Source organism: Cervus elaphus, chromosome 22 (genome assembly GCF_910594005.1).
Source record: "Cervus elaphus chromosome 22, mCerEla1.1, whole genome shotgun sequence".
Lineage (NCBI taxonomy): Eukaryota > Metazoa > Chordata > Mammalia > Artiodactyla > Cervidae > Cervus > Cervus elaphus.
The window spans coordinates 57277921-57422099 of NC_057836.1; positions in this window are offsets into that span (position 1 = coordinate 57277921).

Consider the following 144179-nt stretch of genomic DNA (forward strand, 5'->3'; position numbering starts at 1 on the left):
AGCACACACACACACAATTTACAAAGTCAATTTTATTAACAAAACTAATTGAAATTAGTGTATGGCTTCAATATGAAACAATAAAATAATTTTTAATAGAAAAAAATAAAATGTAAAACTGCATGTAGAGAAAGGGCACTAGAACAAAAGAACACTGTGCCTTGGTTTTGTTATTTTGGATACATTCTTAATACCAAAAGATGCTCTACCTACATCTCTCACCTATTTAATGAGATAACATATTAAAGTGTTTCATAAACAATAAATAGTATTTATAAAAAAAATTAAAAAGCAAACAAACATGTGAGCAGGCATGCAAGAGCCACTTAGGAGTTTACCCATGGTTTTGAGAGAGTGAGGGGGCTTACCGTACAAACACTCAAGATCCAGTATTCAGCTCCCAGTTCTCAAAGTGCGTGTCATTTCTACTGCTCAGAGCCTAGCTCCTCACCAGCTGTCTCAGCCTTCCTTTGCTCCCATTTCTCCTTCTTATCTGTTCCCTTTCACACACTTCATTCTGAATGATTTATTATGAATTTAGATTAGTTATCTTTGGTTTTTACACTACTGTCAACCTAGACCCTCAGGTTCTCACCCTCTGCCCTGTGGTATTTGTTGAGCTATGTTCCTTATCCAGCTGGAAAATGTGAGCAATCACCAAGCTATCCTGAATCTACTGTTCGTCTCTGTCCCTTCTGTATTGCTCCTTTTTCCCATGAGGTTCTTAAATGTCTGTGCTGAGCCATTGTGTTCCATCCACAAGGCAAACTAGAATAAGGTCATTACTTTGTATGATACTATTTACACAGTGGGTTTTTTTTTTTTTTCACTCAAGCAGCAAGAACTTTGGTTAATGATATTTTATTCGAAATGTAAGAAAGATTTTCACATTCAGTTTTTGCTAAGGACATGATAGCTATCCTAGAACAAAATATATGTGTGGTTATCTAAGGAAAAAATGACTTTTATTTGACAAAAAAATATAAATAAATCTTAAGAAAAACTATTAGCAAATAGAACCATTCAGTTAAGAGTTGCAATAAGCAATTTCAGTTTTGGGTGCTAAAGATAATGAAACCACTTCTTTTTTGCTTATTGCTGGAATTGGCCAAATCATTATGAATCTCGGTAGTAACTAATGGTCTAAGACAACAGGGTTGGCAAATGAGTATTTTATAGCTCAGTAACTCTTTGAATGCAAGCTAGACCATTCAGGTATTTAAGTGTTATCCATGGCCTCTTGAACTGAACAAATCGGTCTGTAATAATTAAAATACTGTAAACAACGGTGACACAGTTCCTGAGTTTTCAAAGAGATTCTCTTTATTCCTAAGGGAAGGAAATGAGGTGTTGCCTTGTTAGAAATGCACTGTTTACATCTAGAAGCATCTTGACAAGCTGGTGGAAGAGGCTCATTTGTGAGCCCAAAGCCCCTCGGCTGCCCTGTCTCTGCAGTTCTCTGGAAGTTTCCATGAAGCTCACTCTAGTGCTTCTTTCTCAGGCTTTCCATCTCAGTGAGCAGCCCTTTTACCTCCTGAGTCGAGACTTCACCATCATGTCACACTCCACAGATCTCCATGCATCAGGGAAATAGAAAGTAGTTTCTATTTTTAAAATGATTGGAGACAGTCTACATACAGGAACATGATCCTGTCCTCACCTCTGGGTGGATATCTATCTCATCTTCATAACAGAAAATGTTATTACGGACTCTTCTGGAGAAAGGAAGTTCAAATGAAACTATCTTGATGACGTAACTATTTTAACTCTGGGAAGCAAATACAGATCAGGAGGGATTTCTATTGCTTTAAAAACATTTAAAGAACAAGAGATATTATTAATCATAGCTTTGAAATATTTCGTTGACCTTCAGCTAACAGAACGCCAAACCAAAGTATAACAAAATGGCACTGAAAGGAGGTCAGGCAGCGAGGTCAGGGGCTACCTTGTTGAAGTTTAATTAGTTGAGCCTCTGAGGTCTGAGAGAAACTACCTGAGTAACCACAATAAATTGGCTTGCAGGAAATAGGAAAAAAAAAAATCTTTACAGGGACACTTTCAAGAAGACATGACCTAAAAAAGGATGCAGTTGATTTTTGATTGACTGTTTGGGGAATGTCATCTCCTAAAGCACAGGATTCGTGTCTTTTTTTCATTAATTCCAGAGGGAACCTAGCCCAGGGCACTGGCCAGATGAAAGTTCAAGCCATTCATAGGATCATGGACCGAAAGAAGTTCAAGGGACCACAGCCAAGAGTTCCCTGACTATAGGAAATACCCAATTCAAACAATTTAATTTTTTAAAAGACAAATTTTTATCTTTTTATTTTCTCAGAAAAAAATCCAGAATAAGACATTCCAAATATTTTCTTAAAGGCAAGGAGTTCTCCCCGACATTACAGGATGAATTCCTTTAAACCTGTCAAATGTAACAGCAGAGAATAACTGCTTAAATTCACTCAAATACTGTGGCTGCTTCCTCCCCATGAAGTTGGTGATTAAGATCTTTCTTTCCCCAGGGTTCTCAGTCGAGGGAGAAAAACCTAATTCTTTAACATTTCTTCATCAGACTCTTTCACCAAACCATTAATAACATTTAAAAAATGATCCCTCAGAGGTCTCCTCCAAGTTCTCAACACCCTTCCATTATAAGATTTATGCTTCTGAAAGCAATGGCTTTTAACAGCCTTCCTGTCTTATTCTAAGGGAACCCCTTCTTCTCAAGAACTATTCTTCTTGTCTAATATACTATAAGGTCATTAACTGACCTGGTTTGCTGGGTTCTCAGGGGATTCCTGGGATATGGGGCTCACAGTGATAAAACCAAGAACATCCCAAGCAACCTGGCATGAGTCAGGCATCCTACAGACAAAAGTTGAGCCTGCTCTGTCTGGTGTGGGAGTGGGTAGGAGTCCCAGGGTACTTCACTGTCCCCCGAACCACTCTGACAGAGCTCTGTGGCTCCAAGTTCACCACAGAGTGAACACCACACTCTAAAGACTTTTTAGAAGAGTGCTAAGTACAGATCCAAGTTTCTCAGCAGCAGCACTATGGACATTTTGGGCAGGATAATTCTTTGTTGTGGGGAACTTTCCTGTGCATTGTGGGATATTCTGCAACACCCTTGGCCTCTATCCACTAGCCTATAGTACCCTCTCAACTAAGGCAATCTAAAGCATCTCTGGATATGGTCAAATATCACCCAACCCAAACCCTGATGAGAACCAGTGGTCTAGTGATAATTTTTGTTTAAACTTTCCAGGTCGCACTCCTTCAGATGGGTCATAAAATCAATGGAGTAAGTCACCTCCACATTAAAATTTAAAAAAAGAATGCAGAAGTATAGAATAGGGCAGGATAGGATAGAAGAGAATAACCTGGAATGGGATCGGATGGATAGAAGAGAAAACAGAGTTTTAAATACAATAAAGGTGTCATAATAAGCATTTGTTTCAGATATATGTAAGTGCATATAGTAGGTCACAAGGTGAAGTTCTTTTTTTTTATTATGAGTCATAATCAAAGAAGCTTGAAAACTTTTATGTTAGGCTCTGTTCATCCTATTCGCACACATCAATCCACATTAGGACACTGTTCCTCTCTAGCTCGACCTGCCCACCACACCTAGCCTCTACTACCTAGTTGCCATTCTTTTGCAAAATCAGTTCCATAAATGGCTTATATTTACAAAGCTTGAGCTATCCTACATGAATGATCTGTTAAACATCTCCCTGTTGCATGTATCCACTTCTACAATTTGTCAAGGTCAGCTCGAACTTGATTGTTCATATAAGCATATAACACTGACAGATTTAATATGAATACATTTTACTCTACTATTTGAGTCACTCTGTAATTCTGTAGGCTCTAAGGAAAATAGTTGCAGGGTGCAGGTTGCTCCTGGCTGGTAGCACGATATGTCTGTGTCCCCTTGGATTTTGTGAACACTGAAGGCGTTAAAATTTCAGGCATTTCTCACTACAGAGATTCACATGTTGAGATTCTAACTCCCACTACCTCAAGTTCAAATTTCAGACATTTCTCACCCTATGTCCCCCTCCTCATTTGTAGTCTTCTACTATCTTGGATGTTATGGGCTGAACAGTGTCTCCCCCAAGTTCACATGTTGAGATTCTAACCCCCAGTACCTCAGATGCAACCTCTTTTGCAGACAGGGTCTAAACAGAAGAAATCATTAAAGTGATGACACAAGGCTGGGCCCTAATTCAGTAGGACTGGTGTCTTTATGAAAAGGGGAAATTTGGAGGTAGACATTCAAAGAGAGAAAATGTCATGAGAGACTGCAACTACGCTGCCAGAGCGAGGAGAAGAGGCAGAGAGAGAAGCCCCCTTCCTCGGAACCCTCAGAAGCAACCAGCCCTGCTGACCTCATCCCTTTCTCTGAGCCCACTACTATTTGAGGAAGTTGGTCCATCCATGGCATTTTGCTTTAAATCAAGATTATCCAACGTGTAGCTGACTTTCTCAAGTTATGCACAGACCACACCTCACGAATACAGCAATAATAAAACCAGGACCCAAGGGACCCTGGCAGAGTGCCCAGTAAAGACAATCATGGACATTTTTGTCTTCCTGAAGCTAGGAGGGCTGAGGTCTGGGTAGATCTGTAGCCCCTTGATCAGGGATCAGTTAAGCCACTAGAAAGAAATGATGATGGGTTTGCTTTTTAGTGGAAATAAACCTTGCCAGTACCCCATCAGAGATCATTTATCTTGATCCTCTATTCACTTATGGTTAAGAAGTAAAAAAGTCAGCCCAGTGGAAGGATGTGTGTTTTTTGCCTGATGCTTAGCATAACCAGCCTGGGCTGGTATGCCCACAAGGCCAGGGAACAGGCCTTCCCAGGAGCTATTTCCCCACGATAGTTCTGATCCAATCCCAGGCAGATGTGGGGAGGACAGGGAGGGTGATGTCCCCCTCCTCATTTGTAGTCTGCTACTATTTTGGATGTTACTGGTTGAACTGTGTCTCCCCTAAATTCACATGTTGAGATCCTAACCCCCAGTACCTCAGATACAACCTCTTTTGCAGACAGGGTCTTTATAGATGTAATCATTAAAGTGATGACATAAGGCTGGGTCCTAATTCAGTAGGACTGGTGTCTTTATGAAAAGGGGAAATTTGGAGACAGACATTCAGAGAGAAAGAATGTCATGAGAGGCTGTAGCTATGCTGCCAGAGCGAGGAGAAGAGGCAGAGAGAGAAGCCCCCTTCCTCCAACCAGCTCTGCCGATCGAGCCCTGACTCACACTTCTGGTCCCCATAACTGTGAGACCTACACTTCTGCTGTCTAGGCACCAGTGTGGGGGACTCGACTACAGCGGCCCTATCACGCTAGTACCATAGGGCATGGGTCATTGCTTCCCCAACACCATGCACAAAAATACACACATCACATCCACGCACACACATATATGCCATACACAGCACACACATACACAAACACACACATACATGCACACAGCACACACATACATGCACACACATGTACATATCATACATACCATACACACCACAAACACGTACATATCATACACACCACACACACACACACATACATACCCCCACACACAAATCACACATACCATATACATACCACGAACATACACGCATACATGTACACACATACATAACACACATAAACATACATACCACGCGCATACACACCACACATACACATGCGCACACATGTACACAGCACACACACATGCATACCATATACATCAAAACACATATACATACACATACATACCATACAAACCGCACATACATATACACACATACTATACACACCACGCATACACACACTGAATATATCACACACCCTGAGATTTTCATTTGTCTTTTCTTTCTAATGTAACTTTGTTGCTAAAAAAAAACCTCTTTAAAAGTAATTAGATTCTTGTAAAATAAGATATTTAAGCTATCTCTGTTTCTCTCCATTTCTCTCTCTTTACTATGAGGAAATAAATGAGTGGGAAAGTAAAGCACATTTCCTAGATCACTAGCAATTTCGAGGGCACAATCTAGCTTTATGCTTCAGAGTCGGAGTTCTTCACAGAAGAACTTCTTAAACTTTCACATGCTCATGCATGGAGAGCTGGTTAAAATGCTGATTCTGACGGATGCTGGAGGTCTGGGGTGAGGCTCAAGATTCTGCATTTCCAACAAGCCCCCAGGTGAGGATGAGGCTGAGGCTGCTGGTCTGCAGACACATTCTGAGTAGCAGGCTCTAAAAGAAAGTGTGTGTGAGAGAGAGTGTGTGTGTGTGTGTGTGTGTGTGTGTGTGTGTGAGTGTGTGTGTGTGTTAGTCACTCAGTCGAGTCCAACTCTTTGCGACCCCAAGGACTGTAGCCCTCCAGGGTTCTCTGTCCTTGGGATTCCCCAGGCAAGAATACTGGAGTGGGTTGCCAGTTTCTTCTCTAGGGGATCTTCCCCACCCAGGGATCGAATCTGTGTCTTCCACATTGCAGGCAGATTCTTTACCATCTGAGTCACCAGGGAGAGGAAAGTGGTGTTTCCCAAATCAGGTCCATCATTAGAATTCATCCCAGACCTACCAAAATCAGAACATCCAGAGATGGGGCCCAGGGACTTCTTTTATTTAAAGAAAAAAAATCCCTAGAAAATTGAGGTCATTAAGGTGTGGGAACCACTGCTCCATGCCACCCTGCCCTTTGATTGGATTCTCACTCTGGGAAAGAAGAGGAGAGAATGAAGCAAATCAAGCAACTCAGACCCAGACACTATGGAGACAAGGCCCCAGGGGGATTCCTGACCTGACTGGGTGTGAGAGTTAATAACCATAACAACAAAGTTGGATATGCATTTAGAGCTCTGTTTTGGGGAGGTGGGTGGCCACAAAAATGAATGAATGAAAAAAGGGAAAGAAGCAGAGATGATGGAGACACTAAATCCTATTAGAAATCTATTATCACTGGCACACTTTGAGTTTCTAGGAGTACAACCAAGATCACTAACAGAGTGATATTTCCATTTGATGTTGAGAACTGAAGAACTCAAAAATGATAAACAATATAGTACAGATGTGGGCTTCCCAGGATATGGATGAATTTTTATTCCAACCGTGTGAATGTGACCACAGCTAGGATGGCTTGATACTAGATTTAAGGCCAGTTTCTGGATTACGGATAAATAACAATATTTGCCACTATGAAGCTCTTTGCCATACTTAAATCTCCTACCCCGTAGAGCTGAGCTGTGAGACGTTACGGTATATGCCCGGGGTGCGGTTCAAAGTTATCCGCCCCTGTGGATGTTCAATAAATACTTGTTGACTATCTGATTTAACTCCACCGTGAAAGCTGAGCTCATCTGTACTTTCTATAATCATGTCAGATATGTTGGAACCACAGATGTGCCAGGGTGGGTGATTTCTCCCGTCTCTATTTCTCTGCAAGAACTCCCTGTGCTGCTTATAAATATGCTGATCAAAACCTGCATCAAAGAGAAAACGCATTTCCATATTCCCAGCTTCCTTTATGATCACAGAATGGATCAAAGGGAAAACGCATCTCCCCATTCCTGTTTTTCTTTTCATTCCTGATTTAGAGGTCAGAAATGATTGACATGTGGGAATACAACAGACAATGAGAAGTCCACCAAGGGGCAGAACCCCACATGAGCTCAAGGTTCGTGAGTTTTCAGACTCTTTCCCTGGATGCACTTACATGGAGAGAAAAATGTCAGTTCCTTCACTTAACATACTCTACTCACTAGAAGGTGATAATAATCATTCTCACATTTTGATACATGAAATAAAAAGGAAAAGTACTGTAAGTCTTAACATACTGCATCATGACCTATTACATTTTAGTCATAAGGCCTAAATTCAAAAATAATACTTTAGAATTTCAGTTGCACCTTAGATATAACTAAAAGATGAAAATGAATTTGCTCCCTTTAATTGAAAATGTTCTAAGACCCATCTCAAAACTGACTCACTTCCTTGGTTGTTTAATTGATGATGACTAGGTTAAGTTTGAAAATTTTAATTGTTGACTTTTCTCCCAATATTTCCATGTCATTTCTTTTTGTTTTAGTTTTACAGACCCAGAAGTAAGAACCCATGCTGTGAACATGAGTAATTTTCCTAACAATTTAGTGTGAATTAAAGAAATTAAAGTGTGCTGTTGTGTTTGTTTGAACAGCTTACCCAGGATTATAATATTAATGTTTCTGCCTTCCTTTTGTGAAGGTGCTATTGACCCTGAAACAATCTTATTGCTCGTTTTAAGGCAAGTGTGTACACAGAAAACAAATATGCTATTTTACTTCATAGTTCCATTTAGATAAAGAACTCAGAATAAATTTTAATATATTAAATAATTCAATCTGAATAACAATTTATTGACCAGAGTGAACTAAAATAAATACAATTTCTTAATATATAAAGAATAATTATTCATCCTGTTGTTAAGGGAATTACTAAACATGCCTTCCTAATTTGAAAAAAAAAAAAGGAAGGAGGGGGGAAAAAAGGAAGGAAGGAAGGAAAGGGGTAAAAAGGAAGGAACGAGGGAGGGAAGGAGTCAAGAAGCAGTTTACTTCGTAAATTTAAGTTCTATTTAGGTTGAATGAACCAACTATGTCACTATGGGTTAGCTTTTAGAAAGGGAGACTATTGAACCAAATCCTTTTCAGTCCTGTCATTCTATGCTTCCATGCAAGAGAATCAGCTTCAACACGTTCATCAAAGTTTTCCTGTAGATAGTTGGTCCTGTGTATTTTCCTTTGGAAAGCTAGAATTTCTAGAGCTCTCCCACATCCCTTTGTGGTATTAAAAAATACCTCCAACTGTCACAAGGAGATTTTACAACTCGCCTTGTGGGCTCAGAGCAGACATTTCCAGGGTCCACAACTCTATCAGTTCTCCTTTCAAGTTGAAAGAGAACGCTCCTCCTTGAAGCAGCTTCACAGCTTGCCACGTGATGACTCAACACCAAATGACCCCCAAACTCCTGTGAACCTCCCCTGCCTCCCTCCTCGGCCCAACGAACGTCCTTCTCTTCCTTCTCTAGCACAGACAGAGGCACCACAATCTTTCTGGCCTCTCAAGTTCAAGTTCTTCTCTGTGTGACTCATCACCAATAAAGTTCTTGCCTGAATCTCTCCTCTCTTACAGATTTGCATAGCCATCCATACCATCATCACCTCATCATCGTGGAGCATGTTTCCTTGGGATTACACACTCACATGCACACACACACACACATGCACATACACATAGACACAATTTTATTTTTTTATTGAAGCGTAAATTCCATATGGTCAAGTATATCACTTGATGGATTTTAACATACTGTAAAATGTACAGATTCATATGTATTCATCGCTGTAACCACCAGCCAGATTGAGGTAAAGAACATTTCCAGTACCCCCAGCAAGCTACCTATCACCACTCGCCAGTCCTTATGATTTGGTTTTCACAACTCCAAACATCCACATGTATTTAAAGAAATAATCTTCCCCACCCAATATTTGCTCAGGTCATGACCTCCTGAGAGGGTCTCAGTTTTCCACATCTCCTTCTTCACTTTGCTGTGTCCACACGGCTCAGAGATTCTTAGCCTGTTCCAACACTCTCCTTTCTGTGCAGCGCAGGCCACGTCCTTCAGCATGGACAACAGCAAACGTTCTGCCACTGGTATCAAGCCCCCACTGCAGGCAAGCTCTGTGCTTAGACTCAACGTTCATTATCTCGTTCAGCCCCCACACATCACTTACTTGTTTCTGCAGATTCTGCTAATATCTGTCTCAAGTCTCTATTTAAACTGACTCCTCCAGAAAGCCTTTCTGATAATAACAACAGCCATTACCTACCAAGGGCCTATTGTATGCCATCAACAAGGCCACCGGTAGAAGACTAACAGAGATGACGAGTCTCACTTCTGTAATTAAAGACCAGGTGGCACATACAAGAAAAATTCTATGAAGTGATGAGTTGGCAGGGTGGTGGGAGGGGAGCGGATGGTGGTATTCTTTGATTTACCGGTGAGGTTCACAGAGGCTAACTGTTGTGCTTGGGAAAACCCAGCAAGTAAATGGTAGAGATAGAGCCTTTAACTGCACAGCCCATGCATTAATGCTTTCCCCTTCTATCCTATGCAGTGCTCTCACTCGTTCAACAAATACTGAGCTCCTACTATGTATTAGGCGTTGTTCTATATACACTGGAGGCCCAGAAGTGAGAAAATAAATAAAAGTCTCTGCTCTGAAGTGAGCTTACATTCTAGAGGGAAGGCCAGCAGAAAACAGGATGATACAGTATTATTACATGGTACAAAATGCACTGGAGAAAAATAAAGTCAGGGATATTGTGGACAGTGAGATTCACTGATGTTGCTGTTCTGTGTTTTTGGCCGTGGATCGTGTCTTAAGAGATCTTAGTCCCCCGACTAAGGATCACACTTGTGTCCCCTAATGCGGAAGTGTGGAGTCCTAACCACTGGACTGCGAAGGAATTCCCTGGTGCTGCAGTTTTAAGCAGGGTGGACAGAGTAGGCCTCGCTGAGAAGCTGACTGAGTCAGGTCTTGAAGGATTTGAGGACAGCAGCTCTGCACTCCTCGGGGGGAACAGCATGTCACGGGGAGGGACCAGTAAGTGCAAAGACCTGAGGAAGAACCGATGCGTTGACCAGAAAGGGGCAAAAGAGGAAAAGAACAGTAAAAAGGGTGTTCAGAGAAGGAAGAGGGATTGGTATTCAGGTTGCACAGGACCCTGTAGATCATGGGGTGATGTTGTCTCTTCCTTATAAAAATGGCTACTGAAGAAGGCTCTATGTGATTGTGTGTGTGCACCTGTGTGATTTACCATATTGTCAGAAATTGAGATTTGCTTTATATTTTAGCATGGACCATATCCCGACTAGATTATGAGCTTCTTGAAGACAGAGAACATTTCTTCTATTTCTCTGAGGTTCCAAAATACTATACCAAAGAGGGAAAATATACCATCACTATTTACCTCTTAAGCCTATAAGGTCTGTGACATTAATCTTTCCTGACAAACATGACATGGCCTTAAAATCCTACAGAACTAACTGCACTTAAAAGTGTTTCTGCATATCTATTACCATTTTTTTTCCAGCTGCATTCACAGTGGTAATCATTCAGTACCTCAAAAACCCTTTTAAAGCCTAGCGTTCTTTTCCATAGAAAATTCCTGGCTACATTACATCAACAACTGTGTGTACTATATTATGAACAATACACCTCAGCAAGGACAGTGATATTATAACTATATTTACAAAATACACTACCCCAAATAAGAGAGCAACAGTTTCAGCTTTCAGCAGTCATCAATGGTATCCCTGTAGATTGTGAGACCACAGCATGCTAATTGCCAACACACTGTGCCAGTGTGAACATGAAAGGGACTCCTTCTTGGATGCAAGCATCGCTAAGTCAGAAATTCTTAAGTGTAATCCAGGGAACACAAGCTATTCATTCATTCATCCAATAAACATTTATCGAGACTGTACTATGTTCCTGTTCAATCACTCAGTCATGTACGATTTTTGCGACTTCATAGACTGCAGCACACCAGGCTTCCCTATCCTACATCATCTCCTGGTGTTCATTCAAACTCATGTCCATTGAGTTGGTGACGTCATCCAACCATCTCATCCTCTGTTGTCCTCTTCTCCTCCTGCCTTCAATCTTTCCAAGCATCAGCGTCTTTTCCAGTGAGTTGGTTCTTTGCATCAGGGGGCCAAAGTACTGGGAGTTTCAGTTCCAGCATCAGTCCTTCTAATGAATATTCAGGGTTTCTTTAGGATTGACTGGTTTGATCTCCTTACAGTCCAAGGGACTCTCAAGAGTTTTCTCCAGCATCACAGTTTGAAGACATCAGTTATTTGGCGCTCAGTGTTTTTTATTGCACAGCTCTCATATCCATAGATGACCACTGGAAAAACCATAGCTTTGACTAGACAGACCTTTGAAGGCAAAGTAATGTCTCTGCTTTTTAATACACTGCCTAGGTTTGTCATTGTCACTGTACCAGAGTTGGAAACTTAGTGGTGAGCAAAAATACTTAGTAGTTCCATGATGGTTCTTCCTTTAATCAAACTGTCATACAGGTGCTACCATAATTATTATGAACAAAAGGTATGCATGCTATGAGACCCTATAGGAAGGGAATGTGATCAATCAGGTGAAGACCTATGTGAGAAAGTAAAGCTGAAGTTGCACTCTGAGGAACAAGGTACAATCTGAAGGACAGTGTTTCAGAGAGAGGGAATGGTCTGTGCAAAGGCCGTGTGGTAGGAGGAGCATCCCAAGGACATACAGACCACTGGTAATATCACCACATTACTCTCATGGGAAATGGGTGTAAAGGAACTGAGACTGTAAATACAGATATCATGCAAGCAATCCAGAAACTGAATCCCCGAGAGAGAACTTACAGAAGTCACCTGTTCCAAGCTGTTACCTTCCACACCTTCTACCCAAGACACTGGATTTTGTTTAACACTGCCTCATCTCTTCAGAGACAGATGCAATAATCTGAAGGAAATAGACAAACAGCAAACAGGAAAAGGAGTACGTCAAGGCTGTATGTTGTCACCCTGCTTATTTAACTTGTATGCAGAGTACATCATGAGAAACACTGGGCTGGAGGGAGCACAAGCTGGAATCAAGAATGCCAGGAGAAATATCAATAACCTCAGATATGCAGATGACACCACCCTTATGGCAGAAAGTGAAGAAGAACTAAAGAGCTTCTTGATGAAAGTGAAAGAGGAGAGTGAAAACGTTGGCTTAAAGCTCAACATTCAGAAAACTAAGATCATGGCAGCCGGTCCCATCACTTCATGGCAAACAGATGGGGAAACAGTGGAAACAGTGGCTGACTTTATTTTTTTGGACTCCAAAATCACTGCAGATGGTGATTGCAGCCATGAAATTAAAAGACGCTTACTCCTTGGAAGGAAAGTTATGACCAATCTAGACAGCATATTAAAAAGCAGAGACGTTACTTTGTCAACAAAGGTCCGTCTAGTCAAGGCTATGGTTTTTCCAGTAGTCATGTATGGATGTGAGAGTTGGATGGTGAAGAAAGCTGAGCACCAAAGAATAGATGCTTTTGAACTGTGGTGTTGGAGAAGACTCTTGAGAGGCCCTTGGATTGCACGGAGATCCAACCAGTCCATCCTAAAGGAGATCAGTCCTGGGTGTTCATGGGAAGGACTGATGCTGAAGCAGAAACTCCAATACTTTGGCCACCTCATGTGGAGAGTTGACTCATTGGAAAAGGCCCTGATGCTGGGAGGGATTGGGGGCAGGAGGATAAGGGGACGACAGAGGATGAGATGGCTGGATGGTATCACCGACTCGATGGACATGGGTCTGGGTAGACTCTGGGAGTTTGTGATGGATGGGGAGGCCTGGCGTGCTGCGATTCATGGGGTTGCAAAGAGTCGGACATGACTGAGCGACTGAACAGAACTGACCTGAAGATACATCTTAGGGATTATATGAGTTGTTACGTTGGGGGGAGAGAGAAAAGGTGGTATATGAAAGGTGGATCCTATAACAGCAGGAGAGAGCTCTAAGAAAAAGATCTCCTTCCTAATTCCACACCGAATACCAAGATACTACAGTGTCTATTGTACTCTTAAGAGTTGGCAAAATATTTCCTTTTGAAAAGCATATAATCAGGTCTATTATCATGACTATTTCTTACAGCTAAAATTAATATTTTGAGGGAAATGACAGTGATTTAAATCAAAAGGTTATATTGAAGGAGTTTTTTAGGCACCTTATGGAGCCCTGGATTATTTGAATATTACTACTTTTTTTGCTAATGGACAATCACTCTGATTTAGTGAACAAAGCACTGAACAATCAGCATGAGAACTACTTAGTTATCCCAGGCTTGAAGTTTTTCCTGTGTGATGAATCTGAGACCCTGTTGATATTTATTCATTACATTTTTAATGATATATCAGGTTACCATAGCAATTCTTGTTCCCTGGAAACTTCTTTCTTGCAGCACACATTTACTGTGTGCCACATTAACAGCCTGATCCTATTGTCTAAGCTGTCTCATTAGCTCGAGCAATCTAAAGCTATTTCAAAATGTTAACCTGTAACAATATGTAGAAATTATGATTATTTAGAAATAACATTTATTTAAGGAAAGACTCCACCTTCAAATGACCCTTTGTCCATGAAGTTTTCCTTGACCCTGAAAACCATCATTTTTATTAAGTTTAGAATACTTAGGGGTTTTTTGCTATTGTTTAGCTGCTCAGTCATGTCTGACTCTTTGCAATCCCATGGACTGTAGCCTGCCAGGGATTTCCCAGGCAAAGAATGCAGGAGTGGGTGGCCATTTCCTTCTCCAGGGGAACTTCCCAACCCAGGGATCAAACCTGCATCTCCTTCACTGCAGGCAGATTCTTTATCACTGAGCCACCTGGGAAGTCCACTTAGTGGTTTATGTCATTCAGTTTAATGATTGACTATATTCTTCTTTATATTGCTCATTAGTTATTCTTATCTTGGTCTTGTCTCTCGATATATATTACAGTTCTATAAATCAGAAACTGTGATGGATGGGCTGAATTGTGTTCCCCTAAAAGGATGTTGAAGTCCAATCCCCCATTGTCGGTGAACGGGACCTTATTTGGAGATAGGGTCTTTGCAGACAATTCAGTTATGATGATGTCATTAGGGTAGACCCTAGCCCAATATGATTACATCCTTATTAAAAAAGTAGGCGATGATATAGACACAAGAGACAGATATGTACAGAGGAAAGACAATGTGGGGACATAGGAAGATTGTCCTGTGATGATGAAGGCAGAAATGAGGTGATGCTTCTGTAGACCAACAAACAAGAATTGCCAGTAAATCACCAGAAGCTAGGAGAGCTTCTGAGCAGCTCATTCCCTCAGAGCCCTCAGAAGGAAGCAAACCCTCATCTCAGACTTCTGGCCTCCAAAACTATCAGACAGTAAATGTCTATTCTCTAAGCTACCCAGTGTGTGGTACTTTGTTATAGAAGGCCTAGGAAACCAATACAGAAGGCAATACTAATAACTTAACCTGTATCCTCTATTTCTAATGCGTCCATTTTTATTCTTTATTAAGAAGTAAAATAGTTCTTTGGCAGGACGTGTCTTTCAACTCATTCACTTGTTCCTTTAACTATTTAATAAATATTAACCATAATATCTGCTGGGTAAGGTACTAAGCAAGGGGTGGGGGGGGTAAGAGTCAATAAAAATCAGTAAAGATCAGAGTCCCTTGGACAGCAAGGAGATCAAACCAGTCAATCCTAAAGGAAATCAACTCTGAGTATTCAGTGGAAGGACTGATGCTGAAGCTGAAGTTCCAGTATTTTGGCCACCTGATGCAAAGAACTGCCTCATTGTAAAAGGCCCTGATGCTGGGAAAGCTGGAGGGCAGGAGAAGAAGAAGGTGACCAAAGATGAGACGGTTGGCTGGCCTCACCAACTCAATGGACATGAGTTTGAACAAACTCTTGGAGATGGTGAAGGACAGGGAAGCCTGGCATGCTACAGACTATGGGGCTGCAGAGTCATACACAACGTGGCCACCGAACAACAAGGATCAGTAACAGACTCTTCCTTCCAGTATCTAGTGACAACTTCCCTGCAGTTTCTGATCACTGCCTAACAAAACAGTTAGGTGCTTTACATGTAATTTTCCATTTAATTCTCAGAATCAATCCATAAATGTAGATATTATTGCCCCCAACTTTCAGAAAAGACCAAAATCACTAAGGCTTGAAAAGTTTGGATAAGTTGCCAAAGATCACAAAGCTATTAAGCAGAGTTGTTGGCATTTAAAGTCAAACCAGGGACTTCCTTCATGTTCCAGTGATTAAGTATCCACCTGGCAACCAGGGGACAGGGATTTGATCCCTGGTTGGGGAACTAAGATCCCACGTGGGGAAAACTAAGGCCATGTGCTACAACTACTGAGCCCACATGCCACATCTAAAGAATCCATATGCTGCAACGAAATAAACACATGAATAAATAAATATTAAAAAAATAAAGTCAAACCAGTCTGACTTGGCCACACATCTGTCTTCCATTCCACTCTGCCCCTGATGAGGGACTGGGGACAGAGGAACATGAATGATTCTGACGTAAGGCAGACACAGTAAGAGAAAGAACAAAGGCAGAAGCTAAGCTCTGTAGGTGTTCAGTGAAGGCAGATGACAACTGTTTGGATGAATTGGGGGAAAAAGGCTTATAGAGGCTGAAAAGTGGTCTGGGAGATTAGAAAGAGAAAGGGAGTGATGGTAGATAGAGCAAAGGCCCAAATTAAGACAGGTCACTGGAGTTGAAAACAAGCACATCCAAGATGGTAGAGACCATCAGCATAGGTGTTGCTACCCAGAAGACCCTTGAATGGAGTAGGGTAAAGAAGAGGCATAGGTGCTGAAGTCTCTGGATAAGACTGGTGCATTCCAGGAGGATAGTACCTTTCCAAGATATTGTATCCGTTTTCAAGAAGATGAACTCTGCTGAGTGGTGGCACTAAAGACAACAGTCTGGAAGTATCTGTAGTAATAACAGTTGGCTAATTTCTCTTCCTGAATAACTGACTCAAGATGGACAAAAGGGTACCTTTGAAAGAAGGAAGCTTCTAAGGAAATGATACTGTCACAGGAAAACACATTTCAATTAGGGGAGGACCAAAGAGGCAAAGGGTAGGGTAGAATTTATTCTTGAATGAGTAAGGGTTCCATAAGTTATAATGAAAAGGGTTGGCTGAGGGTCAAGATTCAGAGTGGGTTTGGGAAGGACCTCTAACATATCGGGGTCAGAATGATTAATCTAACAGTAAATCTGTTCTTGTAATATACGGTTAGTGGACAGTGATGAATGCCACATGCTAAGCCTTGGTAGGTCCTGACAACATAAGAAAAATATTATTTTTTCTCTATAGTTTGAAGCTTGCCATTTTCCTCATAAAGTCCCACACTTTTTTCTCTTCATTGCAGAGGCCCTAGTGATGATCTTCATGGTTCTTAATGAATTCAACTGAATGGAACTCGGCTTTGATTAATATGATTAGGATCTCAGCTACAGTATACACTGGCTTCCCCTCTCTCTCTCTTCCTCTCTGAATATGAGCATGATTAAAATATTTGGAAGAAAACAAATGTTTCTGACACTAATCTGTGATGATGTTTGATGACATTTGAGGAGAATAATATTGGTTGGTCTTACTGTCTCATCTAAGATCGGAAGAGATAAAGTATGATGACTCAAGTTGACCAACTTACTAGGAGGAAGAAACTATCAAGGGAGCTAACACTTTCAGGATAACACACCCAAGTATGATCCCCAAACAGAGAAGATCTTGGAAGGATATTTTAAAAACATACACAGATTTTAAGCCCTGAAAGCAAAACAAAACTGCCTGTAGGATCCTTCTTTCTGGGATGAGCTGAGCCCATTCTTGGGACACAAAAGAAAAGATAGGGCCAGAATCCTCCCTTTATCTCTAGAGATGCACAGAAAGACAGATTTTTCCTGAGCAAGTCAAGTTAAAGTATACTTAATTTCAAATAATCTAAATTTGGTGTCTGAGATTAGAAATTATACCTCATTCTCTGCTAGAAATTTGAACCAGTTAAGAGACAGGCAGAAGAAATGGAGACACCAGGCTGATGGAGACCAAAGTGGCAGCTTTATTGGCATGTGGAAAACATACCTTAGGTGGGCAGCCACAGGGACTTTCTAATTTGAAGCTTGGAATTATAAAAACCTACTCACCAAGTCACGGACAGCACTGCTACTGGAGACACTGGGAAGTCTGAGGTCAAGATGCCAGCAGACTCAGTGTCTGGTAAGGCCTCTCCTGCTGGTTTGCAGAGCGACCTTCCCGCTGTGTCCTCACCGCGTGGAGAGCTCTAGTCTCTCCTTATAAGGACACTAGTCCCATCACAGGGCCTCTGTCCTCCTGACATCAGTAAACCTAGTTACCTCCCATTGGCCCTACCTCCTAATACCGAATCCACTGGGGTTTTAGGGTTTCAATATATGAACTTTGGGGAGACACACAACACCCAGGGAAGACCTAAACACTTATGATCTTGGTGGCCCTCCATATGGCAGGTGACCTGAACATAAGCAACAATGAAAATCTCTGGGGGCAGAGGGCGCAGTAAGGATAGGAAGGGCAGCATCATTTCTGTGAAAGTGTGTAAAAAGTTATTGCGGTCCATCTTCTACCCATGACTATTTTTTTCCCTTTCACAAGATTTTAAAAGTAGCTAAATAAGATGCCAACATTTAAAAGTCAGGATATTCTACTTAAAATTCTGGGTTACCGTCTTCTGTAAAACCATGGGTAGCCTGGCACCCTTAGCCCCGATTCTAGCAAGAAAACATCCAGCTGAGCAAATTGTTATTGGCCCTTCACCCCAACCCCTGACCTTCCTGTTTGACTCATTACTGCATTCATCCAGTCCTTGGAGGAATTTGGGTTAATAACCTTTCTCTAAGTAATAAACAGATTGTTTGTTTTTGCCTTTGGACTCCTGCAGAAAGGTATTAAGCAGGAAAGCTCAGGAGGAACAAACTGAGATAGGGAGAAGGGTGGAAGAAAAAATTTCAATATGCAAATTGGAACTGGCCCATTTAGAAGAAGCAGGGAAAAGTTAGTCACAGAGAGGAACAGGCAAACATCGGCTGGACAGTCAAAACCTTAATTCTAAGGCAAGAAAATCAAGGATGTGGGAATGTTAGACAAATGACAAAAGGCAGTCAGGGAGAGGAATGCCGAGGAAACCAAAACACTGTTTAGCCAAGAAAAATACGTCCAAAATCACTGACCTTCTTGCCAGTAAGTCTCTGGAAAAGACAATGTTCTTTATAACCAGTCACAGTTTAAATGTATCACCGTGATCGAAGACAATACAAAGTGAAAGGCAGAGACAGAAGTGGAGATGGACTGCGACTGAAATTTGGCTCAAATCTGAGCTGCGTGCGTGTGGCCATGTTGTTTCACTGGCTCTATTTTTTTTTTTTTTCTGTTAGTGAGAAGCTGAACTAATATGAAGAAATTAATTACACAGAACATCTACAAGTTTAGTTCTCTGATTTAACTGCTTCCCCTACATTTGTTACACAGTTAAATGTTATAGAATAGCGTCATTGTATGGCTTCTATATCTCTCAAATCTGGTCAAAATGGTAAGTTATATTGTTCAAAAAGTTATTTACCCAAAATTTTGGACCTGCATTTCAGTTAAGTTCCTCCAGATGGTGGTGGGAGGCACAATAATGCTTGTAATTCGTTACAAATCACAGTTCAGGAGGGGAGCAAGAGTCTAAAAGTAAACATTGCCCTGCCAGCAAACATACTGATTCCATAGGTCTAAACAGGTTGGAGTTGCAACTTAATTTTTTTTGTCTTTAAAAATTTCCCCCAAGAGGTTCTGACCTAGGGGAATTGCTGACTGACTGCAGCTTTACAAATACGATTTCTTCAGAAAACATTAATCCCACCAAAGTAAGAGATAAACACAACAAATTTTAAAAAGCAAACTAAATAAAATTTACACAATTATTTCAAATGCTAATTGAGACTAGATTGTTCTGTGTAGGAAAACTACACAAAGCAAAACTAATAAAAGTATTTTCCTAGGCACTTTAAGCTGCTTTCAAACTAACACTTTAATGAATCTCTAACTTAAATACAGGGCTTCCCTGGTAGCTCAGTGGTAAAGAATCTGCCTGCAGTGCACGAAATGGGGGCTTGATCCCTGGGTCAAGAAGATCCCCCCAGAGGAGGAAATGGCAACCCACTCCAGTATTCTTGCCTGGGAAATCCCATGGACAGAGGGCCCGGACGGCTACAGTCTGTGGGATTGCAAGAGTCAGACATGACTTAGCAACTATGAAACCTTAACGTTTGTTAGATGTATTGTTTTGGCTCACTTTCCCACAACGTATGTTTTCTACGTGTGATGCATGTCCATTGGCTAGGTTGACATTTGGAAATTCTGTTTGCAGAGGTGGAAAAAGACATTAATGTACACCAGCAAACATGTTTAGATGACTATTATAATGCAGTTTAAAAGTGTCATCAACAGCCAAAGGCTTTATGAAACTAGATGAAAACATACAGCTGTCAGTAAGAAAGATGTGGAGAACGTGGGACAGAAAATACAGACTTGGCAGTCAGTGAGAATGCAGGAAAAAACTAGAGGTGGAAGAGATTATTCATGGAGAAAATGTAAAATGAGAAAGAAATCTTTGTGGTGGGGCTCAGAATCTCTTTTTCTCTTTCTCAGAATTCATAATGTTATGGCTATTTTGGCTTTGTGGGAGCTGGAGTTTAAACTGAATGATAAATGCACATATCAGAACCATCATTCAAAACAAAGGACTTCTACAGTGTTACTCCAAAGGCTCCAATAAAGTCTGCAGTAATACAAAAGGACTCAGAGTGAGGAGAGAGTCAGTATAGAGACCTCATTACACAATTTGAAACACTGAGTTGAGAAAGTCAATTTATGCAAGGGATCATAAACATATACATATTTCACTCCTAAGTTTTTTTTTTTTTTTTTTAAGTAGCTATTATTTACTGATAGTTGGACTTCCCTGGTGGCTCAGATGATAAAGAATCTGCTTGCCATAAAGGAAACCCGGGTTCTAACCCTGGGTGGGGAAGATCCCTTGGAGGAGTGCATGGCAACCCACTCCAGGATTCTTGCCTGGAGAATCCCCACAACAGAGGAGCCTGGGGGCTACAGTCCACAGGGTCGCAAAGAGTCAGACACAACTGACTGACTAAGCACAGTACAGCATTTATCGATAATTACTATATAAATTACTGTATATTTATTGAGTAATTACTGTATGTTAGGTTACTTTACATATACCACCTTTAATTTTTACAGCAAACCTGTAACATAGATTTTTTTTTTAACTGGAGGATAATTGCTTTACAATGTTGTGTGAGTTTCTCCAAAGTTTTAACTAAATTTTTATGTAAAGTCATTTTTTTCTTTAAGTGTGGGTCTGCTAAATGTAGTTTGTTTCATTACTTTTCCACAAAAGTAAAACATTACCTTTTTTCATCTGCTTCCAATTTAACAGCAATTTTTAATGACTCACCTTTATTTAGCCTTTCAAGAGCAGTTTAATTTTTGTACAAATAACAACTCCTGTCTTCTCTCTTTCTCTCATATGTCATCACTTTTATATAATATTTAATTAAATGACACCCAGCTTGGGAATAAATACAACTGTCCCTTGGTAAGCATACAAAGCAGCTTCTGAAAGTAGGAGTATGCAGGCAAACTGGAGGGTCAGTTAAAAAGGCTTCCTCTGGCCAGAACTGCTAATTTACATCAGATATTTCACATGTTCGTGTGGAAAAAGAAAGGCATCATTTCCAAAAAGAGAAATATGAAGTGGTTTTACTCCAGGTCGCAAATTTCACTTTGAAAGTCAGTAGCTATAAGATACCCAGCTGGAATTGCTCAGCCAGCCCGAGAGAAGACGGGAGTCTGTCTGAAACGCCAGCCTCTCCATCAGGCCCCCCTGGTGCTTCACTCACAGTGAGCTCTCCTCTCAGGGGTCCCTTCAGCACGGACCTACTTACCTTATCTCATTCTATGTGACAGTGCAGACAGCTATGAACCAACCTCACCTCTCTTTATAGGGTACAAACTACTTGATAAAATGGAATATGCTTCCCTCATTTACACACTTTGCTAAGCCAAAGTGCTTTGCACACAGCGAGCCTTCATGTCTGTTGTGTTGAACACGTGTGCATTTGTGTTTGGGTGAGGCGAGGTAGGGGGCAGGAGAAATGGAAGGCAAAAAAATCTACCTCTTTCCTTGTTTATAAATGCCCATCTCTCACGAGATAAGGATGTATTCCAGAAGTTCCCACTCCTCTCTATATCTCTGCATGTGCTATTACATTCCAGTGTTTACCTGCACTCTTCCCATGGACATCTCTGCAGTAGAGACTACACTTTATCTTAAAACCCAGTGTCTGTTATAAAGGCTGCCACCTAGTGTGTACTGAGTAAATGTTTGTTGAATGAATAAACGAATAAAAGACTGAATTGGAAAGTCTAAAAATTCAAGAAGAGTGAGATTTTCCCAGGTCATACTGGTGGTAAAGAATCTGCCTGCCAATACAGGAGAGTAAGAGATAAGAATTCAATCCCTGGGTTGGGAAGATCCCCTGGAGGAGGGAATGGCAACCCACACCAGTATTCTTCCTGGAGAAGCCCATAGACAGAGGAGCCTGGGGAGTTACAGCCCATAGCATTGCAAAGAGTCAGACACGACCAAAGTGACCTATCACAGTAGAAGGAATGAAGACGATCCTGAACGCCTCTAAGGAGAGTGAGTTTGACCCTTCCTGGACTATATAAGGTATATTCAAACCTCTAAGGCATTTTTTATCAAAAAGTGTATGAAAGTGAAAGTGTATAGAGCGTTACTAAATTTTAGAGCCAGAGAGGTCTTTAGAGATTATCTAGCCCAAGCCCACTCTATCTTAAAGATGAGTTAGCAGATTGGTCCAACATCACCCAGCTAGTCATTAGAATAAAACCCAAAGCAATGAGAAGGTTTTTTTGGCTATGTGAACTCCAACCTTCTTTTTAAAACGTGGAGTCTATGTATGAAAATCCTGGGGCACTGAGAATCGCTGTTTGGAGCTGGAGAGGATTACAGAGCAGAAAAACGGGGAAAAGGAGAGAGGGCAGAATGGGGTTCCCAATTTAGGTCTGTCTGATCCCCAGGTGGCCTGCATGGACCACTGTGATACGCTATTTTGTCTTGCTAGAAAGTGGCAGAATAAGGTCTCAGACTCAAGTCTCTTCATCTCTTTACCAGAGTTCTGATAGTTTCAAAAAGAAAACCACTTGTTCACATGTCTGTAGAAAATTTTGGAAATAAGTTAGAAACCAAATCAAAACAGAGCTTCCCCAAAACAATCAGCATCACTTTCACTTGTCAGTAAACTTTTCTGCAACAATATTAAACAAAAATTAAAATTCATGTAAAAGATAAAATACAAGAAACTTAAGATGAATATGAAATGGGGTATTTTAAAGAGTTGAGCAGTTTTACCTAAGCCCAGAAACTTAAATATTTAAAAGCGGATAGGGTAGGTGTAGAATAGCCTGTTTTTTGAAAACTACAGCTTTACAGCAAGAATGGGAAAATTACGATGAAACCCATAGAAAACTAGTTTCTGCTTTGAACGTTTAAGATCATTCTTTGAGAAAAATGAATTTCCTTGGGGGAGGGGAGGTACCTCATTGCTGAAGAAGTGAGAGTACTTTGGTTTTCGTTCTCAACACCAAAAAGCCATTTTAAGATGGTAAGATGTTAAGATCGCCCAGGACAGGGATTTTATGCTTCTTTTGTACTATTTTCCTGCCATGCTGATATCAATTCAACTGGCTGCCGATTTCTAAAGAACCCACTGGTTTGTAGCCCATCAGATCTGAAAGGCCCTGGCACACAGTAAGCAGCATAAATATCTATCATCTGAACAAACAGATGAGCACGACACTCCAGAAAAATGCCTGTGATTTGGAGGGTGAACAGTGCTCTTTGTGGGGAAAGTTCTCCTGCTGCCTCTATCAGGAGAAATCCTTATAAAAGGAAGCTTGTGAGCTCTAGGAATCTCTCCCTCGCTAGACAGTTTATGGTGAATGCTGGAGACTTAACGCTTTCTTAAATAGACTGGTCACTTGACCTCATTTTCCATCCAAAGTCCTATATTGAAATCCATTCTCCATGGCAAACTTCAGGTATACAGTTGAATAGCAGTTCAGAGGCCCACTGTAGAAGCTAAAGGATAAAAGTATGAAAGTCCTGGGGGAGGTGGAGAGGGAGAAAAAATCAAAATCAAGAACAGTGCAACAACCACAGTCGGCACTGGGAAAAGAAGAATGGGTAAGTCTAGAACTGAGGACGCCTACACTTTAGGGAGAGAGACAAAGTCACACTCATATCTCCATGAATATCATATCTCCAATATAATAGCCCATGTTTCATGATAGAAATGTATCTAGGATTAGTGAGCTCTGAGAGCAGAGGAATTTAGCCAGGTTCAGGGGAAATTTCTGGAAGGGAGCCAAAGCCACACAAAAATGTATGCAGCACTGACATGAAAGGCAGTGTCTTTGGAGGATGATAACAATTAGAAATCTTCAGATTACCTAAAAATGTTTATTTGAAGACAAGTGTCTACTATGGTTAAATATCTGTAGCCAATTATAGTGTGGAATTATGTAGCAATAGCACAGATCTATCTTGTGAAAAGAGTAGATTGTGCATGAATGAAAAATTAAGTGTCCCAACCTCCTTTAGATTTTCTTGACTCTGCCTCATTCTCTAGAGGAATCTATTCTCCTGACTTTGTTTAAAAGGAGGCATTTTAAGCCATTTATTCACTTATGAAGTATTTATTGGAGACATCTTCTGTCTAAAATTTAGCTACTTAAAAAACACAACCAACTACAGGTTTCATCAGTTAAAGAAGGTAGACTGAAGTTGTGCTTAAACTGACAGGACTCAAAAGGAAAGCCTGTAAAATGCAGAATCCCTATGAAAGATTAACCAAGGCTGAGAGCCCCGTGAAAGTCTGGTTGCCACAGTAACCGAGGTGGCTTCTGAGCTGCCTGGGCGCTCTATAGACCCCAGAGTTGGGCCAAGTCTTGTAGATTAGCACGTTAAGAGTTGGTTCCACTTGACTCTCCCTTTCCCCCCTGTTCTATCTTGGAAGGAGGAATAATTGAAGTGTGGCTGGGAGAGAGGTGGTTTTGCCAGACCACAGGGGATTCTCACAGAAAGGTGTTCACTAGGTGTTCCTCTAAGCGTCTAGTTGCAGGGTTGATGCCTGGAGAGCAGGAGGTGGCACGGGGTCTCTCACCGCTGAAGTCACAGCCCAGGGGTGCCCGGCTTGGAGAGGGCCACAGCTCCAAACTGCCCGAGGCCACTTGAAAGCAAAGCTGCTCCGTGGCTGCAGAACCCTTTGAGTCCTGGAGTGAATGCCACGCCAGGGGCTCCAGACTTTGGAGGGAAGGGAACAGAGGCGCCTCATAACAAGGCTGGAGTTCCTGAGGCTGAAGCAGCTGTGTGACCTCCCGGGCAAGTAGGACCCCAGGTTCTCAACTCTGAAATGGAAGGAGAAGTGGGCGAGCCAGGGGCAAGGCGGGGGCTCCAGGGGCTCCCCCCAAAGTAGTGACTGTGCAGGGGTCATTTTTCTTAGACCTGTGCATTCAAATTCAACAAGCAAGTAGTCACACTTAAGTATTCTCTGACCCACGGAAGTGTGCATGGGGGTTCTCCGGGACCGCGCTACACACATCGCGTGCAGGCTGACGCCGACTCTCCCACTGGTGTCCCAAACTGGATCTTCTCTTTTTGCCACATTGTCATGATAAGGTGTATATACAGTATCAAGGTATATGTTTTGCCAATAAAATGTTTAATTTGCTTAAGGATACAGCCTTCACTCTGGACTTCTCCAGAGAGTCATTCACTGGAAGAGAAGCAGGCTGCTCTGGGGTCTAGCTTTCCCACATGTCAGCAAGCCATCCTGTGATAAGGCAAGCAAGCTACAAGCACTCAGCAATACAGGAAGCAAGGGAAGAGGGCTGGGGGAGCTGGGCTCTGCCATAAAGTTCTTGGTGGTGTGGCGTTTTGTTGCTCAGTCGTGTCTGACTCTTTCTGACCCCCTGGACTGTACCAAACAGGCTCCTGTGTCCACAGGATTCTCCAGGCAAGAGTACTGGAGTGGGTGCCATTTCCTTCTCCAGGGGACCTTCTCGTCATGGGGATCGAACTCCATATCTCCTGCATTGGCAGGCAGACTCTTTACCACTGAGCCACTTGGGAAGCCCATAAAGTTCTTACAGAAGAAAATAAAAGTGGAATGGAACTTAGAATAATCCAGTTTCATTTGCTCATTATAAAGAAGAGGATTTTGAGAATCTGAGCCATCAGGCAATTGTCCAAAATCACACATGAAGCACCCCTTTTGTAATAAATTTTTGCATTGCATATTTGGTGTTATTTTTCCAGAATAATGCCATCAACTTCTCTTTCCAATTAATTAACACTTCTTTATGACAACAAGGACAGAAGACCTCAACTGCATCCTGGCCTCCTTGCCTCAGCACCGATGTTCAGCGTCACCCATAGAGTGAATCCACTTTGTGTTAGCTAGACTGTGTCAGCGCAGGCTGCTGCAACAGAGCCGCACATTCGGGGTTTAGACCACGAACATGTCTCTCTCACTGTTCTGGAGGCTGGCCATCCAAGGTCAAGGTGTTGGCACCTCTCATGTCTGATGAGGGACCACTTCCTGGTTTGCAGACAGCTGCCTTATCATTGTATACCTTCACATGGCTGAGAGAGAGGGAAGAGAGAGAGAGAGAATGTACTTTCTGTCTCTCTTTTCATAAGGACAATAATCCCACTATGGGAGCACCAACTTCATGACTATTTACCTCCCAAAGGCCTCTCCAAATACCAACACAATGGGGGTTAGAAAGTCAACATATGAATTTGGGTGGGGGAGGGGAGGACACATACATTCAATCCATAGCAGATGCACTAGGGAAATTCTGGGGGATTTCCTGGGGGAATGTCAGATACAAATATTGACTAACGTGCACTTTCCCTCTGCAGTGAGCTGAGTGGTAGTCCCCCAGAAGACATGCTCATGTCCTAATGGCCAGAACCTGTGATTATTACTTTATTTGGAGAAAGGGCCTTTGCATATGCCATAGAAGTTGAGGATCTGGAGGACACCATCTTGGATGACCTGGGTAGACCCTGAATCCAGGGACAAGAGTCATTATGAGACAAGGAGAAGAGAAGACAGGCATGGAGTAGGAGGAGACATGAAGACACAGGCAGAGACTGCAGCAAAGTGGCCACAAGTCAAACAATGTCCACGGCCCGCAGGAGCCAGAGGAGGTGAGGAGCAGGTTCTCCCCAGGGCCTTTGGAAGGAACACAGCGCTGTCAACACCTTAATCTCAGACTTTCGGCCTCTGAAGCTGCAAGAGGATACATTTCTGTGCTCTAAGATATCACTTTGTGGAAATTTCTTGCAGCAGCCCTAGGAAGCTAATAGAGCCTCCAACAACATACCCTGCTTCTACCATAGTCATTTCACCTTCTTTGAAAGCTTATGAATCTGGTCACTTCCACAGTGGAGTGGGACTCAGACACCATGGAAATCAGTAGCCATACTTTTAATGTATATGTTTAAAGATTTCTTTTTCTAAAACAAATGACTTGTATTAGGAGGAGGACGGATGTCCCAGCTCTGTAACAAAGGGAAGAACTAAACCACAGTTTCTTGACTTTAAACTCAGAGCTTTCTTCCAACTTGCCAATTTCCTCCATTATTCAGTGTCCTGCAAAGTTCAGCACAGGAATAGATACGATGAGTCAGAAAAGTAGCCCAGTGCAATTCCTTGCAACATAAAGCAGCTGCCTGGTCCAAGCCTTCATTATTTTTTTTTGTCTTGACTGCAGATGTAGCCTGTGCTGTTCTCTCTGCTTCTTCAAACTCAAAGCGGTATTTCTTAAACTGTTTTTGTCCAAGGCACTGTAAGAAGTGCATTGCATAGCAGTACAAAATACATAAAAATAGAGCAATGCATGCTGATTTTTTCTATTCTCTGTGTCACACAAACATTATTTCTGTCTCTAAGTGTGGGCCATAACCCAACCTGCTATAATCCATACACTAATGACTGAGCACATATGCATTAACAAAGCTGTAAAGTGGTACCCCATACTAATGCCAGGATCACCTTTCTAAAAATATGGATCTCATCAGTTCATTCCCTTAATTAAAATTTTCCAATGGTCTCCATCACCTTTATTCATTCCAATGATATTTTTACATTGTGAATCTGTAAGGGCCACTCTGTAATAACTGAGTTAAAAAGACAAAAAATGCATAATTTGTGCCTGGTAGTACATTATTTTTATGAATATGGTAGTATTTATATGAGAGAGTGAGTGTCCGACTCTGCCAGGCACCTCTGTCCATGAGATTTCCCAAGCAAAAACACTGGAGGGGGTTGCCATTTCCTCCTCCAGGGGATCTTCCAGACCCAGGGATCAATCCCACATCTCCAGCACTGGCAGGTGGATTCTTTACCACTGAGCTGCCAGTGGCAATTATATATATATATATATATATATATATTTTTAAATACATAAATCCTAAAAGCTTTAAAACTGTGTCTCCTGTTTTAGTTTCTCAAGCAACTGAACTCTCATACCTAGTATAGAATTCTCATGTACCCTGCATGAGAATGCATCTTTTCCTTCAAGATGCAAATCCTTTCACTTAATTTGTCCTTCTGTCCCTTCATTCATCCATCCATCATCCTCCAATCTTAACCATCTGCAACATCTGACAGTAGCTACTCTGAGTCCTTGCAGAGTTGCCAGCATAACTCAGAAACCCTTCCCAGACCCTCCTGGCATCCTCCCCACATAGTACAAGGAAGACGTCTTTGCTGGTCATCACCCATCCGATAACAGATGCTCCATGTCTCTGATGTCCCGCAAGCCGGTGAGCTCCTGAGGTCCCTTTCTTCTCTGTTGGCTACTAGATGGAGGTGTGTTGAAATCTCCAACTATAATAGCAGATTTGCCTATTTCTCCTTGCAGTTCCATCGTCCTTTTGCCCTGTATCCCCATCACCAACACTGTGCCTGGCCCATAGCAAGGCCTGAGGAAGAAATAAAGGATGAAGAAAAGAAGAAAAGAGAAGGAGGTCAGAATAGGGTCACAAAACTGGCTCCTATCATATGGAAAAAAAATTGAAATGTCAATGGGGAGAGATTTAAAAAGAAAAAAAGAAGGCAGGGGAAATGAAACAAATGTTCCAGTCCTTTCAAACCTATGCTAGAGGAAAATCTAGAAAGAATTTTGATTTGTATGAAGCCACAAACCATTCAAATCCCTACCCCACAATCCAAAGCCTGGAGCAGGCACCATGAACTGTGCTTTCTCTTTTCTGGAAGCCCAGCTCTTACATTCACTGCTTCTCAGTACCGCTCCACTGAAACAATCGCTGCCCCCACCTGATAGAATCAAGGACCCGAATCATGTTGAAACTCAGCTGAAAGTAATTTTTGGAGTTTTCAAGTGCATAATGATATCTCCAGTTCCCTGTGCCATTAGCACTTGAGGAAAGAAAAGATCCATGCTCTGCTTGAATCTTGCTGGTGTCATAAAGAATGCTTAATGCCCTGTAATGCAGCCTTCTGTTTCACAGAAAAATTTCTCAATTTGTTTTGCACTGAAAAACTGCAAATGGATACCCTTAATCACACAGTCAGAAGGAAATCACTTGAGAGCAGAAAGATGGCTTTCTTGAGACCTAATATGAGGGTCCTAATTCAAGTGGTCATTTGATGATAAGGAATGGAGATCTCTGCGTCCTGCCAACAGGTCTATTAGTGAGTGAAGTCTGGAGGCCTAATGAAACAGTACCTGACAGTAGGGTTTCTAGACAGATTCACAATAAATTACCTGAAAATATCTCAAAATAGTGCATTATCTCTCTTGTACTTTTGCCTCTAAATTTAAAAGTCACCATCAATTTTGTGCCTTTAGCTGTGATTCCCATTGAAGACCAACTAATCTTTCATGTAAAAAGAAAAAGCACACCAGTAGACTGCCCAATTGATGCTGAGGATGACCAGCATGGTCTTCTCAATGACTTTGATTGTTAAATTCACTTTACTTTGTAGAAGGAAATTTTCAATGTCTTTGAAAAGCACTTAGAGGAAACTCTGGTCAAATTCAAGGTCAGACACAGGGACTTGAGAACATTCATCTTGGTGAGGTACAAATCCCTCCATCATTACCAGCAGAACAAGCAGACATCTCTTTTAGGGAAAAAAAAAAAAGTAATTTATTTTTCCTGCCCAAGGAAAAGAAAAAAAAAAACCACGTCCATTTGTGTAAGTATGTGGATATTCCTTGTCAGGTGAAATAATGCTTGAGTTAACTTTTCATTTTCAACTTGAAACATCTTTGTTCCATCATGGCCTTCATGACCTCCCTGCAGTCAGATATGTGCTTGAATCAGCTCTCATCATTTAATGTTTTTCTATCTTTCCATTCAGAAGACTTATTTCTGAATTTAACTCTCATTCTAAATTTTAGTCTTTCTCCCAAAATATGACTTTCCTCACATACCTAATTTTTGTGTAATGGTAAAGCAGTCAAAAAACACTGTGAGCAGATGCTATGAAGTGGGGGAAAGGACAAATGAAATCAAGGCTCTTCTTTACCCTTGAAGAATGGTGGAGACATGAAACCTACATATTCAATAACAATGAGAAAAAATTTGATCAAAACACAAAGAAAATTGTAAATTAGAAAAACACTACAAAATGTGCCACTTTATTATTCAAATACAATAATGAATGAGATGTTTTGTGAGAATTTTCAGGGACTGCTTCCTGGAAGAAGCAAGAATTGCCAAACATGGTTGACTTTAGTCTGTGTGTCTGGGGGAGGGAGCAACATTTCATCTCTCTTTGGTATTAGCTTCCTTTATTTGCCAAAACACATTAATTTTATTTATCTTGACATTTATTTCCCTCCATTTGCAATCAGAACTCTTAATCCTAAAAGAGAAAATAGAAAATGCCTTATTTTCCATCTGCTCTGTCTTTTCTATTTCCTATTATATTCATATCATTTCTTAACTATTTAATCTGATGGTCTCATATTACTGTTGAATATTCATATTTTAGTCTCAATATGTTATTCATTACCACTCAAGCCCATTTCATCCTTTTAGAATTCATTCTCTTTCTTTCCTTCATCCCAGCTTCTCAAGTTTATTCATTACCTCCCATCCTGATCTCTGTAATTCACCCATGTTGGTCTTCTGACATTCTGTCTCAAAACACTATTGAAACCCTATTAAAAACCTTGAATCTCAAATAATTTATTCCCCCACTCCATCAAGTCTACTGATTTCTAGTTCATCTCTGCCTCACATTTAAATGGCTCACTCTCATTTCCCCCCAAGCACTTTATAAAGCTTAAACTAACATTATCTATTTCTTCCACAAAATTACATGTATTTTCATCTCTTTGTGAAGCCTGTTTTCTAATTGGTTTCGTTTATTTAGCTTATCTCTCCAATTTTCTTCTTTTATAGCCATTTTTTTTCATAACTCTCCTCATTGTGCCACTTTTAATCACGGAAATGCACCTTGGTTTAAATGACCTGAAGATAAATATTGAAAATGCATATCTGAATAGCCTAAACTTGATTACCTAATGGTTTGGGTGAGGATAAAAGGAACATGAAGATAAATAGTCACCAGCCAGGTTTAAATACATAACAGGCTTTGGCAGTTATACTCCACTACCTCCCATGGCCCCTCATCACTGATCTTTCTCAAGGCTAGAAACAGGGAAGTAATCCGAGGTACATTTCTCTCCCCAGGTCAAATGCTACTTTTCATTTGTAGGAGCTAGTCTCTTCAAACACTACTTTTATTTGTAAAACAAAAACTGAAGTTTTGACCAAAGACGAAGTTTAAGAAACACTTAATGGTTACATCAACACCTTTTCACCTTGCAATGGTTTTCAAATCATTCCCATGATGATTCCTTTATTGAATCCACTGACAATAAAAGATGTTGTTGCTACGAAAGATCAAAAGCAAAATACTAAAGTGAGTTGTCTAATGAACTGGTAAACATGATGCTAACATCATTTCTTAAAGCCCTAAACAGTTTTTTCGACAGCTGAGTGGATCTCAGTTGGTAGATTTTGCAACGATTCTGTTCAGAGCATGGAGCCATGAGTAAGGCCCAAGTCTTCTGAATTCACAGTCTGGCTTACAACAAGGCAGGCAAAAGTACCAGACACATTTCTCTTCATTTAAATGGTTGGCAGATTTTCACTTTATTTCTTTGGAGAAAGAGAGTCTCATCAGCAGGATACATCATATTCACAGAAACAAATATTCCTACATCTGGTTCTGGTTTGTTTATAAATCAAAGATTAAGTGCTTCACTGCTTCCAAACCAAAGATGTTTCACTGCAGTCCCTCCGGTCTTCCCCTTCAGGTTCATCCATATTAACATTTACACCATTTGCCCTTTTAAGGCTAGGGGAACCCTGACTTCATCCAGTTCTCAATTACACACAATCTCTACCTATGGGCTTTGCTAGGATTTTACCAGTGGCCATTGCTATGAGTATAAAATAGGTAGATTATTGGGAATTTGCATAAACTGTATTAAAACTTGCATGCATTTGCCTAAATTATGACAAGGATTCCAATGCAGTTTTAGAATGGAAATTGAATTCTGGTTATCTCTTGGGGAGGTGCCTTCTTAAAAGTAGTTATCAACTCAAATGGCTGGGGAGAGGTGCAGACAGATATCATACATGAGTGGGGCAGTCCAGTAGCTAAAAAAAAATAGGACAGGTGGACACTTTAGTGGACAAAGGCTAGAGTCTTGACAATAATCATTGAGCCAAAGAAAATACATCTCTGAGCCACAGGACACTGGAGGCTACAGCCCTACAGTCCTTATTACTTTAAGAGCAGAAACTGCCCGGAGCTCCTCCTACAAACATATGTATATAAGGATGGTTTTCTCTTAGGGTACCCACTTCTCTCCCATGCTCAGTCACCTACATTTACTACAAGCAGCTGAGGCACTAGAGATTTCAGCTGGTTTGTAGAAACAACTGGCCTTGGGTGGAAGGTTGAGATCCAGTGGTAAATTATAAAGAGGAACTCGTCAGTCAGGTCCTTTGGCAACCCAGACAAGTCAGGCTGTATGGAATGGATCCTCCCTTCCACAGCCCCCATGTCTCCTGGGGAGAGGGCTGCAAGATAAAATATACAACACCCAGTTCAATTTGAATTTCAGACAAATAAGAAATGATTTTTTAGTATAAGTAAGTCCCAAATGTTGCTTGAGACATACAGAAAAATATTAATCATCATTTATCTGACATTCAGATTGAACTGGACATCTTGCATTTTTATTTGCCAAATCCAGCAACCCTCCCACTGCTTTCTGGATGGTAACTTTCAGTCCCAGGTCTTCCTAGTCTTTGCGGCAGTGGCAGGAAGATGGGGCCATCACTGGCAGAGCAGGGGTTGGGGTGATGCCAACTCCAGAATCAACTGTACTGCTTAGGTTCAAATCCCCCCTCCACAACCTCATGAAATGTACTTAACTCCTGTACACCCATTAGCTTGCCAGTCTGCAGAATGGAGATGATGATAAACACCCTACCTTATGCTTCTATTGAATGAGGAAATGAGATAAGCCAGCCAAAAGTGTGAGGCTCTGTGTTTGGCCTGCAGTAGGCACTCAGGAAATGGAATCATCTCCACAGCTTGCCTTGTCTGGAACAGACAGAAGTCTACTTGCTAATTATGGCTGCATTCTAGCTAATATTTAAAATTATTTGACTGATGTGATAAACATTTATTTGGCATCTCCCATATGCCCCCTATCTGGGAGAAAATTTTATTTTAAACTCATGGTTAGAAAAGTACAGTTTTGCATTTCAATGCAAGGTGCCAGGAGATTCTTCAGGAAGGTTACATTAGGCTCACAGGACAGACTGTCAATTCTTCATTGGTTCCTCAGTCCTATTTATCTCTTTCGTCTCCCCCTCACTTCAGCTTATCAGGAGCAGCAAATAGTCACTTGTTTTATGCACTAGATACAGCAGGACACTATCTCCATCACAAGTGATTTACTTGTTCTCTAGATACTCCCTGCTGCAGCACACACACACACACGCACACACACACACACATACACACACACACACGCCCACACACACACGCACCTGTCCCACCTCTACCCGCACCCTGGAACTCTGTGTCTTGGGGCATTATTGTCCTCTTTCTAACATAAGAAGCAGGAAACCTGCTCAAGGGGGCACACACAGACCCAACTGGGAGGCTGAAATGAGCCTGCCCCAGTTCTTGGCTCCCTGCCCAGTGCTCTGTCCAACAGACCATGGTGGACACCTGGGTCTGCTGAATAGGGGCCCCACGGTTGCTAGGGCACAGGAAGAAGCTAGAGTTGGAAAACTTTTATGATGCTCCCCATGGCGATTAATCTGTTTGAAGGTCTGGGCTCTGAACCTTGGATTCCAGGTCTGCATTCCTTCATAAAAGCTTGTGTTTTGAAAGCCACAGTCAATGACCCCGTGAATTTAACTAGACGCATTCTTACAAAGCAGCGTCATAAAGGAAAGCTCCTAAGTGACTGGAATCTGCCAACGCACTGTCTTGTGCTCCTGGCTCCCAGTATGGGGCCCGGGAGAGGAGAATCCCACGCCAAGTCAATTTCCCTGCTCGGGCTACTGGTGTGGAATGCTGGGCTTCCTCAGAGGCACGGCTGTCGTTCTGGATGCTCTTCTTAATGAAGGCTTCGGCACTAATCTGAAAGGTCAGTGCCTGCTCACACCACGGTACTGGTGGCCATGCTTAAACACATATCCGCGGCTGGTTAGGGTAGGGTTGATCTTAGGTCTCAGGAAACGCGCATCTCTCTAACCCAATAAAATGAAATCTATTGGCTCTTTGCTTTTGAAAGCTTCAAAGTCTTTATCCGTTTCAGTGGATAAGCTAAAGGAAAGGTAAAGTCAAGTGCCACGGCCTCCTAGAAAGGACACTGTGACCTTTCTCCCTCCCTCCCTCTCTCTCATTAACTGCTTTCATGAGAACTAAGGAAAAAACCCGAACAAATGATCAAAGGAGTCTGGTTTAGAGAAGAATATGGTGTCTCCATCTTGTTTAAGATTCTTCAGCAATGTATCCTCCAAAAATGTCTGTCATGCTTACTCTAATTAAATAAGTTCCATTCAGTTGTTCAACCTTATTTACTGATCTGCCTCCTACCAGCTTTGTGCCTGCAGCTGAGGCAGCACTTTCTCTTCAAGGGACATTAGAAGCTAAGCAATGTGCATCAGAGGCTGTCTGCCTAGTTCAGGGGATTCATTGCACATGGGTAACCTGGACCTCTATGAAAGCAAGTCCAGCTATAGACTCATGGATTTTACTTGCATAGCATTCAGACGACATTCTGATTTTCCTTGCAGAACTATGACCCAATTCCATTCCTTCTTATGGCTGAGTAATATTCCCCTATATATATGTGAAAGGGTAAGTCACTCAGTCATGTCCAACTCTTTGAGCACCCATGGACTATACAATCCATGGAATTCTCCAGGCCAGAATGCTGGAGTGGGTAGCCTTTCCCTTCTCCAGGGGGTCTTCCCAACCCAGGGATTGAACTCGGGTCTCCCACATTGCAGATGGGTTCTTTGCCAGCTGAGCCACAAGGGAAGCCCAAGAACACTGGAGTGGATAGCCTATTCCTTTTCCAGGGGATCCCTGGCCCAGGAATAGAACCCGGGTCTCCTGCATTGCAGGCAGATTCTTCACCAGCTATCAGGGAGCTATGAGGGAGGCCCTTGTATATGTGTACCACTCTTTATCTGTTCATCTGTTGATGGACATTTGGTTTTCTTCCACGTCCTGGCTATTGTAAGCAGTCCTTCAATGAATACTGGGGGGTGCATGTGTCTTTCTAAATTATGATTTTCTCAAAACTGGCATGGATGAACCTTTTTGCAAGGTGGGAACAGAGACACAGAGGAAGGGAACGGACATGTGGACGTGGGGTGGAGCAGGGGTGGCATGACTGGGGGACGGAGACGATGTCTGCGCATGGCCGTGTGCACAACAGACAGGCTAGGGGAGCCTGCTACGTAGCACCGGGAGCAGCTGTGTGCGCTCTGGTGGCCTGGGGGGCGGGGTGGGCATGGGGCTGGGGGAGGGCCTAGGGCGGGGGGACATGTGTGTGCACGCAGCCGATTCGCTTGGTGGTGCAGCGGGGACTCACACGGCATCGCGAAGCAGCGATGCCCCTCCCAGAAGAACTGTGTGTTTGAGACGCGCCCGATCCCGCCTGCAGCCGGGCACATAACCACGGCCTCAGTTCAGCTCAGTCGCTCAGTCGTGTCCGACTCTTTGCGACCGCATGAACCTCAGCACACCAGGCCTCCCTGTCCATCACCAACTCACAGAGTTCACTCAAACTCATGCCCATCGAGTTGGTGATGCCATCCAGCCATCTCATCCCATGCCGTCCCCTTCTCCTCCTCCCCCCAATCCCTCCCAGCATCAGGGTCTTTTCCAATGAGTCAACTCTCCACATGAGGTGGCCAAAGTACTATAGTTTCAGTTTCAACATCAGTCCTTCCAATGAACACCCAGGACTTATCTCCTTCAGGACGGACTGGTTGGATCTCCTTGCAGTCCAAGGGACTCTCAAGAGCCTTCTCCAACACCACAGTTCAAAAGCATCAATTCTTCAGCGCTCAGCTTTCTTCACAGTCCAACTCTCACATCCATACATGACCACTGGAAAAACCATAGCCTTGACCAGACAGACCTTTGTGACAGTCAGTCTTTTCCTTTCCTTTTGCCAGAATAATTTGGTTCTAGGATGTGCCTGAGACTCAATTCAGAGCAACTAGAGTCAGAGGGAACTTTACTGGAACTGTGAGGAAAGTGGCACCATCCTCCCACAGGGCTGGTGGGGCTAGCAGATCATGGATCACCAGCGCAGATGGAATGTCGATTCAAGTGAGAGGAGGAAAAGCAGAGAGAAGTAGAGCTTAGTGATGGCGAGAGACTGACTTATATCAACACTAGACACATACCTAGCGTCAACTTTGCAGCAAGTCAGTAAGAGCCCTGATGATTTCAGGTACAAGAGCCAGGACATCCATCTTTTGGCTTTAGCCAATATGGATTGGGTTTCATCACTTGCAATGGAAAGGCTGTTGATAATGGTGCACAAAAAAACTGTGTTGTGGAGAATGCCTAGGTTCAAGTGAAAATTAAATCCCCCGGGTACTATACATACTCATATGTATGCAAGCATGCTCAGTTACTCAGTCATGTTGAGCTCTTTGCAGCTCCACAGACTGTAGCCTGCTAGGCTGCTCTGTCCGTGGGATCTTCCAGGCAAGAATACTGGAGCAGGTTGCCATTTCCTTCTCCAGGGGATCCTCCTGGCCCAGGGATCGAACCTGCATTTGCTTCATCTCCTGCACTGGCAGGCGGATTCTTTATCACTGAGCCGGCTGGGAAGCCCCAAGTCAAATATATAAGCAACCACCAAGGTTGTATGTGGGTACTGTTCTCAGTCACTGCTTCTCCTCACCACAGTTTAGGAACAGTGCCCATCTCTACCCCTGCCTCTTAATCAAAAGGGCTTCCTTGGTGGCTCCGACAGTAAAGAATCTGCCTGCAACGCAGTAGACCCAAGTTTGATGCCTGGCCAAGCAAATAATGCTTGCCTATTCTATATCCTCTTCACTGTCTCCAACATTGCCATCGTCCCAGATGTTAAGGGACAAGTGTAAGGTGGCTGAAATGTTTTTTTGGTTGATCGGTTTTTTTCTGCTTATTTGTTTGGGGGTTATTTTTGTTTGTTTGTTTTGGGGGGTATTTTTTTACTCTTCAGTGGTCTACATCAGAGATCAGACAACTATGGTCTGCTGGACAAATCTGGCTTGCCACCTGTTTTTGTAAATGAAGTTTTATTAGAACACAGCTACACTCATGTTTCCTCATTTGTCTGTGACTGCCCTGGCACTAACAGGGTAGAGCTGAGTGATTGACAGAGGCCACAAAACCTGAAATATTTACTATCTGGTCATTTCTGGGAAAAATTTCTTGACCTCTCATCTAGATCATTAACCGGTGGATGACTGCAACTTTTAGCACAGTTGTGCTTTGTTTGAGATGTTTTTGGCAGCTTTATTCTCCATATGGCCAGTGTTCTTTTCTAGGTGATGGTCATGAGAGGGGGAAGTTTACACTCTGTTTGATTATAAAAGTCACTGTCTACCTAGAATGTAAATAGAAGCGTAAGAAGGATTTTCCTCTCCCTTTTCCCACTGCAATGTGAAGAAACGTGGATGCCACCTGTGCCAGGGTGTTGGTAGTTTGGTACCATTCTCTCCTGTACATGATCCCCCGTATCTTACAGGATGAAAGTCTGGGAACTACATTTCCCAGAATCCTCTGGAAGCAGCTTTCCAGGCTGGTTTGCATCAGTAAAAGGATGACCTGTAGAAGACAGAGGAGAACAAGAACGATACCAGTGCTCTTCCAGCAGAGCGGGGCTGGGGATTCATGGGCTCTAGGTGGTGGGTGGAAGGTTTTGCGGTGGTCTCTGAAGATCACCTGAGTTAGTGTTCCAGACTGTGGTGGACATTCTGTGGGTCTTGCAGGAAACTTTGATGGGAACCTGAGAACTAGCAGAGCCTTTTTCCTGACCTCTCAACCTCCAGTTCTCCTAGCATCCATTCCCAATTTTAAAGCTCTTCCTGTTTGAAACACCTAGAACAGTTTCTGTTTTCCTGTCTGAGCTTTGACTAATACACCATAATACTCCCCGGATAAAAAATGAAAGAGTCCCTTCAGCCACAGAAGCAATGGCTGTAGCGCCAGGGTTTCTTAGCATCCCTGTATGTTTGTTTAGTCTGCCGACGTCTGAAGTCAGGAGGGGAAGGGTCCTAGTAATCTGCAAACTGGCTATTGCTGGTGAGGCGCTGCATGCTGCCACTAAATGCCACTGTTGCTAGGATATTTCCAGCAGAAGGTGTGGTTTGTGCAAGGGTGTGAAAGTGAGACTAGATGTGTACAAGGGATAAAGGGTAAATGTGGGGCCCTGAAACATGAACCTGGGGAAGACTGGAGAGGATGATGATGGTGGAGAAACTTTTAGGCTAAGCCAAAGTATTTAAAATTAATATGACTGCATGTTTCCTCAGCCTCCTGAAAAAGTATAAGAAAAGTAAATTCATGCACAAACCAACTGGCGTTTATCTGACTGTATTTTCAAGAAAGCTCAAAGTGACATCAAACTAGAGATGATGAGAATGCTGACCTGATTGCAGGGATACTGCATATGACAGAGAGAAAAGCCTGGAACCGACGTCAGGAAAGGCGGTTTCCAGGGCAGTGCAGCCACAGCTGGCCGAAGGGCCGTGGCTGAGTCACCCTTCACTGGGTCTTAGTCCTTTTCTCTACAAAACGAACTAGACAGCTTCAAAGGCTTTTTATTTATTTTTTTTCTTTCTTTAGACTGTGATTCTATTATCTATGGCTTAAAGGGGATTGAGTCAATGGAGGGTCTTTGGAGCTGTGAGCAGATTAAGGCAATAGAAACTCAAATCTCAACCAGAGCACAAAGTTCTCCGTAACTTTGATAAGTTATCACAGAATCAATCTCACTTGATGGACACCAGTGAAAGCACCCAGGGGGCCATCAAGATTTGTCTCCCTCCCTCCTGTCTTTGTTCCAGCTGTCTCATCTACTACTGGTCTCTTTTACTTTCTTTCTTTCTCTCTCTCCCTTCCTCCCCACTCTTTCTGTCTTTCTGGCACACATGTACACAGGGAGATCAGACTTTAAGGAGAGGAAGAGAAAGCCAGTGGTGGGGGAGCTACTGAAAAGGAAACTAACTGTACTCTCTCTGCCAGGCTTCTCTGGCAGCTCAGTGGTAGAGAATCCACCTGCCAATGCAGGAGACACATGGACATGGGTTCAATCCCTGGACCCGAGAAGATTCCCTGGAGAAGGAAATGACAACCCACTCCAGCGTTCTTGCCTGGAAATCCCCATGGACAGAGGAGCCTGATGGGCTACAGCCCATGGGTTGCAAAGAGTCGGACACAGCTTAACGACTGAACAACAACAACACAACCGCCAGGTGAGCACAAACACTGCCTTTCCGTAGAGAAAGGAAGAGAAGGGACAGGAAGAAAGATAGCAAAGACGCTAACATGCTTTCTTAGGAAAGTTTTGTAATTAACTGTGACAGAGTCCATAGGAGTAGGAATATCCTCTATAGAGGACTTGTATTCTCAGCAGTTTTCAAACTGACTTCTATAAAAATGAAGCCATTAAAAGTTTTTGAAAAATAATTTTTCTATTCATTTACAGTTGATTTATTCAAGGCACTGTTCCTTTTTTGGAGAAGGGTGTCAAGCTAAAAATATTATATTTTCGAGATTTGAAGTTGTCATAGAATTATCAGAAGAGGTTTAACACACAATTCCAAGTGTCTCTCTCTCTACAAAGCCAAAAGGTGCTATGGTATTTTAAGTGAGTCAAGTCCTTTTAATTAAGAGAAAAATGTCTTGTTATTTATGCATTCTCAACCCTGCCTCTCTCTGAACGACTTATTAGTTTATTTACAAACACTGTTTGTGACCACGTGCTCTGCTCCATTTGGGAAGGCTGCATAGCTGTCGTCTGTTCAGTGCCTCTCTAGAAGTCACTGTTTTCATAAAATAGGACATTCTGCATTTATTGAGTGTCAAGAGGGACTTCAGCAAGACTTAAAATTAGACTTGCCAGCTGTGTGCTCCAGGCAATGGGAACTTCTGGGCCTGTCTCACTGTCCCTTGACTCTGAGAGTCTTTGCCTCAGCCAGGCAAGGAATTTCAATGCCTGAGTCTCTTTTTCTTCAAATGTTTGGAAAGCAGCCCTTGTGGTCATCCAGATCAGCCAATGGCTCTAAATAGAATCCACAGTTAAGCCAACTGTGAAAGAATATTTCTCTAAAGAAATATCTCTCTAAAGAAAGAATATTTGAGAGGGATCACATGCCGAGAGGTTATAGGGAGGGGTCACCTGGAGAGAATACCAGGTGGAAGACTGGGAGATGTACAGCATCGCCATCCAGGTGCATTGCTTATGAACCTCCTACTGTGTGCCAAGCGATCCAGGCATTTCATACATGTTAATTCATTTAACTCTTAAGACCAGGTGCACATGCCCATTTACAGATGAAGAAAATCGGTTTCATAGAAAAAAATTTGACTTAGCCCATGGCATAGAGCTACTAAAAAGCTAGTCAGAATTAGAAGCCAAGTGTAAGACCATAGCTTGCCTACTAACAGGCTTTGTGCAAATTAGAAAAAGGTGCCCAAGGGTACATGGCTTGGTGAACAGACTGTGCCTCTGTACGTGTTAGTACAAGGTACTCCTCCTGCTAGTAGACGCAGTCCTGGTTCAGGGCACATGACTTGGTGAGTAGTACGCTGGCTACAGTTCAGTGTCCGCTCACTTGCTCAGCCCAGTGCCTTTGTGAAAGGCATGGCCTGACCAATTCTTCCTGGCAGCCCTCATGGCAGGCCAGATATATCTAAGCCTCCTCCGTGAGTGATGTTTAATTGTATGTGTCAACTTGGCTAGGCCTCAGTGCCCAGATATTTGGTCAAACAATATTCTCGAGTTCTTTGAAGGTGTTTTTGGATGAGATTAACATCTAAATCAGTGGGCTCTGAGTAAAGCAGATGTCCTCTATAATGTGTAAAAGTGTTAGTCACTCAGTTGTGTCCAATTCTTTGTGACCCAATGGACTGCAGCACTCCAGGCTTCCCTACCTTTCACAATTCCCCCAAGTTTCCTCAAACTCATGTCCATTGAGTCAGTGATGCCATCCAACCGTCTTATCCTATGTCACCCCTTTCTCTTCCTGCCCTCAGTCTTTCCCAATATCAGGGTCTTTTTCAATGAGTCAGCTCTTTGCATCAGGTGGCCAAATGGAGCTTCAGCTTCAGCATCAGTCCTTCCAATGAAAATTCAGGGTTGATTTCCTTTAGGATGGACTGGTTTGATCACCTTGCTATTCAAAAAACTCTCAAGAGTCTTCTCCAGCATATTTACATATTGTACATATTATACATATATGTATATTTTATAAATTACACACACACACGTACACACTGGTTATGTTTCTCTGAAGAGCTCTAATACAACCACAATCTAGAGTCTATATTCTTCTCACAACTCCAAAGAATTTTTTCTTGATATCCATGAGAGAAGATGACCAGAGTGCAAATAAGAATATTCTAAGCTGGTTGAAACACTCTACTGAAAGAGTACCAATTAGTAAAACTATGTCAATGTAGAAGGAAGTCTTTAGGACATGCTTCAGGGCTCCGCACTTGGTGCTGTCCTATACAACACTTCTGTCAGTGGCTTATGATGTAGGATCATGCAAATCCAATTTGGGGATGAAATGAAGCCAGGAAGGATAACTAACATGACAGATGACAGGATCAAGATTTTGACAGGTTGAGTTACTATGCTGAAACTAACAAGAAGGATAATGGTAAAACACTACATTTTAGATAAAAAAAAATCAATAGTTATAGCACAGCTCTAGATTTAGATTTATAAAGGTATATTTTAAATGGAACAGTTGAATTTTGTTCTTCTCAAGTTCAAAATGAACCCACAAAGTGACATAGTTCCTCTAAAAATGTTAATAATATTAAACTCAAAAGATAAAAATATTAGTGCATCCTATACAACAGTATTTCTATAATTTTCATAAGTCTGAATACACCAGAAACATCACAACTAATTCTAAGCGATTGCACACTTCATAAGGGACGTAGTTCAGCTAGTCCAGTCACTCAGTCATGTCCAACTCTTTGCGGCCCCATGGACTGGAGCGTGCCTGGCCCCCCTGTCCATCACCAGCTCCCAAAGTCTGCTCAGACTCATGCTCACTGAGTCGGTGACGCCGTCCAACCATCTCATCCTTTGTCGTCCTCTCTTCTCCTGCCTTCAATCTTTCCCAGCATCGGGGGGTGGGGGACCACATAACAAAACACCAAAGAGAAGGGCAGCTGGAAATGCTTAGAATTTATTATAAATGAAGAGCAGCTGAGAAACAGGATTAATGTAACAGAAGGGAAGATATCTGAAAAAACAAATAGGAGGAATCTTCAAGGACTGGAAGAAAGAAAAACAATCTTCGTTCTGTGCACTTCCAAACATCAGAACTAAGATGCAAATATAGAAATTCCAGGTCAGTAAAAAGAAAGGCTTTTTATATATTGGAAATAGCTAATGAGAAATTTAGGGTGCTCTAAGAAAAGGAGGTCCCCTGACTGAAAGTACCCAAGTCAGTCTATCCGATCACTTTATCCAGTGCATTTCAGAAAGGATAGACCCCTACTCCCCCATCTCCCAAACAAACCAAAGTGAGAGCTAATTTGGCATGACCTGCTCCTGGTGGGCCATTGCTGACTCTTAGGAACCACCTAATTCTTTTCTAAGTGACTGAAATTTGGTTAAATTCTTTTCTTTTTAGATTTTTCTAAAGAATGGTGTCAACTGGACCATCTGTTAATTTGAAATTAAATAATTGTGTTTTAAAGAATTATTTTCCTATAATCATGAGCATGAGTAACTACTGCTGCTATTTTTTCGTATCATTTCTATTACTATGCCATTCATTGTGATATTTAAAGTATTTAATCTCATTCAAATCTTTCAACAATTTCAACAATTATCTGAAGCTCAGAGACCTTGGGTATCTACCCCAGGACACTGCTTGTGAGCAACAAAGCTAATATTTAAGTCTAAAGCCATCTGATTTCAAAGATCCTGCTCTGAGCTGCTATACTTGTGGAGCTTATCTCCACAGATGCTACATATATCCTTTTTTTCCACCATGCTTTCTTTACATCATCACCTATGGTGTTTTCTGCCTCTTCTCTGTGTACCTTACAAGATCCAGCTCTCTTCTTCGAGATAAAGTCTGCCCACAGTGATTAATTCAGGCTACATGACCTTTTCTTTCTCTGTATTAGATATTTTAGTTATGAGTAGAAGAAGATCACACTGAACTACTTTACGCAAAATGGAGAATTTATTAGCTCACAAGAGCAAGCAGCAGAAAAGAAAGGGGGCAGATCCACTTTTGATAACTTCAGGAACAAGAGACCAGAACCTGCAAACTCTGTCTCTCCCTGTCTTTCATCTTTTCCTCCGTGTGTATCAGCTTACTGGCCTCCCCCACAGGGCTGGAACTGAGACTTCAGGCAGCTCTGATTGTATGTTCTCAAACTCAGTACCAGGGAACAAGTTTTTGGTTTTCTGAATTATCTATATTGAGATATATTTAAATACAATAAACGTGCCCGTTTTAGTGTACACTGTAATCAATCTGGGCCAATGTGTACGTTTATATGTCCCCACAGCCTTCCTGGGTGTTTCAGTGGTCAAGATTCCACCTGCCAGTGCAGGAGATGTGCGTTCGTCCCTGATCTGAAAAGATCCCCTGGAGGAGCAAACGGCAACCCACTCCAGTATTCTTTCATGGACAGAGGAGCCTGGTGGGCTACAGTTCGCTGGGTTACAGAAGAGTCGTATGTGACTTAGCAACTAAACAACATGTAACCATCATTACAGTCTCAATATAGGCTATTCCCATCATGCCAGCTCAAGTTTTAAAGAACCAAAAGAAGGACTCTGGTGATCTTTGAGTCAGTATGTGTTCCATAAACCAATCACAAGGAAGATGAGAACCATGATGGACAGCCCCTGCTAATACCAAATGCTGGAGCACAGAAAGTGCAAAAAGGTAATATCTGTAGCCTAGAAATAGCCCCAGGAAACAGCATTATGAGTCTGAGATGGGGAAAACACACCCTATGTCATTCTTGGTTTAATTAGGAGACTGAAATTACACAGTAATTTTAATAGGAAAGCTTTAATATAAAATGCATTAACAATAGCAAGGGATTGGCTAATAAAAAGTAGAGAGAACTTTTGTTATTGTTGTTCAGTTGCTAAGTCATGTCCAACTCTTTTGTGACCCCAACTGTAGCCCACCAGGCTTTTCTGTCCATGAGATTTCCCAGGCAAGAATACTGGAGTGGGTTGCCATTTCCTTCTCCAGATGATCTCCCTGATGCAAGAATCAAACTCACTTCTCCTGAATTGGCAGGCAGATTCTTTACCCTTGAGCCACCCAGGAAGCCCTAAAGAGAACTCTAAAGAGTATCAAAACAGCTATTATAAGAAAGAGCCACTATTCCTAAGGCTCAGACAGGGCACCCAAGACAGAGGCTTCCCCTAGGGCTGAGGTCTACACGCAGTGCGGGCATCCGCATGGCCCACCGAATGACGAGGCAGTCGGACACCCGTGGAGCGTGCAGGAAAGCCTCCTGTGAAGCTTTCCAGGAGCCCACTGTCTAAGGTAAAAGCTGTTCCCTTGGAGGTGTCTCAGTGGAAGCGACCCACTAAAAATGCCTGAGGTGGATGCATGTCAGCTGTTGGTAATGGGGTTATTGACTCCTGTGCACAGAGAAGCTGAGAATTGGAGAGCCCAGGTGCTGGGAGCAGTAGAAGGAGGCTTTCAAGTCAACACATCAGAACCAAAAAGCAAAACTCTTTACTTCTGCAATGACAGAGCTTAACCTCACACCCGCTAGCAAAGGAGAAATTAAACGGCCCAGCTCCATTTTCACAGATCAGGCAAAAAGGATATATTTGGAAATGAGAGGTAATACATTGTTAATCAGCGCATACCCCAAATTGTTTTCACTAATCACTCTCTGAATTCCAACAATCCCTATTGGAATCTAATATTGATTACACGCCTCCCCAGTTATTTCTGACATAATTAACTGTACATAGGTACACATACATTGGTCTTTCCAACTAAGGAATTACCAGAAGATAAGAAACATGCCCTAGATTACTGTAGGCTTCCCTTCTCCCCATTCCTGTAGTATTTAGTACAATGCTAGGCTCACATGAGTACCTTTAATGCATATCATACATGAGCAGAGATTGCAAAATAACCCCAAACCTCTACACCAGAGCTGCCAAGAGGACACCTCCAGCTAAATCCATCCCACAGACCCACTTGTTCATTTTTAAAATCTTACCTGTACAGTTTTGTCTACTCATTTTTTTTTTTGAAATTTTAAATTAGTAGTCAACCCACAAAACTGGAATTTTACATAGAATCTGAGCATTCTGGAAAAATGAGGGGTGATGCAACAATGGGCCTGCAGAAGTTGGCTCGAGTTCACCACCAGCCTCTCTTCTCTTTTGTCATAGTTTTCATATGACCAGTTCATTTTTGTCAAAGCTTTGGATCCTATAAGTATTTGAGTTCTCTACCCACCTCCCCCCACCACACCGCCAATAGGACAGATCCCTTTAACTCCTTTTATGGGTCAAGGAGTGTGGGAAAAAAATAAGCAGTAATTAGATATGAATATTTTGTAAATACTGATAATTTTTCAGTCTCTTCATACACACATCAGAATTGTTGAATATCTTTAAAATGAATGGTCTGAGTTCACAAAGAATTTAACATGGGTTATGAATTTAGGAATATTGACAGGGTATTGGAAAAAACAATTACAGAGTATCTAGTTTAAGAAGCTTCACTCCTATTATCTAACCAGTAACCAGCACATTTCACAATCTCCCTGCTCCTCAGCTTGCTGATCTGACAGTAACAGGGCTAGTTCTGACATTGTGACTGTAAGAGGCTGCTATAACAAGAAGCTTTATTGGTTTTGAATAATATGATGACCTTGCTTAGTAAGGAGTTTGGGATGGACACATACACACTGCTACATTTAAAAAGGATGACCAGCAAGGACCTGCTGTACGGCGCATGAACTCTGCTCCATGTTATGGGGCAGTCTGGATGGGAGGGGAGTTTCGGGGAGCATGGATACATGCTTATGTATGGCTGAGTCCCTTTGCTGTCCGCCTGAAACCATCACAACATTGTTAACGGCTATACTCAAAATGTAAAATAAAAAGTTAAAAAAAGGAATGCTTCATTAAGCAAGAGTTTTAATTAATCACTTTTTTTTTTGCTATGAAGTGATGGGACTGGATGCCATGATCTTAGTTTTCTGAATGTTGAGCTTTAAGCCAACTTTTTCACTCTCCTCTTTCACTTTCATCAAGAGGCTCTTTAGTTCTTATTCACTTTCTGCCATAAGGGTGGTGTCAGCTGCATATTTGAGGTTATTGATATTTCTCCCAGCAATCTTGATTCCAGCTTGTGCTTCTTCCAGCCCAGCGTTTCTCATGATGTACTCTGTATAGAAGTTAAATAAGCAGGGTGACAATATACAGCCTTGACGTACTCCTTTTCCTATTTGGAACCAGTCTGTTGTTCCATGTCCAGTTCTAATTGTTGCTTCCTGACCTGCATACAGGTTTCTCAAGAGACAGGTCAGGTGGTCTGGTATTCCCATCTCCTTCAGAATTTTCCACAGTTTATTGTGATCCACACAAAGGCTTTGGCGTAGTCAATAAAGCAGAAATGGATGTTTTTCTGGAGCTCTCTTGCTTTTTCAATGATCCAGCAGATGTTGGCAATTTGATCACTGGTTCCTCTGCCTTTTCTAAAACCAGCTTGAACATCTGGAAGTTTTCGGTTCACGTATTGCTGAAGCCTGGCTTGGAGAATTTTGAGCATTACTTTACTAGCATGTGAGATGAGTGCAATTGTGCAGTAGTTTGAGCATTCTTTGGCATTGCCTTTCTTTGGGATTAGAATGAAAACTGACCTTTTCTAGTCCTGTGGCCACTACTGAGTTTTTGCTGACATATTGAGTGCAGCACTTTCACAGCATCATTTTTCAGGATTTGAAATAGCTCAACTGGAATTCCATCACCTCCACTAGCTTTGTTCGTAGTGATGCTTCCTAAGGCCCACTTGATTTCACATTCCAGGATGTCTGGCTCTAAGTGAGTGTGAGTGATCACACCATTGTGGTTATCTGGGTCATGAAGATGTTTTTTGTACAGTTCTTCTGTGTATTCTTGCCACCTCTTCTTAATATCTTCTGCTTCTGTTAGGTCCATATCATTTCTGTCCTTTATTGAGCCCATCTTTACATGAAATATTCCCTTGGTATCTCTGATTTTCTTGAAGAGATCTCTAGTCTTTCCCATTCTATTGTTTTCCTCCATTTCTTTGCATTGATCGCTGAGGAAGGCTCTTATCTCTCCTGGCTATTCTTTGGAACTGTGCATTCAAATGGGTACATGTTTCCTTTTCTCCTTTGCTTCTCGTTTCTCTTCTTTTCACAGCTATTTGTAAGACCTCCTCAGGCAGCCATTTTGCTTTTTTGCATTTCTTTTCCATGGGGGTGGTCTTAATCCCTGTCTCCTGTACAATGTCACAAACCTCCGTCCATAGTTCATCAGGCACTCTGTCTATCAGATCTAGTCCCTTAAATCTATTTTTCACTTCCACTGTGAAGTCATAGGGATTTGATTTAGGTCATGCCTGAATGGTCTAGTGGTTTTCCCCGCTTTCTTAACTTAAGTCTGAATTTGGCAATAAGGAGTTCATGATCTGAGCCACAGTCAGCTCCCGGTCTTGTTTTTGCTGACTGTATAGAGCTTCTCCATCTTTGGCTGCAAAGAATACAATCAATCTAATTTTGGTGTCGACCATATGGTGATGTCCTTGTGTAGAGTCTTCTCTTGTGTTGTTGGAAGAGGGTGTTTGCTACGACCAGTGCATTCTCTTGGCAAAACTCTATTAGCCTTTGCCCTGCTTCATTCTGTACTCCAAGGCCAAATTTTCCAGTTACTCCAGGTGTTTCTTAACTTGCTACTTTTGCATTCCAGTCCCCTATAATGAAAAGGACGTCTTTTTTGTGTGTTAGTTCTAAAAGGTCTTGTAGGCCTTCATAGAACCGTTCAGCTTCAGCTTCTTCAGCATCACTGGTCGGGGCATAGACTTGGATAACTGTGGTGATATTGAATGGTTTGCCTTGGAAACGAACAGAGATCATTCTGTCATTTTTGAGATTGCATCCAAGTACTGCATTTTGGACTATTTGTTGACTATGAGGGCTACTCCATTTCTTCCAAGGGGTTCCTGCCCACAGTAGTAGATATAATGGTCATCTGATTTAAATTCACCCATTCCAGTCCATCTTAGTTCTCTGATTCCTAGAATGTCAATGATCACTCATGCCATCTCCTGTTTGGCCACTTCCAGTTTGCCTTGATTCATGGACCTAACATTCTAGGCTCCTATGCATTATTGATCTTTACAGCATCGAACCTTGCTTCTATCACCAGTCCCATCCACAACTGGGTGTTGTTTTTGCTTTGGCTCCATCCCTTCATTCTTTCTGGAGTTATTTCTCCACTGATCTCCAGTAGCATATTGGGCACCTACTGACCTGAGGAGCTCCTCTTTCAGTGTCCTATCTTTTTGCCTTTTCATACTGTTCATGGGGTTCTCAAGGCAGGAATACTGAAGTGGTTTGCCACTCCCTTCTCCAGTGGACCACATTTTGTCAGACCTCTCCACCATGACCCCTCCGTCTTGGGTGGCCCCATACAGCATGGCTTAGTTTCATTGAATTAGACAAGCTGTGGTCTGTGTGATCAGATTGGCTAGTTTTCTGTGATTGTGGTTTCAGTTTGTCTGCCTCTGATTCCCTCACTCAGCTCCTACCTCTTACTTGGGTTTCGCTTACCTTGGACGTGGGGTATCTCTTCACAGCTGCTCCAGCTGAGACAACATATTAAAAAGCAGAGACATTACTTTGTCAACAAAGGTCCATCTAGTGAAGGCTATGGTTTTTCCAGTGGTCATGTATGGATGTGAGAGTTGGACTATAAAGAAAGCTGAGCACTGAAGAATTGATGCTTTTGAACTGTGGTGTTAGAGAAGACTCTTGAGAGTCCCTTGGACTGCAAGGAGAGCCAACCAGTCCATCTGAAAGGAGATCAGTCCAGCGTGTTCATTGGAAGGACTGATGTTGAAGGTGAAACTCCAATACTTTGGCCACCTCATGCAGAGAGCTGACTCATTGGAAAAGGCCCTGATGCTGGGAAAGATTGAGGGCAGGAGTAGAAGGGGACGACAGAGGATGAGATAGTTGGATGACATCACTGACTTAATGAACATGGGTTTGCATAGACTCCGGGAGTTGGTGATGGACAGGGAGGCCTGGCATGGTGCGATTCATGGGGTCACAAAGAGTCAGACATGACTGAGCGACTGAACTGAATTGATTTTTTTTTTTTTAACTTTTCTCTTTATTACTTTAAGAACTCCATCTCTTGTCACCTGCCTCTCTTGCAGTTTGACAACTTTGCCATGACTCTCATCTTACCAGGAAAATTACCAGAACAGTCTTCAAGAGATGCACTATATTGTAGTCTCATCCATGAGAGAAGAAAATTCAAGGGAAAAAAAAACCTCTCTTAAAATGTATCTGGATTCGTTTAATTGTTGTTGTTGTACAGTCGCTAAGTCGTGTCAGCCTTCTTTATGGTCCAATTCTCACATCTATACATGACTACAGGAAAAACCATAGCTTTGACTATGCATGCATGCTAAAGGTGCTTCAGTCGTATCCAACTCTTTGCAACCCTATGGACTTTAATCCACCATGTTCCTCTGTCCATGGGATTCTCTAGGCAAGAATACTAGGGTGAGTTGCCATGCCTTCCTCCAGGGGATCTTCACAATCCAGGATTGAACCCACATATCCTGGCTCCTGACTTGCAGGCGGATTCTTTACTGCTGAGCCATCATGAGTCAAAGCCATACCAGATGCCCAGCTTTGACTATATTGACCGGCAAAGTGATACAGACCTTAGTCGGCAAAGTGATGCCTTTGCTTCTTAATATGCTGTCTAGGTTTGTCATAGATAGTATTTAAATATTATCTTACGTTTAAGTCATTTTCAGACTAGCCTTTATAAAATACTATTAATAATGCCCCTATTCTGATATTTCCCATATAATTCCCTTATTTTATTTTGTCCATAACATCTATCACCATCTGACATATACGCTATACTTGCTTACTTATTTGCTGTCTGTGCTTCCCCCACTGGGATATAAGCTTTTTTAACCATAAAGATTCAACTGATTTTGTTGATTGCTGCACCTCCAATACTAGAACACTGTACAGTACACAGTAGCTGATCACAAAATGAATGAATGAACGGACAGGTGACCTATGAGGTTTGACTGATTTTTAGCTATTGCACATCATGTTAACATCCATTATGTGGGCCTTTTGACCAAGACTTGGCCTTTTGCTCCTAATTTTGTTGCCACCTACGATGGCCTCCTCACCCTGACCCAAAAATGCCATTCACAGGTGCCTTTAGCACCTCCAAGTCTCCATTCTGGGACACGAGAAAACTTCTGTGTAAGAATATCACAGTCAAAGCATGAGGAGCTCTGCCTTGGGACATGTGTATCTACACACTTTCTACTGTTATCCCAGTGCCCTTGAACCATGCCACGTGGACACGGCTGTGTATGTAGCTTCACCTAATGAACTACAGTCTTCTCCTGGTAGCCAGGGGATATATCCTCGTAGACTGAAAGCTCTGTAGCTCCCCAAACTTACTGGCTATTTTTAAAGATTTCCTCTTTGGCTTCCCTGGTGGATCAGTGGTAAAGATCCACCTGCCAATGCAGGAGATGCAGGTTTGAGCCCTGATTCAGGAACACCCGACATGCCGTGGAGCAGCTAAGCCCGTGTGCCGCAACTCCTGAACACACATTCTAGAGCCTTGCTCTGCAACAAGAGGAGCCCTGCAGTGAGAAGCGCACACTCCACCACTAGAGAGTAACCCCCATTCACCACGACTAGAGAAAGCTCACCGCCAGCAACCAAGACCCAGCACAGCCGAAAGTAAATAAATATAATTAAAAAAAAAAAAGATTTCCTCTTATGAAAAACAAAGACCAGCACAGTCAAAATATATGTATAAAGATTTAAAAAAAACAAGATCTGCTCTAATGAAAATCTGAAATGTAGTCACAGTGGGGAGAATTTTACAGTAAATACATAGGTACTCACCATCTAGTTTCTATTAACATTTGAATATACTTTCTCTTTATCATGTACCTATCCATCAGCCTACTTATCATTAACTAGTTATATTTGTTTACAACTTTCATTTTGATGTAACGTGCATATAACGAATTAGACAAAACTGAAGGGTACATTTGTAGATGGTGACAAGGGCAAACATATACTTATCTCTGTGTTACGCAAACTTTTATCAAGGTATCAGAAAACTATCAAAACTCCAGACAATTCCCTCAGGTCCCCTCCCACTCAACAGTCTTCCCCTCACCTCCCCACCTCCCCAGAGGCAACCAATGTTCTCATTTTTATCTGCCATAGATTAGATTTTCCTTTTTGAGAACTTCATTTGGATGAATACTTTGTGCTCTTTTTCATAAGATTTATTTCACATAACTTAGCAATCAGAACTCGTTAACACTAAGTATGCTGAAGTATCTAGCAGGAAATACACAGATGTCTCAGTGGTAAAGAATCCACCTGCAATGCAGGAGATGTGGGATTAATCCCTGGGTCGGGAAGATTCCCAGGAAGAGGGCATAGCAACCCACTCCAGTTTTCTTGATGGGAGATGGAGGAGCTGGGCGGGCTATGGTCCATGGGGTTGCAAAGAGTCAGACACAGCTGAAGTGACTGAGTATGCACATGCATGTATACAGAAGTCTATAATTTTCTCTGACATACATAGAAAAATAAGATGAATAGGTGGATGGATGGACAGATGTCTGGGAGAGTCATCATGTTATTGAGTCCATCTTTTTAATTACTAAATAGTATTTCAAGGTATGACTAGGCCACATTTTATCAATTTTCCTATTGATGGAAACTCTAGCTATTTTCAGCTTAGGCCTGTTATAAAAAAGCTGTTCTGAAAATTCTTGTACAAAACTTTTTGTAGACATATGTTTCCATTATTCTTGGGTAAATTCCTAGAATTGAAATCTCTGGGTCATAGAATATTCATATTTTGAGTTTCACTAAACAACAACATCAACTGTCAAACATTTGTCAGAATTTATGCCTCAATATACTCTCACACTAATGTATGAGATTTCTCATTACTATCCATTGACTGGGTAGCTCTAATGCACAAAACATGCTTTCTTAGCTTCCACTCTCAGGGGAAAGGAGAAGAAAAATGACTAGCTCCCTTTGCCTGCATTCCCTTCTTCCCCAAAGCTCTCCTCCTTTATTTCCCTTCCTATCTCCCTGCTTGTCTACTTGCTCATAGGATCAGGGAGGGCATTCTTTAGCTTTTCCATGTCCTCTATACCTGCCTGGGTTCAACCAAGAAAGGAAACCACACAGTAGGTAAACAAGAGAAGTTTAATATAAGAATTATTATTTTTAATTAAAAGGAAACCATAAGAAAAAGGAAACTCCACCTGGTACCCTCGGGCTGAAGGAGAGCATCTAAAGCAGGGCATGGAAGAGATGCAGACTTCATGGGAGAAGGGGTGGTTTGGTCCCTGGATAGCAGAGAAGCGAACTGCCTTGCCAGGCCAGAGCTGGCCTGGAGTTGCTGGGCAAACACTAGGTGGCCTGTGGTGAGCAGGCAGGGGAACAGGTGATCAGCAACCAGGAACACAGGTGTGCGGGGAGGGGCTGGGGGCCGGCGGGTCTGGGGCAGAGGCCATCAGAGCATCTGGGCTGCCCAGGGTGGTGAAGAAGAAGCCAGTGGGACCACAGATCAGGGTGTGACTCTTTGGCTGATAGGCAGATGTTTGCAGGCTGCTCAGGGTTTGGTTTCCATGTGAAGAGGACTGTGGAAAGCTTATCACCAGGCCAAGGCTGTAAAGTCACAGAAGGGCTGAGGGCCTTTGGCTGGGGCAGGTTCTACGGGGTGCTTCACACCCACACTGCTGACCTCAGCCCATCAGAAACTGCAGGAAGTCTCTTCCTTTTGTAATGTTCCTCCAGTGCCTTCTACTGAGAAAGCTGACCACCGTGCTCAGTGTTGAAAGGAATTCCATTGGCTATCACAGAGCATATATATTGAAGGGTGCATTTAGAGCTGAGATGCAACAAATTGATAGCTGACACAATGTCCTTCTTCTCCACTGCGGGCTTGGGCTGAGCCTTAATGATTAATGGGGAGTGGTACAGAGAGATGGGCTTTCCAACTGTGGCAGGTGGTATGCAAAAGAGCTACACCAGTTCCTCCCTTCTCTGCATTCTTGTCCCTTTGCAGCTTTCACCCTTAAGTGAGGAGGTCTCTTTCTTCATTTCCTGAACCAACCGGGGTCAGCCATATGACCTGTTTTGGCCAATAAGACATCAACAAAGACTTGAAGATGGCTTGCACATTGGAGTGTGCTCTCTCTTACCAATGGGAACAGAAAAGCCACCACAGGTACGAGCCTGATTGCCTTGCGGATGAGGAATCATGTAGAGATGGGAGCCAGCCAGCCACGAAGTCCCAGGTCAGACCATCCTTGACTGTCCTACCACAGTGAAACCAGCCCAGACCAAAAGTGCCACTCAGACAATGCATAGAACAGAGAGAAACAACAAATGTTTATTGTTTCGAACATTTAAAACATGCTTGAGTTTTGTTATGGAACAAAAATGACCCAAAAGTAACAAAGCTTATATTGAGAATTACTCCAAAAATGTATGAAAGTGAGTCACTCTGACTCTTTGTGACCCCGTGGACTGTAGCCTGCCAGTCTCCTCTGTTCATGGAGTTCTCTATGCCAGAATACTGGAATGGGTAGCCATTCCATTGTCCAGGAGATCTTCCCAACCCAAGAATCAAATCCAGATCTCCTGCATAGCAGGCAGATTCTTTAATGTCTTAGCCACCAGGGAAGCCCAAAACTGTATGCTAAGATATTAATATTATGTATAATAAGACACTGATATTAACTTGATTATAAGAAAAAAAAAAGCTTTGTTTTCCCTGAGGAACAGGTTTCTTTGTTCCTAGAGGATCATTTGTCTTATGAGATTAATCCTTTTCCTCTTTTCATTGGGATATCAAGAAACATAAAGCCAACTTGTGGTTATCTTTAGCAACTGTGCTCCTTCTATTTATGTTTAAACTCTTCCCCAAGTTTTGACTTCCTAGTCTGTTCCTGTTACTGATTTATAAAACATTTTATAATTTTTCTATTTTAGTTTATATATTAATATTTGTATAAACTGTTTCAAATGACTGTTTGGAATGAGATCAGATATAAGCATGTAAGACTAATATAACTGTTTATGGATATAATGCTCAAACCATGAAATGTATGATACTCTCCTTTGTAATAAAGCTACCATGCTTTATTGTATGGTGACTACTTTTGGTAAAAGATCAAAATAAAATTGGTAAGGTCTGCATTAGAGGCAATAATTAGCTTAAGCTGAAAAGCAAACAAACAAAAAATTTCCATTTTTATTAAATTTCAAATTTTTAGGAAATTGAGAAGGATGGCTCTGGGTTATTAGCATAAATTAGAATACAAGTCCAAAACAAAACAAAATTGAGTTTTATTAAGTCTTAGACAAACTAAAATAATCCTCTGATTTTCAAACATTCTAGTGCTTCTATTACTGCTAACCTAAGCTTGAAAGAACCTAGTTATTTTTGCTTTTTAAAAAAATATATAATTTTTAACCAGACTTTTGGATAATGTTAAACCATTTTGCTGTGTTGATCCATTCCCTTCCCAATCAAACTGTTCTTGAAAGAAATATGAGAAAGTTAATAGACCAAAACAAGTTACAGATCTTGAATTAACCAGAAGTGATCTTTTTAAAATGACAAGATTGCCCTTTTATGATAACAAATGTGGATCTACTATTTGAAAGTGGAGGAGAATCCCAGATTGGGAGGGGGAGGCCAACCAACTGTGAAATAGGTTGTCAAAAATATAAGTCTAAAATATGATTCAACCAGAAAAAAAAAAAATCCAGTTGTGTTGGAAAGTCTAGGATGTTCATTTACTTAGCCGAACAAAATCAGCTGAGCCTCAGTGGAGAAAAATTGGGAATTCCACAAATAAAAGTTTGCCGCAGTGGCAAATCTTCCTATAATTGGAATTCTTCAAAATATTAAACATGTAATCCAAGAGTAATCGGAAGGCAGCACACGTTTCCATAATTAGTCCATTGCTTCTATTTACCTCATGTATAATACATGGCAGCCCACATCGTAAAATAAATTAACAGCTAAATGTCAAATCTCCCCTCTTATTTAGGCCATCTGCTTAGGTGTTCAGACTGATACTCACTGGCCTGAGAACCTATTGAGACCAGGGAAATGTGACTATTAGAGAAGAGCTATTGGCAAATGAACCAAACGTCAGGACTTGTTCTGTCTCCCTCCTCCACCAGCAGGCACATCATCAACTTCCAAAGCCTAGAGATTTTACCTGTATTGCTATTGCTGCAAGTCTGGACCACATTTCAGGACACAGGGAATGGGGTTAGATATTCTGTTACAAGAATGTGATCCTCACACTATCTTCAGTTATAACATTGAAGAGAGAAAGACTATCACTGCGTAAGTTCCATCCATGAACTTTTCAGGAAGGAGAATTCTAGGGGATCCTGACCAAGCTCCCTTTCTTCAAAGCAACCAGGTTTACCAGCATTCTTTCTTCTCTGAAATCAATGTTGGGAACTCAGATTGGTACCCAAGATCAGAAAGCAGTCAGGAAATCTTGGCCCCAGGGAAGCCCAGCGGCTAAAGAGCAAAAGCCAGAGCTACCTCTTCTCCTGGGTCCTCCTTTTCCTGCCTCCTTTCTCTACTCTAGGATCCCTGCTGGTACAGCTCAAGAGAGCCAAGCCAAGAGGTTTTCACCCTTATTACTTTCCCATCTGCCCAAGCAAGAGCAGTGACATCACTTTACCAATGAGATAAACTTAAGATTTCAAAAACAAACAACGGTCCAGCCACAACTGATCTACATGGGGTATTGCCTCCCGCTGCTGCCCATCCTCTCTCATAAACTTGGAGGCTTCTCTGAAATATTTTCAAACTTCCCATCAGGTTCATTTCAGTAAGTGCCATCATTCAGAAGGGAAAGAAGGAAAGATAGTGACTCAAGTGCCAATGTTGCTGCTCCACCCGCAGAGCAGAAAGGGAAACCAGCTGGTGGGTTTCATTCCCGTGACACTGCTTTTGGGAGCAAGCCGGATCAGCGTTAGTAAGAAGGCCTATGATACAACTACCTATCAGATCTGGCTTGAATTTCAATCATACTGTACATACTTTCTGAAGTTTGGGACAAATTACGCAACCATCTCATCTTCTTCTAAAGAATAATACAATAATAATTTATTGTACGTGAACACACCTTTCATGGCCATAGCTCAGATGCTTAGATTAGTTCCCCACCTATCGCACTGTGATGTGAAAATTAATTAGCTAATGTCTATAAAGTGCTTTCAAGATGAAGAGTGCCATATGAGTGCTAAATGCCACCTGTGAATACCAATAAAGACAACCCCATAGAGAACATAATAAATCGGCAGGGGGATGAGTGAATAGCCAGCTTGAAAAAGCAAGGTGACAAAAGCATAAATAAATACAGTAACCACGGAGAGCAGAGTTCCTACAGCACACACTTCACTGCACAAGCAAAGCCACAGACACGCAAATACGGAAGCACACTTTTGGGTCAGGACTACGGAGAGTGGGGTAGTCAAAGGGCTGTTACTGGATCCACAGGACACTCTTGGGAGATTTTAGCACAATCAAAATTTCTCAGAAGAGGTGTAATTCAGTGGATATGATGGACTATTTCCTGAAGGTCACTTCCCTTGTGCATATAAATCCTTCTATCTGAGGTAGATACAGTGAGTTAGACTATTTTTATTTTACTGGTGAGTACACTGAATGTTAGAAATACTGATTTGATCAAAATTATAGAGTGAGCAATCAGTGAAATAAAGCGCCAGCCCAACTTACTACCGCAAATACAGTGTTCTTGCCAAGATGCCGTATTAGTTAATGGGCATTTTACAATTAGAAGGCATTACCAAAACATTTCAAAAGATTTCAATATGTGTGTGTGATTTATCCAAAAAACCCTCACTTCTAGCAACTTATCCTAGGTAATTAATACGATACCCAAAGATCTAGCCATATATATACATCCACTGAAGCATTATTTATAAAAGTGAGAAATGGAAGCAACACAGATGTTTATCAGAAATGATTGAATAAACACTATCCTACCCACAAGATGGAAGACAATGTTAGGAGAACTTCCCGGGTGGGCAGTGGTAAAAAATTCCCCTGCCAATGCAGGAGATGCAAGAAATGTGAGTTTGATTCCTGGATTGGGAAGATCCACTGGAGGAGGAAATGGCAACCCACTCCAGTATTCTTGCCTGGGAAATCCCATGGACAGAGGAGCCTGGAGGGCTACAGTCCATGGGGTCACAAAGAGTCGGACACAACTGAGCACTCACACACATAAAACACAGAACTTAAAATACTACAGAAATATCTTCAGTGACATAAAAATTTTCACTATATATTGGTAAATGTTGTATAATATCCTTTAAAAAAGACCTGATGCACATATCACAGAAAAATATCTAGAAAACTATGTGACTCAACGTTCACAGTGGATATCCAGATGACAGGGTTGTGATGGTTTTCATTTTTCTCTGTTGGATTATCTGTACTTTCAGATTTTACTTCATCTATTTGTACCCCAAAAAATCACAAGAAAAAGCACTACTATAACCATTTAAGTCATTTGAAATTGGCACAAAGGGACTAGACTGCAGAAAGGTCAGCTCATTCAAAATGCCTCCCTATAGATGGCGGAAACAAAGGCTGCTTCTAGGGAGTGAAGGCAGGCGGGCTCCATCCCTCTGCCATTGTGTGTATGGAGGGATGGGGAATGCTGCTATCTCTTCAAGATGCTGATTTCAATTCTTTCAGATATATACCCAGGAGTGGGATTGCTGGATCACATTGTAGTTCAGTTTTTAGTTTTTTGAGGAATCTCCATACTTTTTTCCAGTATGAAATTACCATACTGTTTTGCAGCAATTTATATTTCCACCAACAGTGCACCAGAGTTCCCTTTTCCCACATCTTTGCCAGCATCTCTCTTGTCTTTTAGATAAAAGTCATCCTAACAGGTGTGAGGTGACACCTCACTGTAATCTTGATTTGCATATTTCCATGATGATGGGTGATGTCGAGCATCTTTTTATATACCTGTTGCTCATTTGGATGTCTTCTTTGGAAAAAATATCTCTTCAGGTCCTTTGTCCTAACTGGGCATTATTTTAGATCACTAACTTTGTGGTAATTTGTTATGTAACAACAGAAACTAGTAGAAAATGCTATAGACATTATTTTGTTCATTTCCCTCATTTTATCATTAAAAAAGCTGAGCCCTGGGAAGTTGCAGAATTTGGAGAAAAACTGTGGCAGAGCTGGAGCTAGATTACAAGTCACAGGGACCCACAGTCCAGCGTCCTTTCTTTCTCCCCACTCCCCTGTGCCCAGCAAGTGGGCAGGGATCACTTTTATCCAGCTGGGCTTAGAGTCTAGGAGGAAAGGCAGTGTGGTCAGCTGAGGTCCCGGCCAGTGCTACAATTCTAATGTATTTCTTGATTTCTAAAAAATGAACTGAAATTGATATTGAACACACAGACACTTCTCTAATTTAAAAACAATCAATAATGTTTCTAACTTTCACCCAAGATTTAATATGCTGACAATACCACACAAGTCACTGCACTCTCCAATAAGTGACAATTTCAGTTTTCAATTCAGTGAAATTCAGCAAAATTTACTGCATTCATATTCCCTAGGAGGTCACACATGGTAGAATCTTTTAAGGCAGGGTTCTACAATTTTCCCTAACTGAAGTGACTTAAATTATTTGAAAGTATATGAAGAAAGTTAAGAAACTTCCATAGAGAAAAACCTATAAACCTTTAAATGTCACATGTTTTTACATTGTTTCTGTGACAGAATGTCAAAGTAATATTACACATATTTAATTCGAGTCACTTATTCTGAAGGCAATGCCATCGGTTTCATTTCTAGTAATTGCCGAGACTAAGACAGACGTTAGCTCCTGTCTCTCTTGGGATTAATTAAGTGAGCATCATTAATAAATGTAGCACAATTCATGATGATGTGATGGATCACTGGAAACTTACATAAGAATGGGTAACCAAGATTGAGTTTGTTCACCTTCTAACCATGATTAAATTCAGATACATTAAAGAAACAACCAAACCATACTGTGCTAGCAAAGGGCCACTTTTAAGATGACTCATATGGTTTCACATGCATTTTATAAAGAAATACTTTTCTCTTGGGTAATCTTATTTGGGGCTTTGGGTTTGGTTTCCCTTCCATTTGTCTCATTGGGACCCATAAAATCCCAAGGGGATGCTGAGAGGTGATGCTGAATGGTGACTGATGTTTTTCCTGTTTACCTGCATATTTCATTCACGAGACGCCAAGGCCTTTACAATGCATCTACACGGCACAATTTGTTCTTCTTCAGTCCCTTGCTAATTGGTTTCCACAAACAGGTCTGGTATCCCCTTGACTGCACAGCTTTGTTCTGTATCGTGCAGACCTCACAGACCTTGGGTTCTTTGCCCTTTACCCTAGGGCAGCACTGTCTAATACAGCTCTTGGCAGTGATGTAGACGCTCTCTGCACTGTCCAATAGGTAATCACTAGCCACACATGCCAGTTGGGAACATGGAGTGCGGCCAGTGTGACTGAAGAACTCAATTTTTTTACTTTACTGAACTTTAAATAAGCACGTGTGGCTAGTGGCTACTGCCTTGGCTAGCACAGCCCCAGGGATTAAGGTCAGGATTAATATAGTCTCTTTAAAAGTATTTACAATCAGAAATAGAGACACAGATGTCAAGAATAAACATACAGATACCAAGGTGGAAAGCAGGGTTGGGGTCAATTGGGAAACTGGGATTGCCATACATAGACGACTGATACTATGTATGTAGGTAACTGATGATAACCTACTGCATAGCAGAGAGAACTCTACTCAATGCTCTGTGGTGACCTAAAGGGGAAGGAAATTTTAAAAAGAGGGGATAAATGTATACATATAGCTGATTCCCTGATGGCTCAGATGGTTAAGAAGCTGCCTGCAATGCAAGAGACCTGGGTTAGGAAGGTTTGATTCCTGGATTGGGAAGATCACATGAAGAAGGGAATGGCTACTGACTCCAATATTCTTACTGGGAGAATCCTACAGACAGTGTGGCCTGGCAGGCTACAGTCCCTTGGGTTGTAAAGAGTCGGACATGACTGAATGACTAACACTTTCACTTTTCACTTTCACAGCTGATTTACTCGGCTGTACAGTAGACACTAAACAATATTGCAAAGCAGCTATACTCCAATAAAAATAAAATAAGAATATAGCCAGGCAAGAGGTTCCCAGGTGACACAGTGGTAAAAAATCCGCCTGCCAATGCAGGAGATGCAGGTGACATGGGTTCCACCCATGGGTCAGGAAGATCCCCTAGAGGTGGAGATGGCAACCTGCTCCAGCATTCTTGCCTGGAGAATTCCATGGACAGAGGAGACTTGTGGGCTACAGTCCATGCACTTGCAGAGTCAGATATGACTTGCGTGACTGAGCACACACACAGCCAGGCAAGCTCTAGGAAGTGGAAGTGGTACAGATTCTTTAGGTGTGTATTTCTTCAAGAACTCTCATTTATTCTAGCCGTCTTACTTTGGCCTTCAACACATAAACATACATGTGATTCTATTCTTTTTTTCTTATAACATTAATAATAATAATAATGACTGCTGTCACATATCACCTGTTGAGGGACAGGTATTGTACCAGACACAATTATATAAAATCTTCTAAGAAAGGCTTCTGCATACATTGATTCACACTTTTCACAAATATAACAACTGAAGCCAAATAAATGAATACACTCCGGTTTAGAAGGGGTTTCCCTGATAACTCAGTTGGTAAGGAATCCATCCGCAATGCAGGAGACCCCAGTTCAATCCCAGGGTCGGGACGATCTACTGGAGAAGGGATAGACTACCCACTCCTGTATTCTTCAGTTTCCCTTGAGGCTCAGCTGGTAAAGAATCTTCCTGCAATGTGGAAGACCTGGGTTCCATTCCCGGGTTGGAAAGATCCCCTGGAGAAGGGAAAGGCTACCCACTGCAGTATTCTGGCCTGGAGAATTCTATGGACTGTACAGTCCATGGGGTCGCAAAGAGTCGGATACAACTGAGCAACTTCTACTCACTGGTTTAGATGTGTTATTTGCACCATTTGATGCTTCCCTTCTATCTGTATATTTTTACCTTGCAATATACCCTAATAATCAAAACCAGATAAAGTATTAGCATTATGCTTCCCTCCATATAAGTAGAACATGCTATGTGTAATATTTCATCATATAAAAGACATCTTCACTGCTTTCCTTCCAAGATTTGGCTCTATTGCTCTGTCAGTTTCTCCTGGTTTCTTTATAGCAAAGCACCAAAACCAATTGTGAGTACGTGAAAAAAATTTAATCTGAAAGAGAGTTGGTGCCAGATAAATCCCCAGAGACATTTTAGACCAACATGCATCCAGAAACAAATAGCTTGGTAGAGAGAAAATAAGTTTCTTAGCAGAAGGGCACAGGGCTGCAGTGTTTGACAATTGGATGATATAGTGAGTAAGTCTAAAAAATCAGGGGTTAGAGGATAGAGAAGACATCTGACTTTTACATGAGAAGTTTCTGGCTAAACCCAGTGCTTCATTTCAAGAGGACCCAGAACTGAGACTTTTAAGGATGACAACATTTTTTCTGCAGTGACAAACAGCAACAGCCTCTACCAGCAACCCACCAATACTTACGGCAGAGTACTTTCGTATTTTGCTCCGAACTTTTTATACCCAGTAAAACATTAAGGCGTTTATGATCAAGTGTAATTCAGCCAAGTTGGTAAAGTACTATCTTAAAGCTGAAGACTTAATAACAACCCGGGTTCAGAGACTGGCTGTCACCATCAGGCAGAGAGCTACGGTACACAAAAACACCAGTTTGTGTGATAAAAGCTTGACAGCCTTGCCTACACACAAACCAAAGAAAATAACATGCCCGTGACAGCGACAACAGCAGCAATTTTAAACTTCTCACTGATGAAACGCACTTTGCAGTCATAACTCTTGCATAAATCTGGATGTCATTTTTTTATGCTATAATTTTGTGATCCAATGGATTATTGTGTAGACCTTCTACCTGCAAATGAGCTCCATAATGCAGAATGTGCAGAAATCATTGAGCTATCAGTGACATCAGGGGCTGGGCTGCTAGGATTATTAACAGATATTTTTTTCACCTGGAAGCACAGACTAAAATCAATCATTCTGATAACCAGGCATGGCATGAGCTGTCTGCACTTTCATTTCAATTGGATTAATCACATATACACAGACCTTTACCTTAAAGAAGCAATTGTTCACGTTTAATCACAAAGAAACATTCAAGCATACCCTCAGACATTACTAAATTTAACCACAATTTATGCTTCCTGTTTTTAGCAAATATGTTTATGATAATATGGGTTTCTGCATTTAAATGCACTGTTTCATTCATTTTACCAATATAAAAATCGAAGCTAGGTAAAATGCATTTTATATCATATGTAAACTATTTGACGTTTTTGAAGTTTCCATTATACTCATATATTTTACTGCACAATTTATGCTGATGATCACAGTAAGGTAAAGTATTAGCATTATATTTTCTTCACTAAAGTAGAACATACTAGATACCAGATTTCACCATGTTACATGTCCTACTTCTTAAAAGGATTTGGTTCTATTACTCTGTCAACTTCTCCTGCTTTCAATAATGCATGATAAAAAGTACCATTGTGGGTATAGGATTTTTTTAGTCTGAAATAGAATTGGGACCAAGTAAATCTCTCTTATGATCCTCACAACAGTGTTCCAGAAGGCACATCTGCTGTTACTATAACAACAGAAAGGCAGAGTCTAAAGAGATTCATCTGTACTTGGGACAGTTCACACACCAGGAGGATTCCTGGGCTCCTCTCTTACAAGTGGAAGGTGAATTTAAAAGAAGGAAAACTTGAAGAGGGTTTCAATGTATGAATGGGACACATGATTGTCAGAATCGAGGGAAGCGAGGACAGCTCAGGATTTACAAGCTGCTTTGAGGCCAAAGGTGCATACCTGCTATCATAGGCGTCAGCTCCCTTAGGTGCTGGAAAATATCCCATTGCTGAGTTATTGTTGTTCTTTACTTGCTAAGTCATGTCCAACTCTTTGCAACCCCATGAACTGCAGCGCTCCAGGATTCTCTGTCTTTCGCTATCTCCCTGAGTTTGCTCAGATTTAAGTCCATTGAGTCAGTGATGCCATCCAACTTTCTCATCTGCTGCCTGCTTCTCCTCTTGCCCTCAATCCTTCCCAGCATCAGGGTCCTTTCCAATGAATCACCTCTTCACATCAGGTGGTCAAAGTATTAGTGCTTCAGCTTCAGCATCAGATATGTGTTTAAAATTAAGAACTGGTCAGAGGTGACACCAGACAGAAGGAAGAATCATCCTCCAACCATCTGACCAAAGGAAAAACAGCACCGCCTTCAGAAGGAAGTGAAGTCACTGGCCCAGGAATCAGTCCATCTAAAACTCTGCCTCTTTCCCCTGCCTTAGCTTCTGCTTCATTGGCTTCTTCTTGGGTCACTGACTTCCTTGGTCTTCTTGTTCCTCTCCCCATACTATTAACAGATAGATCTCCACTTGGGCCTCCCCCAGCCTGTCTGCCATCCCAAGGAGACTCCATCAGCTTTCCCACTCTCCATCCTGAGTCTTTTGGTTTCAGTTTCTTCCTACCTGTGCTCTAGCTTGGTCTCCACCTGGAGTTTTCTGACCTCTCTGGATTGAACTTTGCCCCTTTTATGGAACAGATCATTCTCTGATTCAGCCATTGTCCAGTAGGGGAAATTAATGCCCAGTCGTAAATCAACAGACACAAAAATAAAATAAATAGAAATTTCTATAAGTGAAGGCAACAAACTAAACTGAAGGAAAAATGGAGTGGCATGAACCTCCCTTTGTAGGGTGGTCAAAAAAGATTTCTCAAAGGAGGTGATGTTTGCCTTGAGATGCAAGAAGAGGAGAAGCATCCAGCCTTAGTCACTGCATGCTTAGAACTTTGCAGCACCAGAAGGGGGCTATGGTCACAGGACAGAAAAAAAAGGGCAGCTTCTCAGTAGTGAAATCCAGGAGGACGGTCCGGACGGTGAGAGGTGGGTATGGGTCAGATCATTTACAAGGCATAGTCAAAGAGTTTGGATTTCATTCCAAGTCTCTTGCATGGCATGTTGTTATAAGACCCAGAGAGACTTTGGGGACTCATTCCATCTGTCAGGTAGAAGGTAATTCTTTTGCTTTTTATCCATGCACCAACTTTTGTAAGTCAACTTGACTAATGTTTGTTTATAATTAGTGAGTAAGCTTCTACTTTAATATTGCCATCCTGGAAGAGGCCCCTTCAAGGCATGTTGAATTAACTGATGTGAATAAAAACAATGAATAAAAATACCTCTCTCTTTTAATGAGAACAGCAACTTCTATTTCCCTGGGCTTTTTCAGTCCCATAAGACCTTTTAAAGCAGAGTGAACGTGTTCTGGTTCAAATGCTAGAAACATAAACTTGTCTCTTTTTCTCTTTGGGTTATGTTTTGAGAGGCCATTTTAGATCAATCTTTTTGAGTACAAAAGCTTCCAGCAGCTGTGTCTAAAACATACCCAGCACCATTGCTAGAGTGGTCATTTTTCCTCGGATGCGATTCTCACATGGGACCAAAAAAGGCTGCAACCCTTTGTCTGACACATGGGCCCGTCACACTCTGGAACTGCTAATAACAAGGCCTCTGAGCTTGTGCTCTGTAAGGACCTGGTTTTGCATCCTGACCTGAAAGTGAAAGGTTGGGTAAAATGTCACTTCTCTACCCTTACATTTGTAGAGCGGTTATAAGAAGTTTATATGGGCACTTTCTGAATCTATTCATACATCCTGTCTCTACCACCTTTCGGGTATTAGACTGCAGATCTTTAATATTGCCAGTGCTCAGTGCGTGCTCAGCCACTCAGTCGTGTCTGACTCTCTGCGACCCCATGGACTGCAGTCCACCAGACTCCTCTGTCCATGGGATTCTCCAGGCAAGAACACTGGAATGAGTTGCCACTTCCTCCTCCAGAGGATCTTCCCAGTCCAGGGATCAAACCCAAGGCTTCTGCGACTTCTGCATTGGAGGCAGACTCTTTACCATGGAGCCATTTGGGAAGCCCTTACATATTCTAATTGTTATTCACTTTAGAAAGAAGCAAAGTTATGAACACTGGATTTTATTCCAGTTCTGTAACTAATCTGTCCTGTGACTAAATAAAAATTGTTCCCTCTCTAAATGTTTTCTTTTTTTTTCCCCACATGACTTCTGTAGATCCTTCCAGCTCTATTACTCTGCGGATCTCTACCTACAAGGACTGAAAACTAAGGCCAGTATTCATTCTGTGTGTTTGCGCCTGCTCAGTCCCAATAGGCTAACTGCTCTTACACACAGACCTCAAAGTACAAGTGCCCAAACAAAATAGAATTTACTTCTCTTTCGTGGTCCAGGACCATGGACAGGTCCAGGGCCTGGTCCAAGACAGGTATTCTAGGGCAGCTCTGATCAGGGACCTGGTGTAACAATACTTGCTCTCCAAGGTCACTCTGCTAGTAACCCTTCCAGCCCATCAGAAATAGGACAAAGTTGAAATCCAAGGCCTGCTATATCCTGCTAGGTAAATAAAGCAAAAATGATACATACCTCTCCCTTTCATTCCTCTGGCAAGAGCTTAAACACACGGCCACACTTGGTTGTAAGGGAGGCTAGATGCTACAGCCCTAGCTGTAGCATCCAGCTACAGGCTGGATTCAGACAGAAGTCCATTGCTAAGAGGAGGAGAATGGATCAGGTGAACAGACTGTAGTATCTACCACTTGCTCAATAACTGTAAGGTGCTTCAAACTCTAATAAAGCTTTCCATCTACTGAATTCTTACCACAGCTTTGTAAGATAGTTAAGATCTCCATGCTACAGAGGTGAAACTATGTCCCAGAGAGAGTAAGCACAATATAGGAGGTCTCACAATTAAGAGCTGATTTAAGCTTCAATTTCAGGTCTGTTGGTCAGTAGTTTCTGTTATAAATACTAAGTTGAAATATTTGCATAGGAAGTAATCATTAGCATAAATCTGCATGAATATGGTGAAGTTTGACGAACAAAGGGGCTTTATTATGAACAGCAATGGGAGAAGCTAAAAGCCTGCCATAGACTCCTGCTTAATCCTCCAGTGTTAAGAGGTCTCTGGGTGACCTGGAGAGAATCTCACAAGTGATTTTTTTAAAAAACACTAATAAGTAGTTTGTAACTGAGGCACGGACTCATTTTGCTCTTACTCTGTTAGTCTGCAAAGTGCGTAAGGACAGAGGAACTGGCAAGAAACACTCTGGTTGGAAGTAATCATTGAAGAAGGCCAGAATCTAAAAAATATTAAAAATAAAAGATATATATGGTCATCTCACTCAGAGAAGTGGTTCTGCAGTGCCAGTAGATCTGCAGATCACTAGAGAAAACAGTCTGTACCTCCCTACACCTACCCATCACAGGCACTCACAAATCATTTGCTGCTCCAACTATTTTATGCTTGCTATGAAAATCCAACCATAAACTGTCAATAAATCAAGCTCACACCTTTTGAAGGAACAGTCAAGCAATCCCTCAGCACAACATTGAAACACTATACCTGGATTTTTCCTTACTTCAAACCAAATTTTTATGAAAATAAAGAATCCCTAAGGAGTGCATTAGGTTTAATTATTACTAGTTTCAGTCTTCAAAAGGAATTGAAATAGTAATATTTCAGGATGATTTCTCTCCCAACTCTAACCCTATTTACATTAATATGACTTCACAGTTTAGAAGCAGAGGTACCCTTTCTCACAAATCTGTTCAAAATTGGTCATTTTTTAAAGGGACAGTGGTTTTATGGATGACCAACTCTATATAAGAAAGGTTGTGATGGGTCTCAGAGCTTGGCTGTCATTCATAAAGTATTCAAGATGAACTCTCAGAGAAGGGATATCAGTGAAGCTCACCAAGTCAGTTATAATGTACCAGATGTAACAAGGTAATGGGTTATTTCACACAGCAAGTTAATACAGCTCTGCTGCACCCTTTCTCAGAAGGGCCGGGAAACTTATCAATGGATATGATTCCTTAAGGAGAATTTTAAGAATTATGCCACCCTCCATCCTATTAGGACAAAGCTCTTGGCTAAGTCTTCTGGACACTTCCTCCTAATTCATCTTTATTCTAGATACCCCTGGGCCTCACAGAGACAGCGCTGGCCACCTTTTGTCATTATTTAGGGGAAGCTGGGAATTCCACCAAATTGTACTATCACGGCCTTTAAAACCTCTAACAATAACCAACTTCCTTTAGCAATTTTGAGTGTTGTTTTGTTTTCATATCCAGGCCTGTCATCATTGAGTTATATTTATTGAACACTTTTGTGTTTATAACATTGAATTCAGTAGATAACACAGCAGAAAAATGACAGAAGTAGAGGATTTTTACAAACTAGAGAAAAGAATCTAAATCTATCTCAAAAGCTAATAGCATTTTATAAATGCAGTTCATCCAAATGCTAATTTCTCTGGTCTTTTGTTTACACAAGAAAGCTCCAGGCTGGTTTATGGTGTCGCATTTATCAGACAGTAGAATATAAGCAAATCCCATTACACCCGAATTCAGCCACCCAAATGAACCGAAATATGGATTATGGTATCTTTTACGCTGCAATTTCTACTTAAAAACAGAAATGTAATTTTAATGCTCAGCAAAATACAAAAGAAAAGCAAACTGTTTTTCTCATGATTCCTGCTTTGACTTTCATTGTCTGAGCCCTTAGGCTCATCGGTAACTATGTAAGAAGGAAAAAAAAATATTTAAAACATGATCACAAAATGACTCAAAGCCCAGAAAGTGTAGTTACTGGTGTTAAGCACCCGTCTTTAGAAACTCAGACCATTCAGTGTTCTCTCAGAATTCTGCAGGTTCTCAAATGGTTCCATCCTTATGAAGTTTAGAAAACGCCCTTCCTTTGTCATGACATCCACTATTATTTTTGTTTTTTTATAACACCCAGCTCCTTTATTCCTCCCAAGGGAAAAGCAAAACCTTATCTTCAGTTTCAGGACAGACCAAGTCTTGGAGACAGTGTCAGAAAGGAACAGTGCCCATATTTATTGTAGTTGTGTAGGGACTTTACGAACAGTCAAAGACCAAGTTTACAATTTTTCCACTGTGGTAATCTGGGCAGGTATGTTAAAAACTTACCCACAGCAACTTCAATTGAAGGAGCTACCCTTTCAAACTTAAATGCCACAAGGAGAAGGTATTGCTGAATAGAAAGTTTCACCCTTTAAAATAGAAAAACCGAGTTCTGAACAATCATCTCTTTCTGGTCTTTCTTTCTTAATGTTATCTATTCATTAGAGCTTTTCCCACTCTTATATAAATTACATTACCCTTTTTGCTAGAAGTTGCAGTTCCAAAAGATCTCAAGGTGAGTTATAAGAGCACACACTCCACCATCAACTTATCATTCACTATTTATTGCATGGATAACAGATACTACACACTCACAATCTTAGGGCTTGAGCATGACCAATACATAGCAGCCTTCTTCCCCATCCAATTCTGATCCAATTGAGAAATAAGATCAAAGAGTAATACACTAAGATCAAATTATCTTTTTTTTTTTTCTGATAACGCTGCTAGAAGAGTCTGTGATATTATGCAGACAAGAGGGTTTCTTAATGCCAAGCACCAGGTTTAAGGAGGCTTATTAACCAGCCACAGGGGGCTCCGAATGACCACAGCCCTCTCCTGTGAATTGCAAAGCTCCCCACCTGGCCATGATCAATCCAGAGTACAAGCTCACAAACCAGAGTTAGAAAAGAGAAAGTGGAGAGGAAAGGATATAGTTCTACACATCCAATTGTTGTTCAGTCGCTTAGTTGTGTCTGACTCTGCGAACCCATGGAGAGCAGCACATCAGGCCTCCCTGTCCTTCACCATCTCCCGAAGCTTGCTCAAACTCACATCCATTGAGTTGTTGATGCCATTCAACCATCTTGTCCTCCGTCGTCCCCTTCTCCTCCTGCCCTCAATCTTTCCCAGTATCAGGGTATTTTCTAAAGAGTCAGTTCTTCACTTCAGGTGGCCAAACGATTGGCCACCTGAACTATTCTTCCGTTTCAGCATCAGTATTTCCAATGAATTTTCAGGACTGATTTCCTTTAGGATTCACTGGTTTGACTTCCTTGATGTCCAAGGGACTCTCAAGAGTCTTCTCCAACAGCACAGTTCAAAAGCATCAATTCTTCAGTGCTCAGCTTTCTTTATGGTCCAACTCTTACATCCATACATGACCACTGGAAAAACCACAGCTTTGACTAGACGGACCTTTGTCAGCAAACTAATGTCTCTGCTTTTTAATATGCTGTCTACATTTGTCATAGCTTTTTTTCCCAAGGAGCAAGCGTCTTTTAATTTCATGGCTGCAGTCACCATCTGCAATGATTTTGGACGTGCACCATCGGCACTTCCAGTCCAACTCCTTATTCCCAAATCCTATCAAATCAGGCAAGTGACCCTTTTCCCCCAGGTGAGAGGCTGAAACAGGGCCAGGGATGTTACTCTAGCAACACCCCTTCAAGTGGACAGAAGTATGGAGGAAGACAGTGCCTCCAACCCCCGCAACATGCCCGAGGGGTTTACCCTCTTAGACACTGCACTTCATTGCTAACCAGGGCTGTGGGTCTCTCCCTGGAAGAAAGAGATGTCACTGTCAGGACGTGGGACCCCTTCATCCCCAGCACTCTCTGCCAGATATTCCTTGTACCACTGACCCCAGAAGGCTCCAAACTGGGAAGAGCCATACACCAATGAAGCCCACACCTGCTATTGCCCCAGGTTCCCACATCACTCACCCTCTCACTTCAGGACGACTTTTCTGGCCATGCTATTTAAACTTGAAGGTGCTCAGTCATCTCAGAGCCACCCACCCAACCCACCTTCTTCCCTGCTTTTATTTTACTCCAAAGCACTGATTGGTGTTTGACATGTCACTTTGTAATTATAAAATACATATTTGCTGGTGGCTATCTCCCCAGCTGCAGTGTAAGCTCTTTGAGGGCCAGGCTTTGGGACTGCTTCAGTTAATGTCAAATTTCCAGTGCCGAGAACAGTATTTGGAAGCTAATAGACACTAGTTAGTATTTGCTGGAAGAAAGAATGAATAGATCAGTCCCTCGGCCAGGCACAAAACACCGCAAGCTGCTGGAACCTGCTAGCCAAGACTGCTAGGAGTCCATCCTCCTCCCCAAAGCTGAAATCCATCTGTCCTAGCCACTCCATATTTGCAGACTTAATCCTCTTGATTTTTACCTCAATATTCCCTGCCTATGCACCAGATGTCAATACTCCTAATGGAATTAACTCCCCAAACTTTAAAACTTTTGTTCAGAGGAGCAGGACAGAATGTATGGTCTTTGGGGACAGGACTTCACAGAGAGAGAGGGGAAGGGGGATAGCTGTATGTGACCATTTCCTTACCCAAATTTTCTCGGTTAAGTTGTTTATCCCCATGCTCAACCTTATTCTAAGATGGCAAAGTCTAAAAGTACTACATGAATGGATTTCCACCCACATGGAAGGAAGCATCAGATGGGGGGAATAAATTTCCTCAAACCAAAGATGTTATTTACAGTCCAGAGAGTTTCTGAAAATAAACTTTATAACTGTTATAACTGTATAAAGTTTATAAATGCTGTTTACGGTCTAGAGAGTTTAGAGAAAGAAAGTATTATTAAGAAAAATAACTTATGTAATATAAGTTAAAGTGTCATGGGAACATAAATGAGGAAGTAACCAATTCTATTTAGTTTGTTTATATCTGCCAGTGTGTTGTAAACTCAGGCTCTTTTTTTGTAACAGTGGATAAGTAACTACTAAAATAGGTATTTGTCCTAAAGTAATTCCTTAATTTTGTAGAGCCCTTTATCCATTTGCAAAGAAATCTCTTATGTATCATCTCATTTAATCTTCACCTTCCCACTTGCCATTTAGGAATGTGCATAGCTTCACACACATGCATGGGCACAAATATAAAGGCACACACACACAGAGTCAGAGGTCTGTAGTGTCCCCCAGTGATCATTCTTTCCTGCTTTAGTCATATCAATCACCATGTTTATCTGGGCCCAGAATAAAGATCATATTTCTTGATCGAACTTCCATCCCCATATGGTCCCAGAGTATAACTGATTTATGTAACTAGCAAAGGGTTGGGAACATGACCTCCTTCCTTCACTCCTTCCTGTCCTTGGGAACGTGGCTTTCATGGCTGGAGCTGGAACAGCCATCGTAACCATAAGGTATAATTTTGAGGATGAGGCCACACCTAGTGGAACAAAATTGAAGAAACTTGTGTCCCTGGCACGACGAAGTGCCATAGCATCCCTGGGTCCTGCTCTTAACTTTTATATGAGAAATTAATGAGCCTTCCTCTTGTTTCAGTCTCTACTTTGGGATTTTAGGCAGTCACACACAAAACTAATTCTAGTCCACCCACTCAACCCAAACACACACAGTCTTGCACTACCCCGTCCTAGAATTCTTTGTCTTCCCTTGGTTTCTGGCTCAGGTTTTCTCTCCCCGATTTCTAAACTCTTTTATCCCTCCTTTGAACAATCACCTCAAATGTCACTTCATACCCAAGGCTTTCTTCTTCTTGCCACTAGATCCTCTCCCACCCAGAGCAATATCTGCCAACTTTGATGGCCCACAGTGTAATCATTGATGAACTAAACATGTAAAAAGGTCATAAGCTTCTTAAAGGTAGGAATCAAAACTATTTTACCTGATATTCCTCTAATCTAGCCATGTGCCTAGTGCAAAGACACAACCTTCAGCACATATTGGAATATGTAGACATGGTGAGTACTAATATTTCCATTTTACAGATGGAGAAACTGAGGTTAGCCACCTAAGTTAGTATTCAAACTGTGTCTTCCTACTGAGGTGCATTCAAATTTTAAAATAACTATGATTTAGGGATCTGGATATGTCTTTTTGTTCCAGGCTATCAATTCAGTTCAGTTCAGTCGCTCAGTTATGTCCAACTCTTTGTGACCCCATGGACTACAGCATGCCAGGATTCCCTGTCTATCACCAACTCTTAGAGCTTGCTCAAATTCATGTCCATTGAGTCGGTGATGCCATCCAACCATCTCATCCTCTGTCATCCCCTTCTCCTCCTGCCTTCAATCTGTCCCAGCATCAAGGTCTTTTCAAATGAGTCAGTTCTTCCCATCAGGTGGTCAAAATATTGGAAATTTAGCTCAGCATCAGTCCTTGCAATGAACACCCAGGACTGATCTCCTTTAGGACTGACTGGTTGGATCTCCTTGCAGTCCAAGGGACTCTCAAGAGTCTTCTCCAACACCACAGTTCAAATGGATCAATTCTTCAGTGCTCAGCTTTCTTTATGGTCCAACTCTTACATCCACACATGCCTACTGGAATAACCATAGCTTTGATTAGACGGACCTTTGTCAGTAAAGTAATGTCTCTTCTTTTTAATATGCTGTCTAGGTTGGTTATAGCTTTTCTTCCAGGGAGCAAGGATCTTTTAATTTCAAGGTTGTAGTCACCATCTGCAATGATTTTGGAGCCCAAGTAAATAAAATCTCTCACTGTTTCCATTGTTTCCCCATCTATTTACCGTGAAGTGATGGGACCAGATGTCTTGATCTTAGTTTTCTGAATGTTGAGTTTTAAGCCAGCTTTTTTACCCTACTCTTTCACTTTCATCAAGAGGCTCTGCAGTTCCTCTTCACTTTCTGCCATAAGGGTGGAGTCATCTGAATATCTGAAGTTATTGATTATTCTCCCTGCAATCTGGATTCCAGCTTGTGTTTCATCCAGTCTGGCATTTCACATGATGTACTCTTCATATAAGTTAAATAAGCCAGGTGACAATATACAACCTTGACGTACTCCTTTCCCAATTTTGAACCAGTCCATTGCATGGCCAGTTCTAATTCTTGCTTCTTGACCTGCATACAGATTTCTCAGGAGGCAGGTGATGTGGTCTGATATTCCCATCTCTTGAAGAATTTTCCACAGTTTTTTTATGATCCACAGTCAAAGGTTTTATTTAGTTCCAGGCTATATCTTGTTCACAAATAGACCCAGATCTGCAGGAATAACCCATGAAAGCCTGCTATGTTAGTTTCATTCACTACTTAAGTTAGGGCCCAAGACATATGTCACAGTCCTATCGAATAGCTAAAGGACCCACTGAGTTAGGGGAAGAGGAATCTCAGTTTCTTTAAGGTTAAACCACAGTCAAGTCTCTTCTCTCCTGTTTGTTCTTCTGCTTCTGAGTAAAGCAATTTAAGGCAAATTTTTAGACAGTGATTGGTAAGTACTAGAAAATAATTTTTATGCAACTGTATCATTTAACATAAACAGATTTTAACTTTTTATGCATAGTTAGAGCCCAGTGATCCAACCTGTAAATTTATTTAAATGATATACAAGTGGGTTTATTAACAGACAAGCCAAAAATATAATATTTTATGATATAATACCCTAAAAAATTCAAGAAAGACTCCTTAATCTGTGTATGAAAGCTGGAAGATGATGATAAAAGCCAAGGTCCACACCACCCAGGAAGGGAGCAGGCCGGTTTCTCAGGAAAGGCGTCTTCTCTGACTCACAGAAGAGCCTGGCCGCACGGGTGGCAGAGCAGCCAAGTGCTCAGCAGTGTTCTTAGGGGTCTGCTCTGTGACCCCAACTCACCCATCAATCCCCTGGGAAACAGGTGTGTCACACACAGCTGCAGCGTGGACCTTTGAACATACGTCAGATGCTTTTCCTCCACTGCTTGAAGGCTCCAGGGAACAAGGAGTCAACTGTGAAGCCTCCCCACGGCCCACACAGCCCTGGAAACCCCATCCTTTCTCCTCCCTCTGCTCCTCTCGGTTCAGGACACCCTGGCCTCATTACTCTTGAGGGCCATTCCCTCTACCAGGAACACTCTTTCCCAATCATAGCTCCCTTGTTCAGCTAGGTCTTTCATGAACAGAGAGGTTGTCCCTGATCACTAATCTTAGTCACCAGCCTCAAATCACTTTCTGCTCTATCTTTGTTCACAGCAATCGTTATCATCTGACATTACATTAAACATCAATCGATAGATGATTTTTCTATCTCTCTGTCATTTCCTTTTTTGTTTATCATTTATCTTCGCCACTGCAATATAAGCTTTATGAGGGAATGGGCTTTGGTTGTCTTCTTCGATGTTGAGTGCTATGCCTGGCATATAATAGACTTTCAATAAATATTGGCTGAGCAAAACAAAACTGATTAGACAACCATCTATTCCATCTTAGGCCTTGAGCAGGATAAGGATGATTGATGCTGTCCCTGATCTGGTGATGTTGACAGTTTACATGGAAAACAAGCTGCCACTATTTTTCAAACATTCTTGGAAAAAATTATTTTGTCTCTGGTCTTAAAGGCTCCTTACCAATGTTAGCAGAACTATATATTTAGTCTATTATGTAGAAGGTTGAAAGATCAAGATACCTTTTAGGAAGTTTATTTCAGCTTTCTATTGGTTCTGCTTCCCCTTTATGGTTTCAGCTATCAGGCATTAAGGTAGGCAGAGACAGCTCATATGTCAGATGGCTTCCCTCCCAGTTAATAAAAGAGAGTTTGATTAATTCTATTGTCTAGTTTAATTCTATTGTCGAGGGACTTCCCTATAGCTCAGACAGTAAAGAATCTGCCTGCAAGGCAGAAGACCTGAGTTCAATTCCTCAGTCGGGAAGATCCTCTGGAGAAGGAAATGGCAACCCAGTCCAGTATTCTTGCCTGGAGAATCTAGTGGACTACAGTCCACAGGGTCGCAAAGAGTCGGACACAACTGAGCAACTAATACTACTATTGTGTAGTTTAAGAGTTATCTTGGCCAGTAGAGCAATGTTATGCATAAATAATTACCTCTACAAAACATGTACAGAATGCACAAAACAATATAAAAGCAAAGAGGACTCTAGAAATCTATAATAACACATTTAACAAAAATCAATGCTTCTTGAGTACTCTGTTCTAAGCACTACAAAAATGAATGCATTTACTATATCAATAATCTTAAAGTGAAAGTCAGTCAGTCATGTCGGACTCTTTGCAACCCCATAGACTATACAGTCCATGGAGTTCTCCAGGCCAGAATACTGGAGTGGGTAGCCTTTTCCTTCTCCAGGGGATCTTCCCAACCCAGGGATCTAATCCAGGTCTCCTGCATTGCAGGCGGATTCTCCACCAGCTGAGTCAGCAGGGAAGCCCAAGAGCTCTGGGGTGGGTGGCCTATCCCTTCTCCAGCCGGTCTTCCCGACCCAGGGATGGGACCGGGGTCTTCTGCATGGCAGGCAGATTCTTCACCCACTGAGCTATCAGGGGAGGCCTCGCAGTAACCGTAGGTGTTAACTTTTCACAGAGGAGGACACGGAGACCCTGAGGGATTGACTTGTCCGGCATCACGCGGCGATGTGAGTGGAGAGGCAGGAGCGACATCGGGTGTGGCTCCCGCTTCTGTTTGTTCAGGCTGATGGGCTTCGCAGCTCCTCTCTCAGCTTCTCCGCCTGTGGGCGCTCTCCCATCTGAAGGCACAGCCTCGTCTCCCTTTCCCTTTCGCGAGTCTGGGGACTTCTGTGCAGTTCTGAGCTCTGCAGTGCATTGTGCGTCGTATGGCAGCTCCCCTCAGGTGTCGGCTTCTGGCTCTTAGATTCTACGTGACTTTGCTTTTCCCTCTGATAATACCGATGGAGTGAGGAATCTCCCTGTGAGGCTGTTCCAACCACACTTGAATTAGACTTCAAAGTAAAATTTCTTTATAGATGTTAGGTCTCTCAGTTACAGCTAGCAAGTCTTGCCATACTGGTGAGAGCTGGCAAGTGATATTGGGGTGGGGGAACCTTCCGCAGCACGCCTCCCTGCTGCCATCCATGCCCTAGTTCCACTCCCCCTGCCTTAGGACATGGACCACCGACAGCTCTCTTCTGGCTGTTCAACACATCACAGGCAGAGACCTCTTTACTTCCACTATTTTTGGTGGTGGATGTAAACAATCTTGATGACTTCGGCCAAAAACTGTTTCCTGGGGTAACTAGGCCATTTTAAAGGTCAACATAATGAGTAATTGAACTATTATTCCTGGCAGTGCTGCTTGAGGAAAAGAAATTCAGAAAAGAGATAATCAGAATTTTACCTCCTCCTCACATTCTAAGAGGACATCATCTTGCTATCAAGTGGGGAATGAATCCCACTCATGGCTAAAGTGCACAAATTAGTCACCAAAGTAAAAATGCAAATTTCTCTTCCCCTCTTTCTTTTATACACAACGTGGGTAAAAAACACTTTTGAGCAACAATTCAATACACCAGAAATGGAAAATTACAGATTAAGTTCAGAAACGTTCATAGATTGCAAAATACCAGAAAGAAAATCAATATAGTGATAAACATTGATTATAGTTGGAAGAAACTCATATTTATAGCTCTTTTCAAAAAGTAAAACATGTTCCTCAAAGATTAAATTCTCCAAATATATATCAGAAACATGATTTGTGAAGTTATTTACTTGGCATCAAATGATGCTATCAAGAAATCAATAGCTTACATGTTTCAGGACTGTGTCTGGCTCTATGCATCTGAATCTATTTTAGAATCTTCTAGTTTAAAGGAATCATTAAAGGTTGTCTAATCCTGGTTCTCTAATTCTGGGATGAGAACTATTTAAACCACCCACCCAATAGATAACCTATTACATATCTTATCTTAAAATCCTCCAGGGATGTAGAGTCTCCAACATTTTTTAAATTGTCCATTTAAATACTTATTATCAGTTTGGTTGCTGGGTTATACCATGGAGCTATCTTGAGAAAAGCAAGGAGATTCAGGAATTACTGATGTCCATAATAATGACAAAACAGAGGTGAGAGTCTAGTGGGGGAGAAGAAAATGAAGGGAATAATAAAGCTAGAAATGTCTGGAAATTTTAAAGAAAAAGTCAAGATTGGACTTCCCTGGTAGTCCAGTGGTTAAGGCTCTGCACGTCCACTGCAGGGAGTGAGGGTTTCATCCCTGGTCAAGAAACCAAGATTATTCATGCCACAAGATTCAGCCATAATAAACAAACAAAAAAACAAACCAGTCGATCAAAAGTTTAAAAGAATGAATGAGTCAGACAGAGAGTTCATTATCTGAGAAAAAAATAGAAAATAGGCTTCAACTGAGATAGGGAAAAGGGATCAATAAATTTATCCTATAATTTAAGAATGCAGAGCAAGAATCCTTCTATATGTGACTCAGTCAATAAGGGTGGTGAGCAATTAAGCGTAAGTGGGGAGAAAGTGGCTGTGTTCAAGTTATCTACTGTTGTGTAACAAACCACGCCAAAACTAAGTGACTTAAAACAACAATTATGTAATTGTTGTTGCATAAACTTGTAGGCCAAGAATTTAGGCAGTGCTCAGTTGGTGATTCTTCTGTTCTATGTTGTGTACACAGAGGTCACTCCACAGTTTTCACTGAGCTGGCAGATGAAATGGTCTAGAAGATCCAAGAAGGATTAATCCCCATGTCAGCCCCTTGGACGAGTAAGGCAGCACTGGGTCTGTCCCTCAGAACACCTGTACATGGGCCCTTCAGACTCCTTACATGACGGCTCAAAGTTCTTGGAGTGTTCTAAAGAGGTGAAGAAGAAGCTTCAAAGCATGATCCAGCTTCAGCAACTCCAGAATATAACTTCTTTTATATTCTATTGGTCAAAATGCCAATATGGCCAGCCCACACTCAAGGGGAGAAACGTTACTCTTCCTCTCAAAGGGAAGAGTGGTAAAGAATTTGTGGCCTTATTTATACCAACATAGTCTATAATTGTCTTTCTAGGTATGCTTTTTGGGAAATAATATGATAAAAGCAATGACAGAGATACCCAGTGGAAACTTAAGAGTTAAATATGGGCTGTTATGCTTACATTTGTATCCAAGTGGAATTATGAATAAGCTAATGAACTTGTGTAAGAGGTGTGTGTTCAACTGTGATCCTGGGAGCTCACCCAGTGTGAGAGAGCAGAATGAGTGAGGGGGAATGGAAACAATACACTTTAGCCCCTTCTGTGTAACAGAACAATTATTGAGTGCCTTTGTATTGGTCCATAGTATGTACTAGAGAAGAAAAATGGTGCCTACCCTAAGGTGCTTATCCTCTAGGTAGAAAAACAGCATTGTACACCTACAGAGGAATTTATGAAATTCTAGAAGAGGACTTACTGATATGGGTGAGATTAATATCATTAATTTGAGTTCAGAGGAAACCTCACAGAGAGACAACTCCTAAGCAAGGTTTTCATGGGGAAGGAGGAGTTTGTCAAGCAAACAAGGAAAAGCAAACAGAACGTGCAAAAACAGAGAAGCCTGAAGAACCATGATGCTGTGTATGTGTGTCTGTGTGTGTCTACAAGTATTCGAATGTGTTGAGGAAGAAAGGGGGGAAAATAAAGTTGGAGGGGAAGGCAGAGGGCTTATATTTTAAAAAATAATCTCTCATCCTGTGTGCTTCATTTGGAAAGTTAGGGGAAGACATTGTAGGGTTTTAAGTAGAGGTTAAGCAGAGGTGATTAGGTTTCAAGTTTCAGGAAGATTTCTCTGGGTCACTTGGAGAGGTCTTGAGACCCTCTCACCCAGGTCATCTCTCATTCTAAGTAAAGAGGAAGTTAAAGGTAGCTTATTATTCAGAAATCGTTTCTTGCAACTGACTTTACACTTCCTTGCTTACTCCCACTTTCTCTTATAGGAATACTTGCTGTTGATGCATCCAGTTCTACTTCTGGCTTCTCTTTCTCCCCTCGGATGGAGAAGCCTTTCCCTCTTCATCAGCTAAGAATGTACCTGGCAGCCCTATTTCCTGCTGTAAGAAATATAGATCTGATGGGAGATGCTCTCATTACAACTTTAAGACCTCCTTGCCCTATGAGTTTTGAAAGATCAAACAGGAAGAAATGTTTTGGTTCTGGCATAGAGCAGGTTCAAATACTTACTTTTTTTTATTATAGAATTTATTTCTGTTTGACATTCTTTATGTTGTTTTTTTCCTTCCACTATGTTATAAATCCTTCTGAGACTGGAAACCACTTTCAAACCCTTCAGCTCTAAGCCTATGAAATCAGGCTATCATGGACCAGTATCACCTTGAGGTAAGTTCTTTATATTAGGGTAAGATTACTTTCCAAACTTAAAGAGGACTGTGTACATATAGTGCATAGTTTTAAATACATATAAAAAGGCTTTTACTGATTAATATTGAAGGTTGGAGTGAAATAACTAGGTGAGTTGGGCATGAAGAACTTTCTCAGTGTTAAAAAAAAACTCTAAGAAAAGATGGAGATTAAGCTTGTATTCACGCACAGTTAAATAACTTGAAAGCATTAAATATCTCACTTATGAAAATGTTCTTAATTCTAATTTTCTTTGATCATAAAAGTTATTATATTTATTATTCAAATTAGCCATCTTAGGAGAAATAAGAGCAATATATTCAAGGTGGACAGATTGAACAAGCAGATATTAAACATTTGTAATGCACAATCCACCCTGATAGGAGATGAGAGCTGCAGCCAGCTGGTCGCTCGGCCCGGCTCCATAGGTGACCTGAGCCAGGCTGAGAAAGCGTGGGTGTCTGATGAGCTGGAATGGATTTATTATGCTGGACACTTTTCTGTTTGAAATATCCTTGCAGCTGACCCCTTCAAGGCACCTTTTATTATAGGAAAAAAATTGCATTTGCCTTCAAGTACAACAGAGGATGCTCAGTAGAAAATTAATTTTATTTTTAATTAGGAGCTGTTCACATCATCTGGTTCATATCTCATCCTGTCAGCACACCACTGTGGTACTGCCTTCTACATAAACAGGAATTTTTACCTGAACAGAAGAGTTCCTTTCTAGCAAAGATATATTTTACATAATGCCTATACTACTAAGCATGGGTTAACTCATTTCCTGAATATCATACCCTTATATTTCATTCAAAAGAGTCCTGGGAGAACTAGAATAATATTTTGACATTTAAGCAAAAAATAAAAGAAAAAAATGTAAAGAAGGAATTTCAGCCATTAGAATCAGCTAAACATCAATTTCTAGGTGAACATTAGAATCACCTGGAGAGCTTTTAAAAAAAATACCATTGTCCATGTTACTCCCATTGATATTTTTCTAAAAACATCTCAAGAGAATCTAGTGTGAAGCCAAGCTTGAAAACTATAGCACCAAAGGATTCTTGGAGATATATTTTATACGGAGAGAAGTTGGAATAATCATATTTGAAAAATATTTTCTTCATGATCTATTTTATTTGAAGTTTTTAAATGACACAGCCAATACTACATAAGCCATTCTCTCTGAAATCAGCTTTAACTATTAGGAGCCCATTGTAAGCAGAAAACTTTACTTGATACTATAAGTTTATGTGAAATGGAGAAAAGCTTATCTTAAGCATAGTACGACTTATCAGAAAGCTAATGAGTTAAACTTCAGGGCCTTCATGTTCATGTGCGTGAACGCATGCTCAGTTGCTAAGTCACAGCCAACTTTACCACTGAGCCACCGTGTTCACAGATCCTTTCTAATAGCAGTGTGCTGGCAGCTTCATATATTTTTATGAAATCTGCAAAAATCATATAGCTTTATCACTGTTATCTCTTTCTAACTTTCCCACCACACTTCTCCCTGTGTCTGGTGGTGTCAGAGTGGTTAGTGACTTTGGTAGGAAGGGGAGGTGGACTTGAGGATACATGTAGTTCTGGTTTAGTAGAATATATTTATGTGTCATGTTGGTATATATTTGAGTTATTGCTAGCTATGCTAATATAGGAATGGCTTGCAGAAATATTCCTACTGCTCATACACTGACTCACCCAGGTGACATGAAATTTCAGTGCTGACAAAAAACTCATCATAACATTGATGAAAAACTGGTTAATGAATGCTGCTCAATTCGAAGAGAATTTGTGATCAGTCACTGCACATGAAAAACTTGAAATGGCCTGAAGTCTTACAGTCCATCTCTGCAAGAAACTTCATAGAGGCTTTTCTACATTCAACAGTAATTCCAATAACGTATCTGACATTACCAATAACAAACTTTTAAGATGAAAGAAACTTTTCATATCTTTCAATAATGAGTGCTAGAGGAAGAATAGGATTATCTGTTTGTTTTTTCCATAGAAAATGATTTTGTAAAATTGTGGTCATATTAAAAGCAAAAAATATTGGGGGAAAAGCATTATAGGTACGTGTGAGGAAGTTAGGGTTTTTAAGTTATTAATTTTATGGAGCTTACGATGTCTATGAACTTAGATATTTTTTAAAAACCTTTAATTTGTTGTGCTTTCCTTTTTTTCATTCTAAATAGATATTCACTTTCATATAAATTTTTGTATTTGTAACTTTGAATTATTTTTCTCAAAGACAGCCTCTCAAAACTTCAGCTCCCCTCACCCCTATCCCCTGGATCCAACCCTTCTCAGAAAACTCACAACTATTAACCTGTAACAACATGACCTAGAAATCAAACATATGGTTAAGATTTCACCCTCCTTCATGGTTTCTAAGGAAAAGAAGACCTAGAATGTGAAGTAGATGCTGATGACAGACGGTAGAAGGTCAGTGGAAACAGAATACAAAGACAGGCGCTCTTTGATCTGGAATGATGAAGGGTTACAATATTAAAATAGTGTTTGCCGCATTATACACAGTGCCGAGCAGTTTCCAAAAATAAATCACACTGTAGTTGCATTGTGTAAGTATTGAATTCATAGTAGGGTCAACTCTACCAGCTGGGCAAAACAAATTATTATACAGAGAGAGAAATTAGCAATTTGCCTTGTACAAGTATTTCTGCCCACCACCGTGGTGGGTGGACATCAGCCTACACAGGTCATGTGGGACACCCAGGTGTGCTGGGCCTTAATGTTCAGGTCCCCAAGGACCTCATAGAGTGTCAACCCCTTCCTAGCTGAGGATGAATCTAGTATTTTCAGGTACATGTGTTTTCATACAATACAAAGCCTAAACAGAAACCAACCTACTCATCTGGCAATGCTGTTCATACTCAATTTTTACCTTTTGAGCTTACTTTTCAACCTGAAGTTTCCAAGGATGTAAAGAAGTTGGAGGAATTCCCTGGCAGTCTAGTAGTTAAGACTCTGTGCTTCCACTTCTATGGGCCCAGGTTTGATACCTAGTCAGAGAACTAAGATGCCACAAGCCATGCATGCTGCAAATCCAAAAATAGAAAACTTAACTTCAAAAAAAAGTTGAAATAATAGGACAATAAAAATACATCTATCCAATTTCTACAACAAGTGTTCTTATTTTGCCATATTTGAAGCTTCATCTCTCAATCTCTTGTCCATCTCTACATTCTTATTTTTCTTTTTATATAACCATTAAAAGTTACAGATATCATGCCACTTCACCCCTTTGAAATACAGCTTCTGAAACAAGACGTGCTCCTAACATAACCATGATCCCACTCTCACACCTGATGAAAGTGAAAGTTGCTCAGTCGTGTCCGCCTCTTTGGGACCCCATGGACTGATTCCATACAGTCCATGGAATTCTCCAGGCCAGAATACTGGCGTAGCCTTTCCCTTCTCCAGGGGATCTTCCCTACCCAGGGATCAAACCCAGGTCTCCCACATGGCAGGTAGATTCTTTACCAGCTGAGCCACAGGGGAAGCCCAAGAATCCTGGATTGGGTAGCCTATCCCTTCTCCAGCAGATCTTCCCGACCCAGGAATCGAATCGGGGCATCCTGAATCGCAGGCGGATTCTTTACCAGCTGAGCCACCAGGGAAACCCCACATCTGATGAAAGTAAAAATAACTCCTTAAATACAATCCAAGTGATCGGTATTCATATTTCCTCAATTGTCCTTAGTACAGTTTTTAGAGCTAGTTTTTTCAGATCATGGTCTAATCAAGTTTGATTCACCACGTTTAACTGATACATCTCTTCACTTTTTTTTCAATGATATCAACTGTTTAAGAGTCGAGGCTCAATGTCCGATAGGAGATCCCATGTGCTGAATTTATGTGATTGTTCCTGAACACTAATTAATTTGTTCTACTGTCCCTTGACTTTCTTTTAACCAGAAGATTGGATCTATATGCTTGATTAGTTGCAAGAATACTTTATAGGTGATTCTAAGTACTGACTTTGGAATTTAACCTCCTCAAATGCATCTTTACCATGTCCTCTTAATTTACCCTCAATAGAATTCCAAAATTTCCATCCAGGAAGAATTTCTGTCTTTACAGATAAGATATTAAAGCTTGGGTGACTAAATGACTTGCCACACAACAATGAAATAACTGGACATCACAAAGAATCAGAATAATGTGACTCGGGACTTGGCTTGCTTAAATCAATCTTAATTAAAATGGGCACTTTCCTGAAGATTGACAGAGAATGCTGTGGACAACAGAGAACCAGGGACTTAAGTCACCTGAGCGCAGTGGGCAAGAACCATGGGAAAGCACTCTGTCTCTTACATGTCTACGTCAGCTAATCCCACCTCCAAGAGATCTGAAGTCAGTCCTCTCTTCCCCATAGCCCTTGTCACCACCCGCATCCGAACTTCCATCCTCTCTCCTGGGACAATTACAGTGTCGCCTGCTTCTTCACTCTTGGTTCCCTTCCACGGTTCTCCACAAAGCTATAAGAAGTACCTTGTTTGAATAGAAAATCTGATCACATTTCCCTTCTTCTATCCCCCCACACAGCTTAAACCTCTTTGATGATGTCTCACTGTGCTCTTCGTAAGGGCAGTTAACTGGGCCCCGTGCAGTCTGGCCATGCTTCCCTCTCTATCAGTAGTCTGCCTGTTTCTCTTCACGTCTTTGACTCAACTGACCGTCCTCCTTTGAAAAAGAGCATCATGCTCTCTGTTCCCTTTGCACAACTGTTCGCCTTGCTCTCTCTGCCTGGAAAGCTTTCCCCTTATCTCCACCAAGCAGTTCCCCCACCATTGAGTGACTTTCTAGACACCCCCTTCAGTTCTCCAGTTAATGTCTCTTCCTTGTGGAGGAACTCTTTCCTGACTGTGCAGCCCTGCCTGGGACTCCTATGATCCCCTGTCATCATGCCCTGTGTTTTACTTTCACAGGTCTAACCACCATTTGTAATTTATATTCAGCTTGTTTTTACCCTCACCAGCCTGAAAGCTCCATGAGGAATGGGACTATGTGACTTCCATCCCTGACTCGGTCTCTAGAAGTGAAGTCGCTCAGTCGTGTCCAACTCTTTGCGACCCCATGGACACCAGGCTTATCCGTCCGTGGGATTTTCGTTCTTGACATTCGTAAATGCTTAAGGTTGGCCACTGAAAAAAAAAAAAAGCAAAGAACGTAGAGGCCATAGCTCAGAAGCCTGAGCCATAGTATGGGTGGTACCTAGACATGTGGATGCCTTTCACATACTTGGAGAACAAATGCTTTGTGAATAAATGGTCTGAAAGTGAAAGTGAGTTGCTCAGTCGTGTCTGACTCTTTGTGACCTCATGGGCTGTAGCCTACCACACTCTTCCCTCCATGGGATTTTCTAGGCAAGAGTACTGGAGTGGGTTGCCATTGCCTTCTCCAGGCTATCTTCCTGACCCAGGGTCGAACCCGGGTCTCCCGCATTGCAGGCAGATGCTTTACTGTCTGAACCAGCAGGGAAGCCACCAGGGGGCGAGTGGTCCAGAGCTAAGCAAACTCCTGATTCATCTCAAAATCCCTAAAAATCTTAAACCTTTCAATACCATTCCAAAATGCCACCACATCTTGTGTGCATGCTCAGTTGCTAAGTTGTCTCTGACTCTTTGGGACCCCACGGACTGTAGCCCACCAGGCTCCGCAGTCCATGGGATTTCCTGGGCAAGAATACTGGAGTGGGTGCCATTGCCTTCTCCAGGGGATCTTCCCGACTGAGAGATCAGAGTGTGTCTCCTGCTTGGCAGGTGGATTCTTTACCACTGAGCCCCTGGGAACCCCCAACCACTCCCAGTGGATAAAGAAAAAATAAATCCAGCAGTACTCTTAGCAGTGAGCTTCATCAACCCACCATCCTTTCCCTTGTCAAATCCCCCTGCCTGCACACCCATCCTTATCCCCGTTCCTCCAATCCCAGAGCACAAGTTACCCCTATGCGGTGTGTAACACCATCCCCATCTCCTATGCTCCTAATCCAATACCCTCCCACCTCCCTCAATTTCTTTGAAAAGTACTCTCCTTTTCTTAGGTCTTAAACTTCTTCAAATCTCCTTCCTTTCTGATTATGAACACATTCAGGCCTCTGCCTTCCACCACAAGACATTCACAGTGGTCCTGCCTCCTCCTGCAGTTGTGACCCTCTTTGTTGGGAAAGTAGTTGACACGCACTGTCTCCACCTCCTCACTTTCCATCTTGCCCACAGTGTTCTGGCTTCTGTCCTCACTGCTTCATTGGAAACGCTGCCATCATGTTCACCCATGAGCTCCATATTTTAGCATCTTTAAGGGACACTTTCTACCATCTTAGTGAACTACTCTGCTGCATCTGGCATGGTGATGATACTGCTATTTAAAATTTCTTCTTCCTTTGGTATTTGTGGTTCCCTGCACCACTTATCTCAGCCTCCTAGAACACCTCATTCTCAGACTGGCTGGCCTGATGGTACCCTTTGGGTTCAAGGAGTTTCTTTCACTCCCACCAACTAAATACACTATATATGTATTTATATGTATATGTACATATTTGTATATATATGTATGTACATTATATAGACTGCCATCAACACATTAATAACTTATAGACTGACATCTCTTCAGAAGTTTTGATTGCTAGCTCCTTTCTTGAAAGTCAAAAAGGCATTTTAAAATTAACACACTCCAAACTGAATCCATCTTCTGCCCCCAACTCCTAATTCTCCTTCGATTTTCCTCACCTCAGTTCCTCATTACAGTCATATCTTTGTATCCGTGGGGGAATGGTTCCAGGATCCCCCACAGATACCAAAATTCACAGGTGCTCAAGTCCTTTATATAAAACGGCATGGTATTGCATATAATCTATGCACATCCTCCCATAAACGTTTTTAAATTTATTTGTTAATTGAAGGATAATTGCTTTATAGAATTTTGTTGTTTTCTGTCAAACCTCAACATGGATCAACCATAAAAGGGGGGATATATGTATACCTCCCATACACTTTAAACCATCTCTTTTGATACATAGCACAGGGAGAATCCCCTGGAGGAGGGAATGACAACCCACTCTAGCATTCTTGCCTGGGAAATCCCATGGACAGAGGAGCCTGGTGGGCTACAGTCTGTGGCGTCACAAAAGAACTGGACAGGACTTAACACCTGAAACAACAAGGTAAACGCGATAAATCAGGTACGTGCTGTACAAATACTGAAAATACAATAAAAGGGCTTTGTAAATAGTTGTCAATCTGTAGCAGAGTCAAGTTTTGCTTTTTGAAATATTCTGGAATTGTTTTCTGAATATTTTTGATCTGCGATTGGTTGAATGAATGGATGAAGAAACTGTGGTTATGGAGGGATAACTGTACTTGAAAAAATACCTATTTAATAGTGTTGTTCACTCAAAACAGAACTGGGGGAGCAGAGAAACCTAGAGTACAAAATACAATGAGCCTGTGGAGAATCCTCACCTTTGTTGAAGCTCTTCTAGGTAATGTGCATGGATGATCCCATTTAATCCTCACAGCGCTATGAATGCCTAAAACCTCTACTTTCCATAAGAGGAAGCCAATGCTTGGGTTCAGGCCAAGGTCACCAGCCTACATGGAACAGAACAGAATTTAAATCAAGCCTTGACTCCCTTCAAGGCTGTGAATATGCCACTGTCTGATAGTGCTCCCTGATTATAAACTGGAAACGTGCTCCGCTACATGCAAGCCGCCCTCTCCCTCACTACACTCCTCACACGGTCCCAAGGCACCCATCTCTTTGTGAGGCTGGGGAAAAAAAAACAATGCAGCATTTCATATTATTTGGTTTCAAGGATCAGTTGGTGATCAGTAAAACAAAAAGTTTCTCTCAAGGGAAAGATCTGGCTTCCTGGACATGCTCTGGTAGCTGAGGGGCAGATGTCAGCCCTCTGAATCACACCAGCAAACACGTCAAGAGCAGGTGCATGCTCCAGGCTTCTTCCAGGCTGTGCCAAGTTCAGTCTCTGAGTGGAGGTAAGCTAGTGAGAGATGAGAAGACAGAGAGAGGAGAGAGAGAAAAACGTGCAAAATTTCCACCTCAAGAATCCCATCCGGGACCTTCTACCTATTTCAAATTAGTATTAACAGTTTCCAATTTGAAAATTTTCAAGCTGAGAGGCATGGGTCAAGAGCTTGATTCACGAGCTCCACATGCTCAAGAGAGAATTCTTTTTTTTGTTGTTTTTATGCCCTTAGGTTTATTACTTGTTCAATGTGATTCAAGTCCACACACACATACTTTTTAAAAAATAGATTCCTTATTTTTTCTTAGTTATCAACATGAATTTAAAACTTTTTAATGTTAGGTATGTCTTAATATCACCCTAATTTTCAAATAGGATTGTTTCAAGGGGAAAGTTTCCTAAATATTCAGGCCATTATTCTGACGCCGGGCCCTGCCCCCGGATCCTGCATTTCCACTAAAGAAGAGAAACAAAAATAATCAAACAAAGGTAAGTAAATAAAAGTTATAAATGCTACAAAGGAAAAAAAATATGGAGAGGTTATCTCTCTACAGGAGAGATTTATCTGTATGTGAATTATTTTACTTTCTGGGAAACAGATGGGTGATTTTTAATATCAGGCTTGCATTTTTATTTCCTAGGTTCTAAATCTCTCTCTATTCCTATTAATTTGGGGGAATGCAAACTCACTCCCTCTTGAACTCAGGGGTCTGAGCCCTTGATGATCTTCTCTTTCTCATACCCTCTCCTTCTCATCTCTACTGGAAGCTTCCTAACAGCATTCAAACTTAAAGTCATTCTCTCATATCTTAAAAACAAACAAACAAACAAACACAGCCTATGTCGATCTCAAGTCATCTCCCCTTTTCCTCTTCAGCCAAACATCAAGCTGCATTCACTCGGTTTCATTTCACACCTCACATTCTCATGTCAGCTCACTGAAATCTGGCTACTCAGCTAATTACCTACAAGGTCATCACACATATCCTTACTCTCCTCATGTTGTCGAACCCTCAGGACACTGTCCACCAGGATGCCTTTGATCCTATTTCTTGCAGTATTAGGCCTTCTGGATCATTCCTATCCTTTCAAAACTCTCTTCTCTGGGCTTCTGACACCATGCTCTTCTCCCTCCCCAGGCTGTCTCTGCTTCTTCTCAGCTACTTTTTCTCAGGCTCACCTTCCTCTGTCTGGACAGAGGAATGTTAAATGCTAACATGTACTAGATTCCTTCTCAGATCCCCTTCTCTCCCCCATGCTACATAATTTACCTGATCGATTCTTCCACTCCCACGACTTCTGGCACTACACAAATGTTGATGTCTTCTCAACCTGTGTCTCTGGGTCTTGCTTTTTGAGTCAGAAGAAGACCTGAGGTTGAATTCTTATTACGCCATGTATAAGCTCGCTGGCTTGAACCATTGCAAACTCTGAGCATCCCCCTATTCTCATCTTAAGAGTACACATAACAATAAAGTCTCACTTGTCTGGTGGTGGTGAAACCCGACAGTTACTGTGCCTGGCCCCTTCTCAAGTCACTTTCTCTGTAAAATGAGGAAGTCTGTTCATAGCATCTGCACCTGTACCTACCTTAGACTCAATAACCCAATGATAAAAGTACAATGAAAAAATAAAGACCTGTGACAATAACCTCCTCAGTAACATGAAGGATCACTTGTCATCATCTATTCAAAAAGAGGCACCAGCCATGTCAAAGGTCTAAATCCACCCAGAGGAGGAAGGGATTTCCCATCTCACTAATTGGAAAGGGGTAGGATGAATCCATGAATTATGTTCGCATCACTACTATGTAGGGTGAAGAGCCAGTGCAAATGCCAACCCTCCAGAATGCTTCTAGAATAGGAAGGGCTTAGCAATTCCTTTAAAAGAGCAGTGCTGGACCAACACATGTACTTTAGAGAGAGATGACATTGGGAAAAATAAAAAGGTAAAAGATGTTACCATACCCCTTGGATTCGCTCTAGTCATATTATATTTAAGCAGAAATAGTCTGATCCACAAAATCTCCCAAAGAGGGAATTCCCTTGCAGTCCAGATCAAACCAGTCAATCCTAAAGGAAATCAACCCTGAATATTCATTGGAGGGACTGATGCTGAAGCTGAAGCTCCAATACATTAGCCACCTGGTACAAAGAGCCAAATCACTGGAAAAGACCCTCATGCTGGGAAAGATTGAAGGCAGGAGGAGAAGGGGGTGACAGAGGATGAGATGGTTGGATGGCATCATCAACTCAATGGACATGACTTTGAGGAAGCTCCAGGAGACAGTGAAGGACAGGGGGGTCTGGCGTGCTGTGGTCCATGGGGTCTCAAAGAGTCGTACACAACTGAGTGACTGAGCAACAAGCACTGGTCAGGACTCTGCACTCTCACTGCTCAGGACCTGGATTTGATCCCTGGTCAGGAACTAAGATCCCATAAGCCCTACGGAGCAGGCAAAAAAAGTTGCTTTCAAAAAAAAGTCTTCCAAATACTGCATGACAGTTTCGTTTCTACACTGTCTGAAAAGTTACTCAATCATCACTCGTTCAAAAGCTCCAGAAATTTGTTGAGGGACTGTTATATGCTCCAGGCACTATACTGAACACACACACACACACTGTGGGATAAAATGGAAAACAAGACAGACAAAATCCTTATCCTCCAGAAGCTTCACTCTAGTTGCGAGAGATATAATATGTACAAGTAAAATCTAAATGCTGAGACACAGCCAGCAATGCCCACAGCCAGGAGAGGCATGTTCCAGACAGAGAGCCAAAGCCAGAAGCAGGAAGGAACCAGAAAAAGACAGTGTGTCTGAAGCAGACTGAGGGAGCAGGAGGGAGAACTGGAAGAGACAGAAAAGGCAGGCAGGGTCCAGGTCATGAAAGTCCTGGGGACTTTACTGAGCACCGACCACCATGCGTGTGCTGGCATGCTCAGCCGCTTCAGTCACGTCCAACTCTCGGCGCCCACCAGGCTCCTCTGTCCTTGGGATTCTCCGGGCAAGAACACTGGAGTGGGCTGCCATGGCTTCTTGCAGGGGATCTTCCCAACCCAAGCATTAAACCTGGGTCTCCTGTACTGCATGCTGTTCTTTCCCGACTGAACCACCAGGGAAGCCTGAGGACCACTGTACTAGTTGTAAAATGCTCCTGACCACGGCTTGTGGTCCCTAAACTCTCAAAGCAGATGACAGAATAAATCTTTATATTCTCTCTGGCCCCTTCCCACCCTTTCTCCTCCCAGTGTACGCCCACAACTTTCTCACCTCCAGAAGGAAGAAGGCTTCCTCTCCTCCTGCCCTTCCTGTCTTTCCCTCTTGGCCACAGCTCCCCAACCCACTTCATGTTCTCTACCACTTATCCCTTAAAATTCACCTCCTCTTGCCCCCCCCAAATCAAGAACCGAACAGTTATCTAAATAACATTTGGAACTCTGTGCATCCTTATCTTTGTAGACGGCCCCCGTGGGAGAGGCGGCAGCCTCATGAGCACCAAACAGGTGTGTGCTTCTGCATTCAGGGCCTCGCTCTCTTTCATCTTTCTCCCATCCTTCTTTATGTATTCTCTATGTATATTCAGAAACTCAGGGTTATGGAAAAAAATCTTCTCCTCTGGCAAAGTGTTGGAGGGGAAGGAGTGGGTGTAGTAATCCGGAAGACATTTGAAAATAGCTGCTAGACAAAGGAACTCAAGAGGCACCAGCAGCGGTAGCAAGCAGGGGTGACCTAACAGGTCTTTTCCATCCCTAATTTCTCTGCTTGCCCGGCTCTGCGATGCCTCTCTGCTCCCCGCTGCGTGCATCTGCTGTCTGTCTCACACTCACCCTGGCCCCTGCAGAGGACGTTCTCTGTTGCTGACACCCGCTCATCTCCCCCAGGAGGCTGCGACGTGCCCCTGCTGTGTGCAGCCACCATGCCTTTTGCTGTCCTCTCCTGCTGCTCCTGGGTCTACCATCACTCTCTCCTTCCCCGAGTCCTGTTCTTGGCTCCTTTTATAGAAAGTGAAAGTGTTGGTCGCTCTGTCGTGTCCGACTCTTTGCAGCCCGGTGAGCTGTAACCCGCCAGGCTCCTCTGTCCATGGAATCCTCCAGGCAAGAATGCTGGAGTGGGTTGCCATTCCCTCCTCCAGGGGATCTTCCCAATCCAGGGATTGAACCCCTGTCTCCTGCACTGCAGGCAGATTCTTTACCATCTGAGCCACCAGGGAAGAACCTCCTTTTATAGAAGCAGGGTCATTTTCATTTTTCAGTCTCCGGGCACCTCAGGCTCTCAGCTAGCTTTCCCATTCGTCTTCCTTCCTGCCCTACCATCTCCAGCCTCTGATTGGGATTTTCTCCTTCTTTCTCCCTGGAATGAAGCTTTCTCCTTCCTTCTCTCTTTATTCTCCACAAACACACACAAATACTTCCTCACTCTCAACAGTCTATAAACATCCCGGTGGAAAAGAGACCAAAAGGCATACTCTTTTTTCCAACAGCTTTTGAAAATGCAACTCTGTTCAAACTTGCTTGTTCTGCATGTGCATGTGGGCTCGTCTCCAGCAGAGCATGATGTCTAGAGAGGATAAAAGCCACATCTTCCTAGTCCTGGATGCTCAGGGTGGCTGGTCAATCATTTGAAAACACAATAATTGCTAGCAACACAGGTGGCCCAGGCAGCTAAGGCCTCCGGTGAAACTCTCGAACACTGTGCATGCCTGCTGAGTTTTCCCTCTCTTTCTCCCAAGGCTCTGACAAAAGCACCATTAGGCAGACTTCACGAAGCTTCCCAGGCTCATTTGCCCGGTGGGATAACAGGAAGTCTTTCAAATGGGCCTTACGTGCAGCCAGTGCGCTTCTACACTTGTCCACCAGGACCCACCAGACGACAATAAAGTCGGGCTGTATTTGTGTAGATGCTTTGGAACACTTGCACCCATTATTCCCTGAGCAGCTTAAAGCCGGCAGGAAGGAAGAGAAGGATTAAAGGGAAAAAACAAACAACACTTTAAATAACTAACTGCTACAATTAGGAGGTTTATATTCATAATCTCATTTAACTATTCAGGGCAGTCATACAGAGTTACTATGATGATCCAGGCCCATAAAGACAAAAGAAACTGAGGCTTGTCCAGCTGGTACATGGTGTAGTCAAGCTCATACACTTAGCTACTCGGCAGTAAGTTACTTTGAGCCTGACTGTGACAGGCACTGTACTGGGCCCTGCATCCCACGGAATCTGTTTGCTACGTCTAGGACCGCTTAGTCACTCAGTCGTGTCCAACTCTTTGTGGCCACGGACTGTATAACCCGCCAGGCTCCTCTGTCCATGGGCTTCTCCAGGAAAGAACGCTGGAGTGTGTTACCCTGCCCTCCTCCAGGGGATCTTCTCAACCCAGGGACTGAAGCCACATCTCCTTCACTGTAGGTGGATTCTTTACCACTAGTGCCACCATGTAAATACACACAACCTGCACTACTAGCATTGAGAATAGGAAACAAAACTAAATTCACTCTCATTCATGCCCAAAGAACCCAAACCTGTAACGTCATAAAGAGTAGAAGGGATCATGTACCACAATTATCCAAGGCAACACAGCTATCTGTCAGAAATGCCTATTTTGAATATTGTGCTTTATGTATCAGGTATGGCTTCCTTGATAAAAGAGTAACTTTCTAAGCCCGGGTTAGGTGAGTCTCAGAGAAGAGACTCCTTGAAACAGAGCTGGGCCCAGAGCATGAACGCTCAGAGTGTAAAATCGACGGCCTGCCCGACTCGGCCGGGTCACGGGGAGCTGCAGGGCGCACGCACCCGGCGGGGAGCCGTCCTGGGCGGCATTTGCTCCTGGAGGGCGGTACGTGATCCGCAATAACCTTCCCTGTCGGGACACACAGCCCTCACCTGCCTCCCACCCTCCGGAGTTTATGCCTTTCTCCTCTGGTCTGGAGAATTAAAAAGGACTGAGATAGCTGTCTTTCTCTCATGGGAAAGAAATGTCCCCGGAGCAGGGAAGGGAGAGGCGAGGCGAGCATCCACGTGACTTGGAAACACAGGGGTTGTGCTCCTGTTCGTCCTCCTGCTGGCTCCCCACATGTAGAAGTGCTGCCAAAGGGCCTCAACGGCGTTCAGCTCCTATAAAGCAGCTACTTCTAACTGCTAATGGGAAGCAAAATAATGAAGGGAGGCCAAGAAGTGCTCGACAAAGTGATAATAGGGAGATTATGACATCTGTGGCCCCATTTGGTCTCTAGTCAATAAAGCACACAGTCCAAGTAACTCTCCCACTTCCCCATAACTGCTGGAAACAGGGCTGGTCCCGCTAAGAGGAGAGGTTTGGAACATAATATATGAGAACCTGCATTTCATCTCACACTCGGGTCAGCCTGCCTCTCCCCTCACCTGAAACAGCATAAGCTCCAACACAATTCCAGATTCCGTTTCACAGCCCCAGGCTTCCTATATTCACCTGCTTCCAGGGCCCTTTGCCAGCCATATCTGTATGTAGTGCAGTGTATTCTATTTTCCTCTAAGACCTAACTTACAAGAAGAGGGTTGCTCTCTTTAAAATCGCGTTGCAAACGCTCATCTGAGCTTTCCTAGAGCCTGATGTTTAGATGTCCCCTTTCTGGCCGAGTCCACGAGCATGGTGCTTTTCCTCCATTGTGAGAGAGAGGAGCTTCTGAGCTCAGGAAGGGTGACTTAAACACCAACGACGGAGATGGTGTCTGGAGAGCACTGTGGGGAGAGCCTCCACTGCATGCTGCCAGCAACTCTATTTCATCAGCCTCATGGAATTAAAATGGAAAGTTTTTTTTTTTTTTTGAAAGAACAAAACTCAAAAATGCAAAAGCTTTGGGGGTGGGGTGGTGAATAAGCCAATCATTTTAGCATGAAAGTGTGGAACCAACTTTTTGTTAATAAAGATCAAAACATGAGTAATAAAGAGTGAGTAACACAGAATGAGTTGGCACCTGCCATCACGACATCCCTTCAAATGTATCCTGGGAACAGGTCTGCCCAATTAATGAGAATCAGGATTGTTGTCACATAATTTCTAATTTCAGTCATCTAAATATGTAACTAATCAGCTAACACAATCATAATATTTCTTCAGCTACAATCTGAATTTTACTGTAACCAGCCACCAAAAAAAAAAAAAAAGATAATAATCCCACGCGAAGGAAATGTGCCTTTGAAACAAAACTAGAATTTTGAATGGTTTGTCCTACAAATCTACAGTGACACGAGCTTCGGAACACAAGTGCACTCACTCTCAGATTCAACATAAAATATAATTCTCTGCAGAAACACTATCCAGAAAGCTAATGAGCGGACACCTAGATCTAGGACTTTATTTTATTGTGCATATGTACGTGCCTATATTTACAACCTGTTCCATCACAGGTATTGGAATCTTCTTTACAAAACAAAAAATGTATGGAGGAAGGATTTACTGAGAGGAACACATAAATATAGACATAATACTAAACTAGAAAGGGGACAAAAATAGAGGAAACTCACACCTAATAAGGATGTGGTAGCCAGGACAACCAGGGAGAAACATAAGGAAGAGAGGAGGCTAGAGGATCAAGGGTGAGATGTCTGAGTCTGCATGGCAACAGCCACTTTACCTAAGGCGGTTATTAGGAACAATTTTATAGCTGATAAATATTTTACTGGTGCCCTCTCACCCTGCAAAAAGAGATTCTCAGATTTATTGAGAGAAGCAATCCAATGATGATAACCTTATCCATTCACGTACCTTTCCATTTTAGCTGTTATTTATAAAATGGTGATATCTAGGGTCTCTGAAACCTCAGCCTCAGAGGTGGATGTGAAGATGGACAGCAGAGGGTTAGATCTGGAAGATAAGTTCTACATTAGAGTAAGCACTGGGGTGCAGTAACTAGAGACAGTCTCAGACTAGAAAATGAAGAGGAAAAACGGGTGCAATGGCAGAGGGGAAACAAGAAGGGTAGCTATAGACTATGAAGTCATAATTTCCTAAGAGAAAGAGAAAATGACAAACTGTTCATCTAATGAGATTCTAGCCAGGTCTTTAGACAGCTTAGGGAAAGCACGCAAGGGCAGAACATGAGTACAAATTGGTAGCCTGGTAGCTGGATTCAGTCTGCAGACATATTTTGTTTGGCTTGTACCACTTATTTAGCTTGAAACACTGCAGATTGGCAGTTTAGGCTGGGCTCAGCTGGGTGATTCTCCAGTCTTGGCTGGGTGTTGTTCTCTATCAGCAGTCACTTATAGGCTTTGCTGATTGTGGCTGGACACTGTCACATCTCTAGATAAGGACAACTTGGCTAACTCAACTCTAGTCCACATGGTCTTTCATTCTCCAGGTAAGTTAGCCTGGGCTTGTCCATATGGTGGTTGGGCAGCATTTCAAGAATGTGAGAGGAAGCATGCAAGAAATGGCACCTTGTCAGGGACTTCCTTGGTGGTCCAGTGGTTAAGAATCCAGCACGCACTGCAGGAGACACGGGTCCAATCCCTGGTCAGGGAACTGAGATCCCAAGTCCCCGAAGCAACCAAGCCCAAGCAGCACAACTGGAGAGCTCATGCGCTGCAAGGAAGACCCCGTGGGCTGTGACTAGGACCCTCAGCAGTCAAATAAATTTATTTTAAAAAACCCTTTTTTAAAAAAAAAAGAAACGGCATCTTGTCACTTTTCCAGTGTTCTATTTGCCAAGTAATTTATAAAGCCAATCTGGGTTTCAAGGGTGGAAGAATAGGTTTCATCCCTTGATGGGAGAAGGTAGAAAGGCCCTTTGCAAAGGGAGTGGATGTTGGATGCATGAAAAATTGCAGCCATTTTTACACACACTTTCCTCTATCTGGTAACTACATTTCTTATATCTGGTAAATTCAGGTAAATGCCTGCATTTCTGAGTGACAACAATCATCTGAATCCAAGTTATGGCTGTGCCTTCCCCAGGACTGTGGCCATCAAGGTTCCTGGCATGCCTTAGTATCCTCCTCTGGTTACAATCCACCACCCTGATACATTCACATTTCCTTCTTCTCCTCTATTATCTTCTCACTCTATTAAGTAAATAGGAAGGAAATAAGCTAATATTTCCTTCCTGGTATATTAAGGGATCTATTCTTTTGCTGTATCTCTTGTTTTGTTCCCTCATAATGAAATCTTTCCTTTTATGATCTCTTGACCTCACTTATTTTAATATTGCTTAAACATTCTGACATTAAATTAAAGTGAATACAATTTCTAGGAGATAAAGTTGCCCACAAGGATTCCTTTAAGGCATCACGGCCTTTGTATGGTATAGAGAGATTCAAAAGTCAAAAAGGTATGGCTGATTAGTCCTGCAAAAGCTCATATCTGTCCACTGATAAGGAGCAGAAAGCCTAAGTATATTTCAAACACATTTTTCAAATTCTCTGGACTAGAAAAAGAAATTATTCAGATCATAAAGTTCTTAACCATCCTCTCCTTCTTCTATTGCTAGTTGTTTCATCAGTGATTCCAGGAGAGAAAAATCACTTCTGCTGTATCTGTGGTCTGGCCATGGGGTTCTGTCCCCCATTCAACTTCCTTCTCTGTTCCTCTCACCTCCAAGTGCAGAAATCACACTCATTTTTCAGATTCAATTCCAATGCCACCTGAACCTTCCTGATTTCTCCCTCTCTCCTCTACTTCACGCCTTACATCTTCACAAGACATTCTGCCATTATATTTACCTAAATGTGTAGTTTATATGTACCTCTCTCCCCTTCTCTTCACTTGTCACCCAGTAAACTCTAACTGTCATTGTATACTTTGAATATCTAGGATAGGGTTTTCCATATTGCAGACTCTGAAGATTTGTCAGAGGAATAAGTGAATACATGATTTTAATCTTGGTTTATCTCCAACCTTACATTAATTTGCATGGTACTTCTATCTGTTTCAAAATGCTGACATGTGTATTATCTCATGTTTTCCCCCATAGCAACCAAGAAGCTTCAGTAAAAGGATTGTGATCTCATGTTTGGAACAGGAAATTGAAGACTGCAGTAGTTAAATGATTTATCTAAGGTCACCAAGGCAATGACTGATTCAGTTCAGTTCAGTCGCTCAGTCGTGTCTGATTCTTTGCGACCCCATGGACTGCAGCACGTCAGGCTTCCCTGTCCATCACCAACTCCCGGAGTTTACTCAAACTCATGTCCATTGAGTCGGTGAGGCCATCCAACCATCTCATCCTTGGTTGTCCCCTTCTCCTCCTGTCTTCAATCTTTCCCAGCATCAGGGTCTTTTCAAATGCGTCAGCTCTTCATATCAGGTGACCAAAGGATTGGAGTTTCAGCTTCAACATCAGTCCTTCCAATGAACACCCAGGACTGATCTCCTTTAGGATGGACTGGTTGGATCTCCTTGCAGTCCAAGGTACTCTCAAGAGTCTTCACCAACACCACAGTTCAAAAGCATCCATTCTTTGGTGCTCAGCTTTCTTAATAGTCCAACTCTCACATCCATACATGACTATTGGAAACACCATAGCCTTGACTAGATGAACTGACTGGGCTAGGATAAAAACCCAGGTCTTCTGGCTTTAGTCTAGTGTTCTCTGTTATCATGGGTTCAGTGACAGCATTCTAATTGAAAAATTAAATATAAACTGTATGGAACTGGGGGGGGGTGGTGGTGGAGTGGAGGAGGGTCCTCCCAAGAAGTCAAAGGTCATTAAGAGGCCACAGTGCCTCAACAATTCCCTGGGCTGGTTGCTACAGGTATCTACATCAGCTGGCAATGAACACAAAGGTCCTCCCCACACAGAGATTTCTATCAATACTGAGAGCCAGTCTTTAATGGACTGGGTATGGCAAGTTGCCAGTTCCCAAGCTAGTTTCCTTCTGGCCTCCATAAATGAAATGATTTTTTCCAGCTAAGACAGATAATAAAACATAAGCTTGCCTACTATCCTTCACCATAATTTCATTTGAATGGAGCCTCAAATTACCCCTGATGGTAGGTCACGGTCTCTCCCATTTTACAGAGGAAAAAATCTAGACTCAAAGGTTAAATGACTTAACCCAGAGTCACCTAGTTAGAGGAGAGCAGAGACTGAACCCAAATGTCTCTGTGAATCCTGTGCTATCCATCTGCTGGCTGTGAAATACTTTCTAATATTCATCTCCACAAAGATCTTGAGGCAATTCTACAATAGTCAGAAGAGAATGAGATCACTTTTGTCTGCTCTTTCTCTCCTTACTGTCTTCCCTGCCGTTGCTGGGGGCTCAATGAAACTTAATCCCTTGGCCAAGCAATGTATCTACCTTCAGATAGCTGAGTGAGACAGTTAGGAACATTGTCTGGTCTTGTCAGGTGGGGTTAATGAGAAGAAAGTGCTTCCTAGGAGGTTAAAGGAATTAGATCATTTTCACAAATGACTTGGTAGATAGAGTACTTGGCATATAGTAAGTTCTATGCAATGTTAATGATGGTGACAATATTATTGATGCATTCACAAGAAGCTACTAACTTATGAGCTCTAAAATTTAAACAATTTGGAAGAAAAGAATTTGGGGGGAAAATAGTACAAATCAGTCATCCCATTTGAGAATCAGTGATCATAGAATCAATATGAAAACCATAAAATGATTGTTTTAGGTAGATTGAGGGATGAATGGTGTGTGAATGTTTGTCACTGACTCATTTATTCACTTATTATATATGTTAGGAACTGGTGGTGCAAACATGAATAAGATATAGACCTGCTTTACGACTTCAAATAGGAAATATTTGGCACAGGGTAATAGATAACATTTAGTAAACACATAACACTGCTCAAAGAACTTCACACATATTACACCATTCAAGACATAACAATCCTCTGGATTAATTCTATTGTTGTATTTGTTCAGTTGCTAAGTCGTGACTTTTCCATCACAGGGACTGCAGCACGCCAGGCTTCCCTGTCCTTCACTATCTCCTGGAGTTTGCTCAAACTCATGTTCATTGAGTCGACAATGCCATGAACCATCTCATCCTCTGTCTCCCTGCTTCTCCTCCTGCCTCCAATCTTTCACAGCACCAGGGTCTTTTCCAGTGAGTTGGCTCTTCGCGTCAGGTGGCCAAAGTATTGGAGCTTTGGCTTCAGCATCAGTCCTTCCAATGAATATTCAGGGTTGATCCTTTTTAAGACTGACTAGTTTGATCTCCTTGCTGTCCAAGACCCTCAAGAGTCTTCTGGGTCACCCACATTGCAGGCAGATTCTTTATTATCTGAGGCACCAGGGAAGTCCTTAATCTATTTTTATCTTTTATTTTACAGAGGAGGAAACTGAGACAGATTAAGTAACTTACTTGAGGTCACACTGCTAATTGACAAAAGTGAGACAAAACCCAGGGAATCTGACTACATATGCTCTTAACCACTGCTCTACACTATCACTTAGTGAAGATTTACTAAACAGATTTTGAAGTCAACTAATATTTGCAGTAAGAGAGTCAAGTATGACTGAGCAGGACCCTACGGGGCCCCCTCCCCAGGTCCTCTGCTGTAGCGCCTCTCTGAAGTATTTAGATAACTGTATTTGATGCACATTCCCTAAGTTGTTTTACTGATGCTAATACCCCCACCAAGTGGAAGAAGTTAACTACTCAATGACCTTGAGCAAGTACCCTCTAGACCTACTAAAGGCTGAAGATTGATAGTGTTAACCCCTGTGACACCGCCCTCTTACCTGACCATCAGCCAATCAGAGAATCATGCACAAGCTCATCACAAACCCTGCAACTCATTTCCCTCACCTGGCCTTTAAATGCTTCCCCAAAACCTACTTGGCAGTTTGGGATTTTTGAGCATGAGCTGCCCTGGATTCCTCATTTGGCATCTTACAGGAAATTCTACACTTTCCTGGGCTATAACAGGTATCAGTAGATTGGCTTTACTGCACATGGGCGAGCAAAACCATGTTTGGTTTTGTAACATAAGTGCTTGAGCAGAAGTGTCCGCAGGATGTGAAAAGGCTGTAGCCTCAATGGGGTGGTCTCTGTCTGGGGTGGGTGGGGCTCAGGAATGTCCCTAAGGAGACAATGACAGAGAAAAGAGAGGGCATTTCAGAGGGAAGTTACCGTATCTGCAAAGATTCAAAGTGCTCATGGAAAATGACATCCAAGATTCCAGTACAGAAGGCCTGTAACATTTCTCTCTACTCAAAATGGGGTCAGGGGTCCCCCTTTCAACATGTGGCTTCCTAAGTGGCTCAGTGGTAAAGAATCCACCTGCCAATGCAGGAGACGTGAGTTCAATCCCTGGCTCGGTAAGATCCCTTGGAGAAGGAAATGGCAACCTGCTCCAGTATTCTTGCCTGGGAAATCTCATGGACAGAGGAGCCCGGGGGCCTACAGTAAAAGAGTAGACACAATTTAGCAACTAAACAACAACAGACAACAATCTCAGCATGGAGTCAGGGATTGCCCATCAAAACTGGTAGAGGGAGCAAGGATTCTTCTATCCGTCTCCCTCACTCTAGCTATAAGGGACTCCTAGAGCCTGTGTCCCACACAGGGCCACATGCTCAGTACATATTAGGAAATGCTGAATGAATGCATAAGCCCCCTTTCCCAACTGGACAGGGACTAGAGACAAGTGGGAGCAGGGCATCTGAAGTTAGAATGTGTTCCAAAGGTCGATACTTGTGGAGACAGAGGATGGGGAAGGAATGATACAGGAAAATGGAAACTTTTTGACCAAGGATCCCTTTTAACCAAGGTATTATAGAACCTGTTCTTCTCCTAAGCCTCTCTCCTGGTCCCAGGGAAACCCTACTGTACTTTCCCTATTTTATTTCACTACTTCTATGACTTTTAAAATCTTTTACACTGAAGGGCAAGGAAAGTGGGGGGAAAAAGTACTGCATTCTCTGAAACACACTCCATCCCCACCTAGAGCATTTGCACCAGTCACAGGTGGAGCCTTCACCTATAAATGCAGAAGAGGAAAACAAAGGCACAGAGATGCTGACCCTAAATCTCTGAGCTCTCAAAGGACTGTCGGAAGGTACATTTATATTTCAAAGGGAAACCAGACTCAAACTCCCTGGGTGTTTGTAGGAAGACCTGAGTTAAGAAGTTTAGGATAGAGTCTGGACAATCAGGAGAAAGAGTTTAGTCTGCAGAAAGAATGGGAGATGGACACTAGGTCAAGGGGATTTTGGAAATAAAAAATAATAAAAATAGCCCACCAGCCTCTGTGACTATGTTTGTGGACTCCAAGTAGTTACTGTTGTGGACGCCAGGGTAGACCTTCCTTGGAGGCTTAGTGGTAAAGAATCCACCTGCCAATGCAGAAGATGGGGGTTTGAGCCCTGGGTCAGCAAGATCCCCTGGAGAAGGAAACGACTACCCACTCCAGTATTCTTGCCTGGGAAATCCCATGGACGGAGCAGCTTGATGGACTATAGTCCCTGAGGTCACAAGAGTCTGGATACGACTCAGTGACTAAACAACAACAACTACAAGTGGTTAAGGAAACGGAAATGGAAATGCAATCTCTTGTGTAGTCTGAATGCCTTAGCCTGGCAGATAATGGCAGTTGCCCCAGATCCAGCCCCCTTCTCCAGTCAATGCTGACCATAGCTCTCAGGACCTCATTGAGGACACTCAGAACAGACAACCAGGGTCACAATATGCAGTAGTATGGTTTGTAGCTTTAAGGGTAGACCAAAACAACCCTAGGGTTTCTCTTGTTAAAGATTTTGCTTCTGCCTCCCGGCAGATAAACAGCTCCACATAGAATTTAAGTTCAGCATGGAGCAATAAGGCTTCCCAGGTGGCGCTAGTGGTAAAGAACCCATCTGACAATGCAGGAGACAAAACAGATGAGGGTTCAATCCCTGGGTCGGGAAGATCCTCTGGAAGGTAAGGCAACCCCACTCCAGGATTTTTGCCTGGAGAATCCCATGGACAGAGGAGGCTGGTGGGCTATACTCCATGGGGTCACACAGAGTCGGACACGACTAAAGTGACTTAGTGAGACTTAGCGTGGCACAGCATGGCTCGCAGGAATAAACAGAAGTTTCTTGCAGATTTGAACCAAGATTCACACCCGTTACTCATCCTCCCTCCTGTAACAGCCCAAGTCTATTAAACTACTGGATTTACCTCTTGCAACCCTAAGGTCCTGTCTGTTACCAAGCACTGTCGCTTTAGAAATGTTTGTTTGGAGATATCTTACCCTCTCCATTCTCTCTGCTAAGTTATCTTTGATCCTATACTGTTACAATCCATGTCACCAGTGATATTTATGTAAAATGCAGGTGCCTGGGTCTTAAGAATCAGCCTCATCAGCTCCAAGACCATGAAGCATTCTCCTCTAACAACTTCCTGCAGCCCCACGCCTCTGTCATTTGAGATCTGCCCTTGGAGAGGTACCTCACAGCCCAGATCCTGGCATTCTCCAGTTTCCTCTTAGGTGATAACTGTGTTTTCCTAGCTAGTTTTCTTCCTCCAGGATAAAAACAATGTGTAAACATTTTAACCCAGGAAAGAGAAAAATAAATAAGCATATTATGTGCCAACCACTGAGCTAGAGGGGTTCCCAAGTGAATTCTCATTCAACTCTGAAAAAATAAAAACCCTTCAAGGTAGGGTTGTGGGGTATGTTATGTCAAAGCTTAATTTTCCAAATGTTAAAAACATTATTTTTGCATAAACATATAGTGAGTATGTGTCAAATTTTATTTAGCTCATTATTAAAGAAACTAGCAGGATGGTTAAACCAATTCAAAAGAGTTACGAAAAATAAAAATTATAGTCAATTGGGGTGGGGGGAAGGGAATTGAGGGGGGGAAAAAAGAAATACTGAGAAAGTATTGCTAAGTTTGTTGCAAAACTAGTTAACGTCCTCAGCTCAGTTCAGTTCAGTTCCTCAGTCATGTCCGACTCTTTGCGACCCCATGGACTGCAGCACGCCAGGCTTCCCTGTCCATCACCAACTCACGGAGCTGCTCAAACTCATGTCCATTGAGTCGGTGATGCCATCCAACCATCTCATCCTCTGTCATCCCTGTCTTCTCCCACCTTCAGTCTTTCCTAGCTTCAAATGAGTCAGTTCTTTGTATCAGGTGGCCAAAGTATTGGAGTTTCAGCTTCAGCATCAGTCCTTCCAATGAATATTCAGGACTCATTTCCTTTAGGATTCACTGGTTGTATCTCCTTGTAGTCCAAGGGACTCTCAAGAGTCTTCACCAACACCACAGTTCAAAAGCATCAATTCTTCAGTGTTCAGCTTTCTTTATGGTCCAACTCTCACATCCATACATGACTACTGGAAAAACCATAGCTTTGACTAGACGGACATCTGTTGGCAAAGTAATGTCTCTGCTTTTTAATATGCTATCTAGATTGTTAATAGCTTTTCTTCCAAGGAGCAAGTGTCTTTTAATTTCATGGCTGCAGTCACCATCTGCAGTGATTTTGGAGCCCAAGAAAATAAAGTCTCACACTGTTTCCATTGTTTCCCCCATATATTTAGCATGAAGTGATGGGGATGCCATGATCTTAGTTTTCTGAATGTTGAGTTTTAAGCCAGCTTTTTCACTCTCCTCTCTCGCTTTCATCAGGAGGTCCTACAAGGCAATGAAACCACGACTTTCGTGGTAACCTTTTGCACTGGACAGATGTGTGTGGCATCACATCTTGTTCATTTTCTAGAATCACAGGAAACACCCTGATGCTGTGAAAGATTGAGGGCATGAGAAGGGGGTGTTGGATGGCATCCTCAACTCAATGCACATGAGTTTGAGCAAACTCACAGAGACAGTGAAGAACATGGAAGCCTGATGTGCTGCAATCCATGAGGAAAGAGTCAGACATGACTGGGTAACTGAACAGCAGCAAAAGAACTGGAAAATATCTAGACCCTAATCAATTATGCAAATCTACATTTCCCTAAGTAGTCAGATGTCCTTTAGGTGGACTTTTTAGATAATCTTCTTAATGTGGCATTAAAAGATCACATTATGTTCTTTCTGCCTGATATCCTGTTTCAAAAGTTTTTGGGGTTCAGAATATGTAGTCACTTGCTATGACCACAAATAAGTAAAAGAACCATATATCCATGCTAAAGTCTATCTGATTCCAAAGCCCAGCTTTCTTCTACTATGTTATACGGTTAGACACATAAATATACTGTTAGGTATTCAGTAAATGTTTCTAAATTGATTGATACAAGAGTAGCACCCAAAAGCTTAGTTTATAAAGTACTAGTTGGATAGTTAATTCCTGTTACAGGGTGCTTAAATTACTCAGTGGCAATTCTTTTACACACAGTGAAAGGGAATTTGGACGACGGTCCTTAAATTCTGAGTTGGATCCTACATTTTAGAAAGGCAAGCACCATCTTGATTGCCTCTACTGTAAGCAAGATTGTCTTAGATATTGCAGATGTAGCACTTTCACTTCATACCACTTGTCCTTAGATAATCACTCAACAAATATTTCTGATCACCTACTGGATACAAGGAACCCTGGTCCCACTAGTTCCACAATTCAAGTTATTTTAAGGCATATAAAAATAAATGTTTTGAGAAATGTAAGATTTTATTTCAGATGATCAGAGCTAAGGTAACCTAGTATTAAGTAATGATGGCACTCACTTGTTAGAACTGAAAACTGTCTTGGTGGTTAGGAGAGCACGTTGACTTCCTTTTCTTTATTTCTAGTAATTTCCTATCCTACTGAGGAATGCCATCAAAGGTAACATTCGGTAACTGGCAATGAAAGAGAAATAATATAATTTTTATTTTCAAGACAAGTGCAAAGTGTTTTCATTTGGGAGAAGCTGAACAATTCTGCAGTAAGCTATAGCCCTTTTCCTTTTTATACAACTTCAGTAAATCTATTAACCTTATCAAACACTGATTCCCATGCTGATTTGTATGGGTGTAGTACTGATTCTGGACAGCAGAGGTCACTATTAACAGATACACTAGATGACCAAATTTTAATAAATGCAAAAGAGCTAGATGAGGAAGCAGTTTTACCTAAATTCTGTACTCTGTGATCAGTGTACAAAATAACTAAAAATATTATGCATCCTTTGAGACCCTCACCACTTCCTTTCCACCACACACATACTGAAAAAAAAAAAAGTTTTCAGAAAGACAGTGTTTACTGGTAATCCACTGATTTAAAAAAAATAGAAAACTGGTAAAATAAGGAAGAGGTTGGCAGTCAGCTGGTTAAGAATACATAAGTAATCAACAGATTATTCTCTTAAAAAACATAAGCAAAAAATCTCCATCTTTGCCCAGTGATAACATAATCATCAAAATGAGACAGACTACAAAACTACCACATGGTCATTGATTAAGAAGTCAACCGTACCTTGACTCCACACACAATCAGGAGAGCTCTAGGATTTGAGATTACCCACCTTTAGTCTGATCAACTGCTGGTAATAAAACATCCAAATCATAAACAAGAGTTCAAGCCAAGAGGATCATCAAGTCTAGATAGCTCTTAACATTGGAAGATTGGACCGTTAGTGTCCAGGCCCTAACTGGCCAGTGGTCCTCAGGCTTTCATCTAAAGCAGAATCACCTGGAAGTTCTTGCTAAAACACAGACTGTAGGTTCCATCCTCAGAGTTTCTGATTGGGTAAGTCTGAAGCGGGGCCCAATAATCTGCAGTTCTAACTGGTTCCCAGGTGATGCTGCTGCTGGTCCAGGGGCCACACTCTGAGAACCAGCGCTCTCTACCAAAGCCTGTATGACGCGAGCAACACAGCATGGCCAGATATGGGAGAGGAGGGAGCTTCCTTCTCCTCATTCTACAGCTCAGGAAGCCGCCTTCTGGTAGGCTGGAACTAAAGCCAATAACATTGCTATTTTGTTGATGTTTTAATCATGTCCTGCGTCATCCCATTATTTTTCTTCTGCCCTTATCTCCATGTTATTAGATGTTTTACTGGTTGTGTCACTGCTTCCTATCAACCTGTCCAGCACCAGCACCTCAGTGTTTCTGTTGGATTCTTTATCTCAAGTTAAACAGCTCTATAAAGGAGTTATAATTTCTGGAACATTAAATTTAGAGCAATAGGCAAAAAGCATAAAGAGACAAAGAAGGCAAGTAAAGCCATGATCAAATGAGAAGGGTTTCACGGAGAACAGCTTGGAAAGGCTTCCCTAACCTGGATTTTCTAAAGATAGACCCGAGTGCCCCCTCCTTTGGCCTGTTGTTCTGCTCAGTCATTAGCAGGCAGGCTGGATCCTGACAGGGCATTAAACAGGATGCTGAAACACGACATCAACTACCATGCTAATAGATGGAACTATCAGCAGTAAAAACATGGGGAGTGAATATAATGCGAAAGCCATAGCAAAATATCACTGACTCATGAATTCATCTCTCCATCTCCCGGAAATATATATTAATGCTTTTATCGTTACATTCACTGGGTCAGACAGAGGCAGGTGAATAACCACAGTACAACGAAAGGGTCTTTAGTGCCCTCATGAAAGAATCCACCTCATTTCTCAGGGCTGTGAGTGAATGAAAATAAGAAATTACAACAGAAATCACACTTCAATCTTCACTCTAGGCTAGGTTACAATGAAGACTATAATAATACATAATAAAAATGCAGCAAACCGTGCCTGTTAAAGGAGAAGCTCATCTGCCGGCACCCGGTACACATCCATCACAGCTTGTACAACAGGCCAACTGCTCCACGTTTCAGGAGCCGTGCGACTCGCCAGTAATTACAGGCACGAGAATTTCCTGTGCGTGGAGAAAAAGGAAGTAAAGGTGACTTTAATGATACAGGCCCACGTACACCTGCTTTTCGTGCAAAACTACCCTGCTATCACCCTTGCCTTTTGAGATAAATATTTATAAAGAAGTTTCTGGAACAACAAGTTCATTTTAGATCCATTCTACACTCAAATAGGTTAGGTTTAAAGGGTCAAGACTTCAGAATGTAAGAATGTCCAGGGTTAGGATGACTGAGAGGCAAGATGAATTCTAACCATAACTTCAACACAGTACTTTAAAAATAATATTTTATTAATTCAGCCCACATACAGACTTCTCCAGGCAGACAGAATTTGCATTTTACCCAGTTCTCTTTGTGATAAATATCAGAAACAGAGGAAGAGGCCCCCACTAGCATTTAGAAAGCCTGGAGGAATTCCTGTCCACTGGGTTTTGGGAGCGGTGCAGCGTCTCGGGTCCGTAATTGTCATGTACTGTCAGCGGCGTGTTGTAAAGCACAGAGCATATGGCGTCCTCTAAGGGTTTGCTACCATTTTTTCTTTTTTTTTAACACATGAGTCGGTCGGTCACTCTAGCCCCTCTGTGGGCTAATTCAAACAGCTGACGCCATCCGACTTAAAGGTGGGGAGAACTCTTTGTCTTACTTTCTATCTCACTGGTTGGTGTAGGGTCACAGCATTTTACCTGTGGCTAATTTAGTAGCTCCTGGTTAACTGTTACCTCTGAAACCTATGGTGGATTCATGCTGATATTTGGCAGAAAACAACAAAATTTGTAAAGCAATTATCCTTCAATTAAAAATTAAAAAAAAGAATGTAACAGTTCATTCTGTCCACAGAGCACTTTAGATCCAAACAGGTAGTTATATTTTATGCAGCCAGAAATTAGCTTTTAGATGAAATTTTAGACGAATGGCATTTTAGATGAAAATAAATAGCAAATTTGTTTTTATTTCCCTAACCCTGAAGATATTAGGAATATCATTGATCTAAGATCAGCTCTGCTTAGAGAAAGACAGAAAAATAATTTCAGCCTTGGTCAAAATCTTGTAATGCAATTTATAGAATAGGATTTTCCTTCTCTCTATTATTTTGTTTTGATCAGAACAGGAGGATGTCTACTATGATTTTACTAAGTATGATATTCTGACACTTAACATAGAGCAAGGTCATGAATATCAGACTTCTTTGAGTTCTTATCTTTCATGGTTCACAGATCTCATCTCCTCTTTGATCATCAGGGTTGCTCCCAAATTGAACCTGTTTTTCTCTCCCTCCTCTCTCTCCAGCCAACTATTTCATTCTGGACCAAGAGATTAATGAAATCATGGCCATTGTGAAAAAGAACCTAGTGAACCACAGGATGATAAATGAGTAAACAAATTTCAAAGAATTTTAGGACAGAAAATAATATGCCTAAGAAGGAAATAGAAATAAGAAGTAGATAGAAATATAGATATGGCCATCAAACTTGAGCATCATATACATTTATGGATAATGAAAAACCAAACAACAGCAACAAAAAAACTCCAAAGAGAGTTTTAACCCCAAAGGGAATTTCCAAACAGAAAAAATGTTTTCACAGCATTTTATTGACACAGTTTTCAAGTTTATATTTAATTGCAATTAAAATAGGAAACAAATTCTAGGTTAGTCTCAAAGAAAACATGAGTTGATTTAGGCATGGCAAAGACAATCGAGTTCAGACACAAGTAATTCCCCTCTTTCTAAACAATGGTTGTGGTTTCATTAAAATGTCTTCATCAAATAACCAATAAATGATGTGAGACAGAATGACACTGAGGAGAAAACCATGCCATTCTTTAGAACCATCCAGCTGACTCGGAAAAGGCACATATTGGCCAAGGGCTTTCCACGTGCCAGCGACTCTCCCAGCTCTCCTGGTTGCAACTGTCAGGAAACCCAGTGTACCAACAAGATGTCTTGTGGTTTCATGTGACAGCCCCAAGTAGCAAGCGGCCACAATTCAATGAAAAGAAAACAAAAACAAAAAGACTGGGGTCTATACCCTGCTTCTCTGTCCTGGCTTCTCCAGGGCAAGGTTTCCCTGTGCTTCTAGCAACTGTGCCCCCTCACCTCTGACGCCCCATCAACCATCTCACAGCTCTTCACAGAAAAGCCAGGGAGGCATGCACTCCAGCTGATACCATATGAGATATTTTTAGGAAAGAGGATAGCAAGGCAGTAGAGAGAAATTGCAGTGATTAAGTAAGATGAAGGTAAAATGCAAAGAAAGAAAGAAAGGCAAGAGTGGTAAGACCGTGCTTAGCTAGAGAACAAAGAGTGAGTCCCTCCAGCCTGTCCACAGCTTTCCTGAGCCTAAGAACAAAATGCAGCAGCCAGCTGCCGTCATCAAGACTGTCACAGGCACTGGAACCATTCCTTCTTTAAGCAACTGGGCTGAACTAGGAGCATTCATCTTGAACAGATTCAGAAATGTCAGCCCTGAAATGAAATCCAGCATCCAAAGGCCTCCATGAAGGTACCACCGTGCGCAGGGCCTGGGAGGGTGGCATCATGCGTTACGCTCAAATATCCTACTTTGTGGTTTCCTGTGTGCAATACTTATTAAAGGAGACAGCATTAAATGTGAAAACAGATGGCTGGTTTTTTAGAGTTGAACAAGTACAAGGTACTACTATCACAATATTTAATAGGAACATGACTGTCATTTTCCTGAGTTTGATTTTTTAAAGAAATATGCAATCAGTATTTGAAAGCAGCTGTCATTAAAAGAAGAGAATGATCTTTGAAAAATGCAAATGGTATTAAAATCCACCCCTTCTCACTTTACTTCTGAAAGCATTTCCCTGCTTCCCCTTCACTGTTCCCAGGAGAGAGAAGGCCCCTGGGAGGCTCTCTACTAGCCCTGTCTCCTCCCGCAGTCCCGCCTCTGGACTGTGTCCTTCCCCTGGGCCGAGCCACCCCGATCATTCCTCATACCACAGGGTCTTCTGTTGCCTCCCTTCCATGAGGGGCTCTCTTCCCTTAACTGCTGGTCTCTTCCCTCTGATCTTAGTTCCAGAGCTACCATCTCAGAGCAGCATTCCTTGACCTCGCTAGTGGAGCTAATCCTACTGGAACAGACTCTCCGTGTTCCCTGTGCCTCTCTATCCTTTCGGTAATTAATACCATACATTTGACGTTTGAATAATGTCTATCTCCCTCAGAAAACTCTAAAGTTCAGGAGAGTAGGGAGCATGTCGTCTTTAGTTACCATTTGTCTCAGCACCAAGAATAGCGTCTGACACTTCTAAGTATTACTATTACATGCTCAATAGGGCTTCCTTGGTGGCTTAGTGCTAAAGAATCCACCTGCAATGCAGGAGACACATGAGACGTGGGTTCTGTCCCCCGGTCAGGAAGATCCCCTGGAGTTGGGCAAGGCAACCCACTCCAGTGTTCTTGCCTGGAGAATCCCGTGGACAGAGGAGACTGGCAGGCTACAGGCTATAGGATCACGTGACTTAAGCGACTGAGCAGGCATGCAGATTCTCAATAATCATTGAATGAATGAATCAATGAATAAAAAAATAGAAAAAAATGGATACATTATCCAGAAATTACTTTTGCATTGCAGTTCTTTATCAAAGATTGATTCATTGATTAATTTATTCAATTAGTATTTATTGTGCTTCCTGCTACCTAGACTACATATAAAAATAAACAAAACATAAGGCTTGCTCTCAGAGCATTTCTAGGTTCCATAAATTGCCAGATGGTAAACATTTTCAGTACTGCAGACCAGACGATCTTGGCTGCAACTATTCAACTCTACCCTGTAATACACAAGAAGTGATGGGGGATGAATGAATATAGCTATGTTCCAATAAACATTTGATTTATAGAAGCAAGTGGCTGACTTTGATTTAGTTGGTGGTCAATTGGTTGGAATTTGTCATCCCCTGTTCTATAAGAAGTATAGGACATATGTGTAGATGTATGTAAAACTTTAATTAACACTAAATGTTCCAATTCCACCATCATATGATGGGTCCCCACTACGGGCCATGCACTGGGTTAGGTTCTTTTGGGACACATAAGATCAAGAAGGCTGAATTTGCTCAGAGGAAGCTCAGCCTCATGCCCATTCATTTTTATAAGACAGATTGAAAAGGATGCAGGATTAAAGTAAAAACAAAGTTTTCTGAAATCTCAGAAGAGGCAGGGATGCGGGCATTTGGTCTCCCGAAAGATTCATCACTGGTAAGTGGCAGATGGGAAGCCATGCTTTGGACAGAGAATCTGAATGCCTTGGGTTGGGTGGATGCTGGGGAAACAGTGAGGGAAAGGAGACCACAGAAGAGCCTTTGAGTGTAGCTGGGGAGAAGGCTCTGACTTAGTGTGGCAGCTGATGGAAAGAGGAGGAGGAAGCAGATCCCAGAGACACTGCAGAGGTTCCATCTGTGAGACTGATCTGCTAATTGGTTTATACGGTAGTGATATGACAGGGCTGTCCTTTAACTTACAGCGATAATGCCACAAACCTGCAGTCAGAACATGAGGTCAGGGCTGTTTATCTACTGGTGGTGACAACAAAGGCCCTGAGTCATCAAAACTCCATCTCCCAGGTCACCCTATGATCCACATGAATATATAAACAAAAGACCAAGGTTAGGAGCACAGTGAACAAGTGAGAAACATAGTTTTCCTGTGTTTATGCTTTTAGGTGGGTTTCCCTTGTGGCTCTGCTGATAAAGAATCTGCCTGCAATGTGGGAGACCTGGGTTCAATCCCTGGGTTGGGGAGATGCCCTGGAGAAGGGATTGACACCGAAGAATTGATACTTGTCAACTGTGGTGTTGGAGAAGACCCTTGAGAGTCCCTTGGACTGCAAGGAGATCCAACGAGTCCATCCTAAAGGAAATTGGTCCTGAATATTCATTGGAAGGACTGATGCTGAAGCTGAAACTCCAATCCTTTGGCCACCTGATGCAAAGAACTGACTCATTGGAGAAGACCCTGATGCTGGGCAAGATTGAAGGCAGGAAGAGCAGGGATGAGATGGTTGAATGGCATCACTGACTCAACAGACACGAGTTGAGCAAGCTCGGGAGTTGGTGATGGACATGGAAGCCTGGCGTGCTGCAGTCCACAGGGTCATGAAGAGTCGGACACAACTGAGCAACTGACCTGAACTGACTGACGCTTTTAGGTTAACTGGCCTACTATCAAAGCATCAAGGATGAATAATGCCTCTTCTATGCAAGACTCCATCCTCTATGTGATTTGCAGTCCAAGAAGGATAATCTCTTGGTCACTGCCTTTAAAAGCCAGGCCTTCTCTGGAAGACCCAGTTCTAAACTTACTGATCAGAGCCTGGTTTGCAGCCTGTTCTTTCCGAGTATTGCAGTTCTTTGCCAAAGATTGATTTATTGATTAATTTATTCAGACCCTGTTCCTCGCTGGGTCTGGAGAGCTATGTTGTGTATGTGGGGTTATTGGTCTCAGAGGCTTGAGGAAGAACTCCTTGACACCCCCAGAATGTACACTGCTTCAAGCAATGAGCCAACAGCTCCAGCATTCACTTCCTCTAACACCCTCTGTGGGAAATGCTAATGAGAGTGAAAACATGAAAGGGAAGGAAGGGAGGTTGGCCCCAGGAGAGGCAGAGAACCGAGGGACGCTCGTAGAAAAACCACTGACTAATCACCCCTTGACTCATCCAGGTCTCCTGGACCATCCTTCACATCTCAGCTGTTCTACCAAGCTCTGTGGAACCTTCAGCAAGTCTCCTCCACCTCAGAGCCCGCTTCCTGCTCCTCTGCAGTCTGTTCACACACTATGAATCACCAAGAAATGTGCTGGGCCTGGGGGCTCTGAGTTCCAATTCCCGCTCCACTGAGGAACTAACAACAGGTTATTTTCTCTGCTGAAGCTTGTGTTTCACGCTCAGAGTCCCATAGGAAGGGGCAGTGCCGTCTACCATCCTTAAGCTTTGCTGGCACCATCTGTGACCAAAGTTAGAGAAACCACAAGTTAACCGGAGGAGTATTCTTTTCTGCAGTTGTGAACACAGTGAGAGATGCGGAAGCAAAACCCCACGTTTGAACCCTGCCTTCCCAACCCAGCTGATGGCCTGATGCTGGGCAAGTGACTCAACCTCTACAAGCATCTGCATCTCAGCTCTAAGATGGGAATGGTGGCTAGGAGTTTGGGGAAGGAGATGGGAGACAATGATAGTCATTTTATCTTTCCAGTAGTCATGCATGTATGTGAGAGTTGGACCATGAAGAAGGCCGAGCACTGAAGAATGGATGCTTTCAAATTTTGTTGCTGGAGAAAACTCTTGCGGGTCCCTTGGAACAGTAAGGAGATCCAACCAGTCAATCCTAAAGGAAATCAACTCTGAATATTCATTGGAAGGACTGATGCTGAAGCTGAAGCTCCAGTACTTTGGTCACCTGTGTGACCAAAGAGCCAACTAATTGGAAAAGACCCTGATGCTGGGAAAGACTGAAGGCGGGAGGAGAAGGAGACAACAGAGGATGAGATGGTTGGATGGCATCACCGACTCAAAGGACATGAGTTTAAGCAAACTCCAGGAGACGGTGAGGGACCTGGAGGCCTGGCGTGCTGCAGTCCACGGGGTTGCAAAGAGTCAGGTGTAACACAGTGACTGAACAACAACAATAATAGTCCTTTTGGCTCTTAGGAGAGGCGTCATGGGATTTGGAGCAAGATTCAAATCCAGGTTCTGCTCCTCAGGTGAAACACGCGACCTCTTAGAACCCTCGTCTCTTCTTCTACATAAAAGGGAGAGTGCCACCTCAAGGGACTTTTATGTGGCGTACGGGGAGACTTCTGTAAATTGTAATGCACTAGACAGATGCTGCTGTTGTTCCCATAACAGTATTTGATAAGTCACTGGCCAAGTGCAACTCTGCCTGTGTTCTGAGAGAAGTACAGACAGGACGTAGAAGGAGACGGAGCAAGCAGCACTAGGCGCTTGGGAGAATATGAAGATTACACTTCTCTGCACCAGGAAAGTAATTCTCAATGGAGAGCTCCGGAGGAGCGACACCAGCTAAAGCTGAGAGGCCAACCATAGCACCTTCCAAGGAGAAAGTCATTTTCTTCAGATCAAGTTGGAACTTTTCTAGGCGTGGTTCATTAGAGAGTTGAGCCTCGAAGAAATTCCAGTACCACTGTAAAGTTGTCATTTGTCTCAAAAAAAAAAAAAAAAAAAAATCAACTTCTTTTTCTGTCAGCAGCATAAGCACTCTGCAACTCCCCAAAATGCAGTGGCTTTTGTACAATATTCTTGTCCTAAACCAGATGATAAGAAAAGAATGTCACTGCTGGAGTTAGACTGCCCTTAATTCCAGTCCACAGAGAACTTGTATGACTGTGGACATGCTGTTCACCCTCTTAGATAAATATTCATGGATGAGTGAATGAATCACTGAATTAAAACTCCACATACATGATTCTCTACAATGGTAAATTATGCATGAACTCCTTTCTGTCTTTGGAACAAACTTTCTCTCTCCTGGTATATGCAGAAAAGTTCTACTCATCCTGAGTAACGTCCACTGTGAAGTTCTCTCTTCTCCCCAACAAGGTCAGTGTCAGAATGTCCTTCCTTCACTGCATGAATGTCCTCCTCCACAGCATTAACCATGGTGAGCTGTGTTTATTTATACACCTGGGTATCCCATTTGGCTGTGCGTACCTTAGAGGATGGGGTGATGAATTATTTATCCAGGTATCCTCTAGAGTCTGGCACATAACAAATTGTTGAACATTTGTTGAATGAATAAGTGAATGAAGGATGAAGGAGGGACCATTTCAAGTCTATGAAGAATGCTTTCAAAACCCAGGGGAAGAATCTGTGGAAACCAGTCAGGGAAGAGGTTTTCCCTGTGAGAACGCCTGGGACAAGGGCTGGGTTTCTGGGGAACAGCCAGAGGAGCAGTTGGGGAGGCAACTTGTGATGCTGAAAAGAATCATTCAGTTACCAAAGCCATTTTGGGAGAAGAGAAGCCCCCAGTGTTGAGCAGATGCTGGTATCTGAAAGCACAAAGGGAAGTAAGTCAGCTCCCCAGGCCAGGGGGCCGAGGAGCAAAGAAACAGGGAACTTTCCAGGATGGAGAAGGAGTGTCAAGGACTTAACCTGCAGACAAAGCCCCCTGAAAATGTTCACACTGCCCTTCTCTCCTCTGCCTCCAAGAGTCCCGTTTCTGGCAGGCAACCGCTCTAAGTGTGTCACAGTAATGAATTTGAGTTGTTTTTGCTATTTATTGTCTTCCTCTTTATTATTCATATGAAAATCTGCCATCAAATATTTCCTTTTTTTCTATTTCTAAAAATTTTCCATTTTATTATTGAAATACAAAATATGTAAAAGTATATGTCCAATTTAAAGAACAATTACAAGTGCCTGTGTACCCTTCCAACGAGGTTAAGAAAAAGAATAGCGGCAGGGCCTTGGATGTCCCCAAGGGCTCCACCCTGACAATCCTGTCCCTTCTCACTCTACCAGTCCCCACGGCTTCAGCTTCGCTGCTCTAATTTCCCTGTTGTCATCAGATCATCATTACCTCACGCAAAAATCAAAGCTGAACTACTTCATTCATTCAAAACCTTCTGGCGCCTGCTGCTAGATTAGCAGCAAGCTGGACCTCACTGATGTTAAGGCTGAAGCCCTGCCTTCCAGGAGCTGAAAGTCGAGGGCCCGACAGACTGGAAATGCGCGAGTGAGGCCAGAGGTCATGAGCACACGACAGAGGCAGCAGAGGCTGAGACCTGTGGTCCATCTCCCCATCGCCTATCTCTCCAACTCTCCTGCACTCCATTGTTATTGCATTATCCCCCTGGTCTAGGATTAGAAGTAATTTCCTCCTTCGTGGCTTACTGTTCAGTGGTTCATTCTCTGAGTCATGTCCGATTCCTTGCGACCCCATGAACTGAGGCACGCAGTGTCCTTCACCATCTCCTGGGGTTTGCTCAAACTCACGTCCATTGCCTCAGTGGCGTTCTGTAACCATCTCATCCCCTGCCACCCCTTTCTCTTCTCAGCCTCAGTCTTTCCCGGCATGAGGGTCTTTTCCAATGAGTTGGCTCTTTGCATCAGGTGGCCAAAGCGTAGAAGCTTCAGCATCAGTCCTTCCCACGAATATTCAGGGTTGATTTCTCTTAGGATTGACTGGTTTGACCTAGCTTATGACCTTCCAAAATCTGGCATAAAGGAGTATGCGTCAGTCACAGATCTAACCCTGATAAGCTATGTCATCTTAGAAAGTCTGCTTAATCTCTCTGAGCTCTGGGATCCTCACCAGTAAAATGAAAATCATGACAATATCTCTCACTGAGTTACTGTAGGGATTGATTCCAAGGTAAATGTGAAAGTACTCTGTAGACAAAAAGCACTATGCATTGTTGTGTGGGATATTCTCTTTCTGTCTTTTTGCCCTTGTTGAAATTTACCCACATTTCAGGTTCAACAATTTGTCTTCCGTGAACTCTGAAGCTTCCAATCTCTCTGTTCCTTGTCCTTCCTGTTATTTTGGTCAGTACCACCTGTTTGGGGCTGTGATGGCTTTACAGGAGAGAGTTTCGTTTCTCAAGTCAGACTGTGAGCTTTCTGAAGGTAGAATCATGTCTCCTATCTTCCTAGTGTCCTCGCAGGGCATAACACTCTTCTCAACATTCAGAACTTTCTCACATATTCACTGCTTATTGAGCAGAGTATGACCAACACAGTGTTAGGATCCAACTACAGAAACAGTTTTGATGATATTTCTATACATCTCAGCCAAAAATCTGTTATGAAATTAAAATGGTTGCAATGAAAAAAATACCAGCAATACTTGAACATCTAATGTGTTATTACCTGACATTAAGTTAGGAATTAGAAGTTCCAAATTTGGTCTTACATTCCCCATCACTGACCGCATCCCTTCAAACAAATCTTTTAAGGTAGCCGTATGCCTTAGCCTTTGGCTTGTGCAAAATCAAGTCATTAACTGTTGTTTATAAACTTGGAAAGAATTATGGTTCAGTGTATTCTATGAATGAGGCTTTCGAATGCCATGATCTCCCAGAAATAAAGAAAGGAGTCCAATATTGGTCTGGGCAAAGAATTTTCTTGGCTATGACACCAAAAGCACAGGCAACAAAAGCAAAAATAAATAAGTGTCACTGCATCAAACTGAAAATCTCCTGCACAGTAAGAGAAAGAATCAACAGACTGGAAAGCCAATCCACAGAATGGGAGAAAATATTTGCAAACCATCTATCTGACAGAGGTTAATATCCAAAATATATAAAGAATGCAAACAACCTAATAGCAAAAAGACCAAACCAAAACAAGACCAAATAATCCAATTAAACATAAGCAAAGCACACAAATAGAGATTTCTCAAAAGAAGACATACAAAAGGCCAAAACACATGAAAAGGTGCTCAACATTACAAGTCATCAAGAAAATACAAATTACCACCACAGTGAAATATCACCTTGTATTTGTTAGAAAGGCCATTACCAAAAAGACAGAAGATAACATGTTTTGAGAAAGATGTGGAGAAAAAGGAACTCTTGTACACTGTTTACAGGAATGTAAATTGTTACAACCATTATTGAAAACAGTATAGAAGTTTCTCAAAAAATTAAAAATAGGAATGCCACATGATCCAATAACCCCACTTGTTGTTACAGATCAAAAGGAAAGGAAATCAGTCTCTCGAAGAGATATCTGAGCTCCCATGTTTAATGTAGAATTACTTATGACAGATAAAATATGGTAACTACTTAAATGTCCACTGAAGGATATGAGTGTGAGCGTGTGCATGTGTATGTGTATAATGAAATGTTATTTAGCCTTTAAAAAAGGAAATCCTGCCTTTAGAGACAACATGGATGAACCTGGAGGACACTGTGTTAATGGAAATAAGATAAACAAATATGTATGACCTCACTTATATGTCAAATTTAAAATAGTTGAAGTCACAGTAACAGAGAGCAGAATGTTGGTTACCTGGGTTTAGGGGGAAAGGGGAAATGGAGAGATATTGGTCAAAGGGTATAAAATTTCTGTTATATGAGATGAATAAGTTATGGAGATCTAACACAGCAATGTGACTATAGTTAACAATACATTATTGGATTCTTTAAAGATGCTAAGAGGGTATTTCTTAAGTGTTCTCACCACACACACACATATGCATGCACACGAATGGTAAGCAACTGTGTGAGGTGATGATATGTTAATTAGCTTGATTGTGGTGATCATTCCACAGTACACACACATATCAAAATATCAAGTTGTAGATCTTAAACGTATACAATTCTTATTTATAAATTGTGTGTGGGTGCTCAGTCATGTCCGGCTCTTTGCACCCCTATAGACTGCAGCCCACCAGGCTCCTCTGTCCATGGGATTCTCCAGGCAAGAATACTGGAGTGGGTTGCCATTTCCTCCTCCTGGGGATCTTCCCAACCCAGGGATAGAACCCCTGTCTCCTGCATCTCCTGTACTGCATGTAGATTCTTTACAACTGATCCACTGGGGAAGCCCTATTTATCAATCAAACCTCAATAAACCATCACTGACTCAATGGATGTGAATTTGAGCAAACTCCAGGAGATGGTGGAGAACAGAGACTCCTGGCATGCTACTGACAGTGGGGTTGCAAAGAGTCAGACACCACTTAGCAACTGAACCGCAACAACGGAAGTTAAAAAGTGTGTCAAACGTATTCAGCGTATCTTTATAATTATTACTGCTCCTATTTTACCCCAAACTAGCCATAAATATCGTCACAGATATCCACCAACTCCACGGATGAGGTGAATTCCTAAATCTGTTTTAATTAGTCTAAAAAAAAGAAAAGAAAAGAAAAAACTGAAAAGCTTTGAGAGTGAAGGATACACATGGAACTGAGAAGACAGAAGGGGATGCTGGTAGAACAAAAAAAGCTTCTGAATCACAACTATAACACCAGGTTTTCCCCAGTCCAGATTCCTTTCACGCCCCTTAATCGTCAAGCTTTAAAGTAAGAAAGAACAAATAGCTCTGAACGCTAGAGAAATTATGATTCCTTTCTCATCATTTCCCTTTGATTTCATGATTAGCAGTTGGCAACCTAAAACACAATCTATAAGACAGAGTCAGAATTCTGGATTTTAGTTTTTTTTTAAGTTGTTCTGCTTTCTGTATCCAGAGTTTGTCTATATTTTGAACAGTTCACATTGACTATTGGCTCCACTTCAACCATGCACCAATAGCTGGTGTTAAAGGCAGATAAATAAACCACTGCCATTAATCAATGTACCTTATCATTTCTTAAAGGAAAGGTGCAGAGTGGAGCAGAAGGGTAATGTTTAGAACCAGAAAGACCCAATTTCAAATCCAGTTACTTATCCTCTAGATCATGGGCAAATTACCTTCTCCAAGACTAGGTTTTCTCACCCATACTATTTACCCTACAAGACTGATGTACGAATTAGATAAGTATGTAAAACATCCATCATTGTATTTCTCTGAATTGTTATACAATGTTAAATACCTTTCTAAGCTAGTAACTTGCATTCAATTATCCTTAATCTAGTTTTCCATACTTCTCTTTCCACTGGCCTTGACCCCAGGGGTTGGGAGGAAAAGCTATCAGAATACCCTGGGAAGGAGGGAAAAAAAGTAATGTTTGGGAAAAAGTATGTTCAATATTATCATTATTTTGAATTGGATAATTTGGATTATTTGGGACATGTTTCCAGGTTCTCTATGGAACTGTGGACCATCCTCCAGTCATTCAGATTTAGTTTCAGGTGGCTTGTGGATTTTGTTGGTTTTGTCACTATTATCTTTCTTCAATTAACTTATTTATTTTAACTGGAGGGTAATTACAATACTGTGATTTCTTTTTGCCATATATCAACATGAATTGGCCATAGGTATACATGTGTCCCCCCAGTCCTAAATACCCCCCCACCTCCCTCCCCACCCCATCCCTCTGGGTTGTCCAAGAGCATTGTCTTTGGATGCCCCACTTCATGTATTGAACTTGCACTGGTCATCTGTTCTACATGCAGCAATGTACATGTTTCAATGCTATTCTCTCAAATCATCCCATCCTAGCCTTCTCCCACTGAGTCTAAAAGTCTGTTCTTTCCATCCGTGTCTCCTTTGCTACCCTGCATGGAGAATCGTCTTTCTAAATTCCATACATATACGTTAATATACAGTATTTGTCTTTCTTTTTCTAACTTACTTCACTCTGTATTAATGAATGCCACCACTGATCACTGTCACCCAAGAATAACTTGCAAGCAGACCTCGTTTTAACAATCTGCATTAACTGTGGCTATAGATTTTCTGATTGGATCTGCGTGGCCAATGCTTATAATACTAGGGTTCATAAAGGTGAGGCGTGTCTGTCAGCACACTTCTGGCATTTGAAGATTCCATTTGATGGTAGTGACTGCAGTGAACTGAACACCCACCGAACAATGTTGATAAGAGTATCTCTTGTGGGTCTGGGAGGCAGTCTGATACAACGAAAAGAGGTTTGGGCTCAGAATTCACAAGAGCTGGTTCCAGCCCTGATTCTACGTTGGATTTGCTCTGTGACTTTGAGTGTTTCACTGAAGCTCGTTGGCATTGTCTGTAAAATTGGGGCAGAACCACTGCCATACAATGTCAACGCGCAGCTGGGTGGCATGGCATTCCCATTACAATCTAGTGAGCACCAGCAATGGGATGGAAGTGCTGCTGAATACGGAATAAATCTCTGGCTGACAGACTGAGCTGGAAAGGCAGGTCATAGGCCCAGAGGAAAGATGAGGAAATAAACTCAGCGGAATTGCTGTAGATTACTAAGAGTTTTACAAACACAGTTTTAGATAGACTAGGGTAATGATAATAATTAAGAGACAGGAGGATACTGTGCCCACATGGGACTCTAGCTAGCCTCTATTTCCCACATTTAAAGCTACAATTACGGTGCTTCTGCTGGATATCACAGCCAGTTCATCTGCATTTTCCTGTCTGATTGGCTCAGTTCAGGGACTGACACATGGCTTTTGGCTCTAACAGTAGGTATGACCCATGCTATCAAGACAAGTCACATATGCAAATAACTCTCAGCTTCTGGCTCTTATCAGCTGCAACCACAGGGGCAGAGGGGAGCGCTGGTATGTCTGTTTATGAATTCAGTGGCCTAGAGCCCAGGAAAATGTGGGGACATTTTATTGCCAGAGCCACTACCTCCTGACAAATGGAAGTGGGACTGTGGCTATGAAAAAGAGATCAATGTTACTACACTGGGCTAGGATGTCTCACAAAAGTGATGCTAAGTAGAAGCATGTGCTGGAGAAGGCACCTGGACAGAACGAGAGGATAAGTAAGAAGCCTGCCACTATCTCCCTAAAGTAGGAAAATACACCCAAAATGCAAGTGTGATGCAATGAAAGGATTGGCTTAGAGAAGTAGGGTGTAGCGCACAGTAACTCCTGACATTGGTGAAGAGCTCCATCAGGGCAGTTCAAGGCAGCCTCCACACACTGTGTCACCACCTGTGACAACCCAAGTACAGAAGTTGGGGTATTTACACATTTGTACAACAGTTCCATAGAATAAGTGTGTCTCTTGACTCTAACACTGAAAAACTCTATTTTGTATGTCTTTTTAAGTTTTTTTTTGTTTCTAATACTTCATTCTGATTACACTTGACAAATGTTTTGGTTTATGAAAGATCTGTAAATTAAATTTTCAAAAATGATCTTCACCACATGCAACAGTGAAAAGCAACAGTCTCGTCCTCAGCCCATATTAATCGCTTTGGGTTTAAGGGCTTTGCAGACACACCTGCATCCAGGTTGTATGTGCTCTCAGGAAGTATCTCTCATGTGATAATCAGCATGTTGGTAGGAAAGAAAGCAGATACAGTGTAAGCAGAGAGACTAGAACCAGGATGTCTGGGTTATCAAGAAGCAGACTTACACTTAACGTAGGTATTGGCCTGGGTTTAATCAGGGGACAGAAAACTCACAGTAATTTAAACAGGGGAAGTTCAATATGAAGGATTACAAATTTATGGCAGAGGAAAAAATACAAAGATGTGGAGAGCATTCTAAAGGCTGCCCCAGGGCTGAGGGCGGGGACCCGCAGCTGGGGGTCAGACCTCCCTGGAGGAGACGGAGGGCTGCGGCGTGTGCCAGGTTGCCAGAGCCAGAGCTGGCCCCCCTGCAGAGCAAGCAGGCACCAGGCTCCTTGTGCGGCCGTGTCAAAGCTGGGGGCCGGAGCACAGAGGGAGGTGGGCACTGCTGGAGGTGGGAGACCTGGAGGGGGCAGGGTCTGCATCAAGAGGGCCAGGGGGTCGCCAGGCCCAGGCCAGGCTGTGAGCTGGCCAGATGACACACTCCGGGTGCGAGGCTGGGGCAGAGCAACCCCAGTCATGTGACCCCCCCACCTCCCCCAACAGAGAAGCCTTTAGCACCACAGTTAACCGCATGTTCACTGTAAACGGGACATGCTTAGGGCCCGGTCCACTATACCAAACAGCCACTCAAGGCGGAATGCAGAGCCAAGGGCCTATACATGGATAACTGGTGTAAAGTCAGCAAGAACAATATTACAATTGATGCTGCAGAAATCTGATTCACAATAACTCAATAGGTCTTATCCCCATTTTACAGATGAGAAAACTAAGGTTCAAAGAGGTTAACTAACCACCTGAAACCACAGAGCTAAAATGTGATGAAATTGATATTTTAACCCTAGAAAACAAGCTCCAGAATCCTCTCATTTTAACCATCATGTGATGATGCTTGTGGTTGTGGAACAGTAAGTAAAAATAGCTGATACTCACTGAGAACTTACTAACGTCAGACATTGTGTTGCATACATAGCCCTATGCTCGTTTCATCATCACATGCCTGTGACATACAGATCATGGCTAGCCCCTCCCTTTTGGAGATGAGGAAATAGAACTTCAAGAGGTTAATTACCTTGCCCAAGGTTGCAGAGATGGCAGGTGGTTTTGCTTCTAGACACTCTGCTTCTGACCTTGTGCACATAACTACGCAGTCCTCTTTGTACAGGAGGAATCAGAGAGAAAAGAACGCAGTGGTCAGTCATCAAAGAGAACGGACACGTGGATACAGTGCGGGAAAGGGAGGGCAGGGCTAATTGGGAGAATAGAACCGACGTGTGTACACTGCCGTGTGTAAAACACGGCTAGCGGGGACCTGCTGAAGCACAGGGACGCAGTTTGGTGCTCTGTGATGACCTGGAGGGCTGGGAAGGAGGCCCAAGGGGGAGGGTATATATGTGTACTTACAGCTGATTCATGTTGTGGTCCAGCAGAAACTAATGCGACATTATAAAGCAATTATACTCCAATAAAAATAAGTGAAAAAAAAAATTTCCAAAATATCAGGCTTTGTAGGGGTGGGGTGGTGGTAAGGTGAGACATAAGCTGGACTTTAAGATTTGGCAAGATTTGAATAAGCAAAAAGTGCAGAGCAGGTTTGCTTATTTGGCATTCAAACTTTTTTTGTCTTTATTTTAGTATACTTGCACAGCTTTAAAAATCTAGAGAATTCATATAAAATTTGGATTTCTAGCTTCTAAAAATATAGAGAGCACAGACAGCAGCAATGGGCTAGGCTGTGGCGTGGCGCCCGCTCACTGCGGCCTCGCAGAGCCCGGCCCTGCACTGCTCGTGTGCCCGCTCGCGACCGCCACGCCACAAACATTCCCTGTCATCTCACACCCATGCGTCACACCCGTTTACGCTGCATGGCCCCCACGGGAGACGGAGAGCAAATGTGCAGAGACTCTCAGACTGGGAAGAAGGTCTGTAGAAAGGCTGGGAAGCAGAGTTCATCATGCTGCGTGTCTCTGTGTGCACACAGGCACATGGGCATGCAGTCCAAGCCAGGAAGAGAAAAAGCAGGGGCGTAAGACCTGAGTGATGGCACCATCGAGAGCAGAACGGACCGATGTGATGGAGTCGAGCGGTATAATTAAGGAAGGACAGAGACACGTCTCAGCAGGGAGGTCATCTTACATGAATGGCTCCTCTCAGGAGTGTGGTCCTGGGCAGGACGTCTTAAAGGCTGAACTGGGTGGGAGAGGTTACACGAGGGAGAAACCGGCAGGGAGGAGACTTGGGAGGACTTCGCAACGACCCACGTGGGAAGCAATGAGTCTTAGGCCAAGAAGGAGCTCCTGCTTCTGCCTGGCTCAGCCAAGAAATAGTTAACACCTTGTCTGGCTATATTTACTTAAGCTGTCCCTGGCATACTAAACGGAGTGGGAAAAGGTGCTGTTTGGGCTAGAGGGCTGATATGGAAAAGAGATGATTCTTCACCACTTAACAGATGGGGGAGATTAAACGGGAGAGTGTTGGCAAACAAAGAAATGTCACCAAAGGCGTCTGAAAAAACGGCCTTAAGCAGTGGGGTCTCTTTTCTCTTCTTTCCCTTCTATGGAGTCTACACCATTCCTTGCAAACTCCTAACACTTAATAAGAATAGTGTGCATGACAGCAGTTTGTATAAGCTGGGGACGTAGCAGGTGCTCAATAAATATTAGCCTGAATTGAGGCAGACGTTTCAGTTCTCCCGTCTGTATTTCTGTCAGGTCTGCAAAGACCAGCTTTGGCTGTAATAGATTCAGTACTTGGAGGGCATTACCACAGCTCAAGAGGAAGGAAACCACTAATGAGGAGAAACTGCAGCAAGAGGAACAGGATGAAAGAGGAACACATATTTTTATTCCTACAGGAAATAATTGCCTAGAAATCGCATAAACTTTCCCAAGTTAAAAAAGAATACTGTACTTTAAATTCCCTCTAAAGCACATGATCTAGTGACCGCGTTTTTACCCCAAGTTGAGTCATTTGGCATAGTAAATAGAATTACAACCAAAGTCAACATAGTCTTTCCATTGTGTGTCTCCTTTCATCAGTGGCTTTCAAAGGGTTGATGTCAGCGTGGGGTGGAAATACTCCAGCCCAAAGCATCTAAGTTATGGGGACATGAAGAATTTCTTTTTCCATGTTAAATTTTTTAAGGGTACAGTGTGATATAGGAGAAAGAGTGTGAATATAAAATACCAAGAATTCTACTACTAACTCAGGCAGGTATTGAGACTTTGTGCAAATTACTCTACCGTTCTGGGTCTTAACATTTCCCTCTAAGACCAGAGGTCAGTGATTTCCAAATTGAGCTGAATAAAAGAATCACATGGGTGGGCTTTTAGAAGCCTGGATTCCTGGGCCCCATTGAGAATATCAAGATGGAGACAAAATCAGGCCCTTCACAAAGAAACATAACATCATCTCATTGGCACATGTCAACAAATATTTAAGTCACTAGTCTGTGGGCTGGTTGGACATCAGCTATCTTGCCTGGGCTCAGCTGGAGGGCTTGGCTGGTTCTGGTTGGCCCGGCCACATTTCCGGGGTGGGGAGCTGGGCCCACAGGGGCAGCCTGCCTCTGATCAGTGCTACTCCTTTGAGGAGTAGTATCTTCTAGAAGAGGAGAGTATCTTCTCCTCTTCCAGGAAGCTGCGTGCTGGATCAGGCATGTTTCCTCACAGTAATAGCAGGTACAAAGGAGCCTGCTCTAACTTCCCAAGCTCCTTTCAAGGCTCTACTGTATCTACGCGTGCATGTGAGCTCAGCTGTGTCCAGTTCTTTGCAATCTCATGGACTGTAGTCCACTAGGCCACTCTGTCCATGGAGTTCTCCAGGCAAGAATACTGGAGTGGGTTGCCATTTTCTACTCCAGGAGTTCTTTCCAACCCAGGGATTGAACCTGCGTCTCTTGTGTCTCCTGCCTTGGCAGGCAGATTCTTTAGTATATTATGTCTATTTAATATCCAGTTGAGCAAAGCAAAGCCTAGGCCAATATCAGAGGAGAAAAGTATATTCTTTGCATGGAAATTAGAAGTGAATATTTTTTAAGAATAATCAAATCTGCCACAAGATGCCAAAGAACTCTATATTTTTTAATCCTAGATACATAGGCAGGGAAAGTCCCTGGTGATGGGAAAGATTGAGGGCAGAAGGAGAAGAGGGCATGAGAGGATGAGATGGCTGGATGGCATCACTGATGCAGTGGACATGAACTTGGGCAAACTCCGGGAGATGATTAGGGACAGGGAGGCCTGGCATGCTGCAGTCCACGGGGTCACAAAGAGTCAGACATGACTGGGTGACTGAACGACAACACAGAGGCAGGAATAAATGATCTAAGGTCTTTTCTGGTTCTGTTATCCTAAGATGCTGTAGATTGATAAAAAGAAACTGAAATTGGGTTGTGGAAAATGTAATCTGGGGGAAGGAAAAGAATTCTTATCCTCTTACCATCAAACAAAAGCCATCACTGAGGGTACAACAAGATGAAGAAAATATGAGAGAAATTGTCCTACCAGGACATCTGCTCCTTTCGAGGACTTCATATGAGCTTTCTTGTTTTGTTCCAGACAAAGCTCCTGCTGCAAGGAAAGTCAGGTGTTATGATCCTCATCCTTTTCTCCTCCTTCTTTTAGACAAACATGGCACAGAGAGATGAACTCTCCTGCTTAAGGCCACAGAGCTCAAACATGGCTGCACTGGGTTGCTCCCCTCGCTCGGTTCCAGAGTCCCTGTCCCTGTCCTGCGTGTGCACCACCTTAACACAATTTCCTACATGGCCCTGTGAGCGTGTGCAGGGTGGGACTCTGGAGACCACCTGAGACCCTAAAATCTCCATGCATCCCGTGGAAGCACCTCTGGAGGCATGTATTCAGCTTTATAACATGGCCACTTACCAGCTGAGAGTGCCTGGGCAAGTTACTTAAAACTGGGCAGGTGCCTCAATTTTCTCTCCTATAAAGTGGGTATAATAGAACCAGCCTCACAGGGGTCTGTGTAGTGAATAAATGAGTCAGTAGTGTTAATATTATGTGCTGTATTTATACACAGAGGCTGGCAAATGGTAAGTGCTAACTAGGTGTTTGCTAAATAAATAATCGTCTCATTTACACACATATCGTGTGTATAAGATACACAGTGGTGATTCTCAAAGCATGGACCATGGAGATTCTCAAAGCATGGTTCCATGGACCACAGTCCACTACAAGTGAATTAGAAACTTTGGGGATAGGCTCTCCCAGTCTGAGTTTTAGCAAGTCTTCCAGTTGATCTGGATGCATGCTAAAATGTGTCAAGGACCCTTCTGTCCTCTGGTTCTTGTTAGAGAGCTCAATAGATAAATGCCAAAAGAACTCATGGCATTTGACATTTATTGAGCCCTCCAATGCATTAGACACTCTCAATCCTCCCAAACACCCAAGGAAGTCATTGCTATTATTATTCCCAACTTGCAGATGAGAAAAAATTGAGGCACAGGGTAACAGCAAGTACCTGGCAGATCTGAGATTTGAACCCATTCTTTCGAACACCAGAATCCACACTCTTCAACCTCATACCACACAACTGAAGGAATGCTGCCAAATACACCAGGGAGGAGCAAGGCTCTGGTTTAGAACATGGATTTGCCATCCACGAGCACCCACCCTCTGCAGGGACTTTTGGGCAGAGAGCAGCTGCTCTTCTCTAGACTCAGAAACCACTGTAGAGTCTCCCACCTGCTGGAACTTCAGCCTCCACCTTGCTGGATGTTGGACCCCACCTGCCATAATCTCCCCAAATTTGCTTGTCTGTCCTTCCTCCACTGCTTTCCTGGGTTCTCTGTTTTTGGACCCCTGATGTTCTGGATTCTTCTAGATTTGTCATTTCCTTGTATCTACAAGCAAACAAGTTTCCCACCAAGCCCCTCCCACATCTCTGATCTCTTGTTCAGCCATGCCTGCATGTGCCCAGAAAACCACATAGAATCTGATCCCTGACTTCTCAGAAACACGCACATGCTTAGTCGCTCAGTCATGTCTGACTCTTTGTGACCCCATGGACTGTAGGCTGCCAGGCTCCTCTGTCCACGCGGATTCTCCAGTCAAGAATACTGGAGTGGTTTTGATTTGCATTTCTCTAATAATGAGTGATGTTAAGCATCTTTTCATGTGTTTGTTAGCCATCTGTATGTCTTCTTTGGAGAAATGTCTGTTTAGTTCTTTGGCCCATTTTTTGATTGGGTCATTTATTTTTCTGGAATTGAGCTGCAGGAGTTGCTTGTATATTTTTGAGATTAATCCTTTGTCCGTTTCTTCATTTGCTATTATTTTCTCCCAATCTGAGGGCTGTCTTTTCACCTTACTTATAGTTTCCTTTGTAGTGCAAAAGCTTTTAAGTTTCATTAGGTCCCATTTGTTTAGTTTTGCTTTTATTTCCAATATTCTAGGAGGTGGGTCATAGAGGATCTTGCTGTGATTTATGTCGGAGAGTGTTTTGCCTGTGTTCTCCTCTGAGAAATGCAAATCAAAACCACAATGAGGTACCATTACACGCCAGTCAGGATGGCTGCTATCCAAAAGTCTACAAGCAATAAATGCTGGAGAGGGTGTGGAGAAAAGGGAACCCTCTTACACTGTTGGTGGGAATGCAAACTAGTACAGCCGCTATGGAAAACAGTGTGGAGATTTCTTAAAAAACTGGAAATAGAACTGCCATATGACCCAGCAATCCCACTTCTGGGCATACACACTGAGGAAACCAGATCTGAAAGAGACACGTGCACCCCAATGTTCATCGCAGCACTGTTTATAATAGCCAGGACATGGAAGCAACCTAGATGCCCATCAGCAGATGAATGGATAAGGAAGCTGTGGTACATATACACCATGGAATATTACTCAGCCGTTAAAAAGAATTCATTTGAATCAGTCCTAATGAGATGGATGAAACTGGAGCCCCTTATACAGAGTGAAGTAAGCCAGAAAGATAAAGATCATTACAGCATACTAACACATATATATGGAATTTAGAAAGATGGTAATGATAACCCTATATGCAAAACAGAAAAAGAGACACAGAAATATAGAACAGACTTTTGAACTCTGTGGGAGAAGGTGAGGGTGGGATGTTTTGAAAGAACAGCATGTATATTATCTATGGTGAAACAGATCATCAGCCCAGGTGGGATGCATGAGACAAGTGCTCCGACCTGGTGCACTGGGATGACCCAGAGGAATCGGGTGGAGAGGGAGGTGGGAGGGGGGATCGGGATGGGGAATACGTGTAAATCTATGGCTGATTCATATCAATGTATGACAAAACCCACTGAAATGTTGTGAAGTAATTAGCCTCCAACTAATTAAAAAAATAAATAAATAAAAAAAAAAGAAAAGAATACTGGAGTGGGTTGCCATGCTCTCCTGCAGGGGATCTTCCCAACTCAGGGATCGAACCCAGGTCTCCTGCATTGCAGGCAGACTCGTTATCATCTGAGCCACCAGGGAAGCCCCAGAAACACACACACCCCTACACATATTAAGAGTTTTGTGAGAGACCAGCTCATCTGGCAAATATTAAAGCCACGCTATCAACTCTGTGCCTAGTTCTTAAACCACAAAATGAAATGTCTTGGCTTTTGGCAAAGGGATCATTTCTTAAGGGCAGCTGTTGACTCTCTGAATGTGTCTTTCTTTGGGGACAGTTATGTGGGATTATATAATCTTCCTCCATTCACTGCGATTTGTATCTGAGCGATTTCAGCTTTCATCTCAGCCATAATGCCACACACAGTAGTCTGTGAAGCACTCAACATTAAATACATGTGCACGGTGGAAAGCAATAAAGGAAACTTTAATCTCACCGGGATGGAGGCCAGCAACGCCAGCCGGAGAAGGAGACGAGAGAAACAGCAGGGCTCAAAAGGGGTACCACCCCCTGTCCCTCAGACGGAGGCCTCGGCCAGAGTGAGCAAGACAGGCAGAGGATGCTGGTGCACATCTGCCGTCAAGAAGGGCGTGCAGATTCAAGGGAGCCCTGGAGGGGAGAGCAGCTGCTTGTGTTTCCTCGGAGCAGAGCCCAAGAGGGAGTGGGTTAGACAGGAGCCAGGGAGACAATTACCAGAAAGGCATTCCCCGGTGTTCTAATGAGGCAATTAGAGCCACTGAGGCGCCCCCGTCAGAGCAGGATGGGACTCGGAAGCCCCCAACCCCACCCCCTCATTTTACAGAAGAGGTAACTGAGGCCCAGACGGGGAGAGGGACTCGCCCAGAGTCACAGCGCCAGCTAGGGCTGGGCCGGGACCAGCACCCAGCCACGGGAGGGCCACCCCTGAGGCCCAGGGAAGACAGAGAAGCTCCGGGCAGTGGCTGCGTTCACGCTCCGAGCAGGCGAGGCGGGGGCACCCTCACAGCTCACAGCACGGGTTCGAGGGGGGCCTGACCGGGCCCTGAGAAGGCTGGGGTCTGTGGTGCAGCAGGAGGGGCTGTGGAAGGGCTGGGGTGCAGGTGGGACTGAAGTGGGGACTGAGTCAGACATTATGTTGTTCAGTCGCTCAGTCGTGTCCGACTCTTTGCAACCCCTTGGACTGCAGCATGTCGGGCTTCCCTGTCCTTCACTGTCTCCCAGAGTTTGTTCAAACCCACGTCCATTGAGTCAAAGGTGCCATCCAACCATCTCATCCTCTGTCACCCCCTTCTCCTCCTGCCTTCAATCTTTCCCAGCATGAGGGTCTTTCCAAATGAGTCAGTTCTTTGCATCACGTGGCCAAAGTATTGGAGCTTCAGCTTCAGAATCAGTCCTTTCAATGAATATATAGGACTGATTTCCTTTAGGATTGACTGGTTTGATCTCCTTTCTGTCCAAGAGACTCTCAAGAGTCCTCTCCAAAACCACAGTTCAAAAGCATCAATTCTTCCGTGCTCAGCTTTCTTTATGGTCCAACTATCACATCTGTACATGACTACTGGTAAACCATAGCTTTGACTATACGAACCTTTGCCAGCAAAGTGATATTTCTGCTTTTGAATATGATGTCTAAGTTTGTCATAGATTTTCTTTCAAGAAGCAAGCATTTTTAATTTCATGGCTGCAGTCATAGTCCAAGAAAATAGTCTGTCACTGTTTCAATTTTTTTCCCATCAATTTGCCATGAAGTGATGGGACAGATACTATGAGGTTAAGACTTTCCCTGCCTGTGCCATGTACTGTCATATTTCTGTCACCTTGAACAAAAATGTGATTCCTCTCTGCATTTCTAAGGAGCCTGTTCCCAGGGTTCTTTCTCAGGGGATCCCAGGAGGTGGGGAGCTCCAAGATGTCTGAGTTTAGAACTGTGAAGGGCCTCTCAGGCCCAGAGGCCACCAAGCCTCCCAGTGTTACCTTTATTCCTTAACAAGCCTGATAAATCTGCTCACAAAAGGCAAAGAAAGAACCTGAAGAAGACGCCTGCCTTTATCCCCCAACCCCTGCTCCCTGCACACTTGTCGCCTGAATTGCCTCTTTGTGTGCCCTGCTCCCTGGGCAGGCTCCGCAATTTGCATCTTTGCTGTTCTCCTTTTAAAAATGACAGAAAACCACTTGGCAGAGTGGGGCCTGCAGAGCCGGGCTTCTGCCCACAGCAACAGAGGCTCAGAAGGCAGCCTGACGTTTAGCTGATGTGACCCTCCCATCCATTCACATCCACCACGAAACAGACGGTAACAGGTAAGATCCGGAGAGGGGGGCATAAGGAAGGATTGAAGGACAGAGGGTACTGTGATCTGTTCACTGCACACAATTTATAAACGCTTTTGTACATGAATTCCTGTGCACGAGTCACTGGAAAAGACGGGGTTCAGGAGACACCCCCCACAACATGACCCCTGGGAAGATTGAATACTCTAAGCTGAAGGGCGCTCTGAACATCTCCCTTGCCCAAAACAGGTCGGAAAACCTTCCTATAAGAGGGGTCCTCCTCTATCCCAAAGGAAGGAACATCCTCCAATGACAGAGGTAGGGCAAGAAAATCCTGAATTAACATGCCTGTCTGGGTCTTCCCGTTCACTACCCTAAGCCTACACTCCTCATGCTGCCATATTCCTCCAGCACTAAGAATACTCAGCTCTGACTGTTTCTTTGTGTCCTCATTTCCTTATGAAGGCTCCTGAGTCATGTAAAACAAACAAATCTGTATGCTTTTCTCCTGTTAATCTTTCTTCCCCAGTTTCATATTCAGACCCTTTCAAACTATGGTGTTGGAGAAGACTCTTGAGAGTCCCTTGGACTGCAAGGAGATCAAACCAGTCAATCCTAAAGGAAATCAACCCTGAGTATTCATTGCAAGGACTGATGCTGAAGCTGAAGCTCTGAGTGCCTGATGAGAAGGGCTGACTCATGGGAAAAGACCCTGATGCGGGGAAAGATTGGGGGCAGGAGGAGAAGGGGGCAATGAGTTGGTTAAATGGCATCACTGACTCAATGAACGAGTTTGAGTAAACTCCAAGAGATAGTGAAGGATAGGAAATCCTGGCGTGCCACAGTCCATGGAGTTGCAAAGAGTCAGACGTGATGGAACAACAACAACAAGAACCCTAAGAGAGATAAGGAAAAACTTTGGTTTCCCTACAGAGATCAGTGATAAACCCTCAATGGTTTTATCCTCTCTTCTTCAAGCCTTTAAAGGGGCAAGGAGGAAGACAGATGAGAACTATATATCTAACAGATTGGTGTTCTTTATTGCAATTAGTTCTTCAACATCTATATTTATTTAGCTGCACTGAGTCTTTAGAGTACGTTGCCTTAATCACAGCGTGTAGGATCTATCCTGGGGCCCCTTCACTGGGAGTGTGAAGTCTTAGTCACTGCACCCCAAGGGAAGTCCTCCCAATATTGTTATGTTACAGATGGGGCTGTTGTGCATCAGAGAGGCTCAATATCTCATCTGAGATCACCCGAGATTCAATACCCCTATGCTTTTCCACAACTCTTGGCTCTCTAGCTTTTTAAAGGTGCTATACTTTGGTAAATGCAGGAAATACACTCACTTGAAAGCCTACGTGTTCTTCCAATTGAAAAGATATGCCAAAAGGATTCCTTCTGTTTATATTTTTATATAAAGCACCCTCCAGCACTTCTGACTGTCAGTAGCATTGCTCACGGTCCATTCACAGAGAGGATGGAGGAATTCACCGGAAGGGAAACACGTGCCACAGCAGGTACATGAGAAGCCCTGTGGTGGGACTGAGCACTTCTCCCACCTCCGTGAGCACACACAGCAGGGGCAGGGGCACATGGAGTGTGGCTGAAAGAAATGCGGCTGTCAGCTTGGAGCTGGAAGTGAGACGCAGGCTGTCTGCAGGGCTGTGAGGTCCCCGGACAGCTTTTTAGAGTGGCCATTTTTCTCTAGGGTTCTCGAGCAGCAAAAAAACAATCTTACGGAATCTAAAGGGCTTCATATAGGCTTCAGTGCGGTTCTGGTGGCATCAAACTCCTTCCCTTTTACAAGCAGAGGGGAGCCCCACCCCCCCATCCTACCACCAGCCAGGCTTTGTCTTCTTGCACCTCCTTCTGAGGAAGGTATATGATTTGTACTCAGGAGTGGGCACTTAGGACTGAGACTAAAGCCAGAGGCTGGAGACATGCACTGGGGTATCCCTTGACCTGTTCTTCAAGGTCTGTGGGAGCTGCTGGGAGCAAGACTGAGAGACAGCTATTCCATCTACCCTCATCCCTCTCTCAGACATGCACAGCCTCCCACGTCTGTCCATCAACTGTAGCAAATGCACCACCCTGGGGGAGGATGCTAATGTGGATCATGGGGGAGGATTTCTTGATGTTTTATCCTGTTACAAGGAAGATGGCAGTGCATGAACTGGGCCAGGGCTAAACTCTGATGGGACTTGGCACTTTCAGATGCAAGATCTTTTCTCTTCAAGCTAAAGAATGTGGAACCCGGAAGTAGAACTCCCGCTGCCAGGTCACAGGGTTGAGTGTGTGGAGACAGCAGCTTAAGCAAAGATATTAGATCTTTATGAATTTCTAGCTTAACACTTCCCATATGTAAAGTACTTAACTAATTCTAAGAATGAACAATTGGGATTCTCAGCAATGGTACTGGGAGCTCTTGTCCCAGGAAGAAATGGTCTGAAAATGGAAAAGAAAGTAGATAGACTATGGTGGATGCAACTGACAGGCAAGAGAGAGCTGGCCTGTGTGAGGCACTCTTCTGCAGGCCTCCAGAAACAACTGAGTACGTAATCTGAGAGGAGAGTAATCTTCTGTTTGGTTGGGAGAAAGTAATTCAACTACTGGAGACTAAGGCCAGGTGAGGTACACACCCATTGTTTTTAGGCTTTAAAGAGTCAGTGTCCCCCTGTTGGTAGAAATGTAAATTGGTGTATCCACTATGGAAAACAGCATGAAGGTTTCCCAAAAAACTAAAAATAGAACTATCATATGACCCAGCATTTCCACTCCTGGGTATATATTGGAAAAAACAAAAGCACTAATTTGAAAAGATACATGTACTGCCAAGTTTAAAGCAGCATTATTTACAATATTCTAGATATGGAGACAACCTGGGGGTCTATCAACAGATGAGCAGATAAAGATGTGACATACACACACACACATTCACACATTGGAATGCTACTGCAGTTCAGTTCAGTTGCTCAGTCGTGTCCAACTCCTTGCGACCCCATTAAGTGCAGCATGCCGGGCCTCCCTGTCCATCACCAACTCCTGGAGTCCACCCAAACCCATGTCCATTGAGTCGGTGATGCCATGCAACCATGTCTTGGCATAAAGCAAACAAAATTATGCCATTTACAGCAACATGGATGAAATGGGAGGGCATTATGCTAAGTGAAATAAGTCAGATAGAGAAAGACAAATACTATATAATATGACTAACATGTGGAATCTAAAGAAATATAACAAAACAAGGAATATAACCAAAAAGAAGCAGACTCACGGATACAGAGAATGAACTAGTGGTTACCAGTGACAGGAGTGGGGAGGAACAATATAACCACGGGGGACTGGAAAATAAAAACTCTTGGATATAAAATGGGCTATAAGGCTATAGTTTACAACATGGGAAGTATAGCCAATATTTTATAACATAATAACTGTAAATATATTGCAATAATTAAAAATTGTATAAAAATTTTAAAAATTAAAATAAAAGTGCCCCCTAGTCTTATTTTTCCAATTAAAAAAAATTAAGGACAAGCCCCACCTTGCCAAAATTATATTTTAGAACCATTTAAATAGCCATTTTCTTCAGAATATCAAATTACTGAAAACTATTAAATTATTTAAAATTATATCTAGCACCAAAGGATAAGGGGCTCATTGCAAATGAAAGTTCTAAAATGTCAAATCTGAAAGTGGAAAAAAAAATAATAAAAGAAACAGAAAGTGAAAGTAAAAACTGATTTTCAACTACTCTATAAATTATTTTTTTTTCATCTCTAGTCTGATGGGAGTTTCTTTAAAAAGCCAAGAACCAGAATATCACCCTAAGACATCTGGTCCTCTCATCCTTTCGTGAAGTGCAGATGGGGAGACTACTATGTGGTCTTGGTGAGAGGAATCGGTCACGCTCATTAGCTTGGGCAGATTTAGGTTTCAAATAATAAGCTAAATTGAGAACTACCAAGAGACCAACTCTTGCAAAAGCAGCACTGTAGCCTAAAGGGGGACATGCCAATTTTGGATTAATTAAAAAGGTTATTAAATTGTTCAGATGGCATGTTAATGAGCAATCTGCAGGGCACTCAGTCAAAACCACACCTCCCAGTCTTAATTACAGGACCTTTCTATTGAAAAGAATCTGGGCAAGCCCACAAGGGATCTTGAAATGCATCAGTCTTGAATATAATACGACCGTGGTCAAGCCAGGAAAAAATCCCTTGAAGAAAGATGGTAGTTAAGCTTATAATGTAAACTCTTTCATAAGCATGCTGATTCCAGCCAGCTAAGAGACACTGAGATGTTAGAAGTAATTAGACACACAATAAATAATGTACCTTTATAATATATTTTGTACCCAAGAGGTCCAAGTGTTTGGTATGCTGTAACTCATATTTTCCCTAATTTCTGGTGGTAAAGTTAGAAGCCTGAAGTCATTGTTTTTGTTTCATAAAGTGTACTTGAATTTACAGTTTGAGACACTGTAATATCTACCATTAGATACTTTAAAGTTCAAATGCCACAAAAAGACAGTGCTTCTGCCTGGACCAGTGATTCTCAAAGTGTGGACCACATAGGGCTGATCTCATGATTCTCAGCCCAAGTGCAAGTCTCTGCTTAGTCTTTTAGGGTGAAGTACCCATAATTCCATGGCCTCAGTTTATATAAACAACCAAGGCTTATTTTCCAGTAAATTCCTAAATCAATTAAAAGCCACTGAAATTGGCATGCATGAACTAAAACTAGGTTGCTCGAGGAATATAATTCAATATTCTTTCTAAGACATCTGACTGCCACACAGCATGGGACAAGGATGAAAACTCCTCTCTCATTGCTTATGATTACTTGCATATTGCTGGAAACCCCACAAAATTCAGAAAGTGTGATTTGTTGTCATTACATCCAGAGTTTTCTCAAGTTGTTTATGATTTGAATAACTATGATTATTCCTTTTGAATTAAAAGTTACTGTTTAATTTAGCTTTACCTTTATCAAAGTAGGTTGTTGCGGGTTGTTTGGTTAACCCTATGCACTGTCATTTTCTTATGCTTTTTTTTTTCCTCATTAGAAAGTGGAAATGTGTGGAGTAAGTGAACTGTGGGTTTCTTGTACTATCATGTGGGGTACAATAGAACATGATGGAAAGCCATTAGTCTAGAAAAACAAGAGAGGGAAACAGCTGAATTATAACTTTAGACATTCTTTGACTATTTCTTATAGCTAATACATGGAGAAGAAAATAAGGTAAGTCAGAAACCAAAACTTTTTACACATATTTCACCTAGACAACAAATAATTTTTAGTGAAGTGTCCCATCCAATATTTAGTACATAATTACACTAAAATTATTTTTTATTTGAAATTCAAATTTAATGGGGTGTTCTATATTTTATCTGGCAACCTCATCCCAACCAATCTTGTATTTTTTATTATGAAGAGCCAAAAATATTAGTAAAATAGGGGTTTGTCTTAAGTGCTGAATCACATTGATTGTTATTGTCTGTCTGGAATGATCTGAGACTGTTAAATCTGGGTTCAGTCAAGGGAAAAAAAACAATCTGTCATGATCAATTGGTGATGTCTGCCATGGATAAGGAGCAGGGATTTACTGATATAGATAATAAATTTTTGCTATCTCTTCCTTAGGGGCTAAAATAAAACCTCTATTTTGCAAAGCCCTGCTAGAAGGTATACACTGATTGCATCACTCCCTTGTGTGAAATCTTAAAATCATTTCATGCCTTCCATTGCTCTTAGGATAAAGGCCAAATAGAGCTCTTAATGTGGTTTGTAAGATGCTAGTTCTGTCCACTTCTCCAGCATAACCTTTTGCCATGTGCCCTGCCCCTACTTTTTGTGCTCCAGCCTTCCTGACTTTGGTCAGTTTCTTTAAGCAGGTTTTTACTTCTGCCTGGAAACCTCTTGGTCCTTTTCTTCATCCAAGTAACTTTTGCCCATTCTTTAGATCTCAACTCAAACATCTGTCCTCAGTAAACTTACTGACATCCCACAGAAGGTCAGGAACCATTTAATGCAGATATATAGAAACTATCACATTTGTGAAAATTATTTGTGTCAATATTTAATATGTTTTTTCTCCTAGACTGTAGATTTCTTGAAGGCAGGGTCAGTCAGCATTTGTTTTATTCATCACTCTATCCACAGAATCTAGAACAGTGTCTGCAATAGACTAACTTTACATTACATATTTGTTGAATGAATAAATTTATTGGCTTAACAAGTTCTGTATTATAAAATCTCTTAGTAGTCCTTTTGAAAAAGAAGCTAATTTTATTTTTTCCTTCTCAGGCCATAATTATAAATTTAGGCAGAATGCTGAAAATGTAATAAATAAAATAAGCATTGTTTCTTATGATACTCTTTAATTTGTACCTTTGCCATCAGTACTTTTAAATGTTTCCTTACTTACATTTTATTCAGTTTCCTCCTCTGCAATAAATGTTTATGATATTCAGCTTGACTGGGCTATAGTCCCCAGTTATTCCACAAAACAGTAAGCAAGGCGGTTCTCTTAAAGGTATTTTGCAGATGCAATTAAATCCCTAACCAAAAGAGTTTACTTAAAATCCAAACATATCCAGGATTTCATACTATATAATATGGGTAGAACCGTTACGTGTAATTGACCACAATAATGTTTTTAAAAACTCAGGACTGAGGCTTCTCCCCAAAACAGAAGAAATTTTGTCTATGGACAAAACCTTCAGCTCTTGCTTATGAATTACTTTTGACTTCTTCCTTACAGATTCCAGACTTGCTTAGCCAGCCTAGGTTTCAATCCCTATGTGGAGAAGATTCCTTGGAGAAGGGAATGGTTACCCATGCCAGCGAGCTCCTCTGTGGTTGCGAAGAGTCAGACAATACTGAGCAATTAACACACACACACACACAAGCATTGCTGGGGGCAGAATTTTTACAGTCCAGGTCACTGCCTAACTCTGCCTGGTCCCAAATCAGCAAGGTCACAATAAAATCCAAGAAATCACTTAATATAACTTTCAAGCTAAAACAATACAAACTAGTATTTTGTTGTTGTTGTTTACTATAATAGGAATAACAATATGGAAAAAATGTAGCTGCTAGTTCTAGGACTGATTTCAAGAAAAGCTTTATCTTTGCTGGAAAGAGACTTGGATATGCCACATTAGAGTAGATATATCCCTTTGAATGTAGATAGAACTCTTCTGTGTGAGGGAAATGGAAAAACTCGGTTATGATGGAGGATATTATGGAGGGTGATGAATTGCATGGGGGAAAGCAACAAGGCTAACTGTTGCATTTTTGTGAGCAAACCCTGTATTTGATCCCTACCTTATTCCCTGACTCTAATCAAGTTACCAAACTCAAGTTCAAGTGAAGTTTTTAAGAAGCCGTGGAGGGAGCGCTGGGCTTCTTGCAGATTTTTGCGGTAGCATGGTAACCCCGCAGAGGGAAGGTGGCGGTGGTGGGGGGTTGGGGGGAGGTGAGGGCAGGGGAGAAAAAGAGAGAAGGAGAGGCAATCCAGGAGGAAGTAGCTGACTTCTTCCACTCCTCCCCCCCCACCACCAGCATCACCACCCCCAGTCACCTGGGAGGGCTGGAAATGCTCAATGGGCCACAGAATTGTGGTTTGGGGGAAGCTTATCTACATCTTCTAGGCAGGAGTGAGAAGGGCACTGGTTGACATCCAGTTACCCAAGTATGAGACCTGACTTTGCCAACAAAGGTCCGTCTGGTCAAGGCTATGGTGTTTCCAGTGGTCATGTACGGATGTGAGAGTTGGACTGTGAAGAAAGCTGAGCGCCCAAGAATTGATACTTTTGAGGTGTGGTGTTGGAGAAAACTCTTGAGAGTCCCTTTGACTGCAAGGAGATCCAACCAGTCCATCCTAAATGAGATCAGTCCTGAATATTCATTGGAAGGACTGATGCTGAAGCTGAAACTCCAATCCTTTGGCCACCTGATGAGAAGAGCTGACTCATTGGAAAAGACCCTGTTGCTGGGAAATATTGAAGGTGGGAAGAGAAGGGGGCGACAGAGGATGAGATGTTTGGATAGCGTCACCGACTCAATGGACATGAGTTTGAGTAAACTCCAGGAGTTGGTGATGGACAGGGAGGCCTAGTGTGCTGCAGTCCATGGGGCTGCAGAGTCAAACATGACTGAGCAACTGAACTGAACTGAACTCAAGTATGATACACCTACAGTACTCAGGCATTTCCAGGAAGCTGAAAGTTTTACCTAATTGGCCTAGTATTAAATTGTTAACAGGTCACTGTGTATTCCCCAAGGCGGCAGCCAAATACCAAATTGGCTAATTAGTAATAAAATATTTCAAATATTGTTAAAATTCATAGCAGGTTGTCAGAAAGGAAAATTCTGCCATCTCCTTAGCATACACATTCAGATTCAACAGCTTCTGTGTTGATAGGCTTAAAAAAATAAGTATTTACACACCACTGAGTTTACTGACCCTGGAGAAGGAGTGGCAACCCACCGCAATATTCCTGCCTAGAGTATCCCGTGGACAGAGCAACCTAGAGCAACCTACAGTCCACGGGGATGCAAAGAGTCAGACACGACTGGGCGACTAACACGGCTATCCTGAAAATGTGCTGCTTTGCTGTGAGCCCTTTAGAAACTTTCTGGTTAAGGTTTTCCTGTAAGTGTTTACCAGAAGAAGCAAGAAAAGGGCCTCCTCTCTGCTAGGAGTTGTGGCTACACTCACTGGAATTTCCCAAATGGGTTTTCATGTACCTGGTTCCTTTCCCAGTGCTCTATATGGTGGCTTGGAGACGAGGTAAAGACTGGCCAGAAACACATTGGCTATCTGTGTTTCCTGGCAGGGTTCTTTTCTGTGCTTGTTCAGTCCAATTCAACTAATATTTATGATTCAGACTCTGTGCTATGTGATAGCAACAGAGATGATTAATATATAGCTCCAGTGCTCTCTGAGTTCAACATCTAAATAATTAAATGCCATTCGTGTGATAGGAGTATAATAGAGGCAGAGAACAGTGGAGAGAGCGGCTGGCTCCATTGGAGGTAGGTGGGAGGTCAGGGAAGATCTCACAGAGGCAGCCTCATGCGATGACAGAATTTGAACTCAATAAATTAGAAATTTAAAAGTTAAGGTGCATTTTAACTAGTATTAAAAAGTTAGGGATGAGATGCACAAGCAAACCTTAAACTGGAGAATATTAATGAGCAACTAACTGCCACTTAGCTCAATAACATTCATGAGGAATTAGGAAAGAGCAGAAAAAATGGATGAAATACCTTAGTGCTTCTGGGGACGGATAGATAATTAAAGAACTTCTATCATGACAGGACACAGCACTGCAGACTCGACCTTAGGCCATGGGGGCAGCCGTATGTCTTGAAAGTCAGCATTTCAAAGACGAGGAAAAACCTAGGATGCGTGTCTCTGAGATAACAGCATTTCTGTGCTGCTCTCAGACCTAAACCATTGTGTTGTATTTGGTTCTAGAATATTTGTTCCCAGCCGTGCTGCTACCCCCTTATACATAGCAGGTGCTCAATAAATAATAATAATGAGAGCCATCATTTTTTTTACTGAGTTCAGCTTTTTCTGTGTCAGGGCTGCTCTCTCTCTCTCTCTCGGTATTAACAAATCTGAACGAAGAATCACTTGGAGAACTTACATTCCCATAACTTACATTCAACATACCAGTACAACACTCTCCATGGGCAACCTCATTCCATGTCATGGTTTTAACTACAGTGTAGTTAAAATAAAAGATTTATACAAGCCCCACGTGATGAAAATAAAATTTGCTGCAATGATGATATAACAACACACATTAGGTGAGCTTTGCATGGAGGACTCTGTAGGTTTTTTTTTTTTAATATAGCATCGAGTTTTCATTTAAGATGTAAAATTATAACCATTTTAGTAGTCTAGAATCTCTCTCTCCTACATCATGTTAGAAACCTTGCAAACAAAGCATAAACATTACACGGCAGGGCATAGAAAAGGTTTTCTACTACAACACTGACCTTGCAAAGCAAAATAGCACCTTTGGAATGACAAAAGCAGGTGAAAATGTGTTTAATAAAGTAGGTCAGTTGAGCACTTCAGACCAACATCAATTTACCAACCACCACCTCTTACAACTGCTTTCTAGCATCCTAGAACTGATCATCTAGAAGCCCAATTTAATAAAATAGCTTAGTGGGAGAGTTTTTTATTTTAAACTTACATACATCTCAAATTATGAGTTTATAAGAGATACTTGCTCTTCCTATAGAAACGCTAAGAAACAAAGTTCACAGTGTTGAAAAATATAAACTAATGGAGAGGAAAAAAGAAAACAGAAAAAGATGGAAGGAGTTGGAAGGTTAAGTAACTTATCTCGGGCCCCATGACCAGATAGTGATCCGGGCAGGATTTAAACCCACATCTGCCTGTTAAGTGAGGGTAGTGGCAGAAAGAAAAGATCTTTAAAAAAGGCAACTTGATATCCCAGGCAGGTACCACCTTAGCTTGAATCACTTCCCTTCCTATACTTCTCTCAAAACATTTATAAGAAATATGAGGACATGGAAGCAACCTAGATGCCCATCAGCAGACGAATGGATAAGGAAGCTGTGGTACATATACACCATGGAATATTACTCAGCCATTAAAAAGAATTCATTTGAATCAGTTCTAATGAGATGGATGAAACTGGAGCCCATTATACAGAGTGAAGTAAGCCAGAAAGATAAAGATCATTACAGCATACTAACACATATATATGGAATTTAGAAAGATGGTAATGATAACCCTATATGCAAAACAGAAAAAGAGACACAGATGTACAGAACAGACTTTTGGACTCTGTGGGAGAAGGCGAGGGTGGGATGTTTTAAGAGAACAGCATGTATATTATCTATAGTGAAACAGATCACCAGCCCAGGTTGGATGCATGAGACAAGTGCTCGGGCCTGGTGCACTGGGACGACCCAGAGGAATCGGGTGGAGAGGGAGGTGGGAGGGGGGATCAGGATGGGGAATACATGTAACTCCATGGCTGATTCATATCAATGTATGACAAAACCCACTGAAATGTTGTGAAGTAATTAGCCTCCAACTAATAAAAATAAATGAAAAAAAAAAAAAAGAAATATGAAGCAAAGGAATTACTTTTGCTTCTTTCTTTCTTCTTTTTTGTCTTGCTCAATTTTTGGAATAGAAAATTTGAGGGAAGAAGTATCTTTGGAAAGCAGTTATATAAAATATCAAAGCAAGTTATGATAAGAAGAAACCTGATGATTCACAAGCTGAAACAACCATTGACTCCACTGAAAACTCGCCAATACCTTGACATTTACCCAAGTGCGTTGGGCAGAATACTAGTCCTAAGGATGATGTGAATGAATGCTACACGCACGCACACACACGAGGTTCCATTAATGAAGTTTGGGAAACACTTTTGATTATAACTCCTCCCATATTTCTCTTGGTAGTTAATTAACACTGATCTTTTGAAGATTTTTAACTTAGAGTTTCCCAAATGTACTTGAGCATGGCCCTTTCCACAATATATATGATTTTGTTTTGCTTTTTCCCCCCAGAAAACCTATTAAATATTACAGAAACCACTGGTTTGTAGAACGCCTTAGAAAGCATTGTTACAACCTTCATCTGATCATGTATATGGTGTGATCTGAGGCACAAATAAAGATCCCTC